Source organism: Artibeus jamaicensis, unplaced genomic scaffold (assembly GCF_021234435.1).
Source record: "Artibeus jamaicensis isolate MK-2021 breed Jamaican fruit bat unplaced genomic scaffold, CSHL_Jam_final scaffold_847, whole genome shotgun sequence".
Lineage (NCBI taxonomy): Eukaryota > Metazoa > Chordata > Mammalia > Chiroptera > Phyllostomidae > Artibeus > Artibeus jamaicensis.
In genome coordinates, this window is record NW_026522057.1 from 15,420,148 (window position 1) to 15,560,175 (window position 140,028).

General features: G+C 48.1%; 5 protein-coding genes, 1 non-coding gene and 1 pseudogene across 15 annotated transcripts; 2 read left to right on the forward strand and 5 right to left on the reverse strand.

Annotated features, from left to right (window-relative positions):
* The first annotated feature begins 16,972 nt into the window (after positions 1-16,972).
* Positions 16,973-53,725, forward strand: LOC119042249 (tissue-resident T-cell transcription regulator protein ZNF683-like). 2 transcript variants are annotated; one of them, XM_037135954.2, is made up of 22 exons: positions 16,973-17,043; positions 17,967-18,094; positions 28,821-29,548; positions 34,571-37,283; positions 37,714-37,761; positions 37,852-37,964; positions 38,129-38,258; positions 40,083-40,222; positions 41,102-41,228; positions 41,473-41,508; positions 41,846-41,982; positions 42,145-42,271; positions 42,562-42,701; positions 42,785-42,911; positions 43,067-43,099; positions 43,223-43,335; positions 47,604-47,733; positions 48,947-49,086; positions 49,461-49,584; positions 51,228-51,386; positions 53,367-53,526; positions 53,630-53,725. In XM_037135954.2, the coding sequence occupies exons 2-22, from the start codon at positions 17,981-17,983 to the stop codon at positions 53,716-53,718; spliced, it is 5,628 nt and encodes a 1,875-aa protein (XP_036991849.2). In that variant the 5' UTR covers positions 16,973-17,043; positions 17,967-17,980; the 3' UTR covers positions 53,719-53,725. The 2 variants fall into 2 exon arrangements, with proteins under 2 accessions (XP_036991849.2, XP_053516349.1); XM_053660374.1 differs by lacking the exons at positions 28,821-29,548; positions 34,571-37,283; positions 37,714-37,761; ... (15 more) ...; positions 53,367-53,526; positions 53,630-53,725 and adding exons at positions 17,270-17,390; positions 18,723-18,927; positions 20,262-20,950; positions 22,033-22,161; positions 23,187-23,575 and having other exon boundaries at positions 16,979-17,043; positions 17,970-18,094.
* A 616-nt stretch (positions 53,726-54,341) lies between these two features.
* On the reverse strand, positions 54,342-56,189 carry LOC119042232 (CAMPATH-1 antigen-like). Its single transcript, XM_037135929.2, has 2 exons — positions 56,060-56,189; positions 54,342-54,854 (listed from the first exon to the last, which is right to left on the reverse strand). Exons 1-2 carry the CDS (start codon positions 56,108-56,110, stop codon positions 54,549-54,551), a joined length of 357 nt encoding a protein of 118 aa, XP_036991824.2. The 5' UTR covers positions 56,111-56,189; the 3' UTR covers positions 54,342-54,548.
* Positions 56,190-64,110: 7,921 nt separating this feature from the next.
* UBXN11 (UBX domain protein 11) lies at positions 64,111-85,324 on the forward strand. Of its 5 annotated transcripts, none has more exons than XM_037135971.2 (15): positions 64,111-64,158; positions 67,968-68,070; positions 69,082-69,110; positions 69,743-69,841; positions 72,250-72,350; positions 72,848-72,902; positions 73,364-73,440; positions 76,026-76,152; positions 81,630-81,844; positions 82,115-82,192; positions 83,124-83,241; positions 83,371-83,474; positions 84,762-84,835; positions 84,908-85,048; positions 85,129-85,324. In XM_037135971.2, exons 2-15 carry the CDS (start codon positions 68,000-68,002, stop codon positions 85,274-85,276), a joined length of 1,437 nt encoding a protein of 478 aa, XP_036991866.2. In that variant the 5' UTR covers positions 64,111-64,158; positions 67,968-67,999; the 3' UTR covers positions 85,277-85,324. The 5 variants fall into 5 exon arrangements, with proteins under 5 accessions (XP_036991866.2, XP_053516353.1, XP_036991868.2 ...); XM_053660378.1 differs by having other exon boundaries at positions 85,179-85,324; XM_037135973.2 differs by having other exon boundaries at positions 84,908-85,022.
* Positions 84,076-84,199, reverse strand: LOC119042285 (uncharacterized; annotated as a pseudogene).
* Positions 85,325-86,047: 723 nt separating the features above from the next.
* Positions 86,048-87,512, reverse strand: SH3BGRL3 (SH3 domain binding glutamate rich protein like 3). The gene is made up of 3 exons (XM_037135770.2): positions 87,363-87,512; positions 86,600-86,767; positions 86,048-86,488 (listed from the first exon to the last, which is right to left on the reverse strand). Exons 1-3 carry the CDS (start codon positions 87,408-87,410, stop codon positions 86,423-86,425), a joined length of 282 nt encoding a protein of 93 aa, XP_036991665.1. The 5' UTR covers positions 87,411-87,512; the 3' UTR covers positions 86,048-86,422.
* Positions 87,513-88,638: 1,126 nt separating this feature from the next.
* CEP85 (centrosomal protein 85) lies at positions 88,639-120,237 on the reverse strand. 5 transcript variants are annotated; one of them, XM_053660376.1, is made up of 15 exons: positions 119,784-119,849; positions 118,285-118,364; positions 114,913-114,986; positions 110,276-110,428; positions 104,161-104,855; positions 103,257-103,390; positions 102,703-102,820; positions 101,241-101,426; positions 96,387-96,539; positions 96,003-96,154; positions 94,788-94,899; positions 93,804-93,854; positions 92,029-92,136; positions 90,691-90,916; positions 88,639-90,324 (listed from the first exon to the last, which is right to left on the reverse strand). In XM_053660376.1, exons 3-15 carry the CDS (start codon positions 114,965-114,967, stop codon positions 90,164-90,166), a joined length of 2,304 nt encoding a protein of 767 aa, XP_053516351.1. In that variant the 5' UTR covers positions 114,968-114,986; positions 118,285-118,364; positions 119,784-119,849; the 3' UTR covers positions 88,639-90,163. The 5 variants fall into 5 exon arrangements, with proteins under 5 accessions (XP_053516351.1, XP_036991839.2, XP_036991840.2 ...); XM_037135944.2 differs by lacking the exons at positions 118,285-118,364; positions 119,784-119,849 and adding an exon at positions 120,141-120,237; XM_037135945.2 differs by lacking the exons at positions 101,241-101,426; positions 118,285-118,364; positions 119,784-119,849 and adding an exon at positions 120,141-120,237.
* On the reverse strand, positions 108,187-108,347 carry LOC119042287 (U1 spliceosomal RNA). Its single transcript, XR_005081200.2, has one exon. It is a non-coding gene; the product is annotated as a U1 spliceosomal RNA (small nuclear RNA).
* Positions 120,238-140,028: the final 19,791 nt, after the last annotated feature.

The window sequence follows — 140,028 nt, forward strand, 5'->3', positions numbered from 1 at the left end:
CCTACAGAATAGCTTTCCTCTGTGTTTATTTATTTATATCAGAATAAACTCATGAAATCCTCATTTTTCTATGGGCTATAACCCATTACTATCAATTATTCTGATGTTTAAACTGTCCCCAGTTATACCAGTGGGAAGCCCTTCAAACTGGTTCCTGGGTCCTTGTGTCCTTTACTTTCTTTGAGCACTTTCTTGCTTTCTGGTACCTTGAATTCTTCCAGACTCACCTATACTCTCACAGCCCAACACTGAGATCGGCATCTCTTCAAGGAGTTAAGGGTTTTGTAAACTGAAAGTGATCTGCAGGAGCCGTGTTCCTTAGTGTTGAGCTTCAATGGCGTAGAGTGCAGTATCTTGTCTCTTAAAGAGCCTTTGGCCTTAGAAAGAGCTGAGCTTGAACCAGCAGTCTGCCCACTGGTTTTGTGACCTTAGGTAATAAAAAATGGGAGCAACAGTGCCTATCCCCACCCCTCCCCCAAGTTGTTGTGTGGATGGAAATGCCAGGAGGGCAAGGACCATTGTCTAATTCTGACTGCAGTATCTTCAGCACCTAGTGAAAGGCCAGTGTATTGTAGAGGCTTCATGACAGCCTTGAAGAAAGAAGTGACCTGGGATGACAGATGTAAAGCATTAGCATTGTGTCTGGCACACCGCCAGCCTGCAGTAAGGGGTGGCCACTCATTTACTGGATATGGTCTGTTTTGTGGACTGTTGGTATATGCTCAGAGTTAGAGGTATATGCTCAGTGTTAGGAGTGTGCTGGTGATAGGTGAGCTAGAGGCCTCTGCCCTTTTTGGAGGAGGGAAGGGTTCCGATCGAACAAACACAAACAACTGGCCTAAGTGTACTGCAAAGGAGGTCAAAGACAGGCAGTAAAGTCCAGAGGAAGTTGCAGCTAGAAATCAGCCAGCGGAAGGAGGGTGGTGGGGCAGGGTGGGGGGCAGATAATAGGCAGGGGGCACTGATAGGGCACACTTCTAGGAGATGGGAAGAAGCTTTGTGCTAGTCTTGGGAAGATAAATGGACGAGGCTGCATCACGAAGACCCTGCATGAAACTCTGAATCTAATGCAAGACACAGAGCCCACCCTGTAGGGCCTCCTCATTCAAGGGGAGACCAGGACACAACCATTGAGGAACCCTTATTCAGATAGGAAAAACACAGTAGCTGCTCTTAGAAATCTCATACCCTGATCTTTTCTCCACTAACCTTGCCCCCTCTTCCTTATTCCACTCCCCAATCCCCCTCCAAATCTGGATGGACCTTCAGACCCTTGGCTTGTCCCCTGTGTGTCCAGGAAGCCTTATGATCTTGCACTGGGCTACATTTCATAAAAGCCACCCTCCTTCACTCAGCCTCTGGGGGTTTCCTGGAAACAGGGTGGTGGTAAAAGTGGTCACCAGGCTCCCCTCAGAGGTTATTTTGGAAGGTGATACCTTCCCCCTGCTTACCACAGCCCCCTCCAAAAGCCTCCCCCCACCTCCTGACACCCACCCCTACTGACAGCCAATAGGGGAAAACCACAAGACTAGAAGTTGAGCCAGTTTGCTCAGGAGAAGCCAGCAGTGGAAAGTGGTGGGGAACAAGGCCCCTGCTTGGCACACTCAACTGGGCACAATGGAGAGGGTTCAGGATCAGCAGGCTTTGATGCCACAAAAGCAGCCACATTGCCCTAGAATCCTCTGCCTAAGGGTTTGTCTCTAGGCAGAGACAGACTAGGGAGGGCACTGAATGCTGAATGGCAGGTTTCCAGAGACACATGAGAGCCCTTCTTTCTTGCACCCATTTTAAGGTATGGAAACCAAGAAAGTGACTTGAAGAAGCTCCCAGAGCAAGTTAGTTGACAGAATTGGGCTAGAATCCCAGTCTCCCAGCTCTATCCTATGTCTTTCCACAGTCCCAATTTTCCCTTGTCTAGTAATCCATGGAATCCATAATTTCCCAAAATGTTTCCTGAGACTTCACGAAATATTCTAGAAACATAATTTCTAATAAAATGTATTGGAAAATACATGTATAATAAAAAAGAAATACATTTCTATGATTGGTCTTATTGTGACATGTTTATTATCTTTAATAAATGATATGCCATGCCCAAGTGTTGTGTGTGCCCCAACTCTAATGGCTAAAATCCATCACCACATTCTCTCTGAGGCCACACTTTCCGTGGGTTACTGCCAGGCAGTGGCTGACCAGGCAAGGACAGGAACACAGGGCCATCCCAGGAGGTGAGGGAGTCCTCTGATGGGCAGTTTTGGAGGGAGGAATTCCCACTGGCTCTGCTGAAGCTTTCTTAGGATTGCAGAGTCTAAGACATTCCCTGCCCAACCTACATTCCTTCCTCTGTCCTCCATGGGGTCTCACGTACACCATGATCTGCCAGCATTCCCTGCTTCTTCTGGGTCCATGCCCATCTTCCCTCACAGGTATTTTCCCCAATAAATCCCTCCAACATCTAAACCCTTTTGGACTTTTGTTTCTCAGAGGACCTGAACTAACATATCAAGAATTCCTACAAGATTCATGAACTCTTCGTCAATGTATAAATGCATTGTTTTATTTCAACAGATATTTTGTCAGTTTCCTGTTACTGCATTTACCAATCATATATGGAGCTGCATTCAAGATATTTGAAAATTTTACTGTGTTTTGCAACTTATAACTTCAGCATGTGATACTCAGTGTTTATTGTCTATTCAAAATAATCAGGTTTTGATTATTTCTTGTAGCAGTTAATCTGTGATACCTGTGTTGTTTTGTGGGAAGCTGGGCTGTCTCCTTTAATCTAGAGGTCATAATCTTCTGATAGCATCCTGCTAATATATTTTTACTTTTTAAGTGTTCCATTGGAGATGAGTTTGAAAAGGGCTGGCTTGAATCCATCTTAAACATGCATACCTTCTTAGCTCCTGATGCTGCTCAAGGCAATAGGCTTTAGGCAGCTCCTTCTGGCTGAGGGCAGAATAGAGTTTGGTATTGCCAGAATCCACAAGGAACAAGTCTTCCAGAATTGGTGTCTGCCCACCCTGACCAGAGAGGAGGACCTTCAGTTTTGCAAGCCACTTCATGTTGCCCCCTTTGGCATCCTTTAATGTAATGATATTGTTGCATGACTTGAGGGTTTTGATCAAGATGAAAATATTTTCATGTTAATGCAAAAGATTTTTACTATGAATGGTGGTTCAAATTTATCTCGTACACTTTTCAAGGTGTTTTCACAAGTTGCTTGTTTAGTTCTTAAAATGACTCAGGGATTCTTAGAGCACAGGCTCTGGCATTAGGCCTAGGCTTAAATTCTACCTTGTTATGTGACCCAGGGCAAATCATTTAAAATCTCTGATCCTTATTTCCTCTTCTGTAAAGTAGAGATGATATCTCCTCTGGAAGGATGCAGTGAAGTCATGTGCATTTAAGTGCTGAGCTGGGCAGAGGCTGCATCAGACAATACCCCAGAGGCTAAACCAGGGGGTCTGAAGTAGTTTGAGGGCTTAGTGACATGGTGAAATCACCTTCCCTGCCATGGTCCAGACAGAAGAAGCCCTCCTGTTCTGTGCTCCCTCAACACTTTGTGCCTTAAAGCTCTTTATTGTATCTTATTGGGTTTTTCTCTACTCAGACTGGGAAATTTTGGGTGGCCAGAGCAGGTGTGGAGTCTACTGATATTCAGACACTGTAGGCTGGCATGGGTCCCAGAAGCCCATATGTGTGAGAATGGAGGAGCCCCCAGGAGGGTGAAATGGCAGTGATGCGGAGCCAGAGCCACTAGGTCTGGTTGGTCAGCGAGCCTACTTATCAGAGTCAAAGGAGTGACTATTATGAAGGGCTCTGATATATGGGAGAGTAAGACATGCCATTTTCTTTTCTTTTTTTTAATCCTCACCTGAGGATGTGTTTATTGATTTTTAGAGAGAGAGAAAAGGAAAAAGAGAGAAACATTGTTGTGAGAGAGAAACATTGATCAGTTGCCTCCCATACCCATACAAATGGGGCTCGAACTCTCAACCTGGGGATCGAACCTGCAACCTTTTGGTATATGGGATGACACCTCGGCCAATTGAGCCACCTTGCCGGAGTGAGATGTGCCATTTCTGCTCCCTCTGCTGACAAAGTGGGACCCAGGGGATGAGTGGATAATCTTCCTGTCATTAAGAGCAGAACATGGTTTTGGTGTGGTGGGTGTGAGTTGCTGGTTCATTGCTTGGGGAGCCCCAGGAGGCACAATGCTTGGCTTCCCGTGAAGGCAGATGGGGGCATTACTCAGGTGGCATGTTTGGGAGCCTGAAATGCCATCACCAGAACCTCCCAGAAATAATCCTCCTAAGAGCACCCATTCATCCAGCCCTTACTTTGGGTGAGGTGCTGAGTTAAGCACTTTGTATGTGCAGTGTGCTACAACCTTCCTAACAACCCAAGACCTGGGTCTATTCCTATTCCTATTTAGTAGTTAAGGAAACTGAAACTAAGGCATGTTACATGACTTGCTCAAGGTGCAAGCGAGTGGCAGAGATGGAAATGGAACTCAATATGGTTGACTTCAGGGCCTTGGGCTATTAACCAAAATAGTCAACTACCATAGGAGAAATAACTAGGAGATTTCAAGGCTGGGTTGGAGTGAAATTTAAATCATTTCTATCAGTATACCCTCATTTATTCCCAAGCCTGGTGAAGTTGGGTGTTTCTGTTATATTTGCACCCTGTCTATGCTGGGCAGCTATGGGGCATCTGGAATTGTCTGTTGTGTGACAGAGTTATGGCAGCAGGAGAAGTTCTGAGTCAGAACTGTGGGTCTTTCTGGTACCTAAGACCCTTGGAAGTGCCTTCTGACCAGGGCTCTGAGATCCTCCTGGCCTTCAACAAGAACACAGCATCTTAGCATCACGGCAACACTGTTGTGTTCCTGTATCCTTTGCTCCTTTGTAGATGAGCAAAGATGGTAATGAGCTCAACAGACTTGGCTTATGATTCAGCTCTGCCACTTATGGCTGTGTGGCCTCCTACAAGTTAATTAGTCTTTCTGCATTCCATTTCTTATCTGTAAAACAGGAGGAAGAATATTCACTTTCTAGGGTTGTGGTGAGGGGTAAATGAGGGAATAGATGTCTAGCACTTAACTCACAGAAATCTTTCATAATGGAAAAGTTCCCATTCTCCTCCTCCTCCTCATTATTATTATTATCACTATTATTTTGCATGCCTTCTCAATCTCGTGGCTTCTACAGGCTGCTGAGGGAGATTCTGGGTCGCTTCCCTGAATATGAGGTTGAGACACCCAGCTTAGTTAAGCACCTGCAGACTGCACTGTCTGTTCTTGAGGGCAGAGCTGTCCTCTGGTTCTGCAGCAGGGAGGCCAGTTGGGGTTGGGCCTCAAAGCCAGGCACCTGAGTTCTCTTCTCAGCAAGGCCATCAATTTGCCAGGGGACCATGGGTGAATCACTTTCACTCTCTAAAGATCACTTTCCCCATTGGTTAGCAGGGAGAGTTGTATCTGCCTTGCTCATCTCACTGGGCTGTTGGGAGATAAACAGGCCACAGGGATATGAAATTCTTTGTAAGGGGTCAAGCTCTATAAGGAATTACTGTGTCTCTTGAAAGAAGAGCAAGAAATGTAGGAACCCAGAGGAGCCAAGCTGTCTCCTGCCTCCACACCTCTGACTAGAACTCTTCCTCTTCTTTGCCTGCTTCACTTATTCATTCATTCATTCATTCACTCAGCACCTACTATGTACCAGGTAGACTTTTAGGTGCTGAGAATACAGCAGTGAACAAAACAAAAATTTCTGCCTCCATGGTATTTCCATCCTAATAGTGTATGTGACAAAGACACTAAAAGTAGTATGTGTCAATGAATCATACCAGTCACCCCCCACCCCCAGAAAACTTTCCATGATGCCTTTGCCCCCACTCACTCTCCCCAAGTTAGACACCCCCCTCTGGCTCCTGCAGCCCAGTGATCACACTGGTCTGTAATATCGAACTTGTCTCTTTCATCACAGCCTGTGGGCCCCTCAGGGGCAAGGACATTGTCTCCACCTTTGTATCATTGGCACTAAGCACAGGGCCTGAAACCCGTTTGAGACTCAAGATGCATTTGTCTGACAAGTGAATGAATGAAATGAAATTAAATGAGTGATTTAGACCATAGGCTTCCAGTTGTTGACTCATTTGTTCCAACAGGTTTTGACAGGCAGCATCTGTGTGTGTGAGAGTGTGTGGGGGTGTGGATGGGTGTGGATGTTGACAAAAATAAAGTTCTGTCTCTGCCCTGAAGGATGCTATAACCTGAAAGGAAATGGCAGGAGAGGGGCCCGGAGGAGGGAACAACTATCTGTTGAACAGGAATTGGGCTCTGAGTAAATCCCTTATAAGGGTTCCCTCTCTCTCTCTCTCCAGCAAGGTAAGTATTAGTAACCCTGTTTAACAGGTGAAGAAAGAGGTCCAGAGAGGCTGCATCACACGCCAAAATCATACAGGCTCTGATTGATGTAGCTTTGAGATTAATTCGGGTCTCCTACTTTTCCCACTATAATCATGACACAAGGCAGGACATGCTGTGCACCTGAGGAGCTGTTGGTCTGAACTGAGGGCTGCTGACCCTCAGAGGTGGGAGAGTTTGCTGAATTGGGGTCTGGTCTTAGAGGTTTTTAGGAGGAGGAAGTTGCCCATTGAACTTAAAGGTGGGGTGGTTGGTAGGATGGGCATTAGGGGCCTCTGTGAGGATGTGAAAGTCCAGAAGCCCTGGGCAGGGTGTCTTTGGAAAGCTCTGAGGCTGGCTGGTGGGCAGGAAAGGGTGGAATAACGACTGTACCTGGGCTCCCTGCTAGAGCACACACTCCTTCAAGAAGGCTCTGGGCCCATCTCCCTTCTACAAGGCACCAAGCCCACTATTTGTTCTTGGTCAATGTCAGCTAAATGAATAGGTCTTTCCTGATTCCTTGGATGAGCAATCAGGGTCGTACTCTGATCCAGATCCTAGCAAAGGGCCTGTTGTTTACCAAATTCTCTTTGTGATATCCAGTGTGCCCCAGTTTTCTGAGGTGGTGTCCCTGCCCACTGAGAATTCCAACAGGCTGCTTATTGAGATAATTTCTCATTGAAATTATGCCAACTCCTTTCTCCAAGGTGAATGGGATCTGGATCATGTGCTAAAAGTAACAGATCTGTGCCCAGAATGCTGATAAAAAGGTTCACACTCTGAACTCAGACACAAATAACTTCACATCCGTTCTCTGCCTTTGTGACTTGCTGATCTTAAAAGCCAAGTCCTTATCTTCTCTAAGCCTCAGTCTTCACATCTGCAAAAGAGACCTACTGGTACCTAGACTGTCCAGGTCTGGTGCTCTTTCCCTTGTCCCCCTCTCTCACAGCTGACATAATGAATTCTATACTACTTGGCTCTGAGTTTTAAGGAATCAGAGATAGGGAAGATCAGGGCAGACTTCTGGGAGAAGGCAGATGCTAACTGAGTTTGTTTGGTGCCCTACAGGCATGCAAGCTATAATGACTCCTGATAAAATAAGCAAAAATAGCTTCAGTTCATGCAACTATTGTCAAGTAGTGTACTAGGTACTTAAAATACTTCATATTTAATCCTCAGTAAGGTATTCTTGTTTCCATTGTAGAGATGAGGAAACAAAGGGTCAGAGTGATTACATCTTCATGCAATATCATTTGGGTGAAGCAGGTATATTCATCAGGATGCAGCTGCAGATAACAAAAACTGCTATTGCAGAGTGGAAAGAGATATAATATCGGGCTTTAAGCGCTTCCAGAATAAGTGGAAGGGACAGGGAACTGGTTCTAGACTATGTCTCCAGGAATAAATCTAGAACGACTCCATGGAACTGACCAGCCAGTGAAGCTGCTCCCTTTGCTACACTCAGAGAATCTGTAATGTTGGCTCCAGACCTATGCTAGAGTAACATCAGGAAAGAAAAAAAAAAATGCCCCAAGCCCTGGGCCCTCTGCTGACACTGTTGCAAAAATGGCTAACCTAGAGGCATTGACCTTTTCATTTTACCTTCCAAATCTCACCCAAATGTATATAGATTAGCAGAATTATATTCACCTGCAGAGTTCTAGCTGCAAAGGGAGTCTGTAATTTTCCTACTTTCTACCTGTGCAGGACAGGAAAGCATGCTGGGAGGGAACAAAAGATGTTGAATGCCAAGCCACCGTTTCTGCCTGTACATTGAATTTCTCTACTTGGAGCTGCTCTTGCTCCCATACCCTTAGGTTTGTATGTGCAGAGTTGCTGACATACAGGTTTTAATGGAGAATTCCCTTGAACCTCCTTGCCTGGAGTTTCCTTTCTAGTGGAGGCATTAATGAGAAACTCTAAGAATGCATCCCAGTGTGAGGAAATCAAGAATATCCTCATATCTCTCTTTCTTTTTAACAGCTTTAAAATATAATATGTATACTATACAATTCAACTATTTAAAGTGTACAATTCAGCAGTTTGAAATATATTCACAAAATTGTGCAACCACCATGGTCTTAGAACATCTTCATCACACTAGAGCAGATACACCCCATTTCCCCCTAGAACCCCAAGCCCTAGGCAAGCACTAATCTACTTTCTGTCTCCATAGATATACCTATGCTGACCATTTTATATAAAATTGTACAATATGTCACTTTTGTGACTAGCTTCTTATTTAACATGTCTTCTTTTTAAAAAAATATTTATTTTTAGACAGAGGGGAAAGGAGGGAGAAAGAGAGGGAAAGAAACATCAGTGTGTGGTTGCCTTTCATGCACCCCCACTGGGGATCTGGCCCACAATCCAGGCATGTGCCCCAACTGGGAATTGAACTGGTGACCCCTTGGTTTGCAGGTTGGCACTCAATCCATTGAGCCACACCAGCCAGGGTGGATTTTACTTATTTTTAGATAGAGGGGAAGGGAAGGAGAGAGACAGGGAGAGAAACACCCATTGGCTGCTTCTCACATGCACCTCAACCAAGGGCCACACCAGCGACCCAAGCACGTACCCTGACTGAGAATTGAACCAGCAACCTTTTAGTTCATAGGCCAGCGCTCAAACCACTGAGCCACACCAGCCAGTGCTACTTTGCTTGTTTTTCAATTGGGTTATTTGTCCTTTATTACTGAGTTGTAAGAGTTGTTTATATATTCTAGATACAAGTCCTTTGTGAGATACATGATTTAAAAATATTTTCTTCCATTTTGTGTGTTGTCTTTTCACTTTTCTTGGAAAAGAAATTTATTGACGTGAAATTCACACAACATAAAACCAACCATTTACAGTGAACAATTCACTGGCATTTAGGATATTCATAACATTGTGAAACTATCACCTGTACCTAGTTCCAAAATATTTTCATACCTTCTCTAATCTGCATGCATTTCATTTATGTTTCTTGTCTAATTGCCCTGGATAGAAAATCCAGGCAATGTGAAACAGAAGTGGGTGGGGTCTTCCAGTCAAGATGATGGCGTAGGCAGACATGGCTCACTTCTTCACACAACCACATCAAAATTATAACTAAAATTCTACCAAAATTACAATCATCACTCAGAATCATCAGAAATAAAGTTGAATGGAAGTCTACAACTATAGAATTAAAGAAACCACATCCATTCAGACTGGTAGGAGGGGTGTGTAGGTGGAACGAGCTGGTCCCTCACCCATGTGTGGTGGATAAAAATTCGGGAGGGATATCTCAGGAGCAATGAGTCCCAGCCCTACACCAGGCCCCCCGCAAATCTATGGTTCCAGTGTCAGAAAGATACATCCCCACACCCTCTGGCTGCAAAAACCCAGCAGGGATTGAGTCAGTGGGAGAAATTTCTGGAACCCCAAGCAGTTTCTCTTAAAGAACCCACACATGGACTCACCTACTCAGACTCACTCCCTCTGAGCTCCAGCACAGGGGTAGCAGCTTGAATGGCACCAGTAACATAAAGGGAGGAACTGAAGTATCTGGAATCAAGGTGAGCAGAGGCCATTGTCCCTTTTCTAAACCCTCCCTCCACAGAGCCAGTAAGCTGTAGCCATATTTGATCCTCCTTGAAAATTCCTAGAGACTACTCCCTACCTGATTTATGGCCCCACTCAAGCTTCTTTTCCATATGAATGGCTGGTCTTGGCTCAAGCTTCACAACTTCCTAAATCCTCCCAAACAAGCAACAGCTGACCTAGGTGAGTTCCAGCCCCAGCAGTAGTAGAAGCCAGCCTAGATATATAGCTTGGCTTCACCTGGGAATCTCCAGGCCTAGCATGAGCAGCAGCCATCTTAGATTACTTTATAGCTCAGGCAGCACCACGCAAAACACTGTTGGGGCTGACCTTGACTTGCACCACCTGGAAGACCCTAGGGCCAGTGCACCCAGTGAAAGCTACAGACAATGTTGGAACACCACCACCCTGCCCCTGCACAGCTGATACTACACAGAGAGTGCAGGTTTGTGGTCAGTGGTCACAGCCAGTCTTTACAGCTGACTCTCCTGGGTAAATCCCTCCTATTGATCTGTCAACAGCAACCAAGGCTCAACTACAAGAGGAGGGTGTACTCAGCCCACAAAAAGGGTGTACCTTGAGTACTCAATTGGGCAATAGGGGAGGCCGTGCCTGGACCCTACAGGACACCTACTACATTAGGCCATACTACAAAGACATGGAGACAGAGCAGCTTTACCTAAACATTTCTATTCCTAAACAAACACAGGGAGGCTGCCAAAAGGAGGAGGCAAAGAAACATGGCCCAAATGAAAGAACAGATCAAAACTCCAGAACTAGAGCTAAATGAAATGGAGATAAGCAATCTATCAGATGCAGAGTTCAAAACACTGGTTATTAGGATGCTCAAGGAACTTAGTGAGCACCTCAACAGCATAACAAAGATCCAGTCAGCAGTGAAGGATGCACTAAATGAAATAAAGAACAATTTACAGGGAAACAACAGTAGATGTATGAAGCTGAGAATCAAATCAATGATTTGGAATATAAGGAAGCAAAAACAAAAACAAAAACAAAACAAAAACCAACCAGTCAGAACAACAAGAAGAAAAAAATTTTTTAAAATGAGATTAGCATAAGCAGCCTGTGGGACAACTTCAAGAGGTCTAACATTCGCATCACAGGGGTGCCAGAAGGAGAAGAGAAAGAGCAAGAAATTGAAAATCTATTTGAAAAAGTAATGAAAGAAAGCTTCCTAATTTGGTGAAGGAAATAGACATGCAAGTCCAGAAAGCACCGAGAGTTCCAAACAAGATGGATGCAAAGAGGCCCACTCCATGACACATCATAATTAAAATGCCAAAGTTTAAAGATAGAGAATCTTAAAAGCAGCAAGAGAAAAGAAGTTATTTACCTACAGGGGCATCCCCATAAGACTGTGAGCTGATTTCTCAAAATAAACTTTTAAGGCTAGAAGGGTTTGGCAAGAAATATTCAAACTCATGAAAAGAAGAGACCTATAGCCAAGATTGCTCTACCCAGCAAAGCTATCATTTTGAATTGAGGGGCAGATGAAGAGCTTCCCAGACAAGAAAAAATCCAAAGGAGTACATCATCACCAAACCATTATTATATAAAATGGTTAAGGGACTTATTTAAGAAAGAGAAGATCAAAATTATGAACAGTAAAATGGCAAGAAATGGCTATCAATAGTTGAATCTAAAAAACATACTAAGCAAACAAGAAAAACAAAAACTGAACTCTACCCTGGCTGGTATAGCTCAGTGGATTGAGTGAGGGCCTGTAAACCAAAGGGTTGCTGGTTTAATTCCCTCCCAGTCAGGGCACATGCCTAGGTTGTGGGCCAGGTCCCTAATAGGGGGCATGCATGAGGCAACCATGCATTGATGTTTCTCTCCCTCTCCTTCCCTTCCCCTCTCTTTAAAAATAAATAAATAAAATCTTAAAAAAAGAAAAACAGGATCATGGATACAGAGAGCATTTTGATGGTTGCCTGGTAGAAGGGGGGTGTGAGGGAATAGGTGAAGTGGTGAGGGGATTAAGAAGTACAAATAGGAAGTTACAGAATAGCCACGGGGATGTAAAGTACAGCATAAGAAATGGAGTAGCCAAAGAACTTATACGTATGACCCAAGGACATGAACAATGGTGTGGGGATTGTCTGAAGGAATGGGGTTGTTGGGTGGGGGAGGGGCAAAAGGGGAAAGAAAAATCAAGACAACTGTAATAGCACAATCAATGAAATATAATTAAAGAAAAAAAAGTGGTGGGTGTGTATATCCTAGACTTGTGTCTGATCTGAGATGGTTTCACCATTAAGTACAATGTTGGTGGTGTATTTTTTTAGCAGATGCCCTTATCACAATGACGAACTTTTCTATCCCCAGCTGGGTAAGTGTTCTTTGTTATGAAATGGTGTTAAATTTTGTCAAGCACATTTTCTGCATCTATTGAGATGATCATGTGGTTTGGGTCCTTTATTCTATTCACATAGTACATTACATTAATTGATTTTTGGATGTTAAACCACTTCTGGTATAAATCCCATTTGGTCATGGGGTTTTCCTTCTTTTGTGGTCTTGGATCCTCTTTGCTCACATTTTGTTGTGGATTTTCATCTATTCAGTATATTCTTTTTTTTTTTAAATATTTTATTATTTATTTATCTTTAGAGGGGAAGGGGGGGAAGGAGAGAGGGAGAGAAACATCGATGTATGGTTGCCTTTTGTGCGTCCCCTGCTGGGAACTGGCCTGCAGGGAACCGGCCTGCAACCCAGGCATGTGCCCTGACTGGGAATCGAACCGCGATCGTGTGGTTTGCAGGCCCGCGCTCAATCCACTGAGCTACACCAGCCAGGGCTATTCAATATATTCTTAAGGGATATTAGTTTTGTTTTCTTGTAATGTCTTTGGTTTTGATATCAGGGTAATACTGGCCTTGTAGAATGAGTTGGGAATTGTTCCCTCCTCTTCTATTTTTTTGAAAAATCTGTAAATAATTGACATTAATTCTTTGACTGTGTGGTAGACTCCATTTGGATTGTATCTTTTGGAGACAACTGGAAGCACAGAAAGTCCTGGGCTTCTGGGACCTTGGGCAGAGGCAGCTGAATCTGGCATGCAGATCCCTCCTGAATGACCGGCACATTACTTTAAAATATTTGAACCAACTTTGAAAAAAAATCTAGAGATTTTACATTAAAATCCTGATTTTAAAATCTCTAGAAAAGTCTGAATCTGGCAACACTGGTACCTAACTACGATGAGTCATGGTGAATGGCTCCTGGTTCTCTGGTTTGCCTCAGCCCCCATCCTTGCCTGTTAATCCTGACACCAAGGCTAAGTGTCAGGTACTGTCTGTATCATATTCATTCCTGGACAATACTATGTTAACTGTATGGCTACTGTAAGTATATGAGTTGATACTACCTGGTACCTTTACTGAGTGTTTGTTTTCTCATTTATAAAATGGGGACGTTAATAATTCTTACCTTGGAAGATTTCAAGGAAGATTAAATGAGATACAATTGTGAAGAGATTTGGCATATAGAACGCACTCAATAAATTTACTCTTTGCTTTTTCCTGGCCGCATAGTATTCTGTTGCATGGCCATACATAATATGTAGCATTCTTTTAATGGTGGACATATAGGTGGACTTGAATTTTTCCATTTCACACAAGGCTGGAAAGGGCATCCATGTGCATGGTATGCAGCACTGCATGGTAGTTGAGAGTATATAAGCTCCAGTGGATTTGAAACCCAGAGATGTGACTGCCTTTTTATCTCCTATCCTCTAGGATGGTAGAGATGAAAGGATTGGTGAGATGACCTCAGAATTAATCTGAAGGCATATCTGTAAATTTTCCCACAGAGGAACTGGAAAGTCACGGGTGGGTGTAGGGGAAGATGCAAGAGTCTCGAGGCTCCTTCTGCAAATGTGAAAGCAGGCATGCCCTATCTCAAGATCTTGCCACCCCAGGGTGTGAAGCCAAAGTCCAACTCATTGCATCTGACAGACTGACAACTGGGGTGTCCGGTGAGATGAGATAAGTGGGTGTCAGGCAGAGGGAGGCAGGTGTCAACCACAGAGCAAAGTGAAACAAGAGCACTGTGCACTGGGCTGAGCTCCCCACCCTCCACCCTGCCCTCAGAGTCACATTCCACACACAGCTGCTTAACCCTCTGGACCAATGATGGACCCAGACCCCCTCCTGGACTCCTTCCTTGATATCCTTCAAAAGTATCCATGCAGCAGAGCTTCAGGTCCCATGCACTGAGCTATCTGGGAGCTCAGCTGGCTGGCATTAAGGTTGTAGGTGGCAGTGATTATGGATTGGAGGGTCTCGGGTTTTCAAAGAGGAAGTAGGCCTTCTGCCTGAAGTCCCATTTCTTCTCTTTGTTACTGCACAAACCAACCAGACACCCTTGGCTCTACTTTGCTTCCTGAGCCCCCACCCTAAAATAAGAAGCCCTGATGGTCGCACACTGTTTTCTATTTCAGCAACATCCCACAAGCCTTCTGATAAGTGGGTTGTAAATTCCAAGGTCTGAGTTATGTTCCTATGGGCTATATTCCAAGCAACTAGCCCAATGCCTGATACATAGCTGGTAATCAAGAAATATGTGAATGAATAAGTGAATGAATGAATGAATGAATGAAAGGTTCTTGTAGGGTGCCAGGTGCTAATACCACAGCTCATTTCCCCAGTCCTTAACTCTGGGCCTCTGTCGGTTTTCATTTTTCTGGGGGTCCTTTGGCTCTTGAAGGGAATCCAGATTCTACTATACCACATCTGTGGTCCCTTTTACTTCTTCATAGGTGCCCTGCACCAACTCTTCTGTGAGCTGTCCTTCCCCTGTGGAGATGTCATAGCCCCAACTTGGGTGATGTGACCTTGAATCGGTTGCTTGCCTTCTCTGAGTGTCAGTTTTCTTGTCTGAAAGCAGGAATAATTGCACCCATCTTGCAGGGCCATTGTGCTGATTGAGTTAAACAAAGCATGTTGAAGTGCTCTGCAGGGTTCCTGGCACATGGGAGGGTTTAATGCCTAGAACAATTACTGTTGTGGTGTGTAGACTGGGGAAGACTTCATTGGATGAGATCAATGGTCTCCAACCAGGGGTTCATAAACAAGGCAATAAAGCTGAATATAGTTCATCTTTCCAAGCATGCTGCCCACATTCTGGTCTTCCAAAGAGAGCCAGAAACATCTATCACACTTTTAACACTTTTAGGAAGCTGACTGGCAGATACTTGCCCACCTAGGCAAAGATTAATGTACAATATTAACTGTAACCCATTAACATTTGTCAACTGCTTGCTTAGGGCCAGAGCGTTATGTGAATTATCTTGAGGAATCTTCAAGGAAAAATCCTGTGAGGTGAAAACTATTATTATCTCCATTTGACAGATGAGAAAAAAAGTTAAATGACTTGCCATAAGGTCACAGAACTAAGATTCAATCCAGCAGAGCTAATATTCTTAACCTCTGAATGGAGGTTCTTTTCAGTATTGTATGGGACAGGGAAAAACTAGAGTCTGCCAATAGAGGAATGCTAAGTATTATGTCCACCCCTGCAATAGAATACTGTATAGTCAGGAAAAAGCAGGGGCAGATGTACATGTTCTGACATGAAATCATAGTCATGGGAGGTTGTTGAACAGAAAAAGCTGAAGAACAGTATGCATCACATAATCGACTTGAATGTAAAACAAATTAAAAATTCCATCTACCTGTTTGGGGTTCATGGATAAAGGTCTGGAAGGATAGCCCTGACCATGTGGCTCAGTTGGTTGGGCATCGTCCTCCCACAAACAGAAGCATCACCAGTTCAACTCCCAGTCAAGGCACATGCCGGGGTTGTGGGTTTGGTCCCTGGGGAAGAAACCAATCAGTGTTTCTCTCCCTTTCTTTCTCCGTCCCTTACCCTCCCTCTAAAAAGAAATACGTAAAATTTAAAAAATACATACGTACATACATACATACATACATACATATCTAGAACGATAAACATCAAACAATTCACAACGACTCCTGGAAAACTGTGAAGGAGGTGAGCTTCCACTTTTTTTGTCTCTATATTCTATTGTTTGAAATGTTTGCCACTATTACGTGTTCTTTTGTAACTATTAATCACATTAATTATTTAATAATAATTAATTAAATATGCTGTGGCCCAGGAGCCTGAGGACCCCTGTCTATACCTCCAGCTCTTGTCCCCACTCCAGATGCAGCTTTTCTTCAAAGGCCTCCCGAGCGACTCCCACTCACCCCTACAGGCCCCTCAACCCTGGTTCCCATCCGTGAGCACTTCCCAAGGACCAGAGACAGCAACCCCTCTCTCCTTCTCACCCCCACATACTACAACTCCAGCGGCCTGCCAGTTCACAGCGGTTCAAAAACCAGCACGCTCAATTAATGACAAACACATACATTTAGACAGAGCACATCTCTGTGTCAGTCATTTTATTGTTCAGCCCACAGAAAGTGTCTGATGAGTGTAAAGCATCTTTGACCCCTTGCAGGCACTTGGTGTCCCTGAGCGGGTATTCAGCCACCAATTGCGAAGCACTGGATTAGAGCTGAAACCCTATGTGAAAAGGGGAAGGGATGCTCAACAATCTTTGTTTAAAATATTTTATTCATTTATCTTTAGAGGGGAAGGAGAGAGGGAGAGAAACATTAATGTATGGTTTCCTCTTGTGTGTCCCCCACTGGGAACTGACCTGCGACCCAAGTATGTGCCCTGACTGGGAATTGAACCACAATCCCTTAGTTCGTGGGCCTGCACTCAATCCACTGAGCTATACAGCCAGGGCTCAACAATCTTTAAAGTGCTTCCAGAAACTGCCCCGGCACCATACCAGCATGTTGTCCTGTAGAGTTGCCACAGGCAGGTGAAGGCTGGAGGGCGGCTCCCTTTGTCAGGTCTCACGGGGCCTCCAGCCTGCCCTCTTCTTCCTTTTTGGGCAACATCAAACATAGCACCTTCCTGTCATCTCTCTACACCCACTGCGGCCTCAGCCACAGGCAGCAGCTACCAGCCTGCCTGCCTGCTTCCTCCTTCTCCAGCCAGGAGGACTTCTGCAGAGCCAGGTGAAGAGTCTCAGGCAGGAGGCCTCTGCTTTGGGGGTATTTGTTTTGAGACCTGAGACAGGATTGGGAGGAGTTGGGAAAGGAAAGGAGTCTGGGTTTTGGAGGGTGCTAGGATTCCCCAGGGGCACTTGGGATAAAGAGGGAATACAGTTACTGAGGGGAAGGGGAAGGGGAAGGGCCTTGGGGTATTTGCTGAGCTGAGGTGATTGGTGTGCTTTGCCTTCAGTGAAAGATGGCAGGGAAGCGAGGTGCTAACTGAACAGACAGCTGAGCACTCAGGGCCTCTTGCCAGTAGGCCAGTCAGCGGACCTGAAGGACTCTTGGCCCGTTCTTGTAGGCTGACCTCGGTGAGAGAGCTGAGCTGGGAAAGTCTGGGCGGCGGGACACTGGGGCTTCCTCAGCTGCCCAGAAAAGCTATGTGGGTGAGCTAGAATGCAGTTCTCCTTGGTGGAGAGCTCCCTTTGGTGGGGCGCCTGTGGTTGGTAGAGTCATAGAGTCATGGGTCCCTCCCATCATGGAGGAGAGTGGCTTCTTAAATTACCTGTGGCCCTGAGGAGTCTGGAATATTCCCTCAGATCTCTGAGTGCACTTGGGAATAACCTTCATGAAGACCTTTGTCTCTCCTCTCTTCCCCAGGGAAGGGAATCAGGCCAACTCTGCTCCTCACCTCTGAATGGCTGGTCTCCATTTGATCCTCTTTTTGTACCTATCAGGAACAGATCACTGGCTTCTAAATGTCAGCACTGAGAGAGTCCTCACACATCAGCCGATCCAACTCTCCCATTTCACAGATAGGGAAACTAAGGCCAGGACGCCAGTGAATGGCTTGAGGTCACATAGTAGTTTGACAGGAGAGTCTGCCCTTGGAGCCATGCTATTTGAAGGGCCTTTACTGCTCGCCTGTGACTGATTTGTCTTCCCAGCAGGTAGTAGGGGCATGAAGGGGGAACCTGCTCCAGAATTGGGTTGTTGCCACAAGACCAAACCCCCGAGCAGCACAGGGAGCACCCTGTCCCCCAGCCTGGACTTCCAGGTGTGCCAAGGCAACCAGGTAACGTGGAATCCCAGCCCTAACTTTGAGGTCAGTCTGCTGTGGAGGGAGGGGATGTTAGAAGGAAGTGGGGGAAAATCTGAAAGGACCTGGATTCCTACCATCCACTGGTCCTGGGCACCCCTAGCCCAGCACATCATGGAGATGGGCCCTTGAGGTGCTGGAGACCCTTTCCTGTGCCTTAGGAGCCAGACTGTCCTGTGGACCATAAGAAAGGGACAGGGCCATGCAGGAGGCTTGGTTGTTTGATCCTGGCCTTGGCCTTAGGACTTATCTTATAAAGTTTACATTCTTGATGAGGGTTTTCTCCAAGCTCACCTTGACTCCATTCAAAACACAGTAGATGGTCTGAGACACAGTAGGATCAGGGTGGTCAGGAAGAGAAGTGGGAGGGGGAATGCTAGGCAAGGGGTTCTAGAAACAGAGGAAAGGTAATTCTGGGGTGGAAACGAAAACCTCTGGAGAAAGAAATCTTTGGATGAGGGAAAGGGAAGCCATTTGAGTGACATATATGGTGAGGGTGAGTGGTTCTTAGCTTCTCCTCCCCCTTTGGCAACCAAGGTAGAGATGGGCTCCTCCCAGGGACCCAAGAGTCACAGCTCCCAGCCCCTTGCCCCTTACCCTCCAGGTCTTCCCAGCCTGTAGGCCGATTCCAGACACAGTGGACATCCATGGCCCACTCTGTGCCAGCTGGCTGTGCCCCTTTCCACTGGCACCAGCCAGGTCTGCCCTACTGGCCTGCTCCGACGGCACAGACCTCTGCCTATGCACCCCACAGCCAGCACCCCCAGGCACAGCCCCGCAGGGTCTCAGAGAGGACTCTTTGAGCACAAGTAAGCCCAGGCCGTGCAGCTGCACTTCGGTGGAGGCTGGGAGTGGGGGGGCACGGTTAGGTTTTGGGATGGGAAGGGGAGGGGATGGAGTATCACTGGTAAGGACGGAGCCTCAGGCACACTGAGCTAGAAATCTTGGCCTGGAGCTCTGACCTAGGGGTGCAGGGGTCTTTCAAGGTGGTGACACCTGAGCCAGAGGAGGTAGGTGATGACTTTCTCAGGCATGGGGATGGGATCTGGTGTAGGTGGGTTGAGGATGGTGCTTGCCTACCTGTTTAGCTGGAAGTCTTTATTATGAGAAAAGAGCCCTGACTGGGACTCAAGGAGTTGGGGTGGAGTCCTGGTGCTGCCCCTTTAGCTCAAAGACCTCAAACGCATCACAGAGGCCAATTTCTCCTTCCATAAAATAAGCTCTCACTGTCCCTGTGTTCTAGGCTGTTGCATTATAATATGCTATCTCCTTATGCCACTGTGACCTCCTGGAGGGCAGGGACTGTGCTGCGGTGTCCTTTATCACCCCTATCCCCACTGTTGGTTGAGTAAATAAATGACAACCCAAGCAGATAATCTATTTTTTACTATTTTTTCTTCTCAGTATTTTACTTTATATCACTTCTGGTCAGCTCCTACCTCACTGGCTGTTGCATCTCAGTCTTCCTTGCTAAGCTCTTTTCTACCCACTTCCTAAATATTCACCTGTTCTTCTCCCTCTCTCCCTCCCCCACCCCTGCTTGTCTCCCCCCCCCTCCTCTTCTTTCCCTCCTCTGTTCTCCTGGTCTCTTTATTTACAGTAGCAACTGTGTGGCAGAACTTCCTGCAATCATGAAAATGTTCTGTACCTGGCTGTTCAATACCATACCTGTTGAGATTTTTAAATGTGGCTGGTGTCATCAAGGCGCTGAATTTCTGTTGGATTTGTTTTAATTTCAACATAGACATGTGTCGGTGTCCATTTTGGACACAGCGGATCTAGTGTCGTCCTCATGTGATATCATCTGGGCCCCTGGCGCTCAAATTCATACTCCAGCTCAGACCTCTCTTTGAAACTCCAAACCAGTTCATCCAGCTGTGTAGATTGCTCCATGTAGATTTCTAACAGGCTTCTTGAATTGTTTTCTCTCCCTAAAATTGTTCAGCACTGCACAGATACTAGCTGCTTTTCTTGGTGAGTGCAACTGCAGACCAGGAAAGTCCAGGGAGAGGAAACGCCTGGTCCCAGTCAACCAACAGGCTTGCAGGCTAGAGCTCTCTCCAACCCGGAGTGAGGCAGCTTAGATGGGGTAGAACTTCACCCCAGCCTGTGGGGCCCTGACCGGCTTCCCTTTCCTTCTCAGAGCACCAGCCACCAGGGCCACATGGCGGCTCCCCCGATGATGAGAAACTAACAGCCAAGTACCCTCTGAGCAGGGACGAGATGGGAAGCCAGCAAGAAAGAGCTGACAAGGGAGCCCCCTGCTCATCCTTCTCTCCTTATAACAACAGCTCCTCCTCAAGCCCCTGGCAGAATAGAAAGAGCCCCAACCCCTTGGCTTTCTGCCCCTGCCCCTTGCCTACCTTCATCTCCAAAGAACTCCCATTTCACCTTCACCCCCTCTGTCCTGAGTATCCATTTCTCCTGCCTCCACCTTACCTGTTCGCCTATGGGGCCCCACCTTCTGTCCAATGTCACCCCCTCTTCATGTTGCCACAAGACACCTCCTACCCAGTCAGGGCTGTGCCCAGTGTGCTGATGAGTGTCAGTGGGCCTGGGCACCACAGCTCCTGGGGTGAGATCCTGCATCCTTATCCAGGGGCCTTCCAAGCCTCTGGCCAAACCCAGCTCCCCCAGGCATGGATTCCAGGCCCTGGAGCTGCCAGAACCTACTCCCAAGGGCCAGAGCATGCTGACAGGGTGGTTCCAGCAAAGCGGACTCCACTGGGCTCCCGGGCAGCCCTGCCTTACCCACTGAAGAAAGAGAATGGCAAAATCCTGTATGAATGCAATGTGTGCAGCAAGAGCTTCGGGCAGCTCTCCAACCTCAAGGTATTGTCCTCCTGGGCTCTGCTGCCCCTCCTCACCACCCTTTAATGACCCCCCCCCCCCGCTCCCATTCTGCTTCTAGCATCAAGGACCTTAAAGCCAGAAGGAACTCCTGGGCAGCATCTAGGCTGTGACCTTGGATGGTTCATTTGGCCCCTCAGTTTCACATCTGTAGAAAGAAGGTGTAAGATAAGATGGCTACCAAAGTCCTCTCCACCCTAAAAGACTGTCTATGAGATCATCTAATTTAATTAAAAATGGGGAAACTGAGGCTCCTAATGGGAAGAGTTTGCCCAAGGTCACTTTGATTTAATGGTGCAATTAGGCGTTGATCTCAGTCTCTCAGCATCTACTGCAAAGCCCTTTCCTGAACAACCATCCTTTCTGGATTCACAGTTAAGCCTTCTCAGGTTTATTTGTCTGATGTTGAGTGGGGAACATGCAGCTTTTAGTGAGTCTAGACAGCAGAACTGATGATGATCAGCCTTTCTCAAGTGGGATGCCACAAATCAGCACCGGTACCCCTGACGTCCAGCAGGGGGCGACCATGGGCACAGGTCTGTCAGGAAAGAAGGGCAGCTATGCACAACTTGTCAGGCACTGCTGAAGTTGAGGAAAGGTTAAGATTTGGGGGTAAGATCCTTTCTTGATCCTCTAGGGCGTGAGTTGTTAAACTTCACTGAGCCTCAAACTATAGAGAGAGCTAGTAAATATGCAGATTCCTAGGCCCCAGCCCTAGCGATTCTAATTCAGCTGGTCATGGTAGAGCCTAAGAATCTGACGTTTTAACATAGATGTTGCTGGTCTGTGGACCACACTCCAAGAAGCGTTGCTCAGGGCATATGTTACCCCTCACCTGGCCTTCTGACCACTGCCATCCCCCCTCCCTCAGAGCGACAGAAAGAGAGGGTATCTTGAGGAATGGGAGAGGGACCCTAAGGAGGGTGGCAGAGAGGCAAGGGGGTTGAGAGGCCTTGATGTCAAAACAGGGTCCTGTGGAGGTGTGGGTAGAGATTCAGAGAGGGTCCCAGGCCCTGCTGGGGGACTCCGGGCAGTTGGCAGCCTTTCTCCCACACCTGGCTCAGGTCCATCTGCGTGTGCACAGTGGGGAGCGCCCGTTTCAGTGTGCCCTGTGCCAGAAGAGCTTCACACAGTTCGCCCACCTGCAGAAGCACCACCTGGTGCATACTGGGGAGCGGCCCCACAAGTGCCCGGTGAGACCCTGCTCCCCCTCCCCTGTACTTCTGCAGGAAGGAGTTCCAGGTCTGTTGGTGGCAGGGGGGGTGGGGGTGGCACCTGAGGCTCTGTTCCCAATCCTCCTGAGCAAGTAGAGAGGACAGCAGGTGAGGGTGGGGGGGGGAGAGTGATGTGGAAGATGGTGAGAATGACCCCTCTTAGCCTGGAAGGGCCAGGATGTGATATTGGCGGTCATTCCTGGGATTTGGGCGGGGGGGAATAGAGTTGCAAGTATGTAGGATAATAGAGTTGGTGGGGGGTGGTTCTGGGAAGTGGGTACCAATGACCTTCTTCCCAGCATTGCTGGAGGACACTGCCTGTAACACCAGCTCAATGTTAGCTCCCTTCCTCTATGAGCCTCACCACATCCCTTGGGAGCTTGGAAGGGCAGGAACTCTTGCCCCATTTTACAGAGGCAGAAATGAAAGCAGCCTTGTTGTTTTGAGTCTGGGCTATGTGGGTTCAAATCCTTGCTCTGCCTCCAACTTGCTGTGTGATCTTTGGCTAGTGGCTTCACTCCTCTGAGCCTCTGCTTTCTCACTGTCATATAGGAGTTGTGCTAGCACTTAGTCATGCTTCTCCAGGGTCCTGGGGATGACTACATGAGGCCAATTCCTGGCATGTGGCTGTTCCCAGTAACTGATAATTATGCCCACTGAAGCTGCAGCTCCACTCATAAAGTTTCCATGTGATTATCTCATTCAACCCATCATACTGATGAGGTTAACTATTAGTAGCCACATGTAACCAATAAGGAGAGCAAGGCTCAGAGAGCGGAAGTCACCTATACAAGGTCATGCAGGGTGTAAAAGAACGAGGATACTAACTCAGGTCTGCCTGGGTCCAATTCGCCAGACACTGTAGGTCCAGGGCAGAATCCTGGGTGGGTCGGGGGGGGGCGGCTAATCCAAGCCTGAATTACAGGGAGGGGGTGGGGAAGGGGGAGCAGAGATCCTGAGCCAGCTGTGTGGGCAGAACTGATGCCAATGCCCATTCCCATCAGATATGCCACAAGTGCTTCAGCAGCTCCAGCAACCTCAAGACCCACCTGCGCCTGCACTCGGGCGCCCGGCCATTCCAGTGCAGTGTCTGCCCCAGTCGCTTCACCCAGCGCATTCACCTGAAGCTGCACCATCGGCTGCATGATCCACTGCCCTGTAGCCTAGCTCATACCCACCTGCCTCTGGCATCTCCCACCTGCCTCGCCCAGTGGCACCAGGGGGCACTAGATCTTGTGACGGTGCCATCAGAGAGGCAGAGGGGCTGGGATTCAGACAAGATCAAGGTGCCCTCAACATCTCAGGGAAAGGAAGGGCAGTCAGCCTAAATCGTGGTGTCTGGACTGCCTTGGGGAGGGGTCAGGGCAGAGCAATTAAAGGATTTTCTCTACAACCTGTTGAGGCCTCTTGAGCTTCAACAGTGGAGGGGGAAGCCAACAGGTATTTGCCAGACTTCACAGCTCACCTTGGAGCAAGTCAAGAGACAGGCAGGAAGAGCCTGTGCTGCCCACACCTGGGATAGATGCCTGCAGCCATCTGCCTCTGGCTTGGGTTTGGGTTCTGCTCCCTCTGGGACCAGACCCTTCATCTCAGCTCACAGATGGATGGTCCTGCCTCCCAGGACTCTGCAAGGTGCAGGCTGTGCTGCCAAACAGAAGACACATTGCCACCTGATCTGTCCAGATGTCAGTCTGCTGCTTCCTGCCACCTTCTTGTCTTGGTTCTTAGGAGGCCACAGTGCCCCTTTAACTGGTTACTCTGTGCCATGCATGGCATGTACATGCCAGGGTTGAGCCCCCTGTGTAAGCAGAGGGACAGGAACACAGGATGTCAGTGTCCATCATGATCCTGAAGCATGATGTCCTGTGTGCCAGGACCAGTCACCACAGAGGGCAAAGGGCTAAGGAGGTGCTGGGGTCAGGGAAGGGGTAGAGGCCCTGCAAGGACTTACAGGCAGGGAAGCACTCACTGGCAAAGAGAGCCTGCGGAACTAGGGCCTCCTGATGGCCTTTCTTCTTGCGTCTAGAAGATCCCCTCAAATGTACAAGGTGTTCCCTACCCCCACCGGAGAGTCACAGAGGCAGCATCAGGGGGGAGAGAGCACTGCCTGGGAGGCAGAAGGCCCAGGTTTTATTACAATAAACAGTAGCTATTATTAAATAATAATAGCTGGACAGGTAGTATGGGGCGCCATTCTCACCCACCCATGTGGGTTTCACAGCCATTTCCGGTGCAGCCATCCTGCTGCAGGTTTCCAGGACAGAGAACTCTGCAAGGAGCGCTGGGCAATGGCAGGGTAGGCTTCAGCCCCAACGGTAATCAAAGTCCGGGATCCAAGCCCACCCAGTCACCCCTTTGGCCACAAGGCAGATGCCAACCGCGGTGCTAGGCCCTCCCAGTCGACCAGACCTCTCTCATTCCCGCACATGGCCCCGCCCTTGTGTTATAGCCCCTCCTTCATGGTGGTGGTGGGGAGACCCTTCGCTCAGCCCCGCCTCCTGGCTTCAGCTCCTTCCAGTCCATTTTTTCCGGTCCACCTAGTTCAGACCAGGCTTAGGAGATACCTATATAAGTTGGCCCGACACGGAGGAGACCTCAAGTAGCGAGGGCAAGGCCTCTGGGAGAGGGGGCTCAGGCGCGGCCACCTAGGGGCTGCAGTGGTCCCTGCAGAGCGCACCCGCTGCCCCAGTGTATGGGCCATATCTGGAACCGTTCCCCGCCCGCATACGGGCGGGGCCGCTGTTTGTTTAGAGGGATGGGCTATACGGTAGGCGGTTCTCCGCAAATGAGCGGATCCGGGTGGGCCCGGCAGGCCTGAGTGGTCAGGTGCCCTGATGCCCCAAGCTCCGGGCTTTGCTCTCGCCATGGCCAAGCGGCGCAAGAGCTGGGGGGTCCATCTGGCCCGCCACCTGGCTGGGTTAGGGATCCGCAGGGAGCGCAGGGGGAAGCGGACCCCAGAGGAAGCCAGAGCCCGGGATAGGTGAGGGGATTGAGGGAGGGCCTCGTGGGGTGCCACTGGGCCCCAGGGTGAGAGTGTGTGTGTGTGTGTGTGTGTGTGTGTGTGTGTGTGTTAGAGTATAGGGGATATTCAAATAAACGTCTGTGAGTGTCTCGGAGCATACAAATGTGTCGATTTTGAATATGTGAATGTGAAAATGGTCTTTATAAAGTCCCTGTGCTTTTTTAAAACTTTAAAACAACTTTTGCGATTTCCTAAGCCAGGCTAGCTGCCTGTAGACCATGATTTCTTCTCTGGAGGAGACAGTTTTGAAGGCAAATGCAGTAGCTCCTTGCACCTCTGTGGACTTTGATTCTTACATCACAGGACAGCTTCCCTCTGGTCTTTCTGTCCTTTTGTCAGGAGTGTGACAAGTTCCTGAATTGTCTTAGGTTGCACTGCATTTGCCCTTAGATGCCACAGAGGTTTGCCCTGTCATCCCAGATTGTAATAACAATCAACCTTTATTTGGCACTTGCTTACTGCCTTACTTGAATGATCTCATTTAATCCTTAAAGCGGCTCTGTGAGACAGGTATTCCGTGTGATTCAGACGTGGAAATGGAGGTTCAGAGACGTCAAGTTGCCTGTCCAACATCACCACTGGGGAGTGGTGGAGCTGGAATACAAGCTTGAGCAGTCTGACTCCAGAGCTCACATCCTGAAGCCCTGGGCTGCTCTGTTGCCTTATAGAGACCATAGGACTGCAAGCCAGAGCTCTGTCCTAACCCTAGGTGTCCCTGGCTGTGTGGCCTTGAACAAATTACTTTAGCTCTCTGAGCCCATTCACTGGCCGCTGATGTTTGAGTGGAAGAAAAAAGACTTTGTGGGTGGCTGGGTCAAATGGCTGGGAGGGGGAATCGTGAAGAGGACCCCAATAGCTCCTGGGCCCTATATTCGAAAATAGCGTGAGGTGTTTGCGTGTCTGTGCAGTTATTCAGCCATTTGTTCTGATCTTATCATGACACAAAAGTCTTCAGCTCCCCCTGGGAGCAATGGGGGTTTGGTGGGGGCGGAGCAAGGGGAAGGGTTTGTACTGCCTTCTCACCCCAAAGAGAGGGGAGGGGAGGGCCTAGCCACCCTATGCTGGGAAGCCTGTGTGACCTGGGGGGGTGCCCACACCCTGCCAGTGCCTTGCCCTCCCCTGCTGGAAGACACGCCCTCTCCCTTTACCCTGTCTGGCAGGAACCTGCCCTATAGGCCCAGGTGGCACTGCCTCTCCCTTTCCCCACTTGAGAGGAGGTGGGGTTGGGGTGCAGGTGATTCAGAGGTGTGGAGGGAAGGGGAGGGACTGCGTAGGCTTCTGCACTAGCATGATGACACATCCCATGTCTGCACTTGGACTCAGTTCTCACCAGCCTGAGCACAGAGGCACAGGCCTCTGACTCCTCCTGATTTCCTGGGGTGAAGGTCAGCAGCACAGACAAGGCCACAGACGAGGCAGCCAAGGCACATCCTCATCTTGCCCCCCATTAGTGTGGTAACATCCAGCCAGCCTTTGAAGTGGGATGGTCCTAGTGCCTTAATTCCAAGGCTCATTAGCTATGTGACTCTAGGCAAACCACTTCACCTCTCTGGGCTTCAATTTCCTTAACTAAAAAATGGGGCACCAATATCCACCTCTTAGGATTATTGTGAGGCTTAAAGAAGATCGTGCAGGTGCAATACTTAGTGCTAAGCCTGGCACAGCAAATGGTGAGCTTTTGAATTATCGGGGCTCTGTACTTTTTCGGTGTCCTGGCCCTGATACAGGCCTAGTCCCACTTTTCTCCCAAGCCCATCCTGTCTCTTTCTCTGTCCTTGAGAGTGGAGTGGACAGTTAGGGGAGGGAGGAGAAAGAAGGCTGCTGCAGATTCCCCACCTTCCCCAAGTTTCAGGAACTCATCTGGCCTGTGGGCTCTGAGGGAGTTTGGGGGAGGACCACTGGGTCCAGTCTTTGGGTGGGAGAGGAAGAGACTACCTCACTCCCTTCCCCTTGTGCTTCCTTTCCAGGCCCTGGGGTGGCCAGAGCTGCCCCGACCTGGCCCAAGGCCAGAGCAGCACCAACAATGTCAGTCTCAAGGTAGGAGAGAATGCAAAGGAGAGGCAAGGAATGGGCAGAAGCTCTGGGAGGGGCAGACCCTGAGAACCCTGACTCATGATTCAGACAACTGGAGTTCTCTGGTCCTCCCTCTGCCACTGAGTCACAGGGGGACCCTGGGCAGATCACTCCTCATCTCTGAACCTCAGTTTCTCCTTCTGCAAAATGGAGACGATAATGCCTCTCAGAGCAGTTGTGAGAAATGAGGTAATGGATGTAGAACATCCAATGTGGGTTTAGATGCTCAGGAAACATGAGCTTCCTAACACCTGGTCCCTGGGGAGGCATGTAGGGTCTGCACCTGTTCCCAGAACCCCCTTTCCCACACTTCCTGCTTTACCTTGGCCTCCTCCCATCTTTGGTTCCTTTTCCCCACTTTTTGGCATGGACCCCTTGGGATGATGCTGGGCCAGAGGTCCATATCTCCTAGACACTTAATCTTCTGGCCACGGTCTTCCCATCTGAGCCATGGGTTGGGCAGTACTGAGTGTCCTCCCCTAGAGATGGTTCGGGCAGCTGTGTGTCTCTCTGCGGTCCTGAGTACCATTCTTAATTACTAGTGCTTAATTGAGTACTTATTATTTTCTGGTGCTCTGCATGGATTATCTCATGAAATCTTTACAGCACTCTCAGAAAGCAGATACTGTTATTATCATGCCAGTTTTATACATAGAGAATCTAAGATACGAGAGGTATTGCAGCTAGGAAGTAGCAAAGCTAGGGTTCAAGCCCAGTTGCCACCTCCAGGCCCCACACCAATCACTCTGCCCTCCTGGCTCTTGAGGTGTTCAGCCCCTGGTGAAGGAGAGGCTGCATCTATTCATAGATGAGTAAATTGAGGTATTTGGGATCAACGGTTCCTGCTAAAAGGGATTTTTGACCTCAGACTTGGCTGCTCTGTTGCCAAGAGCATAAACCCATCCTCAAAAACTGGTGGTTTTGGGAGAGAGAGGGCAGCGTCCATATGGGTCTGGTATCCTGGGCCCTGTCCCCTGACCCCCACAGCCAAACTTGGCTCCAATGGAAGACAACAGACACAGGTCAGGTTTGTCCCAATTTCAGGGAAACCCTCTTCCCCGACTCCCTCACGTCCCAGGAACATCGTATGCCCAGGTGTGCCTGGGAATCTCAAGTGGGAGGGTACTGGGGAAGTGGCTGCAGGCTCTCTGGAACCCTGGAGTGAACAGAGGCCATGGGCACTTGTGGAAGACATGCCCACGAAGCCCCTAATCCCCGGGGAAGCTGATTCCAAAGGAGCAGAGACCTGGGGGTCTTGGGAAAGCAGCAGTTGTCCTGAGAGTTGGGCCCTCACTTGTGACATTATTCATGTCTGTGTCCTCTCTGGGTCTCCCTTTTCTCATATGTAAAATGGGAGGGGGTGAGTTAAATGCTGAGGGGCTTTCCCAGAGCTCTGCCCCTTCATCCAGCTCATGGTCCTGGCAGCATCTCCTTAGGGAAGCTGTGCTTCTCCTGTGCCAAGGAGGGCAGTCAAGGGTGATTAGGGTGCCTGGAGGGCAGGGGGAAGATGCTGTCACCAGGCCCTGCCTCTGTTTTCCCTCAGACCCAAGCCAAGAGCCGCTCAGAGTGGGACCTTCAGGATGGGAGCCAGGGTTCCTGGCTTTGGAAGCGAAGACACAGCTCAGGGGGGCCTGCTCAGCCCCTGGGGCGCCTACAGAGGCCAGCTGTGGGCAGCGCTTCTGACATGGCCAACTATGCCTCCATGGACCTGGAGAGCCCAGCACTGGCAGCAGACCCTGATGGTCCCAGGTGCCCCTCATGCCCAGTGCAAGCTCCTGGACATTTGGAACAGGGAACCCCAGACTGCCTTTGTTTGCAACCCCCATACATGGCCCCAGATATCCCTCTGAATCCTGAGCCACCTGGCAACGTGAAAAACATGATGCCCCGCCCAGCATCCTTCCTCAAGGCAGAGGGGACAAAGGGCAAGCCTGCTACCCCAGAGCCAGCACTGCCAGAAGCAGCCCAGATCCTGCCTGAGCGTCCTTCTGCCAGGAGGACCCGCTACCACATCACTGTCATCCTGCAGGGGCGTGGGCAGACTCCTGGGGAAGAGGGTGAGGAGCCCAAACCGGCCCAACAAGCTCTCCACCCCTTCTGCCCTGAGGAATTCAGGGGCTGGCAAAATCCTCTCCAGGGGCCCCGCCCCATCACGGGGTGCCCAACTGACCCACCCCAGGAGTCCGGGCTAAAAGCCTCACGGCATCAGAAAAGCTCAGCCCAGCAGCAGGAACTCCAGGCCCCCTGGACACCTGGGTCCCCACACAGACGGTGAGTACAGGTTGGTCCCCATGTGGGGTGGTGGTGGGAGGAGAAACTGGCCTGGCTGCCCTTTCTGGGGTCTCTGCCTCATCTCCAGACTTTCTCAACTTCAGGCCCATTCATTCAGCTCCCTGGGCATGAACTGACTCTGCCATCTCCCCCACAACTTGCCTTCCTTTCACTCTCCTCATCCACACTCACATTCCTGGTCCTGGAACCCACTGCTGCTCCTGTCCCCTGTCCACCTGAGGAGAGAAAGAGGATGGGGGAGGGGTCACCTCCTCAGCAACACCCACCACTCTCTGGTTCTGTTCAGGAGACCACAGAACCCACCTGGGAATAGTCAAGCTGCTGGGTGTCCTGGGGCAAGTTGCTTAACCAATCTGGTCTTAGAGTTGTTGAGTAGATTTGGTAACAGGAGATGAGGTGGTTACAGGATTATGCTTTGAACTCCAGAGAGTTGTGCTGCCCAAATAGCAGAGATGCTTATTAATAACACCTCAGGTGCAGCAATAATTACCCACCTGGCTCTGTGTCAGTGACCAGAGCAATAGACACTGAGATTCCCAATCTTTTTTGATTCTTATTTGTATTGAAATAACTCTCCCATCCCTGCTTAGTGGGCTCAGAGATGAAAGGGTGGGTTCCCTAAAACTCATCTGGAAAGGGGTGAACATGGCATCTCTCTAGGACCACCAGGAAGGGGCACTGGGCCTCAGACAGGGCTCTGAAAAGTTCCTAATGATGATGGTTGTGGCTGGGTCATTTACGGTTTTCTAAACATAATCCTACTTTACCCTCACAACAGCCCCATGGAATAGTGCTCTGTACCCCAGGCCCCAATTACAGTAGAGAAACTAAGGCTCAGAGAGGTTACATCACTTGCCCAAAGTCAACCAGAAAGTGAAGGGGCCAGAATTTGGACATGAGTGCCTGTGCTCTAACCACTTCTCTATCCTGCCTCTCATAGAGACTCTAGGCACACAGTGGAGGGTGGAGTGTGGTTGTGCAAACTGCAGGGTTTTCCCTGACCCTGTGGAGGTGGGTTTGGTGGCACTGTGCTAGCAGAAGCAGCATCAGGGTACCCATGCCTCTGGGCAGGAGTCACGGTGCCTGGTCCTGTGGCAGGGAAGAGGGAGATGTGGGACCTCGGCCGGCTTGGAGGTCTGCTCGGGTGTTGCAGCTGGAAGAGAAGGGCTGCAGACAGGGAAGGAGGTGGAGGAAGCAGGCCTGGAGAGAGGGCGGAAGCAGCAGTAGGGTTATTTGGGGGGACTGGGTCTGTGTCCGCCACTCCCTGGCTATTTTGGGCCCAGGTAAATAATGACAGACTCTGGCGGGAGGCTAGGGCTCACTCAGAGAGGAGGAGGTGGACCTCCAGGGACAGCATCCTTCTATGTCCCCAGGGTTCCCGGGCTGGCATTGGCAAATAATAGGGGTGGAGATGTGTGACCCAGTTGGGTCCGCAAGTGGGAATGTGTATGCATTCAAGGGGGGGTGTCCATGTTCAAGTATGGGTGAATTTCAAGAAGAGGAACTTGGGGCTATGAATTGACTATGTGCATGTATCATGAATGTGTGCTTGTGTCATTGTGTCTGTGTGTTTCTGTGTGTCTGTGACTTGTGTGTTGCTGTGTCTCTGTAGCTCTGACTCTGTGTGTTGGTGGGTCTGACTGTGTAAGTCAGCATAATGGTCTGGGTGTGTTTTGGTGCGTGTGCTACTCTGTGGGCCTGTGCTGGTGTCTGTGTGTGTGTCAGTGCATGCCGGTGTGACACGGTGTGTGTTTGTGGGCATGTGGACCTGTAGACTGGTGTGGCTCAGTCTGTGGGTGACTCACAGTAAGCGAGGAGAATCCAGGACTTGTTGGGTTAGAAAGGCTCTTTCCCACACTTCCCCCGCCCCTTCCTCAGCCTCTCCCTTCCACACACCTTGTTTGGAGGTCACAGGTTACCCTGCCAACAAATCCACTTCTGATATGGGGCCCTGGGAGGGCTCTAAGAATGGGCACTTTTCCTGGCCTATGAAAAGGCATCCTGTGTCATCAGGGAATATCTTCAGAGCAAGGACAAAAACAGGGAGCTATCGATAGCCAGGTTCCAGGATAGTCGGAAGAACATTCTAGCAGTCATGACTGTCCAGGGATCAGTCAGGTCAACTGTCAAATGATGACCTCCCTGTCCCTAAAGGTATGCAAGCAGAAGCAAATGACCGCATGCTTGAGGAATGAATGACTGTCAGGGGTGTTGTCCAGGGGTGTTGGGTTGGGTTGAGAGAGGCATTGCATTCTGACAATGGCTAATTTGATTATCAATGGCTTCCTCTGAAGCTGCTTTCCTGTCACTTTGCCAAAGCCTATGGGGCCTTCTAAATGCTGTTTCTGTTTTTATGTCTAATTCTCTGACCCCTGGACTCCTAGGATACCACCTTCATGGGAAAGTTGGCTTTGAGTGAACCTAACCAGAAACTAGAGCATCACCTAACACAATTAACATTGAATGAATGATTTAGAACCCAGGCTTTGTCCCTTAATATTAATGCCATTAGGGATGGAATCTGAACAAATGGTAGTTGTTATTATGGTTATTCAGAAATGAAGAGGAGACTGGGGAGTGGGGCTCAGCAAGGGGGTGCAGCTCATGTAGGTGAAATCCCAACAAGGAGGACAGGGGTTCTGTTGGAAGAAAGGGGGCTCCTTAGGGAGAACAGCGGGAGGGTCAGATGCTTATGCATCCAGGGCTTCAAGTGTCTGATGGTGTCCTGTTCTCAGGAGTTCTGGCTTTGGAAAAGGATTGGGGCTCCTTCTTAGCCTGCCACCTTCTGGATACATGAGGCTTTTCTGGGGGCACTCAAACCCCAGGTCATAGGATAGGCCATATGATATTTTGTTTTGTTTTTCCATATGTTGTTATAGTCACCAGTGGTCTCCGAGTTGGGTCAGGCTTCCCTAGGCTTCAGTCCCTTTCATCTCTGCCCCTAATAAAACCTGAGTCACTGCTGGGGCCACCAACAGGGTCAAAGTTCTGGGTTTCACCAGCCTAGGAGAGAGGAAAACAGAGATGGGGGAGGGAAGTTGGGGGACTGGGTCCATTTCTGGTCTTAACGTCCTTCAGAGTGGTCTAGGGTCTGCCTCATGGGTTAGGCCTGAGGCTGGGGATGAACAGGTTGACTTCATGGGTCCTTGGGGTCAAAGAATAGGATTGCCCTAGTCAGTGTGACTTGGAAGTCAGAAGGGGGCCTGCGTGGCCTCTCCATGACTGCTGTGATCCCCTTTAAAAGCAAACCTCCAAGACTTGACTGGTTTTTTTCAGTTGGTTGGGCATTGTCCAGCAAAGCAAAGGGTCGCTGGTTTGATTCCTGGTCAGGGCACATGCCCGGGTCATGGGCACGTCTCTGGTTGAGGTGTGTGCAAGAGGCAACCAACTGATTGATGTTTCTCTCCCACATCAATGTTTCTCTCCATCATCAATGTTCCTCTCCCTCTCTTCCTCCCTCCTTTCCCCTCTCTCTAAAAATGCAATAAAATAAAATATAAAATAATATAAGCAAACCTCCAAACTATCAAGCCTCAGTTACCAGGTAATTGAGGAGTTTGCTGTGGTGGTTAAGCACTTAGGGTTGGTGTTCAAGTCTTGCCTCTGTTACTATGTGACTCTGGGCAAATTTCTTAACCTCTCTGAGCCCTTTTCCCCTCATCTGCAAAATGGGAATGTTTGCTCATAATTTACTAATAATCTATTCTTTATGAGGTATCAAATGTATGGGATTCTTTTGAGGATTCTATAGGACCATGAACATAAAGCACAATGTAAAGCAAGGTGTTTGGCACAGAGTAAGCCTTCAACAAATGGCTGTTGTTACTATTAAACCAGATCCACCAGAGTTTCTAGGGAGCTTAGAGATCTCCTCAGACAATTGTTATTATTATCCCCCTATTAATAAAGGAGGTCATGGAGACCCAGAGAGATCAAAGAGGGTCAGAAAAGCAATGAGATCCTGGCCCCGCCCCTTAAAAGAGCGAAGGTAAGATGTGCTCTGCTGGAGAGGACCAGTGGAATATCTGCATGTGATCAGAGCCCTTATCTCAGGAGCAGGAGGGAAGATGCCTGGGCATAGATTCAGATATGACTTCAATCCCCATCTTCAAATCTGGCAGGTGCAACACCCTGAGCCAGCCACTCCTCTTCTCTGACCCTGGGCTTCTTCATGTGTACAATAGAGGAAATGATCATAGAGGAGAAAATTGAGGGAAAGTGCATGTAAGTCCAAAGTGCTGGGTCCTGAGAAGTTTTATGAAGACCGGTGGATGCAGCCAGATGTGCGCCCACAGTCATACCGCACGCTGAAGCTAGCACACAGGCGTCCCCACCTGCTAGTATTCAGTCACAATTCAAGGTGACAAAGCAGAGTTTATGAGTCTGTGTTTTAGTTTATAAGGCGAGTTTTTGTTCTTTTTCTCTTATTGCATCCTGACAATAACCCTATGAAGCACTCACTCTTATCATTACAGTTCTGTGGCTTGAAACCCTGGAACATGAGGGGGAAAGTCTCCTGCTCAAGGTTATCTAGCTAGTGAGTGGTAGGGCCAGGGGTAACCCAGCTCTGCTTGAAGCCAAAGCCAGTCTTTTCCTCCCTTCTTTTATAATGGCACAAACAGGGTTCGAACAATTGCCTAGTTTTCAGCTCTCTGATTTTTCCAGTTTTGGGCTCCTTGGAGGACTCCTCGGGCAGAGTCCCAGCCCCACTCATAGACCAGTGGGTCAGATCCTATGTCATTTTTGCTCTATCCCTCCCCTCTCCTTCTAGGCTTAGGCCACAGCTTTACCCTTTGAAGGTCCCTGGCATAGGGGAGCACCTGAAAATGGCAAGAAGGCTGGGAGTATCATGCCCATTTTACAGATAACGAAACAAAGGCCCCAAAGATCGAAGGACTTGCCTAAGGTTACCCATCTGACTTTGGCAGAAGTATTCTGCACTATAGAGAGCCATCATTACCACTCCTGACCCTGTCTCTCTTTTTTCTGGCACCTCTGCAGGGAGTTGGGCCAGAGTGAGCCAAGTACTCTTCAGGACGGGCTGCTGGAGCCCAACATGGAGGAGGCAGGCAGGTCCCCAGCTCGGACAGAGGCCCGAGTGGTGAGTGCCAGACTGACATGGCAGCAGCGGCCCCCTGCCCAGCAAGAGAGTAAACATCGTTTTCACAAGGTGTCCTTGGTATCGGAGGCCCACAAGGAAGCCCCTCAGGAGGGGATGTTTGAGTACAGTCACCGTGGAAAGGAAGTCAATGGTTTTACTGTAGGGGGAGAAGAGACCGTGAATCACCAAGGCCCCCGAATTGGGGCTGACTCCAAGAGCTTCCAGAGCCACGGGCCCATCTTTTCCAAAAAGTACACACCACCTCCCAGGGAGAAAAGGCTGGTGAGAAGGCTGAAAGAGGTGGTGGACCAGGGTGATGGCAACTCCCAAGACCCTAGGACTGAGCCACCAAGGCTGGGAGCCATAGCAAGGACTGAGCTCTTGGTGCCCCTGCCTGGGCCCCGTGAGCCAAGCCCCCACCCAGGTATAAGCCTTGAGAAACGGCAGGTGACACGCACTGTGCGGACCACTGTGGTGGTAGGAGGGCATGTGGACCAACGGGTGAGAAGCTCTGTGACCTTGGAGCCAGTGCTGCCCAGGGGCCGCAGTGCTGTCCGGGCAGTGGTGGTGAGCCACAGGGCTGAGGGCTTGCCCAGCCACAGTCAGGCCCTGGAGCTGCTAAGTAGTATTGTGCCTGCTGAGCAAAACCCACCTGCCAGCAGGCTTCCCAGGCCCATGGCTCCAGTGCCAAGGAGTCCAGGTCTGAGCAGCACAGTAGACACAGCCCTGGGACAGCTCCCTGAGATGGAGAAAACAGAGCCAAAAGACAGATCTGCCCCAGACCCTGTAGGTATCCCAGAGGGTGCTCACCCACCTCAGAACCAAGAGGTCCCTGCAGCCCACCCAGACCAAGATCAGGTCCGAGCTTGGGATACTAGGGCCCATGAGGTCCCAAGGGTGCAGGAAGCCTCTAACCCCCCCACCCAGCTCTCCCTCCACACCTCTCAGGAGCCAAAAGACAGATCTGCCCCAGACCCTGTAGGTATCCCAGAGGGTACTCACCCACCTCAGAACCAAGAGGTCCCTGCAGCCCACCCAGACCAAGATCAGGTCCGAGCTTGGGATACTAGGGCCCATGAGGTCCCAAGGGTGCAGGAAGCCTCTAACCCCCCCACCCAGCTCTCCCTCCACACCTCTCAGGGCCATGCACCAGTACCCTCTTCTCCCAGACTCCAGACCCACACCCCTTCCCTAGTCCTAGACCACGCTCTTGAGCAGCCTGTGGTGCCCTCTCACCCCAGAGTCCAGCTCATTCTTGACCCCAAGGAACCCCAGGCCCTGCCCTCTGTAAAAAAGGAGGGGGTCACAGGTCCCCCTGCTGCTACCATCATGCCCATGGTAAGGAGTGAGGCTGCTACTGTTCCTGGACAACCTCTGTCCTCTGCAAGAAGGAAGTGTATCCCCAGCCCAGGAAATCTGTCTGTTCCATCTTCCCCGACGAACAAGGTTGTTCAGGACTCTGAAAATGCCTCTATCTTTCCCATTACCCAGAAAGAAACAGTGCAGGTTCCTGATACTCCTGCCGACACAGTCTCCACCCACAAAGGGGTTGTGCAGGGTCCTGGTGCTCCTGCCACTTCGTCCCCCAAACCAACTGAGGTTGTCCAGGACCCAGAAGGCAGGCCTAGCACCCCCCAAAACGTCATCCAGGGTATTGAGAGCAGCCTTGGCCCTTCCCTCACCAAGGAAGAGTCTGTTCAGGACCTGATTGCCCCTGTGATCCCATCCTCCCATGAGGTTGAGGTTGTCCAGGGCTCTGACAGGAGCCCCATCTCATCTCCCACCCAAACGGGGGCTGTCCAGGGCCCTGCTGTTCCCCCTGCTCCCTCCTCCTCAGTGGGAAAGGTGCCCCCCAGCCCAGCAGGGCCACCGGCCCCAGAGCCAATGGGAACAGGGGCCAGCCCAGAGTCCCAGCTTGTCCCTGACTCCACTGAAGACAAGGTGTTCCTGGAATCCCTGAGGGAGGAGGAGGAGGTGGCCCTGGATGCTGACCTGGAGATTTTCCTGGACACCCTTCGGAGCATGGAATCCCCTGAGATCCTCCGCACTCACCGGCTGCCACGAGCCCCCCGTTCCTCTTACCTGGCCATGTTTGCCACGCTACCCGCTATCGAGGAGGACCAGCCCAGGCCAGGGATGCTGGGACTCAGCCCCCAGGAGGTGCCTGCACTGGAAGAAAAGGAAGAAAAGGAGGAAGAGGAGGAGGAACCAGAGAACCCCTACCTGAGTGATGATGAGAAGCTCCAGCGCAGGCGGGAGAAAGCCTGGGACTTCTGGGACTCTGGCCCTAGCAGGCCCCACCAGACCTCTTATTCTCCTCTGGAGATGATGAAGAAGCACGTCACAGATGCCAAGCGCTCCCACTCAGAGCCAGGGTCAGAGCGGCAGACAGGCACGAGGCCTACTTCCCGTCTTGGAGGCAGTCTTTTCTTTGGTGGTCTGGTGCCTGCCAGCAAGGAGGTTCTCACCTTGGGATCGCTGGGCACAAAACTATCTGCTCTGCCCCCCCATGGGGCACCAGGGCTCAAAAAGGTGCCAGGACAGTTGCCCCTGCTCTGCAGTGAAAGGTTGCCGACAGAGAAGCCTGAAGGTGCTGGGCCCCCTGAGGGCTGGGTGAGTGAGGCCTTGGTTGGGCAAGGGAGGGCGCTTGGCCTCACCAGGGTTTGGATGGTATGAGGACCACGGTACTAGGAGGCAGAATCTTCAGGGGTAGAGGTTTAGGCCTTGTGTTTGGGCCTGAGGTTTGGCTCAGTGTGACCCTGTGCAACCTACGTCTCTTTGGGCCTCAGTCTTCCTGTCCAAACAGGAAAAGGTTTGCACTGTGGATTCCCAAGGGCTTAGTGTCTCCAATCTCTTGGAAGCTGGGGAAGGGGAGTAATAGGGACACAGCTCCTGGGACAGGGTGGTTTGGGGGCAAGGGTGGTGTGCTCTGTGGGGGTAGAGACTAGTACAGAGGATGTGGGATGCTTGGAATAGCAGGCTGTGGGAGGCAGTAAGAAGACAACCCCATAAGACTTCTTACCACTCACTGCCTCCACTCCAGAGCTCAGCATCGAAGACCCAGGGCAAACTGAACACCAGGCCAGGAAAGGTAGGTGGGTGGGGGGCAAGTGTGTGGGAGGAGGAGCAGGAGGTGGAATCTTCAGCAGTCTGAGGACCCCTTCTTCTGTGTCTCCTCCAGGTGATCCTCTTCTCAGAGCCCGGCTGCCAAGGCAGCAGCAGGCAGGTTTGGGAAGACATTGCTGATACCTCCGGCTGGGCCCAGGTGGCCTCCATAAGGGTGCTTCGAGGCTGGTGAGTGCAGAGTGCCTGAGGAATGAGGGCCTGCCTGTGAACCTGGGGCAGTGGGGGCAGCGAGTGCAGCGAGAAGTGCTCAGAAACCCCCTCAACTATCCAGAAACCCTGCCTTGTGGGTATGTCCTCTCCCACCCAGTGACCCTGGTTCTCTCTGCCCACAGCTGGGTGCTGTATGAAGAGCCAGAGTTCCAGGGCCAGAAGCTGGTCCTGCCTGAAGGAGATGTGGAACTCAGGGCCTGGGGGACAACATGGAGTCTCAAAAGCATCGGGTCCCTGAGGAGGGTTGTCCGGGTGAGTGGCCTGGATGTTGCCCTGTCTACCCTGGGCCCCAGGCCCTGAGGAGGAAGAAAGCCTCAGGCGCCTAGAGTTGGAATCTCTGGGATAGATCATATTGAGTAGGGGACAGAGGGTTAGGGTTATTATGGACTCACCTATAGATTCCTGACTTGGAGCCAACTAGAGAGTGCTCAGCTTGGTTTGAGGAGGCGGGGCCTGGCAGAGGCCAATCCACAGCTTGGGAAAGCAGCCTGGGGAAGTCTGAGCTGGCTCTGGAGAAAGATTCCATTGGAATCACACAAACAGGTGGGGGTGGATATGGGTGCTTCCCCATCGCCAGGGCCCAGGCTCTTAGGCCCACACTGAGACCCCCAGTGCCTTGGACATTTGTTCTTCCATTGGCTCAAGGATGCTTGATAATGTTTCTATGTGCCAGCTCCCACGCCAGGCAATGGGGCTGAGGGAGACCTGCTCTCTGCCCTGCTGAACTCAGGGTCAAGCTAGGGTCTCAGGATGGAGTTTGAAGCAGAAATGCCATACAATAAGATTGGGGATTTATAAACACTTCTCTGGCTGCCAGGAGGAGAAGAGATTGGATGGGAACCCCAGAGGCAGGAAGCCCAGGAAGGACTGTGATGTCCAGCTCAGGAGCACCCCTGAATTTTGAGGGTGGGATGTGTGGTTGGAAAAGGTATAGTCAGTATTATAGTTTCATATCTGTAAAGTGGGGGAAAAACAACATTGTTTTTATAACACCGATTTACAAACTACCAAAATTAAACTTGGCAAAACCATCTTGGTCACTAGGGAGAACCAGAAGAGAAAGCAGGGCCGGTCGGGTGTTTTGTTTTTTGTTTTTGTTTTTAATGAGTGGAGGAATAACTCTGAGTCCAGAGCTGTTGAAATCTCCCTAGTAGGAGAGGACGAGAGCTGATGACTCTTAACTAGGGCAGTGGCCCAACCATGCAAAGGGGGAATAGTTTCAAAGCCTCTCCAGAAACACACAAACGTTTGTAGACTATTGCAATCTTCTCATCGTGGTGTGGAAGCTAATGAGGTACAAGAGAAAAACAAGGGCTTTGAGGTCAGGTGGACCTGGATTCATTTGATTAATTCAGTACCGATTGGACACTTAGTGTGTTCCAGGCACATGGGTGGTGCCGGGTGAACAAAAACTAAACAGCTCTATACTTGGCCCTGCTACTTACAGGCTGTGTGTCCTTGGGCAGGCTGCTTTCCTAGTCTGAGAATGGAGTGATAACTCCCATTGACAGGACCAAGTGAGATGGGGTAAGATGCCCTTAGCAAAGTGCCTTGCCATCTGTGGATGATTCTTAATCATGGGGTGAAGGAGGGAGTCAATGAAAATGGTTCTGATGAGGAAGAAATGCCCAGGATGCAGAGAGGATCTGCTGCTTCCTGGGATGAGGTGCAAGTGGAACCAGTCTGGACAGAGGCAGGAATTATATTTAAAGGAATAGTTGAAGTTAGATCTCAGGAAGCAGCTGTCCATCCCACCTGTCCCTCCAGCAGGCTGGAAGCCCGGCGACCCAGAGGCAAGGCAAACAGCATGGCACTTGGCACACTTCTGCTGAGAACTTTGGTCTCAGGTCCTGAGGGAACAGGGTGGGACCAGCAAGGACTTTGGTGTTGGGATCGTCTAGCTGACCTTAAGAGTACACCCCAGTCATCCCTCCTTGCTTCCGGGGAGACAGTCACAAAGATTTCCCTGAAGCCCCCTGGAGGCCCAGCTGGGCAGACTTGGGGAAGCAGGTGCAGATATTGGTAGTGTCTGAGGGGTGCTGTTTTACACTTCATTTTTCCACCCTTCTCCTTCAGGACTACATCACCCCAGAGATCAGCCTGTACTCTGAGAAGGGCCTCAAGGGGGAGCAAGTGAAGCTAACCAAGTCCTTGGAGGACCCCCAGAGCCTGAAGAGGCCCATGCAGGTGGCATCTGCCGCTGTCCCTGCAGGACTGTGAGTCTGGGCTGTTCTGGAATCCCTTCATTTAACATTCATTGTGCTGGGACACATAGGTGACAGGATACAGTCTTGTTCTCAAGAAGTGCTCAGTCTACTGGTGGGGACAGGGAAGTAAGCAGACAGCGGCTATCCAGGGTTCCGGGATGGGGGAGCACAGAGCTGTGGGAGTACAGAAAAGCACCAAACCAGCCAGAGGTGATGGAGGCCTGCCAGGAGGAGGAGATGCCTCAGCTGGGAGCAGTTGGCCCCAGAAGAATCTAAGCTCCCTGAGGACAGGGATTATTTACACTTAGTTCACTACTGTATCCCTGATGCCTAAAGCAGGGCCTGGCACAGGGTAGATGTCCTTGGATGTTTGTTAATTGAGTGAATGGGGGAAAGAGTATATCCAGCAAAGGGAACAGCACCTGCAAAGGTCCAGAGGTGAGAGGTCTAAGCTTTGAAAATCCAGTCTGTTCAGAGAAAGCAGCAAATGGGGAAATGTGGGGCCCAGGAGGAATGCAGGGGGACAGACTGCAGGGCCTCTTTGTGCAGCTGGACTGTATTGTCAGGCTAACAGGAAATTACGGGGGATTTTTAAGCAGGTCTATGAACTAGAAAGAACTCTCCAGCTGCTGTGTGAAACGAGAGAGGGACAGGCCAGAGGAAGGGGCACGGATGGAATGGTTACTGCCTGAGATTATGGGGGTCTGAGTTCCCCCATAATCCCCTTGACAGAGGCCCCTTGACAGAGGCCTCTCCCCCCATAATCTGCAAGAGTCCCCTTGACAGAGGCCTTTCCCCCAAGACCTTCTCCTCTCTAAGCCTTCCCTCCCATCCACCAATCTGTGTCCCCAGGTGTTTGGGGTGAAGCTGCCTCTCTGCCTCCCCTAGGTGGCTGCTGTACCCCAAACCCTTCTTTGAAGGCACTCCCTGCATCCTGGAACCTGGAGAGTACCTCACCTCTGATGCCTGGAGCACATCAGACCCCAGCGTGGGCTCCCTGAAGCCCATTAAATTGGTAGGTGGTTCCAAGTAGCCTTGTCCTGGGGGAAGGACAAGTAGTCTGGGGGAAGAGGCAGGGCCTGGGAGCTCCTACAGGGAATGGGACTGGAGGAGAGGTGGAATTACCCAGGAGGTGGGGGATAGGGAAAACAGGGGGTTGGCCATTTTAGGGGTCTCAGGATCAAGTAAATCCAAGGTCACCAGTCCCATCTGCCTTCCCCCACCTCTGGGCTGGTGTCTCAGCTCTGTATCCTCTGCAGGGCTGCCCAAGAGTGGAGAAGCCAGGGGAGCCCAAGGTAAGAGTCTGGGCTTTCCGGTCAAAAAGGACCTTTGGGTGGGTTTTGTGTATGTGTGTGGCTATCGTGGCCTGGGCTGGAAGACAGGAGAGGAAGGTCCTGGGAGCCAGCAGCTGGGTCTTGGAAGGTGGAACCTGATGGGCTCACTGGGAACTGGCTGTTATGTGTAAGGACTAGACCAGAGGTCAGAGAAGAGACTGGAGTTGGGGCCTGGGGCTGAGTGAGGGAGTGGGAGGGCTTAGCTGTGTGGGCTGATGCTGCGCAGAGCCATCCTGGACTGGCTGGGTATGTTTGGGTCCAGATCACTCCCCACCACCCAGACCACCTTTTCCCCCAGGCTGTGGTGTATGAGGCCCCAGGCTTTCAGGGCCAAAGCTGGGAAGTGAGCCGAGACATCTACAACCTTCAGCAGCCAGAGGACAGCCACAGCCCCCACCTGGCCTCTGTGGGGTCCCTGAGAGTTCTTGGAGGCTGGTAAGGACTCAGGACCCTTCCTTCTACCTTATCCACCCCACTGGTCCCTACTTGGGGAATGGGAAGTGATCATCCTGGTTGTCTGCAGGTGGGGGCAACTGTCTTACACACCCAGGGGTCTTCTCTGACTGAGTCTGTTTGTCTGCCTCCACCCTCCCCCAGCTGGGTGGGCTATGAGAAGGAAGGCTTCCGGGGCCACCAGTATCTGCTGGAGGAGGGGGAATACCCTGACTGGTCACACTGGGGAGGCTATGACAAGGCGCTAACCTCCCTACGGGTCATCCGAACGGTAAGCAACATCAGTTGGGCCACCCCTCTGCCTCTGGTCACAGCCATACTCCCCGTCCCCAACCCCCCAGTACAATTAGTTGAGAGAAGAATTTATGTTCCATCTCCCTCTTCTCCAGAGCATCTGAAGTGTTCTCTGAGGTCTAGCCTCTCGCCCTCCTGCTCCTTTTCTCCAAGCCACACTGATCACCTCACCCCAAAGTCCCCTGCTGGTCTTCCTCTCTGGGGTCTGGTTACTCCCAGGGGTTTCGGTGGGTGGGTGGGAGAGACCTGACTGTCCCTGGGGCCCAGGACTTCTCGGATCCGGCCGTGGTGCTGTTTGAGGCCATGGACTTCGAGGGGCCCCACGTAGAGGTGAGCGAGGCATTGTCGGACGTGGAGCTGGCGGGACACCGCACCCACACGCAGGCTATCCACGTGCTCAGCGGCGTGTGAGTGACAGTGGGGCGGGCCGGGCGGTTCTGGCGGAGGTGCCGGCTCCGCCCCGCTGATCCGAGCCTCTCCCTTTTTGTAGGTGGGTGGCCTATCAGGAGGTGGGCTTCTCTGGGGAGCAGTATGTGCTGGAGAAAGGAGTGTACCGTAACTGTGACGACTGGGGCGCAGGCAACAGCGCCCTCGCCTCGCTTCAGCCGGTCTTGCAGGTGCGGCCTGAAGGCGGGGCCTCTGGGAGGTGGGACTTGGAGTGAGGCGGGGCTAATGACAGGAGACTGGAGAGCCGAAGCTAGGGGAAACCCGAGGAGCTAAGGCAGGGGCTAGTTCCCTCTTTATGTTTTGAAACTTTGATCTCTCCTTTCAGGTGGAGGAGCATAATCTGCACTTTGTCTCAAAGGTAGGGAGCTGGCGGAGGCCTATGTCTCTTCGCTCATTTGAGATCGCTCCCCCTCTTCCCCATTTTCTCTGGCTCATTCCATTGCCCTTCTTCACTCTTATCTATTCCCGTCTCCGCCCCCAGATTCAGCTTTTCTCGGGTCCCGACTTCCTAGGAGACCATATCTCCTTCGAGGATGACCAGGCATCTCTGCCCCCTTCTTTCCAGCCCCAGTCCTGCCTCGTCCAGGGCGGCAGGTGAGGATGTCGGGGAGGGAAGCTCGGGGCAGGCGGACCGTCCCTGAAACATTTAACTAGGTTTGGAAATTGGAGCTGCAGTAAGAGGGTCTTTATTTCAGATGATTTCCTTATTCTGGTTTCATTGAAATGAGTGAACTATTCAGTCCCGAAGCATCAAATCTTTAAATAATCAAAGCAAAGTTTCAATGGAAATGTAAAACTTGTAGATAATATAGTATAAAGAACCCCAATCTTGTTTCATCTGCCCTTCTGCCATTTTTTAGTGGATTATTTAAAATTCTCGGCCCAACATAAAATTTCACAGGTAAATACTTAAGCATGTATATCTAATAAGACCTGCCCCCCATACAGCCACAAGTTATAACATCTAATAAAATTAAGAATAATTAATAATTAATAATACCTAATACCCAGGCCATGCCCAATTTCTCCTATTGCTTCAAAAAAAAATGCCTTTTAGAAGAAGAGAAAAACCAAAAAAAAAAAAAAAGAGCCTTTTAATTTTAATTTTATTTTTTTATTTATTGATTTTTTTTTTTTTTTGAGAGAGAGAGAGAGAGAGACCTTGATTGGGTGATTGTTGTATGTGTCTGACCGGGAATCCAACAACAACAACCTTGGCATGTCTGTAAAATGCTTTTAACCAACTGAGATGCCCTGGCTAGGGCGAAAAATACCTTTTTAAATTGGTTTGTTTTTCTCAGGATCCAAACAAAGGTCCGCACATTGCCATTTGGTCGATTTGGTCTCTAGTGTATAACAAGCCCCCCCCCCTTTTCATTTTGTTTTACACCATTTATTTGTTTGAGGAAACCAATAACTTGCCCTGTGAGTTTCCCTTCTTTTGTATTTGGCTGATTGCTTCCTAGTCTTGTCTTTTAACTTGTTCTTCTGTGCCTCATATTTTGTGTAAACTGGTAGTTAGAACTAGAGGACTGATGAAATTAAAGGTGTTGTTTTGTTTTGTTGCCAATGCTATCTACATGATACTGTGGACTTCCACTGCCTAACACCAGGAGGCCTGTGTCTGCTTGTCCCACTTTCAATGACATTAAGATGCCTGCATCATAAGATTTCCCATCTACCTTTCACCTAATGGTTTTAGTATCTATTGATACTTGCCTAGATCCATGACTTCTTTAGAAGTTACAAAATAATGATTTTCTAGTTTTTGTTATGCTTTCTACATGTATTAGCTGGAATACTGAGAATATTCCTTTTCAACTATTTGTTTACCTATACAAAAAAAGGGCAGTTCGATTTTTCCCAGGGATCAATGTTGCATCTACCCCTTTTTCTTGACCAATTCTCAGAATAATTTATGAATTGGTTCTCTAGTGACTTCCAAAGCTGACCATTGAAAATGTTTTTAAAAGTATTGTTATGAACTCATAGAATTTTATGTATTTGAAATGCTTCAGTCCATTGGCGTCACTATTCTTTTGTGTGCTCAGATTGTTCCATCTCTGGCCAGTGGGAGCCTCTTCAAATTGCCTCCTGGGTCCTGTTGATATGACCCCAGTAGTTCTTTAAAAAAAAAAAAAGAACTTCCTTGTTTTTCCTGGCACAATAAGATGCTCCAGGATAATTTTGCAACCTCCCTTCCCTGCCACAAACCCACAAAAACATTTGGAATCAGCCATTCCCCAAGGACCTCTGGCTCCTTTCAGTGGGACATTACTATTCAGAGACCAAAATCTGCATGCTAGGTGTTTTAAAATTATAATAGTAATATTACTACTAATGGTAAAAACCAGTGACTACTATTTGAGGGTTCTCTGTGTTCTTTATGTCTTCGAGACATTCACCTACATCCCATTTGGCATGTTTATATCATTCAAAATATTGTGTTTTTAAGACATTTGAAATAATGTGTGGTTTTTCTTTGTGGTTATGCTACCAGCCCAATGTAAAGTTAGACTTATTAATTTAATTTAATTTAATTTAATTTAATTTAATTTAATTTTTAGGAGTATTTTTATTTTTATTTAATTCTGGGTCTTTAAAATAGATTTTATTTATTTATTTATTTATTTATTTATTTATTTATTTATAGAGAGAGGGGAAGAGAGAGAGAAAGAGAGGAAGAGAAACATCAATGTATGTTTGCCTCTCATGTGCCCCAAATTGGGGACCCGGCTTGCAAACCTAGGCATGTGCCCTGACTGAGAATCAAACCTGCGACCCTTTGGTTCACAGGCCAGCACTCAATCCACAAGCCCCACCAGCCAGGTCTTAATTCTGTTTTTTACTTACATAAAATATTTACAGTGTTCCTGTCCTAGTCAGCTTGGGCTACTACAACAAAACAGCATACCCTGGGTGGCTTAGACAATAAGAATTTATTTTCTCTCAGTTCTGGAGGCTGGGAAGTGCTGGTGGATTCAGCGTCCTAGTGAGGGCCCTCTTCTGCCTCCCAGCTGTGACACACGCCCCCTGCTGTGGAAACAGAGCTCCTGCCTCTTCCTCTTACAGGGACACTAATCCCATCTTGGGGGCTCTACCCTCAGGATCTCATCTAAACCTGTTTACCTCCCACAGGCCATTATTGGAGGTTGGGGTCTTCGACATAGGAATTCTCGGGGAGTCACAAACATTCAGTGCGTGCAGCTCCAAAGTCAAGACTTACAAACATTAGCCCTGGCTGGTGTAGTTCAGTGGATTGAGCTCGGGCCTGCGAACCAAACGACTGGGGTTCAATTCCCAGTCAGGACACATGCCTGGGTTGCAGGCCATTTCCCAGCAGGGGCCAGTTCCCAGCAGGGGATGCACCAGAAGCAACCATACATTGATATTTCTCTCCTTCTCTCCCCCTCTAAAGATAAATAAATAAAATCTTAAAGAAAAAGGCTTAAAAAGATTAGCTTCTGTCTCTGTCCCTGCTACCTTGTCCCCTCCCTCCCCTACAGGTGATTTTTTTTTTAGTGTTTAGTTTATTCACTCATTGTGGTTTTTTATTTTTATTTATTTTTTAAAAGATTTTTTATTTATTTATCTCTAGAGGGGAAGGGAAGGAGAGAGGGAGAGAAATATCAATGTATGGTTGCCCCCCGTGAGTCCCCCAGTGGGAACTGGCCTGCAACCCAGGCATGTGCCCTGACTGGGAATTGAACCGTGGTTGCTTTGTTCCCAGGCCCGCACTCAATCCACTGAGCTACACCAGCCAGGGCTTCATTGTGGTTTTTTAAAAATATAACTAAATATATATCCAGGTAAGTTTACATATAACTATAGAAATCAAATCAAATATTTTGCTTCCCTCCTTCCTCATTTTCTTACACAAAAAGGTGTATACTACAACTTGATGAATCTACTACAAACTGTGTACTTGAAAAGAGTGAATTTTATGGTATGCAAATTACATTTTGGCTTTTTAAAAAGAAGCATACTATAAATTACAGCAATATACTTTTTTTTACTTAACAGTTTGGAGATAATGTTATATCTCTTTAAAAGGTCATTTTTATTCCTTTCTCCAGCTATATTATATTACACATCCTTAGTGTATTCACCAGTCCCTCACTGACAGACACTTGGGCCACCTCCACTCTTTGCCATTGCACACAGTGCTGTAATGAATGGGCATGTGCGCTAGTGTTATTTTATGTTTTTGGAGGGGTCCTTGGGATAGATTCCAAGCCATAGGATTGTTGAATAATTGCTTGATATGGCCAAATTTCCCTCCTTAGAGGCTTAAAAAAAAAAGATTTTATTTATTTATTTATTTCCAGAGAGAGGGGAAGGGAGGGAGAAATGGAGGGAGAGAAACATCAATGTGCGTGAGAAATACATCAATCGGCTGCTTCCCGCACACCCCAAGTGAGGACCTGGCCCTCAACCCAGGCATGTGCCCTGACTGGGAATCCAACTGATGACCTTTTGGTTTGCCGGCTAGCACTTGATCCACTAAGTCACACCAGCCAGGGCCTTTTTTAAAAAATTGATTTTAGAGAGAGAGAGAAACATTGATTTGCCATTCCACTTAATTTATGCATTCATTGGTTGCTTCTTCCACACACCTGCAGTCTTAACATATCAGGACAATGCTCTAACCCACTGAGCTACCTGGTCAGGGCTCAATCAGTCCTTTCCTATGTCTGACCTCTTAAGGCTGCTGCAGTGCAGTTCATCCTTGACCTCTCCTTGATGAAGGGGGGGTCATGATCAAGTCTGCATCTACTCTGCTGTGTCTCAGGGGCCTGGGCAGGCTGAAGACAGGGCAGGCTGTCTTCCACTCATGTCCCGCCACCCTTCCCCTTTCCCAGCTGGATCCTGTTTGATGAGAAGAACTTTGAGGGTGACCAGCACATTCTCTCCGAGGGCGAGTTCCCCACTCTCACGGCCATGGGCTGTCTAGCCTCCACAGTCCTGGGCTCCCTCCAGAAAGTACCCCTGGTGAGTGCCCCTGTCCAGTTCCAGGCAATCAGTGAGGCAGGGAGTGCTGCTGGGATGTCCCGAGCCTCTTCCCACTGCTGAGTGGGCTGGCGGAGCTTGAATCCAGTCTTCCTCGAACCAGCACGGGTCCCCTTGGCCCCAGGACTTCAAAGCCAGTTCAACTTACCAGAGATGTATCGAGCATCTGCCAAGATAAGTCCTGGAGACAATAAAGTAAATCGGACACAGCCCTGCCTTCGAGGAACCCACAGTCACATTGACGTAGAGATTGCTATGTGCAGTGGTGTGTCCAGATACAGAAGTGGTACAGGGACGGGAGGGATTGGCACTTGGGTGGGCTGGGGGGCAGGGCCAGACTGCTGAGGCCGTGGTCTGTGAGGAGAGGAGTGACACAGAAAGATGGTTTTGCTGTCGCGTGGAGAATGAATGGGAGGGGGCCAGGCAGTGGGGTTGCTCCCACAGTGAGCCAGAGTGAATCAGCGTGGCCTGGACCAGGGAAGAGGTGGAGAGGAGAGACGTGGGCTGCATTAAAGAGCTAACATCTGTGGGACATGGTGACCGGCACCGGGTGGGCCAGCAGGGGCAGCACAAGCAGAACAGCCAACATTTACTGAACACACAGCATGCTCTCGGCTTTTTAAACAAGGCTTTCAGTCCTTACCACAACCCTGGGCGGCTGCTACAGGCAGAGCCAGGTTCTCCCTGAGGCATCCCAGCTCCTGAGGCCAAGCTCTTTACAACTACACCCTGGGCTCTGAAGGCAGATAGACCTGGTTCTGGAGCCCATCTTTAGGGGTTTAATCTTCTCCAGCCTCAGTTTCCCCTCTAGTCAGCAAAGATAATAATAGCACCTACCCTATAGGGTTGTTGAGAGGTTATAATGAGATCAGGTAAAGTTCTTTGCACAGAATCTGGCATGTAGGAAGCCCAAAATATGTGAGAACTGCTATGATTAACAGTATTGTTAATGTACTGTTCTTAGAAGTGCCATTTACTGTACAGAAGGTTTGAGGGGCTAGGGGGCCAAGTCTGGCACTTGCTGTATCTGAGACTCTGGCGGACATCCAGCTGCCAGTGCCCAGGAGTCAGGAGTCCTGTGGGGTGGATCTCAGGAGGGAAGACAGCCTGAAATACCCATCTGGGAGTTGGGGGGCTGAGTGTGGGGCCAGGGCTTTCTTGGGTTCACCCCTTCTCCATGCCCCTGGGCCCTCAGCACTTTTCAGAGCCCTCCATTTTCCTGTATGGACTGGAGTGCTTCGAGGGGAAGGAGATTGAGCTCAGTGGAGAGGTACGGAGCCTGCAAGCCGAGGGCTTCAGCAACCACGTGCTGTCCGTGCGGATCCAGGGGGGCACGTGAGTGGGTTATGGGGAGGCACAGGGTACTGGGGGCTGCTCATAAGTGTGGGCTGGGCCCCTGGCTTCTTCCCTTCCCCTCTTCTATTCCTGTCTCCTCCCATCCAGGAGGGGGGTAGAGGTGGACTGAGGAGGGGCATTGATTCCCAGGGCTTGGACCCCAGCCCAGGGAGGAAGGGGCTCTTCAGGACCCTCCTCTGCCCTGCAAACCCCAAATCCACTTCCCAGCCTCTCTCTCCCCTCTTGAGACCCCAATTCCAAGCAGAAGAGTCCCAGCAGGAGAAAAGAGGAGGTGGGGAATGTTCTGACATTCTTGCCTTCTCCACCTCTCTGTCTGTCTTCCCCTCTGTGTCTCTGGCACTTGTTGGGCACAGCTGGGTGCTGTGTGAACACAGTGACTTCCGGGGCCGCCAGTGGCTGGTGGGCAGCTGCGAGATCACCAACTGGCTGACCTACAGTGGGACCCAGAGGGTGGGTTCTCTCTACCCCATCAAGCAGGTGGGTAGCATGTCAGGCTGAGTGTGTCCATGATGTCTTGTCTGGGTGTGTGTGTCTGTGTATTTCCCATGTTTCCCAAACTCAGCATTTGTGTGCTTTTGTCACAATTTTACTATGTCATCGTTCTTATTCTTTTCTCTTTAAAGATTTTATTTATTTATTTTTAGAAAAGGAAAAGGAGGGAGAGAGGGAGAGAGACATCAGTGTGTGGTTGCCTGTCACGTGGCCCCCACTGGGGACCTGGCCCGCAACCCAGGCATGTACCCTGACTGGGAATGGAACCAGCGACCCTTTGGTTCGCAGGTCTGTGCTCAATCCACTGAGCCACACCACCCAGTGCTTGCCATTCTTCTTGAACCATTACCTACCTAATATTTTTCTATAAATCAACTAACCTTTTTACTACTCTATTCTTATTTTAAGGAATAATATTCCTAAAATCATGGGTTTTATGTGGATGTGTGATTTTTCCTCAATAGACAATATAATAAATGCATTACCATTACATTTTTAACAATAAGTTTATCCATGGAGGACTGAAAACCATCTCACGTACTACTCAGCAGTAGTAAGTGCACGCCACTTTGAGAAACCTTGTGTCCGCCCGTCTGGACGTGTGTCTTATTTCTTGCATGTGCGTTAATGTGGAGGCCTGGCCCTGGAGTCTGTGTGGGTTTGTGTTCGCCTGTCTGAGGGTCTTTTCTGTGTCTGCGAAGTCATTCATGACCCCTGGTCTGTGTACATGACTTGTGGTTTGTGTGCGTACCCGTCTGTGAGAGCACGTTCAGGAGGACGTGTGCCTGTGACACCACTGTGGTCCGTAAAGCCACAGACTCTTAGAACATCAGTGCTAGAAGAAACCTCGGAGGTTATCTCCAACTCCCACACTTTACAGATGGGGGATAAAGGCCCTGAGAAGTGGACAAGGACTTGCTCTGCAATCTTGGGCAAGTACTGCACCTCCATGGACCTCAGCTTCCTCACCTTTAAAATGGGGGTAACGCATATGATGGAATTGGTTTGAGGACTGACGAAAATGTATATAAAGTCCTTAGAACAGTGCTTGAGTGGATAAGCACTTAACAAACGTCAGCTGTGGTGCTTATTACTGTGACTGCCATCACCGGTACCGAGGTCCCCAGCTGATTGGAGGCAGAGGCTGATCTGAGGTCTGACAGGGCCGCGTCTGCCCTGCTGGGGCAGCTCTTTAGCATGGACATGTGCACGCGCACCCATATTCCTGCACATACCCGTAGCAAACATAAGCACCTGGTGTGGAGTAGGCTGGAGGGACCTGTGCATTGGTTAGGATGTGTGAGTTTGCATGGCTATGAGTATCCGTGTGTTGCAAACTTCTGTGCAACTGTGTGGACCTTGGTTTATCTGCTAGCATGTCCCTCTGCACACAGCCATGGGTATGTATGGACATGGCACTGTGTGGGTGTGGACGTATGCTTTAGATGTGCCCTTGGTATTTGTGTGACTTATAGGTGACTTAAAGGAGGGCCAGGGAAGGTTTAGGTGCAGGAAGGAGGGCTTGGGAGCTTGGGATACTGGAGGGTCCAGAGGTATGGGTGTTTGGGACCCAGGTGGGAGCATCTCTGGCCAGGGATCCCTGACTCTCAGCTCCCTCCACTCAACAGCGCCGGGCTTATTTCCGCCTCTGGAATGCAGCACTGGGGGGATTCCTGGCCATGCCAGACCACGTGGAAGACATGAAGGCAGGCCGTGTGGTGGTCTCTGAGCCTGCGGCTGGAGGTAGTTGCATCTGGTACTATGAAGATGGGCTGCTGAAGAACCAGGTACCTACTGGTTTAGTGGCTGGGACAGGGACCCCAGGACTCCAGGCATACACAGGCTCACCTTAGGAGGCCCAGCGCAGTTAGTAACAGGGCCCACCCTTGGGCCAGAGACACATTCATACCGATACTAAGACCCTGGGGAGGTGGAGGATGCAGGCTGTGCACCCCCCAGGCATTCATGCTCAGTCCCCCATGTGCAGAACAAGAGCTTTGAACCAGATGCTTCTAAGGGGCTTCCTAGTTCTGATATCCTGTGACAGAACTTGGGTCCTGGTAATACTGAGAGACTCACTGCACAGACATTTCCTGGGCACCGACTCTGTGCCAGACCCTGTTCTGAGTGCTGGGAATACGGCAGTGAGAAGGCAGAAATGACTCTTGCCCTCCTGAAGCTTACATCCCAGTGGCAAGTGGCAGAAGCAACTTAAATGAGTAAAATATCTTAGCACCTTAGATGATGGACAGTGTAATGGAGCAGCAAGTTTCAACCTTTGTCATCTCATGGCACATGGAAATTAATTACTAAAATTCTGTGGCACACCAAAAAATATATTTTTTGCTGATCTGACCAAAAATAGTTATAATTTTCATTGATTTATAAATAATAATGATGATGGTGATGATAGTAATGATAATGATAAGAAGAAGTAATTACCTACCCTTTTTACTCCAGAGTAACTTTTTAAAAAAACAGGTGCCTATACTTGTGTATAAGACTTCCTGGTACCACAAGAATTAACCAATCAGATGCAGCCTTAGCGATGTGACTAATAAGGTGCAACTCTATTGTATGACCTTTATATTTATGGTTCAAAACAGCATCCACACTGGATGACTATTGTTGTATTGGCTTTTGTAATTTAAGAAAATATATATTTATTTATTTTTAGAGAGAGGGGAAAGGTGGGAGAGAGGGAGAGAAACATAAATGTGAGAGAGAAACAAATATGATTGATCTCTTGGTTACCTGTAGCATGTGCCACTGGGGACTGAACCTCAAAGCCAGGCATGTGCCCTAATCGGGAATCAAACCGGAGACCTTTCATTTTGTGGGATGATGTCCAACCAACAGAGCTGCACTGGTCATGGCCTGTTGTCATTTTTTATTTGACAGTCTAAGGAAAAAGATGTCAATGCCCCTGCCTAAATAATCAAGTATTGCATGTTTTAAAAATTCTTGTGGCACACTGGTTGAAAATCACAGCAATAGAGAAAAAATAAATGAATAGAAGAAATAGGAAGTTTCTTCTAACTAAATCAGTAGCTCCAACAAGGGGACCCCTTTCAGAGAAGATAACGTTTGAAAGAGACAGCCAAGCAGATGTCTGATTAAAGTGTTCCAGATAGAGGGAACAGCAAGTGCAAAGGCCCTGAGGCAGGAACATACCTGGCATTTTCCAGGACTAGCAAGACCACCTGAATGTCTGGATTGACGCAAGTAAAAGAAGAAGTAGCAGGAGATGATATCAGAAAAATTATGGGGGTGTAGGTCTTTGTAGGCTATTAAAACGGGGTTGTCTTTCAGTTAGAATGAAAGGAAACACTGGCTATGTACTCAGGGTGCCGTGTTAAGCCCTTCACATGAATACCTCATATAATCCATAGAGAACACGAGGGCAGATTCTATTTTACAGGTTAGGAGAGCAGAGCACACAGAAGTTAAGTACATGGCTAAAAGTCACACAGCCAATAAGTGTGTCATGGCTTGTCTGATGCGGAGACCTGTGTGTTTTGGGAGTCAGTCATAGAAAGTTTCCTGGAGGAACTAATATTTTTCCAGCCCTCATATGACTTCTCACATCGAACCCACAACAGAGAGCACTCAGGGATCCCCATCTCCAAGGAAACCAAAGCTCAGGCGGATCAAGAGATTTGCCCAGGGTCACAGTCCGTAATGATTCAAAGCCAGGTGTGTCAGGGGTGTCTTTGGTGGAATCCCTGTGAAGAGGAACAGTGCCTGACAACTTCCTGGGGGCGCAGGTGGCCCCCACCATGAGCCTGCAGGTGATTGGGCCCCCCAGCACAGGCTCGAAGGTGGTGCTGTGGGCTGAGAGCCGCCTGCCCCGTCAGACGTGGAGCATCAACAAGTCGGGCCACATCTGCAGCCAGATGTTTGAAGGTCGGATTCTAGATGTGAAGGGTAAGGTGGGGGATATGTGTGGGAGAAAGCACCTGAGGGGGCAGGGGGCAATGGTGTTCCCAGCTTGCTCTGACTATCTCCCCGTCTCTTTCTCCTCCCCCAGGTGGCCGCGGCTATGACCGGGACCACGTGGTACTGTGGGAGCTGGCCAAGGACAGGGCTTCCCAGATCTGGACCATACACGTGCTTTGACACCCTACCCTCCCAGTCCCCGTGGTTTTCTCTGGGATGAAATGTTTTTATAGTATTTTTTGTTGTTATAACATAAGTTGTTTTCTAATATCCTCCTGGGTATCCTCCTTTCTGCACACTTGATATTTGGGTGTGAGATTGAGGATTAGTTCACCTACCTTACGCCTGCTTCAGTCTTGATTCTTCCCTTCTGGCTTGTCCTGAGACTCAGATGCAAGGCCACCCTTTGCCACCAGAGGGAGCCCTGGGACCAGACAAACTGTTGAGTGTGGTCCTTTATGGAGAGTCACCCCAAATGATGTGTTTTGAGAGCCTGCCCTGAGCTAGTTCTGGCACTGGGCTGTGGGAGTACACACAGGAACCAATTCCCCTGGTCCCTACCCTCAGGGAACTCACAGGTTCCAGTGCAGGATTCTGATAGTGAAGACAGCTGGTGTCTGCCAGGGATCCTAAGGGGAAGGGCCTCACCATTTGGATTCTGGAGCAGGCAACCTGGGGTGGGAGCTCCCTGGCACACAATCCTGCTGATGGGGGTGTGAGGGGGCATGGGAGGCTCCTTGGTGCTGCTGCAAACCTGGCTTTTGGGGCCCGATGAAGTCCAGTGACCACACATAGGACCCTACTCCAAGTACAGGACAACTTTATTGAACCTGGGCTGGGTGATGCTAACCCCTTTCACATCAGCACCTCCCAGTGTTGGCCTTTGCCCCCAAGGCACTTCCTGTCATCACTACTGGTGATATCTGGTATGAACCCCTCCCAAGGATTGGGGTGAGGAGCTTCTCTTGGTAGTGCTGGTGGCAGCTAACACAGAGGGCCCAGGCATGACCTCAGCTGAGGTGGAAGAGCTGGATAAAGGTGTTGGTCAAGATGATGAGGATGCTGACACCGCCCAGGCTGCTGAGTGCTGGGGCCGCTCCTGTTTGTTTCTTGGTGGCGGCAAGGGAGGGAGAGGGGTTCACGGTGGGGGTGGTGGGGGCAGTGTTGCCGGCAGCGGTGGTGCCGGCAGCGTTGGTTCGGGCTGGGGTGCGGGCTGGGGTGCGGGGGGCAGCGGGGTTGCGGGTGGCAGTGGTGGCCGGAGCAGAGGTAGTAGTGACCATGCCAGGCGCGGTGGTTTCCAACATTCCTCTTTGTATCTACAAGAAAAGTGGGGCAAGCTTTTGAATCTCAAGTTTGTGTAGAGACAGAGATCCTCTCCCCAACACAATAGTCCTCGCTTCTCTGTCCTGTGACCATGACTTCTGCCACCAGTTCCTGTGGAGACAATTGGCTGCGTCCTGCCTTGACACAGGCAGGGTCACAGGCAGTGCCTGGCCCACCTCCCACAGAACCTTCCTATCACCTCCAGGCCACGAGCTTCTCCAGCATGTGGAAGGTAGGGGAACGTGTGGCCCCAGCCTCTGACCTTACCAGCTGGGCCAGGGGCTTAGCCTGTCTGAGCCCCAGGTTCTTCATATTGTGAATAGGGAGAAGAGCACAACACTCTTGGCGGTGGTGCGGGGCAGGGAGGGGGGGCACATGAGGCAAGGCTGGTGAGAAGGCAGCTAGCAATGTGTGGGTGAGTAGATAGATAGATGGGGAGGGTACGATTTTCTCCCCGAGGATATGGCCAGATGGTGATCAAACTGTCCTCAGTCGCATGATCAAGCTGCAACTAAAGCTGCCCCTGATGGAGATTAAGCCGCTTCTGGTGGTGCTCAAGCTGTTCTTGATGGTTGATTGAACTGTTCTTCATCAAGAACTTAATGGCTCCCTCTCTTATGCTGACTAGAGCCCTCCAGGCACATAGGATGCTGCTGAAGCTGCCTCCTGGAATAGTAGTTGGTTTTGAGAATTCAGCTATTTCTGGAGTGGGCGATTTCTACCTTCTCTACGTTCCCAAACACCTAGGCTTGTCTTGCTGGGGATTCCCTGCCACCTCCAGAACAGGATCAGGTTCCACTTGAACATTTCCTGGCCCCTCCTAATAAGACCATTTCCCCAGGCTCCTTGTGGGTTGACGCCATCCTCCTCAGGGTTGTCTTTCCAGGCCTTTAAATTCACTATTATTCCACAATACCCCTTGGGTGCCTCCGTGTTCCTGGCACTCTGAAAATGCTCCCCAGCCTCAGGTACAGGCTTCTGTTCAGGGGAACCCTCAAGCAGTCTGAACCCAGTCAGAAGGGCAAGACTGCTAGGGGCCAGACCCTTCTTGGTTCTTGGTTTGCTTGCTGGAGCCTTTCTTCCTCTGTATCCCCGGGAGAAGACTGGTGCCTAGGAGCCTGTATTCCCTTCCTTACATACTAGGCAGGTCTGGGGAACCTGAGCTGCGGTGCCAGGGGCTCTGAGGGGTTGGTCTTACCTGAAGCATAACCAGGAGGCTGATGGTGAATAGGAGGAAGAAACCCTTCATCTCAAAAGGATCTTGGTAGCAGCTTTTGGAGATAAGCTCGGGGCTGTCTGCTGGCTCCTTAAGGCTTGGCTGTTTTTGAACAAGGGAGGCGGGGTGAATGGGAGAGGAAGGAGGGCCTATGGGGTAGGGTGGGGTGTTGCTTCCTTTTTACAGATCTCAGGGTTGAGGATACGAGGCCCCTACATTCTAGGGCCCAGACTGATGGTGCATTCTGGTTGGGGGCCAACAAAATCCCTACCCCAAGGGACAGTAGGTGGGCAAGACAAGGGGGCAGCTGGGGGGCAGTAAATAGGGACCTGGGCTTGGAGTCATGCCTGCTGGGGACTGGCTTTTGGTTTAATTATCTATCAGTTCTGCAACCCTGGGCCAGACACTATACCTCTCTGAGCCTTTAACAAAAGAGCAGCCAGAGAACTGAGTACAATATAACCCACTTAAGTGTGCCAACACAGTAAATTTTATGTGTGTGCGTGTGCGTGTGTATATATATAACTTTTTTTTTTAAAAAAAAAAAAGAAGATTAGGGTGGGGTTTTTGAAGCTGAAAGAGAAAAGGTTGGGATAGATTTAGGTTTCAAGGTAAGGTTGTATATGGCTGCGCAGGTCCAGAACATTAATATTTGGGTTTAGTGGGGGGGCAGTAGACTTCTGTGGAAACTAAGGGGCACTGCCTTAGTACACAGGGAACCTGGCTTCTAGGTAGGCCCACTTCCTCTGAGCCTCATATTTCTCACTCTAACTGAGAAGAGTAAAGTGAATTATTGCTGAAGTTTCTTAAGTAAGCCCTAGCATTTTGTGATTGGGGTAAAGAAAATAGCAGCTGGGTTGTTTGTGTCAATCTAGGATGGATGGGTTGCAGGGCTGGTGGAGGGACAAGCAGGTGACTAAACTGCTGTGGGAGGTTATTTAGGGTGAGGGATAGCTGTCCCAGGAAGGGATAGGGACAAGGTGAATCATAAAGCTACTCGGGCCATGCTCCATTCTTTATTCTTTGTGTATTTTCTCACTTTATTGTTTCAGTGGGGCTCTGCAGTAGGTCTTTTAACTATTCCCACTTTCCTGCTGAAGAAACTGAGGCTTAGATATTAACTGACTTGTCCAAGATAATACATGGTGGAGGTAGTCTCATTTGAACTTGAACCTGGGTCTGTCTGAAACCACAGTCATGCATGTAGCCTCTGGGGATGCCCTAGAAGTCTTGATTTCCTGTCCCTGTTCTTCCTGGAGGATCCAGGTGTTGACTCCTTGCCCAGCTCCAGCCTCACCCACTCTCCCTTTTCCTAGTCTGCTTTGTGTCTCATTTGCATACCAGAGAGTAAAAGAAAAGTCCCTCTCACTTCCCTTTTATTGTTTTGGGCCTCCTGTTGCAAGCCTCAGAAGAACCTGAGTGGGCCCTAGGGACCTACAGCCCTGGCTAAAAAGAACTGAGAGTCCACTGGTGAGAGGAAGTGAAGAAGTGCAGAGGGAAGGGCCAGGAGCCTTGAGGACCCTGGGAGGGCAATGGAAAGAGCTCTCAATTACCAACCACTGCCCACCCCTGTCAGCTTCTTCCCCAGAAGTCTCTTTCTGACCCAGTGTACTTTTTTTAGCACACTGATGGGGGTGGGTAATTGTGGGGGCTCATAAAAGTTGGGGAGGCAACATGTACTGGAAGGGCACTGGCCCAGGAGACAGGACATGTTGACGTCCAAGATTGCTCTGCTGAAAGCTGGCCCTATCTCACTTAGCAATCTTCTTTCCTCTTAGGAGGAGTCAGCTGGACAGACTAAGCCCTGCCATGTTCGTACCTGTTTCATGTTGCGGATGCATATGAGGATACTTTGTAAAACTTTTTCCACCCCAGAAATTTCATTTTCACATTCTGAGCTTCTGTGGCGTGAGCCTGAGCTGTTAGTGGTGGTGTGGCCTTGTATGTGATGGAAGGGTTTTTAAGGGTCATCAGGACGTGAGGCCTGGAAGTCTGGAGTCCATCAGTATCTGAGAGAAGTGGCGCTTCACACCATTACCTCTCCTGCCCTCTCCTCTGAGCAGTTTTATTCTGTCTTGACAACAACTGGATAGACAGAAACGTGGTCACACAACTCCCATTTTGTAGATTGGAAAACTGAGGGCCAAAGAAGGGCAGATTAATGGCAGACCTGGAGATAGAACCTAGTTATCTCTCGACTTCAGTGTCTTACCGTACACTTTCTCCAAACCTGAATTCTGAACCTTAAGTAGCACGGTGGGAAATCTCAGTCCACAACCCCTGCAACTCTGCTCAGAGATCAAGACCAACCCCTTGAGTGTGATATTCAAAGACCCTTTCTTCCCAAGTTTGGTGTCATGGGTTACATAACATCCCTCCCATACACCCTAGCCTTCAGACACATCCAGCTAGCATCTCCTTAGTTCAGCTTCTCTGGGCTATTTTTTTAAATTTAATTTTTAGACAGAGGGGCAGGGAGGGAGAAAGAGAGGGAGAGAAATGTCAATGTGTGGTTGCCTCTCACAAGCCTCCTACTGGGCACCTGGCCCACAACCCAGGCATGTGCCTTGACTGGGAAGGGGACCAGCAACCCTTTGGTTCACAGGTCAGCACTCAATCTGCTGAGCCACATCAGCCAGGGTTCCTGGTGCTTTTATACTCCATGTATTTTTTCTGCAAGCAAGGCCCTTCTCTAGTTTTTTCTTTAAATCTAGCAAACTCTTATTTGTCCTTTAAGACTTAGCTCAGAAGCCCCTTCCCTGGGAAACTTTCCACTCCCCCCCTAGGAAATTCCTTCAAAGAGAGAGAGTTCCTCAGTATTACAAGAGCCCCTTCTGTTGGTCTGTGCTGTAAAGATTGTGTCAACCTAGAATATGGTCGTGTCCTTTGAGGAGGTACTTGGTCTTCCCATTTCTTTAACCCAGCATAGCACAGAACATCGTCAGAGTATGTGTTAGGGAGAGTTGAACGTGTGCATATAGGGTGACCACTCCCACCTCCAAGCCTTGCATGCCTGTATTCAGTCAGTTAGACATAGTATGGACATTATGAGGCAACATAATGGACTGAGGCAACTTAGTGGACTAAGTATTGGGAGAGTTACTAATGCAGCATTAAATTAAGGGAAGAGATGGGTGAGCCTTTCATTTGGAACTGTTTTACCCCTAAAACTATTTGCCACTTCCAGAAAGGACAGCTGAGAAACTGAGCAGCGCTTTCTACAAATTTATGAGGATAGGAGGAGAAAAACTATATAGTTCAAGATCCCCTAAGAAAGGGAGACTCTGGTAAACTCCCACACTCCCCCACTGGGCTTTGGGTTGGGACCATGAAAGATTGATTACACCTGGGAGTAGCCAAAAAGAAAACAGCCCAGCCCTCACAGAAATGAAAATAGAAACAATAACATAAAAGATCCGGATAATGCAATTACCAAGTAAACTTTCAAGTAACAGTGCTTAGTTTATTCAAAGACATATAAGACAATTTTGAGAACTATAAATTATAGAAAAGAATCAAGTGAAATTTCTAGAACTTAAAAATACATTAATAGAAATTAAGAACTCAGTGGTATGTTTAACACCGGATTGGACACAAATGAAGAGATAGTTAGTGAAGTGGAAGATAGATCCTAAGAAAATATTATAGTGTAATATATGTCTTGAGTGCCTACCATGTGTCAGATACTTCTCTAGGCAGTACGTGACTAGACAGAACAAAAAAGGCAGAGTCCCTGTGCTTACAGAGCTGACATTCAAATGGGGGAAGGTGAATAAAAAAATGGTAATTTCAGATTTCAATAAATGCTATGAAGAAGTCAAGAGGGTAATGTGAGAAAAGAGAAGTGTGAAGAGGACATATTCTAGGTAAATATTAGAGGAAGACCACTCAGTGGAAATGTTTGTGTTGAGACCTGCAGAACAAGAGGGACCTAAGCATGCAAAACACCTCAGCCCACTCCCTGTCCCAGTTTCACAGTGGTTTTTGGTGACTGTCCCCAAGGCCCATCACAGTCTCACATAGGGCAGGTGCTTAATATGTACTTGAACTCAGTGATGGAATGGACTACTGCAAGGATGAAGAGAGAGGAAAGGGGTTGCAGCATATATTACGGGATGATCTGCCCTTCATTTTTCATCCCTACCACTCGAAGGCTGTGATCTGAATGCAATGTAGAGCTCTCCAAGGTAAATTTTCATCCAGCTGTCTGTTCATCCATCCATTTCAGACAATTTATTGTTACCTACTGGCAAGATGAATGAGTGACGGTCCTTTCCCTGAGGAGTTCATAGTCCAGGAGGGAGACACATACTGAAATTATCACAAAACTAAATAAGATGCCCTGGCTGGTGTAGCTCAGTGGATTGAGTGCGGGCCTGCGAACCAGAGGATTGCAGTTTGATTCCCAGTTGGGACATATGCCTGGGTTGTGGGCCAGTCCCCAGAGGGGGACCCATGAGAGGCAACCATGCACTGATGTTCTCTCCCTCTCTCCTTCCCTTCCCCTCTAAAGATAAATACATAAAATCTTTATTAAAAAAAACTAAATAAGAAATACTATAATGGCAGCAGCACTATTAGAATGTAGAATGTAATTCTGCTTGGGGGGAGTGGGAGTATTCATGGGGGACATTTCAAGTAATTCTCAAAGGACTGAGGGGGATTTTCCCAAGGGGAAAAGGCAAAGAAGGATGTCCCCGCTGGAAGGAGAAGCCGGAAACAGGAAGGAGCATAACAGTTTCTGGAACATTGAGAAAGGTGGAGGGCAGAACTCATAATATCAAGGCTTAAAATGTCATGCTAAGTGAGGGGTGGATGCAAGGGGGCAGTGATGTGAGTGGAGAAGAGGAGGAAGGTTGGAGAGCTAGGTGTCGATTCTGAAGAAATGCATGGACTTAGAGGACTTCTCTGTCCTTTATTATTCACTTTTCCCTCCTAAGCTGCTGGGTTCCAATCAATTCTTTAGTCCCAAAGGGTTATAACTGATAAGGATCTTTCAGAAAATGACCTAAAAGCAAAGTAGACTACATCTATTCTCAAGAATAGGGACTTCCAGAGCCGTTTTACTCCAGGGCTGGGGTGTCCTTTGTCATCCTACAGGTGAGAAACAGGCCTGGTAAGATCCTTGTTCAGAACCTCCCTCCTACCAGTCCAGGAACTTTCCACCATTGTCAGGGAGCGGACATCCACCATGGGACAGAAACAAGAAGAGATTATTCCCTGGTTCGTGTGGCTCAGTTGGTTGGGCATCATCCTGCAGACGCAAAGGTTGTGGGTTTGATTCCTGGTCAGGGCATATGCCTGGGTTGTGGGTTTGGTTCCCAGCTGGGACACGTGCAGGAAGCAACCGATGAATGTTTCTCTCCCTCTCCTTCTCCCTCACTTCTCCTCTTTCTGGAATCAATTAAAAAACAAGCAAAAAAAAAAAAAAAAAAAAAAGAGGGCAGAGGTAGATGGAATCCTGGGTGAACTTGGAAGCTGGATAGATTGACCTCCAATGTCCTCCCAAAACTCAAATTTTATGTGAGCCCAGAGACCTAGGAAAATGAGACCCTTTAAAATGGGGGTTAGAGCAATATAGATCAGAAGAATAAATAATAGATGAGCTTAGACTCTTGTTTTTATAACTTTGTTTTCAGAAAACACCTTTAAAAATAATGTAGCAAGGTTATGAGAAATTTAACTTACCCAATAATCCTGTGAGGTAGGTTTTTATTAGAATCTCTATTTACAGATACAGAAAGTGAGGCTCAGATAAGTGAAGTAGCTTCAGCAGACACAGCCAGCAAGTGATAGCACCCAGACTCATAGACTTGTTAAATGATGCTGATCTATAATATAGTCTCCATAAATGATAGCTATTATTATTTTCCAAGCTTCTACAATGGCAACATGTACATTTATAATAAGGCTCTGACTTCTCCCAGTACATGTTATTTAAAAAATAATGAACTGGCCCACCAGGTGAGAGGGCTCCCATCTACCTCACACGAATTAGATGTTTGTTGAGTGCCTGCTGCAGAGTATTAGCAGGGCCCTGGGTAAGAGGAAGGTATGTGGCAAGTCCTAATGCCTAGGTACATCCAATTCATTCTTCCTAGCCTTGCTGAGACAGGAAGCAGTGGACAGAACATGGCAGGTCTCGTGAGACCAGAGCCCACTGCCTCCCCTACTGTTGGTCCTTGCTGAAGGAACACGGGCAAGGTGACAGTATAACGTTGCTAGTGCCCTGACTATAGCTCCAACCCCCCAAAATCACTTGGCCCCCAGCATGACCTCAAACTTTCTCATCTCATACATTAAGCCTCAGAGAACTTCTGGGAGCAGCTCAGCAGCAAGAGAACTCTCCCACCTCCAACTTCCAGTCACACTCTCACCTGAACCCCTTCCTTGGCGGTGGGCATGTACCACCTGCACCTTGGTGTATCTTTGCCTGCCAGTTTTACTAAAGTGGGAGCTTCTAGAAAGAGCCCAGGCTCTAGAGACAGACAGTTCTGGGTTTTAATCTACTTCTACTGCCTTCTACCTGCATAGTCTTAAGCAAGTAAGCAAGTCACTTCACTTCTCTGAGCTTCGTTTTCTCATCTATAAACTTCCTAATGTTGGCAGCAGGCACTTGGAAGACACTCTTTAGTTGGTAGCTCCCTTCAGCCTCCAACTGGTGTGTAAAGAATGCTCAGTTAGTCTTCCTGATACACCAAGGTTGTGGTTCACCCGGTTAGGGCACATACAAGAAGCAACCAGTAAATGCATAAATGGCAAATCTGCCCTCCCCTGAATGCAGTAAAATAGAGAGTCAAATGGAAAAATGTTAAAAAGTGTAGTCTGAGACATGCAGAGAAAGGTTTTTGGTGGTTAAGTTTAGGCATAAAGAAGTGGGTTCCTCAGAATCACAGAAACGGAGATCACATGAAGGGTTATAATGGGAGAGTGGGAGGAGGCGAGGGGGCAAGGTACAGAGAATAAGTAGCATAGATGGTAGGTAGAAAATAGACGGGGGGAGGTTAAGAATAGTATAGGAAATGTAGAAACCAAATAATTTATATGTATGACCTATGGACATGAGCTAAAGTGGGGGAATGCAGGTGAGAGGGTGTGTGCAGGGTGCAGGGGAATAAAGTGGGGGGAATGGGGCAACTGTAATAGCATAATCAATAAGATACATTAAAAAAAAAAAAGAAGTGGGTTCCTGAAATCAGAAGTCATAGAACCCCAGACCATCACAGCTGAAGACTGAGGGATAAGGATAACGGCAGTTAAAAGCAAGAAATGTTTCTTAAAACTTACTCTGCACAAATGTTGAGACAAGTACTTTGCATTATCTCATTTAATCCTCACAGAAACTGTAGGATGGGTATTATCCCCACTTTATAGATGAAGAAACTAAGGTGAATAACTTGCCCAAGAACACACAAGTCAGGGGCTGGGATTCCTGAAGCCAAAGTTCATGCTGCATGCTCTTAACTGAACTGCTTGGTTGCTCTAATCTAATCTCACACCTTAATTTTACAGATGAGGCTCAGGGGTTGGAAGTGTCTCACCTAAACTTTCACACCTATAATTTGAACTATAATTTGAGCGTCCCTGCGGAGCGCCATCCAGTCAAAACGTTTGCAGAGACATTCAGACTTAATAAATATTTATTAAATATTTGCAACGTTTCAATTCATGTTCAAAATAGCCCCCCCAAAATACTGATTAGATGGGGAACAGGCTCAGAGGGATTATTTCTCCAAATATTAATTTAGCAAAACTATGGCATTCTCAGCATTACACATTCAAGTCCAGAGGCTTCCAGCAGCTTCATGATGCCAATTCTAGTTTGTCTACTTTCTGGACCTCCAGGTGTTATTAAGTACCTGCCATTTCCGTAGACCTTGAGTACGCTCAAAGCGGTGGATTCTGGGATTTACAGTACCCGCCCCCCCACGAAGATTAAACTCTATGGGCCAATAGAATTTGAGCTGCCCAGACACCCCCCCCCCCTTGAATTAGCCAATGAAAGGCGGACGGGTTCTGGTCGCCTGGGAAACCGCGTGACAACAAGATGGCGCCGCGGGACAGCTCAGTGGGCCTGCGTGGTGAGTCCCGACCCAAGGCCTTTCTGCTCGCGGAGTACCCCACGCATGCTGGGGACTCGCCTTAAAAGTCCCGAAGGCCCGACTCCTCCAGCGGTCCGGCTCCCGCAGAAGGACCCCAGCGTCCTGGGATCGGATTCGGGCCCTTGCCTACCATGGCTACTCGTCGAGGCAGGAGGCAGCGACGGGCTCCCAGGGCGTGGTTAGGTGGTGAAATAAGTCTCGCCCAGAGCGCTTCCAGCTGGGGATCTAGGGAGTGCTGGTTTGCAGTTTGCCGGGCCCTTGTAGGCGCTGGAAAGCACCGGGGCATGGGGGAAGCCAACAGGTCGAATAGGTGTGACGAAAGATGTCAGTAAAGCACAGTTCTGGACTTGGGTCCCAGAAGCGTAGAGGCATAGTACATATCTTTCGCCTCAAAGCCCAAGCCTTAAACAAGAGACACTGCAACCTTAAAGCGTCCCAGGTCCAAGAGAGGAGACACATTTTGCCCCTGGAAGCCCCCCAAGTGACATGGCTCTATCCTTAGGGACCCCAGGTCTGAGGAGTAGGAGAGACACATCCCTGTGCTCAGGAGTCCCCAGACTGATGGAAAAACACAGTCGTCGTACTCAGGGGTCTCCTATAATCCTTGGGAACGTTGATCTGGAAACATTGTGTTGGATTAGCCTGGAGTGAAATTGGAAGAAGGGAAGTCAATTGTGGGCAATTGTGACAGGCCCAAAGAAGGACACTGAGAGCCCCACTATGATGGCCAACATTGGGCATACAAAGGAAGACCTAGGTGTGAGAGGGGTTGCAGAGTTTAACCTGCAGGGTGTGGTACCTGATGGGATGGGATTATTAGGGAAGGAAGAAGAGAACATTTTGGTGGTTGGATGATTGGGTCCCATTAAGATGGGGGAAGTGGGAAGTACTTTGTTTTGAGGAAAAGATGTTGGGTTGGGTTTGGGAATCAGCTCCTTTTCTTCTATGGTTGCTTTATTGAAATATAATCCACCCCTTTAACATGTAAAGTTCAATAGTTTTTAATCATCCCCTTTCCTCACCACGATTTTAGAACTTTCCATTAGGCAAAAAGGACGCCCTGCTTTAGCAGGTACCACCCACTTACTCCACATCTGCCCCCAGCCCTAAGCAACCACTAGTCTACTTCATTACTGTACTAAATGCACATTTTGTACATTTCATATAAATGGAATGGTAACAGTACACAACCTTTTGTTACATATTGTTACTGACTTCTTTTCCCTCAGCATAATGTTTTCAGGGTCCGTTCACACTGTAGCATGTACGGTGGTACTTTGGTACTTGTCATTAGTTCTGGACCTCATGGCTAGTGCTGGAACCAGTGACCACCCAACAATAAAGCATTTTCTTTTGTGGGACAGCATTTTGACTCACACAAGTTCTAGCAAGTGCAATGAGTCCGTAGCAAGCACCAGGTGCTGAAAAAAAATTTTTCTTGTCAAAATGTGACAAGTACAGGGTTTGACAGGTTTTGAAGCCAACAAGTACCAATGAAGTATGACTGTACTTCATTCCTTTTTTTAAAAAAATATTTTATTTATTTATCTAGAGGGGAAGGGAAGGAGAGAGGGAGAGAAATGTCAATGTGTGGTTGCCTCTCCTGTGTCCCCTGCTGGGAACTGGCCTGCAACCCAGGCATGTGCCCTGACTGGGAATCGAACTGCGATACTCTGGTTCGCAGGCCCGCGCTCAATCCACTGAGCTGCACCAGCCAGGGCTCTACCTCATTCCTTTTTTTACTGCCAAATAATATTCCATTATAAGAATATACCACATTTGTTTATTTGTTCATTGGTCGATTGACATTTGGGTTGTTTATACTTTTTTAGCTGCTATGACTAATGCTGCTGTGAACATGTATACAAGTTATTGTGTGGAGATAACTTTTCATTTCCCTTGGGTATATGCCTAGGTGTGAAATTGCGAGGCCATGAAGGGTGTTTAATCTTTTATTGAATTGCTAGACTGTTTTCCACAGCAGCTGCACCATTTTACAGTTCAACAAATTACGGTCCAACATCCTCACCAAGCCTTAATTTCTGTCTTTTTCTAGTTTCTTTTTTAAAAAAGATTTTATTTATATTTAGGCAGAGGTGAAGGGAGGAAAAAAGAGAGGGAGGGAAACATCATTGTGTGGTTGCCTCTCATGTACCCCTCCAACCAGAAACCTGGCCCGAAACTCAGGCATGTGCCCTCACTGGGAATGGAACCAGTGACCCTTTGGTTTGCAGGCTGGCTCTCAGTCCATGAGCTGCACCAGCCAGGGCTGTCTAATTTCTTTTGAGGGGTCATTGTGGTGACAATAGTTTGGAGGAGGAAGGGGTGATCAGGTGGGGGGGGGGGAGTTTATGCCCAGCAGTTTCAGTCACTAATTGCACAGTGCCTGGGACTTTTTAGAGTAATAAAAAAGTTCTAAAATTGATTGTGGTGATGATTTCACTCTGTGATATTGATTAAGAACCATTGAACAGTGCCCTTTAAAAGGGTTATGTATGTAAATTATATCTCACTAAAGTTGCTTTGTTTTGTTTTTAGCTCACATATTGTATGATTCCATTTATACAACCTTCTTGAAGTAAGAAAATTGTAGAGGTAGAAAACCGAGCAGCGATTGCCAGGAGTTAGGGGTGGTGGAGAGAGGAGGCATGTGTGACTGTAAACGAGTAGCGTGAGGGAAGTCTTCATGTGACAGAACAGTTCTGTGTCTTGATTATGGTGGCGGTTCCATGAATCTGCACATGGATGACATGGCATGGAAGGATGCACACATATAGTGATGTAAAATGGGGGGGATCTGGATGAAGGAAACACAAGACCTTTCTGTACTATATTTCTAATTTCCTGTGAATCTATAGTAATTTTAAAGTAAAAAGTGAAAATATGTGTATGACTAAAGAACAAACAGAAACAGACTGAGAAAATAAGGAACTGGCCCAGTCAAGGGAAAGGTGTGGCTGGGAGCAGGCAGACCATTCCAGGAGCCGAGCTCCGGGCCGGCGGCCATGTGCACGAAGGCCTGGTGCATTTGAGGCCAGGCCAGCAGTTCAGAGTGAAGTGTGCAGGCAGCTGGAAGGAGGAGAGGAGCAGCGAGGCCAGGAGACACAGGTGGGGACCAGATCATCCAAGTTAAGGAAATCTGAATTTTTTTCTGTGGTGAGAAGGAGCCATTGGGAGCTTTTAGCAGGGAAATGACATATTGGCTCTAGGTTTAAGATTCTTCTAACACCATTTGTCAATTGGTAAAGGAGCCACAAGGGATTGTCACACTTGGCCACAAAACCATGACAGTGCCCAGACAAGACAGCAGGGGGCTGGGGCAGGATAGGGACAGATTTGGGGGGCTGGATAGTGGGTATGAGGAAACTCTGGACCTGGTCTTTAGAGGGGTCCTCTGAGTCCCAAACTCCTGAGTGAAGGCAGAGGGGCTGCCTCCAGGTGGCACAGGTGCCCTGCTCGGCAGCCGCAGGGGCAGGGGACAGGTGCCCCACCTTTCCACAGTGGAACAAAAGACTCAGTTCAGGCCCTGGCGGGGGTCCTTCGGTTCTAGAGTTTATAGATATTAGTCACATAATACACTATTTAATTCACTGAATATAGTAGTGGCCTTTGATTACTTCCCTGATGTGCATTCATCTTTCCAGAAGGAAGAGAGAGGGAAGGGAAACCAACAAAAGTCAAAGCCATATTTCACATTTTTAAGTGCTTCCTTTGCGCAAGAAAGTTTCAGACTACTTCCTGGTCCTGAGGAAATGACCCCAAGGACTGACTTCCTTCTTTCTACTCAGGGAGTTCCTGACAGCTAGAGTCTAGAAGAACTATGAGCTCACCTTTGGCCTCCCTTGGCAAGACCCGGAGAGTGCCCCTGCAGTCGGAGTCCGTGAATTCAGGGTAGGAGGCCCGCCTCCGGGGCCTTTGTGTCCGTGCCCCTGCCTCCTCCTAGCCCCTCCTGTGGGCTGAGAGAATGAGTGTCTTGGGGGGAACACTAAGGAGTCATGTAGCTTCTCCGGACCACCTCATCTCTCTGTACCGCCTGGGAGGCTCTACGTTGTGGTGCCAAGCACACACTGGGTGGTGCCCGCCAGTGAGGTCTGGGCTCCGTGGGCGTGGCTTAGCGTGCATATACTTATTCATTCTCATTAATTCTGCAAACACGGTGCACCTGGTCTGGGCCCCGCCACGTGCCGGATTCCCTCAGGTGTAAAGGCAGTCCTTTACATCTGTCTAGCACTTTCATCTTTTCAAGTACTTTTTTTTTTTTTTTTTACCTCTGCACATCACTTGAGTCATTCGAAGGGGATCCAGAGTCGCTGAGTCACAGGCCTGGGATCTCACCGCTATTTCAAAGCAGAGCTGGGGCTGGACTTCTTGACCTGGGGACCCTTGTCTTCCACCCAAGACTCTATGCTCCAGATCTTCCCCATCCTGTGTTGGGAAGAGTTGAATTCCTTCCTTCCTTCCTTCCTTCCTTCCTTCCTTCCTTCCTTCCTTCCTTCCTTCCTTCCTTCTTTCTTTTTTTGAAGATTTTTATTTATTTATTTTTAGAGAGAGAGGAAGGGAGAAAGAGAGGGAGAGAAACATCAATGTGTGGTTACCTTTCGTGCACCCCAACCAGGGACCTGGCCCACAACCCAGGCATGTGCCCTGACTGGGAATCAAACCGGCAACCCTTTCGTTCCCAGGCCAGCGGCACTCAAGGAGTTGAATACCTTGAAGCCTGCCCCTTGTCTGGTCCCAGTGCCAGGATGGGCTTTGGGGGTGGATATCCTCAGGAGGCAGAGGCCCAACCTCCATCTCCTTAAGGCTTGGCTAGGGGGTTGGAGCTTAGGGCCTCTCCCCTGGTGACATTTCAGGGGGTCCTAACTTGTCTGCCTTTCTTCTCCTTCCTGCCCGGTTTCCCAGGAGGCGAGGGATAAAACTCTACGGAGACGGTAAGTGAGGGGCCCGGCCCTCATCTCTTCCTCACCTTCCATTGGCCGCGTCTCCTTGTGGTTGGACAGGTGGAGAGAAAGAGCACGGTGAACACTTCTGTCAGCCAGAGCTGCTGGCCCAACCCGTTTTACCTGCAGCTGCCATCCCCTCTTGAGGACAGGGCTTCCTCCTGGCAGCTCTCAGTAGGAGGCCCCTCACCCTTAGCAGAGATGTCCTCACTAACGTTTGAATTCCCCCGCCCCTGGGCGGTTGGCTGGTGAGTGCTGAGAATCCATGAGGGGCCAGATCCCAGCCCTCCTTCCCCTGACAATCTCCTCCAACCCATCATAGGTTTTCCTCCCTGAGGCCCTGTCCTCACATCGCTACTCTGATTCCTGTAGACTCAGATCTTTGCATCCCAACCCCACTTTTGTTCCCACTGTGGGGCTGCTATTAGTCATTCAAGGGCCAGGCAGGCAGAACGCTGAGAAGAGGCCTGTTCTGTTTGGATCCTTGCCCACCAGCATCCCCGGTATTCTATCCTCATATCTTTGGGGGACATATGAGGTTGTTCCATCCTGGCCAGGGCCCAGAGCCCCAGTTTATTCTGGGCCTTAGTGCCAGTGCAGTGACCTGGGCATCTTGTCTGCAGAAAATGAGGTGGACTTGCTGAATGACGAACAGGGCTCGGAAGAAAGGATCTCTGTCCCTTCCTGCTATGGCGGCGTAGGTGCCCCTGTGAGTAGGCAAGGTGAGAGCAGAGGTCTAAAGGGGGTTGTGTTCCCAGCAGCAGGAGAGGGCCCCAGGGAAGGAGAGAGGTTCACTAGGGTGTGGCACCTACTCTCGGGCCTGCTGGGCCTGAGGCAGCTGCTCCCACTTCTGACTGCTGATGGTCATGTGCCTGTACCCCAAAACCTGTCCAAGGCCTAGTTTGGCATAAAGCTGTGTGGGCCTCACCCTTAGCTCAAGAGGGCTCCAGGCCAGGCTTTGTCTAGTGGAGTCACCATCAAGTGTGATGTCAGTGGGTCCAGAATCCAGGGTCAGAGGAATGAAGGTCCTGAGAGTGAAGCTCTGCCTTCAGCCATCAGCTTCCAGCTTTGCAGGGCTCTGGGCATGTCCCCAGGTCTGCTAGATAGCCCTCCTCGCCTGGCCTACAACGTCCCCAAAGGGCTGCGGTGACACTCTGGTCCTGTACACATCTAAAGTGGGATGGGGCTCATCAGGGTGACTTCCCAGAGGAGGTAGGGTTAATCAGGCCTGGGCAAAGAGAAGACTTGGGCAGACGGGGTGAGCTGTGCAGAGCGCTGAGCAGGGTCAGAGTCCGAGTCGGGAATCTGGAAGAGAGAGCTGGGGATGAGGTTAGAAGTGTGGGCTAGCTGTGTATTGTGGATAGGCCCCTCCCTGTCTCCCTTTCCCTTTCCTCCTCTACAGCATGTTGAGGTGAGGATTCAGTGAGGGGCTCCTCCACCGAACACTCACCCACTAGGGATGGGGGGGGGGAGCTGAGGGAGACAGACAGAGCCTGGCCCCACAACCATGCAGCCACGAAGCCAGAATCTCCTTCAAACCAGCTGGAAACACTTCTAGCAGTAATGAGCAGCTCCTCCCCTTAAAGAGCTGTGGGCGTGCTCTCTGCACCCCTCACCTGCCGTTCATTCCTCACCGCCTCTCAGCCAGTGTCTATACCCCTCAAGGTCTTGCTGGTCCCACCTCACTTCTCTGCACAGCAGCGTTCCACACGGCAGGTTTCCCGTTCCCTCCTTCTCAGAACACCCAGGCCCTTGGCCACCACGACCGCTCTCCTGATGTCTTCCTGCCTCCCAGGTTTTTTTGAGCATTCTGCTAGCTCCGTATCCTCTGGCTTTTCAGTGTGACCTCTGGCTGGTTCTCCTTTCTCTTTCCTTTCTGCCTCAGTTAGTGAGTTACCTGCTGACATCTCCGTGCTGGCACTCCCCAAGTGTCCGTGTGTCAGTTAAGAACCTTTTAGCTACAAGTCAGAGAACGCCCTTCCTTAGCTGGCACGGACAATAAAGGAGGGCTTATTGGCCCACATCCCTAAGGAAGCAGCCCGAGGGTTGCTAATGCAGCAGCTCAAAGACACCCTCACGACTTCAGGTTTCTCCATCGTGCCCAAGCTTCCCTTGGCATGCCAGCCCCACATGGCTGCAGGGGGGCAGCTGCAGCTCCTGCCTTACACGTAGAAAGACAGCATCCGGGGGAAAAGAGCGCCTGCCTCTTCCCATGTCTCTCTCTTATTTGTTTGTTTTTTTCCCCCTCAAGCTTCTTAACTTGACATTTTTCCAGCATATAGGAAAGTTGAAATAATAGCACAGCGAACACCCATAGGCCCCTCATCCAGAAGCACTTAGTGTCATTTGGCCACGTTTGCTTTCTCTCCATGTACACCTGTGTGGATGTAGATGTATTTCTGGATGAACCGTTTAGAAGTCAGTCAGAGGCAGCACGGCATTCCACCTCCAAATTCTTTGGTGCGCACCTCCCAGGAACAAGGCGACACACAGCCCAGTGCCCTGGTCACACTCGAGAGCGTGCAACGCTCAGTCACACTCTCCAGCATTTCTTCTGTACTCACATTTTCCCAGTTCCAAAATACGTCTCATAGTTATTTTTTCTCCCGATTCAGGTCAAGAGTCATGTGCTGCTTTTGGTTGTAATTTCTTGATAAAACATACCTTGCCTTTTTGAAAAGTGGCACTGACATTTTGAGGAGCCCAGGCCCCCTGTCTTGGGGCATGTCCCACGCTGGGTTGGTCTCCTGTTTAGCTTGCTCCTCTGCCCACTCTCTCTCCTGTAAACTGGTCATGAGGTTAGAGGTTTGATTTGACTGAGACAGAACTTTATGAAAGCGCTTTGGGCAATGTGACCCACGTGTCACGCCACTTACTCCACACACCTTGGACAAATTACTGGATGTCTCTGTGCCTCAGTTTCTTATATCTGTTCACTTCCTCACAGGTATGTTGTGAGGACTGCATAAATTGATACACAAAAAGTGTTTGGCATGGTCCCTATCATGGAGAGGACAGCTGTTGTTATTACTCTTATTTCCACTCCTGGGGACCCCTCTCCCTCTCCTCTGGACCCCATACCTCAGCCTCAGCTCTAGACATGAGCTCCCAAACTTTGTCTGGTTGGCAGGCCCTGCGGCAGACCACAACTTGGAGATGGCCACCGTGACAATGAAGATGCGGGACCTGGAGCGGCAGGTGAAGGCCCAGACCGACGAGATGCTGTCCAAGGTGGGACCCCAGTGGGGAGAGGGCCAGGGCTTGGTCTGAAGGGTGGAGGGGTCCAGGCAGGTGTGGCCAGTGAGGCCACTGTAGTAGGCCAGGGTGAATGGGTGCTAGAACCATCTCCCATAGCAAACTGCTTGGTCTGAGGGCCAGGAGCGGCCTGGGACTGATTAGGTCACAGGGTGACCTGAGCAGAGAGGCTGGGGGCATTCTCCCCAGCTGAGCAAGGAAGGCCCTTGGACCTCAAGAGTGGATGTCAGCAGTGGCTGCTGGGCTCTAGGGCACTTGGGGGGCCACCCCACCCCCCACCTCTGTGGAACCACAAGGATCAGCAGAGATACTAGAGCAGTGGCTGTGCCAAAGTGGGACAGGGGCGGGGGCTTTAGGCTCCTTAGTGCCCCCGCAGAGGCAAAAATGCTGGACCTTCCCTTCCGGAAGGTGTTCCCCTGGGCTCTGGGACCACCAGGCCTGCCTGTACCCCCTCGCATGTCTTGTTGCTGCAGGATCGGAAGATCCGGGCCCTGGAGAAGTTGGTGGAGACCCTGCAGGAGAGTGAGGGTAAGAGCGGTCGTCTCAGTGGGCCGCTTGGCCCTCCTGTTCTACCCTCCCCTGGGCCACTGGCCCTTCAGCATCTGGGCTCTGAAACATCAAGCTGAGTTGCTGTGGGGTCTGGAAAGCTGAGCACAGAGGGGCAGAGACACTGAGCATGGTGCCCTCCTGTGTGGGACTGAGTCCCTCGAGCGCAGGTGCAGCCCAGCCCTAAGCACACAGCGCTCCATCGAAAATGTAAAGGAAACGCAGCCTCCTCAGGAAGCTTGCTCCAGGAGGATGGTGACCTCCTCAGTCAGGAGGGCCACTCCTGTCAGGGTCAGGAAGAGAGGCGAGAGGCGATTCTCAGGGGATCCCTCAAGTTCTCAAGGGACAGCTGCTTCAGATGACCCTGAAGGCAGACCTCTGGTCAAGGTAGCCTGGCAGCCGCCAGGCTGGGGCAGCGGAACCCCTTCCCATCTCTCCCGAAGGCCAGATGTCCCAGCAGCGGCAGGAGGAGCTGGAGACGATGTGCATGAAGCTGCAGCGGCAGGTCGGGGAGATGGAGGTGAGAGAGGCGGTGGCCAGGGCTGCCTGTTGCTCGGGAACTGGGTCAGAGCCCCGCTCGTGGGGTCCCCTGGTCCCACTGCCCACCCCTGGGCCCGGCTCTGGTCTCCCTGCTCAGGGCTAACCTGGAGGTGAAAGAGCCAGGAAGGTGTCCAGGGCGGGGCACACTCCTTCCTGCCTGGGCCTCCTCTTCAGTTTCCTCTGAGTTTCGCCTTGAGCAACTCTCCCCTCCAGCCCCGGGCCCTGCCTCTGGTTCTTTGACCACACTGAGCGCTTTCTCACCGCAGAACTTTGGCCCATGCTGATCCTTCTGCCTGAAATGGTTTTTTTTGCCCCCACCTTCCCCTGGTGAGTTTTCACTCATCCTCAGTCTCAGATCAGGTGGGGGCCCTTCCCCAGGAGCCGCTGCCAGACTCTGACCAGGGCAGGCTCTCTGTCCTGTGCTTCCTTAGTGCCCTGTCTCTTCCCGAGGGGACAGGAACTCCATGGGGGGAGGGGCGCTTTCCTCTGGTTCGTTTGTTGCAGGTCCAGGACCTGGCATGGCACCCGTCCATACGTGTTCACTGATTGGTCACAGCCATACCCTGCCTCTGATTTTGGCATCTCAGTACCCCTGTGTCACTTTCCTTGTCCCCATTCATACAGCAAGCCCCAAACAGGAAGGGTCCTACGTTTAAGGGAGGGTCCTGGGGGACATGCTTTGTCAGTGCCCCTCCTTTCCTCGCTGGCCCCACCAGAAGCTCTTCCTGGGGTCTAACCTCTCTCTCTATGCAGGGTGTGTTCCAAAGCCCCAACCAAATTTAAGACCACAACAGCAACCCCCAAGCTGTGGCTGCAGCTGAGGGCCCTCCCCACGACACCCGACCCCACCCTCTGCCGCCTGTGCATACCTGGGGCTGTGGGGAAACAAAGCGCTGCCCCCCCCCCCGCCCCCGCAGCCTGCGGGGAATGCCGGCGGCCTCAGGGCGGGCTGAGGGGGTCAGAGGCAGTCCCTGGGTTCACAGTGTTCACACACTTACTGCTCCATTAGTGTAACAAACTCCTAAGAAGTATCTCCTGTGTCCCAGGTATTGGGATGTAGATGTGGGCCCCTGCCCTTGTGAGACAAAAAGTCTGGAAGGGACAGAGACATGAACAAGTGCACAGAAAAATAACACAAGTACTGAGATAAGATGAAATATTCAGTGGGCGACCCAATAGAGACAAGCTGGGGTTTGTTCCACTTTGTGGGGTGATACTGAACAAGAAGTCTAGCCCGGGGTGCCAAACTCGTTTTCACCGGGGGCCATATCAGCCTCCTGGTAGTCTTCAAAGGGCCAAATGTCATTTTAGGACTGTATAAATGTAACTACTCCTTAACAGTTAAGCGAGAGCTCAGTGCTGCTGCCGGGTAGAAACAAGGTGCCGGGCTGGATAAAACAAGGTGGAGAGTGGGATTCGGCCCACAGACCTTGTGTTTGCCACCTGTGTTGTAGAGGATGCGGGGGGACCAGAGAAAGATAAAATCTAGGCTGAAGAGATGAGAAGCTCCACCCGCTGCCACAGAAACTTGGCTTATGGTGGGGTGTTTGTGGGAGCAAGAGGGAGAGGCAGAAGAGGCTGCAGAAAGCACGTGACAGGGACAGCAGGGGGGGTGCCACCCACTATGTGAGATTGGATTCAGTTCTGCAGGAATTGGGAACCACAGGAAGGTTTCAGTTAGAGCAGTGGATGGGGGAAGGCTGGTAGAACCTCTGGATTGTCCAGGAGGGAGATGACCAAGGCTTGAAAGGGTGGCAGGCAGCAGAGGAGACAGTCAAGTGGGTGGATTTGAACCTGCTTTGGAGGTGGCACCCACAGGTGTTGAAGATCTGGGGCAGGCAGAGAGGGGAGTGGGTCACGGATGAGGCCCAGGTGGAGGGGGTGCTGTGGTCGACTGGGGGGAGACTGGAGTGGAGGAGGTTTGGGAGGTAGGGGCAGGGAGTGGCGACCGTTTGGGTCAAGTTCATTTTGAGTTCCCTGTTAGACATCTAATGGCTGGAAATGTGAAACTGAAAACAATGTGTTACGGGGGAAGAAGACAAACCTGCTGGGCCGCACATAAGCAGTGGATCGAGGGGAGAGAGGGGGAGGAGGGCCCAGCAGAAGAAGTATAGACAGATCAGAACTTTTCCTGTGGCAGAGACGTGAGACCCAGCCCCAGGGAGGCGCTGAGGGGGTGGCTACATCCTCTCGGTCCCATGGAGCAGGGTGTCCCTGCCCCTCCTCGAACCCAGGCCAGGTCCGTGGGGTTTCCCACCACTGCAGTGGCTGCCTTCAGTGAGTTCTGGTGCAGGCTCTGTGTTAGGTGCTCGACATGAATTGTCTTCCTGAGTCCTGCTCACAAGCCTGTGGGAAGGCACTGTCATTTCCATTGTATAAGGAGGAGCCTGAGGCTCTAGGAAGTGAAGTGGCTTCCCAAGTTCACAGCCAGAAAGTGGCCAAGATCCCTGGGCCCGTCCCCTCTGCCTGGTCAGCTCTGGGACCTGAGGCTGGGGCCTGGGCAGATGCCACCTGTTTCCTGGGGACGGACTGAGCTGACAGTGCCCTTGGCATCTCCCTCTCCAGCGGTTCCTCGGTGACTATGGCCTGCGTTGGGTGGGTGAACCCACGGACCAGGAGGACTCAGAAGACAGTACAGGCTCAGAGGATGACAAGAGGGACTGGATGAAGGCCAACAAGTTCTGGAAGCCAGGTAGAACAGGGGGCTTACCCCAGACCCTCCTGCAAAAGGAATTCTGCAACAGCTTCCTTTGGGCCAGAAGCTGTCCAGAGGCCATGTGTCATTCACGCCCCTGTCTCCAGGCACGAGGAGCTTTGAGACATCCCACACCTTGCCACTGACACAGGGCAGGCAGGAAAGGCCTTGGCCTTCATCACTGACCCCCTAACCTGCCACCACTTTCTTCCTCTGGTCTTGCTTCAGACTCTCTCTGCTTGCTCATCTTTCAAAGACCCAGAGATATAAGATGTAACAAGACCTTGTTTTTCTCAGCCACCATAGTTTATAAAATTCTATCCATCTAAAAGCTATTGCCTTCAAAAGCAGTCCCTCTGCTTTGGAAGCTGGATCCCTCTTTGAGTCCCTTTTCATGTTCATTTATAGCTAGACTATTGAAATCTACCTGCTTCTGTGGGACTTACCAATTAAAAAAAAAGAGAGGAACACTGATTGTCATCCCACTTACTCATGCACTCACTGGTTGCTTCTTGTTTGTGCCCTGACCCAGGATCAAACCTGCAACCTTGGCATGTCAGGACCAAGCTACCCAGCCAGCACCATTTTTTATTTTTACTTCGACTGCTAGTATCTCGATGTCTGCAGCCCATAGAGAGTAGTTCGTAGGTCTGAACAACTGGCTGTTTCTGAAAGCTATAGGTCCGTTCTTTTCAAAGAATGGAGGTGGTTGCCTCCATTTAGCTCTTAGCTCTTCTGCCAAAAGAACGACATGTTTTTCATTTATAGCGGCTTTTCATTTATAGCAGACTCCCCTCTCTCCTTGCTTCTTTGTGTCCTCCCCACACTACCTTGTCCCCAGATACCAGACTGCTTCTGCCCCAAGGGCCCCTTGGATCCACAAAGCTGGCCTCTTGCCTCTTCTGCTGCTACAGTTCTTCCTCTGTGGGGTGGTTACCAGGCCCCATGGGCCCTGGGGCACCTGGCCAGTAAATGGTGAGCCAGGGCATCTGTCCTGGGGCTGATTAAATGTTCCAGAGCTTGGAGTCCTGCCTTAGGGAAGAGGACCCAGAAGGGGGATTGGGGGAGCCTTTCAAGGGCTTGGCCTCAGGCTGGATGATTCGCCCCTTCCCACCAGTATATTGAGCCTCAGGTGGGATGTGTGCCAGGTGCTTCAGGGTATTCGGAGACACAAAGGGGACAGTCCTGGTCACAACAGGTATTGAGCCTCAGGGCTCAGTTCCTCACTACTTCCCTGTCCCCTTCTCAACTCCTCACTACGCCACACCCCTACCCCCACTGAACTCCTCACTGTCCCTGCCTTTCCTCAAGGTCCTGCCCTTCTACATCTCCCACTTACCCTGCCAGTCCCCACCTCCTGGTACCACCCTTCTCCCCAAGCCCTGGGCTGCTGCGATCGGGTGAGAACCTCCTCCCTTCCCTGCACAGTAAGCCATGCTCACTCCATGGGCTGCAGCAGCTCCACTTGTCCTTAGGCTGCCCTCGAGTCCCTGGAAATGGCCTGACCTAGACCCCAAGCAGGCTAGCTTCCCTCACTCGCCCCCGCTCAGGCCAGTGCTATGTCCCCTGAATTGCCTTCCCCCCCTTTTCTCCCCTCTTTTGAAGCTCAGCTAGAACCCGACTGGCTTCAGTAAATGCTCATGGAGCACCCGCTCTGGGCCAGGCGTGTGCTGCCTACACCACCACCACCGCCCGTGGGAAGGGGCTGTGCATTAGAATCCTCATCTGTGAAATGATTGACCCTTCAGGCTGCCAAGAGCAGCAACCATAGTGCATGCGGCGTGTTCTTGCAGGTCAATGCTTCAATGGCCATGAGCCATTGTTGCATAGCCCTGTGATGTCCTGGAGTGCTCAGCACAGTGCTTTGCCCCTAGGCCAGGGCCTGTGCACATATACGTGATTGGTGGGTGGCACCCAGGCGCCCAGGCCTGGGGGATCAGAGTACACTGGGGCAAGCAGGCAGTAATGATCGACAGTAGGGGCCGCAGGTTTGCTTGTGGCCCTGGCAGAGCAGAGTGAATGTAGGTAAAGTCCCCAGAGTGGGCTGTGACTTGCAGGTTTGTGGAAATAATGGGTCCATTTCCTGTTCAATAGCCTTTGCTTGAGGTGGTGGGGACAGGCCATGCTGGGGTGTCTTGGGCACTACCTTGACATTTCACAGCAAAGGTGGTGCTCCCAGCGAAGGTGCGAGGAACTGTCCTAGTGCAGGCCTGCCACTCTCCTGCTGATAGTGATGGTGGGGTGGGGGGCGTCGCAGCCCCCACAGAGGTGCCTACTCTATGCCACTGTCACTGACTGTCACCCTGTCTCCTTCACTCAAGTATGAGCCCAAAGAGGACAGGACTCTGGGTATGGGCATGGCCATGATCCTCTGGGCCTAGCAGAGCATGGATGCTCCAGACGTATTTGCTGGATGGCAAGATAGAGGGACGTATCCAGTTCAGCCTTCTTGAGTAGCCACTCCTGGCCAAGCCTGGGGTTGGATGCTCTAGCCTGGGTTCAAGAAGTGTTTGGTGTGGTTGGAAAGTCAAACAAACAAAGTGACAACAGCCTGTTGACAGGGACCAAGGAAGTGGCTCAAGGGCTCCAGAAACCCAGGAAGAACAGGGGCCCAGCCTCAGGGGGTGAGGTTTTTAGCAAGGCCCCTTTGGGTAGGTGGTGAAGACACCCTGAGCCCAGCAATGAGCAAGAGGATGGGGGTTAGTGACAGCATGTTAGTGGCCAGGCACTTCCTCATAGCAGCCCTGTGAAGGGGAGACTGTTATTGTTCTGATTTTATAGAAGAGGAAGCTGAAGCCCAGAGAGGTAGCCCACTTGCCCAGGATCACGCAGTTTGGAAGCAGTAGCCTTGGCACTGCGTCTCCAGAGTGTGAAGGGGAACCATACTGAGGGGAGGCTGGGGAGCCCAGGCTCTGAGGTTCTCCAGAGTTGGGCCGAGGAGTCGAGGCTTGATCTCCATGTCTGCCTACTACTATTTTTAATAAGGCCATGGGCTCCCAAAATTAAAAGAGGCCTCAGAGAAGACCTTGCTGTGCTGCACCTTTCCTTGGAAAGGAGTGCCAGTGAGCAGTGTCTGAAGCACTAACACTGAGATGCAGCCTGTGCGCGCACTGGGAACAGAAGCTTAGCCCTGGCTGGTGTGGCTCAGGGGACTGAGTGCTGGCCTGTGAACCAGAGGGTCACTGGTTGATTCCCAGCCTGGAAACATGCCTGGGTTGTGGGCCAGGTCCCCAGTGAGGGGCATGTGAGAGGCAACCACATATTGATGTTTCTCTCCCTCTCTCTTCCTCCCTTCCCCCCTGTCAATAAATAAATAAATAAATAAATAAATAAATAAATAAATAAATAAATAAAATCTTTAAAAGAAACAAAAGCTTAGAGTCACCAGGATGCAGCCAGCTCCAGGCCCGGGGCATGTTGCCTTCCAAGGCCCGATCTCCCATCTGTAAAATGGGAGTGGCAGCGCCGCCCTGGAGCTGCAGATGAAGTCAACACTGACTCATCCACAGTGGGCGGGATGCTGGTTCCTGTTAGCTGCCCATTCCATGGAAAGGAAAGCTGCGGCTCAGACGGCAGGCCTTGCCTGAGCTCTGCCCTGCTTTACTCCATGGGGCCCAGCCGCACTGTTCTGTTGAGCACTCCCTGCAGGCTGGTAGTCATGCCAAGCTCTTCCTGCCTTATTTTTTTTCCAGCCCTGCTTTGCCCAGAGCTACGGGTTCTTCTCAGGAGCTCCCTGCCTCACCCTCGCTGGGCTGCAGGCTGCCTGCCCACCCTGACTTCACTTCGCCATTCACTAGCTCACTTGCCAGGGGCTTTTGGGCTGATTTTCTCAGCAAACTTCTTTTCCCTCTCATTTCTTCTTGGCATCCTTCCCTGGGCTTCTGCCTGCCCCTTCCTCTGGCGACCACCCCATGACCTGTCAGCTCCCACAAAAAGCCCTGGCCTGGGGAAGCAGCTGCGTTAGCAGTCAGCCTGTGGGGTGGTTTTCCTGGCTCTGCCTGGTGGGGTCTGCTTGGGCCAAGTCGTCTTGGTCTCACCTTTCTGGGCCTCACTTTCCCCATCTGTAGGAATATAGGGACCAGGGCAGATATTGAAGATGAGCTTTTCTGTTGTTATTTTTAGGTTAACCCACGTGTTCTGAACGTAGTTGTTAAAGGAAAATAGTGTCTTGACATTGTTCTGACTCATACCGGGCATGCTGTGTTCTGTGAGTTTTTCTTGGGAATCTCAGGGACTCCAAGAACAGATGGGGGCAGGTGCAGCCCCTAAAGCAGTGGAAATTGTAGGGGAAAGGGAAGGACCGCTGGAGTCAACTGTTTCAAGAGTACAAAGGCAACAGGAAATGGCCACCCACATCTGTACTTCCCCTGGGTACAGCCACTGTAACCATTGTGGGGAAAGGAATTAGGTCCCCGGAGCCCTGACCCACATCCTGGTGCAAACTGTCTGTCCTGGTGACAAACATCTTCCAGGAAGGCCCAGAAAGCCTCTGGTGTTTGGGGGGGATTACACCCTAGCAAATGACTTACTTGGGAGCCAGGTCCCTTCAAGGACTGAGAACAGCTCCCTGGCCTGTCCCCCACCAGCCTCCCACCAGCCTTTTGCACTGGCATCTGCCGTTGCTGTCCCGCCACCCCATCTGCACCGCCTGAGGCTGACGCACAGCTGTATGTGCAGCGCATTTTTTAGGACTTGGAGGCCAGAGCTTCTGTCAGCTTCTCAGAGGGGTCTGTGACCCAGAAATAGTTGCACAACCGAAGATCTGCCCCACATCTGTTCTGTTCAGCAGCTGTCCCGACATCCTCCTTAATAGCCCCGTGTCCTTACTCCAACCTCTTTCTCCTGATAATGCAGATGCGTGGGAGAAACAGACTCTAGAGTCAGCCCCTCCTCTGACTTGCCAGGGGGCCTGGGGCAAGTCATTTTTCATCTCTGTAGGCCTGTTCCCTCGCGTGTAAAATGGAGGTCAGTAACCCCCTCTTCATAGCCTCTGGGTCGGCCTGAGGCCTGTCTTTTGCAAGGTAGAGTTGGGAACAATAAGTAACATAGACAGAGTGCTTGTTCCTAGCTGGCCCTTACATGGTCATCTTCTTGGAATCCAGCTGCTAACCCAGCACCGGACACAGACCAATCAGATCCTGCTCTTGCCACTTATTCTGTGAATCCCTGGGCATACCATTAATCTTCCCTAATAAGTTTCCTGATCTGAAAAATGGGGCTGATTATAGCCCTACGGCATAGGGTTGGAATGAAGGGAGACTAGGTTAATAGATATTTACCCCTTAGCACACAGTTACCCTCAATAAAAGATAGCTATTATTATCATCTAGTGTTAGCTGTCCTTCCTCCTCAGGTGGCCACTTGAAGAGATGCTAAAGCCACTGCCCATTAAGGGGGGTTGCATGGAAGCCAGGGCTGCGAGGACACACTGCAGTCAAGAAGAGAGGCTCATGGGTGTCTGTCCTCTTTACCAGGGGATTCACTGGTGCCCCCTGAGGTGGACTTTGATAGGCTGCTGGCTAGCCTGAAGGATCTCAGTGAGCTGGTGGTAGACGATGACACCCAAGGGACGCCAATGCCCAGAGGAGCACAGCTCTGTGTCCTTGAGCCCATCCCACTGAAGCTGTACCGGAATGGCATCATGATGTTTGATGGGCCCTTCCGGCCGTTCCATGATCCCGCCACACAGGTAGGAGTGGAGGAGAGGGAAGACAGGCCTGAGTTGCTCTCCACTCTGTTCATCATTAATTGGAGGTGTTGGGAACCAGTCTACCTGCTATGGGCACTCAGACCCATGCAGGACTTGCAGAGCCCCCCACTTCCACCCCTGTCAAGTCCTGGGCCAGAGACTGATGCCCTGGGTAAGCCAGAGGCCCAGGGCCTGCCATCCAGAGAGGAAGTAGGGTGGGGGTCACCACCCAGGCCTGGCCAGTCGTTACCCTTCTTCTCCCTCCTGCAGCGCTGCCTCCGAGACATACTGGATGGCTTCTTCCCCTCAGAGCTCCAGCGCCTGTACCCTGATGGGGGCCCTTTTAAGGTGATGAGCTGCTCCTCAAACCAGTCAGGACTCCCTGTGTGGGGATTTTGCAGGGTGGTGGGGACAGCTTCCTCAGGCATCACTCAATCTGGGGCTTGAAGCAAGTGCCCCACCCCAGGGGATCCCAGTCTGATGACCTTCAGGAGGGTGAGCCTGAAGTCTGGCTGGGAAGGGAGGGGGTGACTAAGCAGCAGGCAGCGCCCCCTGCTGGCATCCTGAAGGCACAGCCCTCAGCTGTGGGACCACTGCCCCTCCCCTCCAGCATTTGAAACAACTTGACTGCCTGGGGTCCCTGAGGAGTCTACAAAGGTGACCTGGCTTCCCTTAAAGGCTCCTGGAGCCATCTGGTTGGGCTGGAAGGTAGTGCCATAGTGGGGGGGGGGGGCAGGAAGTGTTGGGACTAGAGGACAGAGATGGGGCTGGTCCCCTGTGGGTGTGTAGGATGAAGGGTGCTGTGATGGGAGCACAGGAGGCAGTGTCTCCCAGGGTGTTAGTTCCACAACGAAGGCGTGTGCCACCACGGCTTGAAAAATAGTGAGTGGTGACTGGGGGCCCATGCCAAGACGGGTCCAGGTGTGTCTTGATGGGGACAAGTGAGGTGGTGATGTGTAGAACAGTGGGGTCCGCACTGCAGCCCACACTAGGGCCTTGTCCTCTCTGAGTACCCTCATCCCTGTCTTCCCTGTGGGATCTTGAAAAGAGCTGTCTGAGGAGGACATCAGAACTGTGGCTTCAGTGCGGGCTGCTTGCAGGATGAGCAGGGCCCAGGTGTGCTCTCTTCTTGCTCTGTCCCAGGGCCCCAGTTTCATCACCTGTAAAGGGGATTTCATCAGACCATCCCGTGGGTCCATTCCTGGGGCTTGGGCAAGTAGGGGTGGGGGTGGAGCCAGGGCTGAAGAGCTGGGCCCACCGCTGTCTCCCTTCTTGCCAGGTGAGTGACCTGCGCAACCAGGTCTACCCAGAGAATAGGCTGGACCCATTTCCAGGCGAGGGCCGAGTGGTGGGCTGGCAGAGGATTCGAAAGCCCTCAGTGACAATGGAGCACCCAGGTGAGCTCGGCCATGAGGCTGAGCCAGGTGGCGGGGATGCTGTACAGGACAAGCTCCAGGTGGCCTCCTCCACCATCACTCACGGATACCCACCCTCCCCACCCAAGACTCTCGATGCCCTCCCCGCAGGCTCCAAGATGACTGCAGAGAAGTTTCTGAACAGGCTCCCCAAGTTTGTGATCCGTCAAGGCGAGGTGATTGACATCCGGGGCCCTATTCGAGACACCCTGCAGGTGAGGCCAGTCCTGGCTCCCCCAGTTTTCTTGGGGGCTTTACTATCAACCCTGGGCCAGCCTACCAGAGCAGTGGTTTGTGTGGAGGCCGACTCGGGGGTGCCCGAGGAGGGCCTGCATGGACAGTGGGTGTCATGGAGCTGTCCCACTGTCTCCTGGAAACTGGAGCTGTTGAGAGCTCTGGGCTGGGACCCAGAGAGCGGCTGGGTTGGCCAGGGTGTGGCTGTAAGGGGGGAAGTCAGAATCTTTTTAGGCCAGAAGTGGGCCCAAGGCCCAAGCCGCCCCCTCAAAGTCCAGACCAAAAATCCAGTTTGGCTCTGGAGATCGCTTCCTGGCCCTCACGGAGCTCGTCGTCCTTTCCTCACTCCTCCCACGTCTCCACTTGTGAAAGGTACCCAGCCTCCCTTTCCCAGCACTCTGCCCCCTTCGCCCCACATTGCCAAGTCTGTCTGACCTGTCCATGTCCAGAGCATCTGAATCCACCCCTTCTCTACATTCCCACCATCCTAGTCTAGGCTCCAGAATGTCTCTCCCCGGAAACTGCAGCACCCTACCAACAACCCTCCCCTAAGAAGCCTCTGCTCTTATTTTTATTTTTTTTCCATACCCCCCCATTCACAGTACAGACCAGGGCCTGAGCTGAGCTGTTCACTGGGTGCCTTTACTCTGCCTCTTCTTTCCGTAGTCAGTGTAGGAACATGGCCTGTGGTGAGCACTAGGAGGCCGACCTCCACTCTTAAAAATGTAAATTGGATCTTAGAGCTTTGTGGTTGAAACCTTCTAATAGAGGTTCTTGGTAAAGCTAAGCTCTTGACCCCAGCCACCACCCCCGACCTTTTCTTTCTTCCAGTCCAACTTGATTCCCAACTTGTCCCACAAACTGCTGACACTTTCCCAAATGTATCACCTCCTCTCTAACCTGGGGACCTTCGCCTGTACTGCCTCGAGTATCCCTGCCCCCATTCCATTTTTAAGGACTCTTCCTCTTCCTTCACTCACCGCTCAGGTGTCATTTCCCTAGGACGGTCTTCCCTGACCCTGGGCCAGGCATCCCACCTGGTCATCGTCAGTGTGGGGTTCTCTCTCCCCCACTAGACTTTGGAACCTCAAAGCTTCCCTTCCATTTCCTCTCCTTGAAACTCCTTTGCACAGAACACTCCCACCTCCCCTTAGACTCATTGGTTTCAGCAATCCCTGGTCAAGAACAAGCCCCCACTAAGGGTTGGGGTTGGGACATGACTCTGGCAGAATTCAGGGCTCTGTCCATGGTCTATTGATGCCTTTCAGAGCTGCTGCCCGTGGCCTGTCCCGGTCCAGGAGATTGTGGTGGAGACACCTGCCCTGGTTGCGGAGCATAAGAGGTGAGGGCAGAGCGGAGAGGTGAGGACCTGGGGGCTGGACCTTGGGGGCACCGACCACCTCTGGGCCCACAGGATCCAGGAGTCACCAGAGTTGCCTGCTCCCCGGCTCTCCATGCTGCGCATCAAGTCTGAGGATGGTGAGCAGGCCTTTCTGCTGCTGATGCGGCCCGAGGACACTGTCGGTGATGTACGTGATCTGCTTGCACAGGCCAGGTGGGTGTGAGGCCAGGCTGGCAGCTGCAGCGGGGCTCTGGTCCCAGGACCCAGACTGATCCATTCTGCCGGGTCCTCAGGGCCGTGGACGCAAACACCTTTGAGATCTTCTGTACGTTCCCGCCCACAGTCTACGACGATGACTCGCTCACGCTGCAGGCCGCAGGACTGGTGCCCAATGCAGTTCTGCTACTGCGTGCGCGCCGGGCTCTGCCACCTGCCCCCTGACTTCGACCCGGCCACCAATCCCAATAAAGCACCCGCCCCTAACCAGCTGCTGCTCAGAGAGGCTCCTCTGTGGGGCAGCCCAGCTGAGCTCCAGGGAAGGCTGGGGCCCAGCTGGGCCGGGGAGGGGGCGGTGCTGACCCGCCCTCTCTGTAACTTGAGCCCCAGCTGGCAGGCCTAGGCGCGGGGCTTTGTCTCCCAGGTTCCTCTTTCTCCACAGAAGGGTTAAGCCACTCCAGCAAAGGGAAGGCTGGCTCCAGCACTGGCTTAGCTGGGGCAGCAGAGCCTCATGGGCAAATGTGTAGCCAGCAGATCCCTGTGCACAGATATGCACAGAACCACAAACATGTGGAAAGCCTTCCTCGACACTGTGCACAAAGCCACTGTCCCCAAACTGGCAGAACTGCTGCTGTGTAGCAATTCCCATGACATGCCCACACTTAGCCAATCTGCTGGAACACAGGCAGGCAGCCACATGGCCCAGCCACATTACTGACAGACATGCAAATGTGCAGTACACACCAAGGCACAGATGTATCATCACATGCACGGGAACTGGAAGGGGACCCACCCACACTGTTTGCAGAAACCACTGGTCCACACAGATGTGTGCTGGACATATATCCAAACACATGCACTATCTCACACAAGTGCCACACAGGGGACGGCTCAACCGACCTGCCCACAGGAGCACAGCCTCAGCAGACTTACATCTACCAGCCTTGCTCACAGCAGGAACTCAGGATGTCTAGGCAACACCAAACAGACAAGGCGCCAATGGAATGGGACATTTAATCATCTGTAGGGTGCTCCCAGGTGGGGGACTGCGGGGCCTTTGGCAGGGCCCTGGCTAATGGAACCAACAAAGGTGCCCATCAGCCAGTGCCAGGCAGGGTGGCAGCCCCAGGGCCAGGCTGAGACAAGCCGGCACTTGGGCTGTTGTTTAAGACAATTTCTGAGACTACTGGGTAAGGAATGTTGCCTCTGAATCGAGGAGAGGGAAGAGGAGGATAGGCTTCAGTTGGAGAGCAGGGCTCCAAGGTCAGAAGGTTAGGAATAAAGGAGTTGGTCACAAGGTCCTTCATGGCCCACAATGGCTGGGGGCTGGGGGAATGTGGTGACGGAGTAGTTGGCCAGCTGGGGCTTGGCTCAGGCCAGTTTCAGGAACTCCTGCAGCGTGTTTTGTTCCACAGCCTCCACAAAGAGCTCATAGTCCTGGGGGAGGGGATGAGAGAGGGGCTCACCTGAGTGCTGGTGCTGTCTCAGGTCTGACTTCGGCCCGAATCCTTCTACCACACTCCCCCACCCCAACTCCCAGGCTCATACCCCACAGTATTGATCTCCGTTGACAATCTGGGGTGGGGTGGCCTTGGGATTGCCCGCCAAGGCTCGCATCTCATCCCGCAGGGCGTTGTCCTGGGAGATGTCCACTAGCTGGTACTGGATGCGCTTTCCATCTAGGATGCGGGTCACCTCGCTCTGCTGGGATTTGATCTGGGGGCAGGAGGAAGGCAGGGTTCGGTGAGCAGGCTGGAGGGCTTAGAGGGGAAACCCTGGGCAGACAGGGGCTGTGGCCAGGAGCTTTTGTTCCCCCACTGCTCCCTCTACACTGTGGGGGAGGGTTCTTGCTACTAGGACTTTTGAGGGTGAGTCAGGCTTGCAGGGGTGTGGGATGAGAGAGGGACCACCGACCAAGGGGAGGTAAGTCAGAGTAAAGGGAAGTGGGGTGAAGTTCAGGGTGGGTAGAGCCATAAGCTCATCCATGGCAAGGCAGAGCAGGCCTGAGTACGGGCCGGTAAGGGGCCATCCCGTTCCAGGTACACGCAGCGGAGAAGAGGAAGGGCAAGATAAGGAAGCAGTGTGGGGCATCCTGGTAGTGGGGGTGCAGAGAATGAGTGTCTGAGTGACACTGGATGGAGGTGGGCAGTTCCTGCTGGGGCTGCTGAAGCCCCAGGATGCCCAATGAAGGCGTTCAGGATGGGACCCAAACCCGGAGGCCGAGCCTCCCAGCCCCCGCCCCGCCCTCACCCTGGGGGCGGATCCGGGTGCCCACGCTTTCCCCCAGCGTGGGCCCCAGGCATGCACTCACTTCACGGGACCCGGTGACCGACGTGCTGTAGACGCGAAGTCCACTCATGCTGCGGGTGTAAGGACTGGCGGATGAGCGGAGGTAGCTGTAGCTGCACGGCCTGGAGACGACGCTGCCGCTCGCTCGGGGAGCGGTTTCCTTCCTGCTCAGCCCGCGAGTCACCGCTCTCGGGACCAATGGGCAGCGCGGGCAGGGGCGGGGCCGGGGCGAGGCTTGTGCTACCCGCCTCTCGCACCGCAGGTCCCCTCCATCCCCGCCAGGGCCCGGCTTTCTCCCTTCTCTCATCTGGGTTCAGTGTGAGACTGGAGAGGGACCCAAGGGCTGGAAAAGCCAGGAGGGCAGAGTTTGGCAACGTCCACCGCCACAGCTTCGCCCGGATTTGTTGTGCCCAACCACCCACCCTTGGTGCTGTAGAGCTCAGCTCCCGTCTTTGAATTTTGAAGGCTTTTTCCAGATCATCTAGCTCCAGCAGTCCCCCAGGGGACACCCACAAACGGCTGACCCTCTGGGATAGCACACCAAGGCAGGGACAACCCCTGCTTGAGAAATTCCCAATGTCCCTCTCCACTCTTGCAAACTTAGATCTTGCAAGCAAGGGTGGTGACAGGAGACAGGGCCACACCCTCAAAGAGCCAGATGGAGGCCAAGGTAAGAGGAGGCTGCTGGCTCTGGAAAGGGCGGAGGCAGAGGCTGGTGTCAGACTCCTTGTTAAAGATCCACAGCTGGTCTTGGGTTGGGTGTCCCCAGCCCAGCCCCAACTCCAGTTCACAGATGGCACTCTGAAATCACTCCTATTCCCAGCACAGATTCAGGGGTTTCAAGGGGAGTGTAGCAACCAGCCCAGTTTTGGAGACTGCTGTCTGTCTGGGGTTGGACATGACACCCCTCCAGAAGCCCCCCAGGGCCAGGGCTTGAAGAGTGCCCCAGGAACACAGCCCTGGCTCTTCGAGGCAATAGCGCCCTGCCTTGCTCCAGGGGAAGCCACTTCCTCGCAGCAACTCAGAGGCAGCTGACTTCCTCTTCACCCGTTACTGAAAACTCCAGAGGCGGCTTTTCTGTGACTCAGGGCAGCTCTGCCCCAACAGAAGGTTGTATGGGAAGAGACCTGATTTTCCTCACAGAACAACAGAGAAGTACAGACACAGACATGAGGCTGGTCCTGCCAAAGGTCCTCCTTGCTGTCTGGGGAACTTGGCTCAACTCCCAGGCTTTGGCTTCAACAAGCCAAAATAAGGGGTGGAGTAGGGGACAGTGGTGATGGAAGGCAACAGAAAACTGAGGAGTCTGTTAAATTTTTATTTTGTAATCAAAATAGGCAATACAAACCAGTTGACATAACAAGAGTTCATATAAATAACTGCTTATAAACTTTATGAGGAAAAATACCCGTGAGCATGGTGGCTGAGCTCCCAATACAGAGTGGAGAGACCAACCAGGCAGTTCTACTTTCAGGAGGCAGGAGCCCAGAGGCTGAGGGGATGGCTGGGTGGGACAGCTCTGAATGGAAGGGACAAGTCACTGCATAAATAAAACACAATTTGTAAAAACACTTAACGGGTCTCATTCAGGCCCAGCAGTAAGGTCTAGGATGTTTCCCGGACAGCCCAAAGCTCAGCAAGAGTTTCACGGTGGCTCCTGAACTGCCCAGTGCTCCCCATCCCTACACATGGCCTCCACCTGGCCTGGCTCCAGCTCTAGAGGAGGCCTGGGGCCAGCCCAGCAACCAGATACAAACATCTGTGGGATGCTCCCTCAACAGGAAGCAACAGAAAACAGAAAGCGGAGGGTCCAAAGGCCCTGGAGAAACACCCCCACCCCCACCCCAGAAAAACTGAAGTGCACCTTAAAACCTGTACTAGGCGCTCTGAACTCTTAAGGAGCCCAGATCCAGAAAGGGAACCCCGCCCACCCGACACAAAAGGCACGAATCAGGTTTGGGCATGGGCCCCCGCCCCAGGGTGAGCAGCTTGACAGTTGACCTGGGGCATCCTGGGGGGAAATCCTGCCTAAACCCAGAACCACAGAGGAGTTTGCACCCAAAGTCCAAGAAGGGGGCTACCTGGACGGACTGAGAACAAAGGAGAAGGGGGCTGCACTAAACATATGGCCAGGGCCCCAAGGCCTCAGGCAGCTGGAGTGGGGTCTCCCGTAAAATGGCATAGATGAAGGAGCCTATAATCCCTAGGACCCCAATTCTAGTAGGTACTTTGCTAATCAACAGATCACCCTGAGGTGTCTGTGAGGACAAGAGCCCTGAGGAAGAAGCAGTGGGACTGGGCCTAAGCAAACCGAGAAGCTAGCCCAGCTTCCAGGAAGGCTGACACATGAGGCTTGAGAATTCCCAAATGACCACTGTTACTGGTACTCAACCTTTCAAGGCCCTCTAATAAAATCTGCACATCAGCAGGACCAAGGTATGGAGTGGGAATGAATGTGGATCCACCCCAAAGGATGGAGAAGGGAGGTGAGAAGCCTGTTTGTCTTTGAGGTCAGTCTGAGGTTTGAAATAGTTTGTGAGGATTTACCAGGTGACCTGCAAAAGTTAAGCAGTAACTTACCCTCAAAGGGTGAATCAGGATGATAGGAAAAATGCAATTCAACAAGGCAAAGCAACAGAGCAGGCACAGTTCCCTAGGCAGCCCTTGGCCCCAGATGGAGGCTCTTACCTTCCTTCCACACTTTCTCTGGGAATAGCAGCACACAGGAGGCAAGAGACTGTCAGGGCAGGGCCTGCTAGACTGTGCTCTCAGCAGACCAGATCCTCCCTCGGGGAATACAACCTGTCCCACGCCCAGCATTCCTCACTGCGTGACACAGTTTTCTCCCATGTCCTGAGCATATCTATCTGACATGGTGGTCCTTAAATCCTCGATGTCATGGCGCAGCTGTTGAACCTCTTCTAGTTTCCTCCTGATTACATCCGGCTTCTGTAAATCTAGTGGAGTCCCTGGGTGCTGTGCAGCTGGGGAGAAGAGCATTTTGAGAGAATGTTAGTGAAAGGCCACTTTCAGGTGGAGGGGCGGTATGCACAGGCTGTACCTGGAGGCCCATGGTCTTGAGACATAGCATTTTAAAAATAGCAGCTGGAGACAGTGGGCTGAAAACTAGTTGCCCACTTTTTGCTTGTCCTGCACCCAGGTACCCCCAAAACATGCCTTTCTCAAAATAGACTTACAGAACATCTACTCTGCAAAACACACAAACTCTCAGAGGATAGTAATCAGGCCACCCGAAACTTGTTCACACACTGCCATAAGGATGGGGAGGTCGGATGAGGGTGAGAGGAGAAAGGTAGTCTCCTGGGTCCCAGCCTGGCCTGAGGACTCACAGTGAATGCCCAGGAGCAGGGAGAGATTGGGGTCATGGCCCTGGGCCCTCTGGGTCACAATGCTACAGACAGCCTGCAGATCTTGAAGACAACTGGCCAACTCCTGGTGCAGCTCAAATGCCAGCTGGGCTGTGTCTGGTGAAGATGGGGACCCTGGCTGAGCTTGGTGCAGGTATTCCTGAAGCGTCAGATTCTTTTCAATCAGGTCCTGGTTCTGTGCTGAAAGCTGAGAGGATAAATGGGCAAGAACATTAACCCAGGCCCAGGGAAAGACAGCGTATCTGTACCTGTGTGAATATATATGTATATTTGTGTATGAAGGAGAGGCTATGAGTCAGGTGATGTCACCCCTTACACCCCACTTCCAGTATCGGGCCTAGTTCCTCCTGTAGGAAGGCTGAGTCCACAGGGCTCCCGCACTGGAGAGGAAACCACTCGCCAGCAGACTCTGAGTCATCAGCCTCCAGGTTTCTGTTCAGGAACCAGAGAAGATACTCCCACCCCTCGGAACTCTATCTGAAGCCAGTCCCTCAGCCAACTCTGTTAGCCAGGCTATTAGAGAAGGCTTAACGTGAACTGTGAAATCTGAGGAGACACTGGTTTCAATCTCTCCCTGCCACCCTGACAAAAGTGGCCACCAGCCAGTCTGATCAGTGTGTCAGAGGAATAAAGGGAGCAGTAATGACAACATGACAGCTAGTGGCCACTGGGTGGGTGATGGGAGAAGCTGGGGACCCAGAGCAGATAGTGCTGGAATGTAGCCTTCCTGTCTGAACCTTGGCTCAGTGGAGATGGGCTTCGCTACATAGACCAGTTATTCACATACACCTGTGCCTCTTCCCCCTCACCCTGCACAGCTTAACCCACTCTCCTTCCCTCCCTACCTCTATCCTATTTTAAAGACACTGAAAAGACTTCCTCCTCTGGTCCCAGCCCTTTACCCACACTGGGACATGTGACGATCCTTGCTCTGGGGGACTCCCCAGAGGCGCTTGGCCAGTGCATTTGGTTGACCCTGATGACAGCTGTTTACTCCAGGAAGACCACCAAGCCCTCAGTATTCTTGAACCTTCCCAACCCCACAAATTTGTGGCTGCAGGAAGACAAAGGGAGAGAGAATGACTTCCCACATACAAAAAGCATTCATGGGTAATCATGGCCACTCTAAGCCAGGCATAGGACCTTTAATGCAAAGGATGATGCAATGTCCCTTCCTATTCCTCTGCCAAAAAAACCTCAGCAGGTACCTTTCAAACATGGCGGCTCATGTGGGAGTAGGGATGGGGAGTGAGCGCACACAGAGAAAGAGTACCAAGAGGCCCAGCTGGTGCTGCTCACCTCTTTCACAGCTGTGCGGAGCTGCTGCAGAGCTGTCTCCCTCCGCTGGGCCTCCTCTTTCAGGCCTTGGCTTGTTCCTTCTTCTTGAGCCACTTGCTGCTGTAGGCTCTAAATTCCATGGCAAGGAGTGGTGGGAGAACACACCAGGGTAACTAGTCTGGTTCAGAGCCTATCACCATGGCCCGGACTATATAGTAAAACCCTACCCTGCCCAAACACTGCTGCTATGAGTTTATTTTAGAATAGCTCTGACTGAAACCCTTTTATAGCCAGTGACCTTGTACAAAATAAGAAGCCAGGTCCTCAGGAAAGCATTCCAGGTCAGTCAGGCCCTTACCTACTTTTCAGCCATCTTTCTTTTTACCCTCCACACAATTTACACTCCAGCCACACGGAATGTCTAGTTGGCCTTCATCGTCAAAGGTTCTAGCTCCAAGATTGTTGCTCACTTCTCTTCCCCTTTCCCTAGACTCCTCCTCTGCTCTGCCTGTCACCTAGGAAACCTCCAAGGCCCACCTGAACATTCCTCAATCTGCAATTCAGAGGCAATTAATCCTAACCTCACCCTGCTACTCATACCCCCATCAGAGCTCACGAGTGCACCTGTTGGCTGGGCACACAATGCCTCCCCCTCCACTACACCATAACTTTCTTGCGGGCAAGGAACAGAATCCATTCAGTTGAGTTCAGTATTTACTGAGCACTTACTATGATGAGCTACAGAGGCTACTGAAAACAATACCAGTCTTTAGGGTGCTCACAGCCCAAGTCCTTGACAATACTGTTTTAAATGCTTCTGACAGAGATGAGGAGTAGAACATTCCCCCAGGCACCAAATCTAGTTAATGTGTGTGTGGGGTAGTTTGGGGAAGGATGTATTTATATCTATCATCTTCGACCTCTCATTCTATTCATCCCAATATCCCCCTGATTTTACAGCTAATTTAAATAAAGTACAAAGGACACTCCCACTCTGGCTCAAAAAAGAAACCCGGGAGTCCTCTTTGATTTTTTCCATATTCTTCAACCCCCTAATTCTGTCAGTCACTGATTCCTCTCAATCTTTCACCTCCTCAAACTCACTTAAACCCATCCCCTCACATCTCCTTGCTGTGCTGCCTGATGTCAGGCTCCTTCATGTCCCACAAGGGTTTTCGAAACAGTCCACTGGCCTCCAGCCTTGCCCCACTCCGAGAGCCAATCTTCTTCCATACTGATGCCTGAGTTGCAAACCTGACCACACCACACCCCAATTAAATGCTGTAGTCGATTCCCAACACCTACCCAAAGAATAAAAGGTAACTTAAGGGGAGACAAAGCTCTCCCATAGCCTACTTCTCCATTTATCATCTTAATTCAACAATATCAAAGTGCTTGCAGCTCCATTTGCAAAACTGCAGTTTTGTGCCTTCATGTTCCTGCCCATGCTGTTCCTTCTATCTGGAGTTCCAATACCACCCTTTCCAGTTCCACTTCTTTGCCTGCCTAATTCCTCCTCTTCCCTCAAGGGTCATGACTTCCAGCAACTCTTGACCTCCACCTCTCCCACTAACTCTTCCACACTCCCCTAGTGTAACATAGACATTGCTTTCACAGCACTGTGCTAAAACCCTTCCCAACAAGACTGTAGGCTAAAAGCACTGACTGGGTCTCATTCTTGTTGTATGCCTAACACTGAGCAAACTGCATAGCAGAGAACAGTACAGACTGCTGGCTAAATTCTAGAGATTCCATCATTAAGTCCTGCCTACAATGTCCCAAGGACTCCACTTCACCTGTACTTTTGAACGCAAGTGATCCATCTTCTGCTGTTGGTTCTCCACAATCTGAAAGGCAGAGTTATCAAGAAAGGCTGTAAGCACCAGCTGATGTTGCAGTGGAAGACAAGAGGGTGAGAGGCTACACTAGGACCTGTGGTTTGTCTATTAGTCCTACCAGTGAGACCAGGGTGAAGGCAAGTTAGCTCTATCTACAGAAATATATGTAACTCAAATTCCCTGTCCTGGATAACCAGTTTCACACTCCTGTGCTTCATTTACTGGAACCCCCCCCCCCCAAAAAAAAAAGTAGTGTGGACTCACAACTACTACTGGGGGTCGGAATGGGTGGGGGAGACACCCTCACCTGATGACTGTAGGCCAGTGCAATTAATTTTATATATAGTCAGTGTAATTGATTCTTCGGTAAAGGGCATGCATGACTACAAGTACACTTTAATGGAGTCTGCCTATCCACAGATGTGATAGTTGTTACTTACAGCTTTGGTTACACTGCTGTTCAAGGAGAGAAACCGAACAGGCCCAGTTTCCTGTCCTTTAAGACCTCAGGTATTCTCTGAATTATTTCTGGGTTTTCTTTTTTGCTGATCTGTGATCAGTCTCACCAGCAGGCCCCAGTCTCCTTCCTCCTTGCTAAATTAGGGCCACCTCAATGGCTGGGTCTCTGCCCAGCATGAGAGGTTCTGTATGGGGCCTGAGCCATGAATGAAGCGCAGGCACCAAGCTTCAGTGCCCCATTTTGAAGCATCGAGTCTGAATGTTTAGAGGCAGGTCCCTCCATTACTTTGCTTGCCTGTCATAAGAATAAATATCTAAAATGCAAACTTATTATGTAGGAATGACTTTTCAGAAAAGAGGAAAAGCTCTGGGTAACAGACCCTAGGTGGCCTGAGGCCCAAAATTCAGGTTCCTTCCCAATACACAACTTTTCTCTTTCCTCTCAGCCTTTCCCCTCGTGACAGCCCCGATACCCTCAGTCACCTTCCGAAGGGAAGCGCATTCCTTTTGGCAGGACTCCATTTCCACTTTGAGACATTCTTCCTGTTGGGCTGGACTTTCTCCACCTGCCTCAACACACTGCTTGTCTTGCAGGCTGAAAAACAGTGGCCTCTTTAAGAAGTTTGAAGTCAGAGAGAAGTAGCTCTGACTCCTGATCTATTTACTGTATGTTTTGGGGCAAAGCACTTAGGCCTTTCAGAACCACAGCTGAGGACAATGTTAAGTCTGTTGTGATGCAGGGTCTGCCACACAAGAGCTGCTCAGTCTGCATTAGTTCCCTTCCCTAGAAGCCAGCATCTATATGATGGCCAACTGCCCAAGGCTTTTTTATTCTTTGCTTTGATATACAAAAACAAACATTCATGACATGTATCTGGATTATAAAAGTCATAGAGGTATACTTTAGAATTTTGGGAAATACAAAAAAATCTCTTTTTCTTGGCAAACATGGTTTGGGGCAGAGGCAACTTTGTCCCCTAACCTCACTTTCAACTCCAACCAGTGGTCTCCTCCAATGGACCCCTATACTCACTTTCATCACAGCTAAGATAAACAACAGGGTCACTGGGGTAGAATATGGGATGAGAAATCCAATCCATCCATTAGAAACTGGATTTGGTCCAAGAGGCTGTTGAACACAGCCATCGCATTTTCGGAAAACTGCTATTAATATGGAGGAGGCTCCCAAGACACCCTGAGAGCACGTTATGGGATCTTGTTTTGCTCTCAGAACCTGCTGTAGCAATTGAGAGCAATTCCGAGGGCTGAGGAGAAACAGATGCTGCTGGTAGCCTTTATCTTACAAGATTCAAAATGTGGACAGCCCCCAGTTCTTAGCACTAGGACCTCCTTTTGCAAATACTCAGATAACTCATCTCCCAGTTTATAAAGTACTTCCATTCATTCAACACAAATATGCAAGGATTATTATCCAGTGTTGTTATTATGGCAGGCACTGAGTTGGATCCTTTCACGGGATACAATGACAAGCTCCCACTGCACCATTACATCCCGCACACTCCACATAAAAGATATATTATCCCTTACCCACAGGCAGCTTTTCTGTAAATCACAATTCAAAGAAAAGGAAGCTTGGAGAAGACAAGTGATTTGAGCAGTCACACAGGTGGTAAGTGGGATAGCCTGGACCAGACCCCAGTTCTTCACTTCTTTCTGCAACCCCACAGGAATATTTACCTATGTCTAGTGGAGAAGTCTGCTCCTCTCTGTCTCAGGCTTTCCAGTTGAACCTCCTTCTCTCTGCATGCTGCCTGGGTCTCCTCCAGCAAGCTCTCCAGCTCAGTCACTCTCTCTTGCAGCTCTGTGCTCTTTAACTCAGAATCCTTAAGCTGAGAGACAAGACCTCAGGCTTAGGTCAACAAACCAAAAAGACTGTCTGGGTATCTAAAAATTTTAGAGTCTAGTTGTAAATCTGACAGATGTTAAGTCTCAACATCTAGGGCTTTGAGGGGTTTTCCTTTCAGGAAACCACAGGGTAACTGCATAGAGCAGAGGCTGAGAAAGTCCCCCTGGCTTGGCCACTCCCTGCTGGCCCCAGATATGCCCAGACATTGCCACTACCTGCTGACTCTGCTTCTGATGGTCTTCCAAGGTGGGCAGGTCAGCCAGGTAGCGCTCCAAAGTCTCAATACGCTGCTGCTTCTCCCGATTCTGCTCTGATTCCTTCTGACATTTCTTTTTCAAATTATTGATGTGCTTATCACGACCTTTGACCTAGGAAAAGAAATGTCAAGAATCTATCTCCGTTGAATCCTCTAGGACCATCAACTTTTTCCAAACTGACCATTGTCTCTGTCCTCACGGCTCTAAATGTTATTTTACCGCAATAAAGACAGGAAGCTGATCAAATTTTCCCATTTGAGATTAGAACATAAACTACAGAGTTAACACACCTGAATTTTTCAACCAAAAGCAAAGAAGGGCTCCCTAGGCATTTTTCTAAAATTGCCTAAGCACTTCTACACAATAAAAAATTGTCTGGTCTTTGTCCCAGATTCCTGGGAGGTAATTTCTAAACGACCGGAATTGGCCAAATAATAGGAGTGTCTTTGTTATTCACAGTGGGCCAAAGCCCACTGTGAATGCATTTATGCTAATGAGATAACTCAGCATGAGGCTAATCATTAGAAAGACCAAAGGAACTAAGCTCATACTGCCTACCCAACAAAACTCCAATAAAAACTCTGGACACTGAAGCGCAGTGAGCTTCCTGTTTGGTGAAGAAAAGGATGTGCCAGTAAGGTGACATACACTGACTCCACAGGGAGAAAGCACAGAAGCCCTCCTGTCAAGACCTTCCCAGACCTTGCCTGTGTGTGTCTTCATTTAGCTGGCCCTGATTTGTATCCTTTATAATAAAACTGTAATCCTGGGAAAGAGGACTCATGGACATGGATAACAGTGTGGTGATTGTGTGGGTACGGGGGGGGGGCGGCGGCGGAAGGTGGCTATAAGGGGACTAAATAGTAATGGGAAAAAATACAATTTTTTAAAAAAGCATTAAAAAAGCCCCCAAACACTATAATCCTAAGTATAGCATCTTCCTAAATTCTGAGTTGTTTTGGGGAATCCAGAACTTGCAGCTGGCACCTGAAATAAGTTCAGTTTTGTTGGGGACTATGCCCTAAAACCTGTGGAAGCTGATGCTAACTCTGGGTGTTCTGCATCAGAAATGAATCACAGAAGTATTTACAACTTCCTTGTAGACATTCAACTAGTCTGGTGTGTCCTGGTTAATGGGCAATGCATTCTTTTCTAAATACCACACATGACACAAAGCTAAGCAATCACTGGAAAGGGTTAATGAGACTGTAAACTTCTTGACAGGAAGGACTGGGCCCATTTTTCTCATTATCATATCCCTGACACATAGCACAGTCAGTGGTCAATGTAAAGCAGGCATTCAATCAAGATTTGTTAAATGGAGACTTTTTCCCCCACTATTACGGCTTTTTCTTTGTTTTATGAAAAGGAAGCTCGAGGAAGTAAGAGAAAGCAGAGAAAAGATAGATATACTGATGGCAAAGAGGAGGAAAAGGCCTAATGTAATTCTATACTAAGAGAGATACCTGAAAATCAATGTAAAGCTTTACCTGAGATACAATCTATATTCTTCAAGTTCAGAACCAGTGATTCTCACATTCTAATATGTATCCGAATCACCTGGGAAGCTTGTTAAAAATGCTGATGACCAACTTTGAATTTTAAAAAATGATGGGCAGACCACAATTGTTTATCTTTTTTCCCTCCCAAAACATCTCTAAAATAACAGGAAGAAAATAAATTACTAACTTGCCCTGACTACTGTGGCTCGTGGGTTGAACGTCATCCCACAAACTGAAAGGCTGCTGGTTCCATTCCCAGTCGGGGCACAAGCCTGGGTTTCGGGCCAGGTCCCCAGTGAGGGGTGTGTAGGAGGCAACCACACACTGATGTCTCTCTCCCTCTCTTCCACTCTCTAAAAATAAATAAATATTTAAAAAAAAGAAATATAGAAGTATATATCAGGAGGACGAGAAGAATTGACAATGAATAATACCTTTATGGAATGATCTGGGAACAGAACTACTAACTTTTATTATAAACATATTGATATTTGGTTATTTAACTTAGATACATGTATTATTTTTCATTAAAAGTTTTTTAAAAGATTTTATTTATTTATCTTTAGAGGGGAAGGGAAGGAGAGAGGGAGAGAAATATCAATGTATGGTTGCCTATTTATGCAATGGTGGGAACTGGCCTGCAACCCAGGAATGTGCCCTGACTAGGAACTGAACCACAGTTGTTTGGTTCACAGGCCCACGATCAATCCACTGAGCTATACCAGCTAGGTAAAAGTTTCTTTTTAAAAAAGTCCTTGCTATACTGATGGTGCCACCATCACTTGGGAGCTTGTTAGAAATGCAGGCTCTTAGGTCCCGTCTCCTCCCAAAACTACTGAAGCTGGATCTGCATTTTAAACAAGATCTCCAAATAAATTTTTAAAAGATTTTATTTATTTTATTTTTAGACAGAGGGGAAGGGAGGGAGAAAGAAATACATCAGTCCTGGCTGACGTAGCTCAGTGGATTGAGCGTGGGCCTGTGAACCAGAGTACTGTGGTTCGATTCCCAGTCAGGGCACGTGCCTGGGTTGCAGGCCAGTTCCCAGCAGGGGATGCATGAGAGGCAACCATACATTGATATTTCTCTTCCACTCTTTCTCCTTCCCTTCCCCTCTCTAGAAAAATAAATAAATAAAATATTAAAAAAAATACATCAATGTATAGTTGCCTTTCAAGCGCCCCCTACTGGGGACCTGGCCTGCAACCCAGGCTTGTGCCCTGACTGGGAGTTCAACTGGCAACCCTCTGATTGGCAGGCAGCACTCAACCATTGAGCCACACCAGCCAGGGCCAAGTAATTCTTTTTTTATTTTTCCTAACCTTAACCTAAAATCTAAATTTAACCTTAATCTTAATGCTAACCCTAACCATATACCAGTGTTCAACCTAAACCTAACCCTAACTCTAACATTAAACTATACCTACTCATCTTGATAACCCTAATACTAACCCTAACCCAAACACTAACCTAACTTCTACCACTCAGTGAAACCCTAACCTCATCTCTAACCCTAAAACTAACCTTATACCAAAACTCAACCCTATCCCCAACTCTAACCCCAATTCTAACACTATCCCTCACCCAAACCCTAACCCTAAAACACAAAACGTAACCCAATGCCTAACCTCAGCACTAACCCTAACTCTATGTTAACCTAATGCTAACACTGACCTAATACTTAAGCTCAACAGTAGCCCTAACCCTAAACCAAACCCTAACAGTAATGCCATACCTTTTGCTCTAATCCTAACAATATGCCTAATCTTAAACCTAACCTTAATTCTAATCCCTATATGAAACCCTCTCTATAACCCTAACCAAAATCGTAATCCAAACCTATACCTATCCTCAACACTAACCCTAACCCTAACTGTAGACCTAACTCAATTCTCTATCACTAACTCTAACCAGAAACATAACCCTATACTATCCTCAACCCTGTATTACATCTAACCCTTCTTCGACCCTAACCGTATACCAAAATTTACCCTAATTCTAACTCAAAATGTAACTCTATACCTAATCTTTCACCCTAACAATAACATTATACTTAATCCCCTCTCTAACCCTAACCCAAATCCTAACCCTAAAAATTTACACATATCCTTAACCTAACTCAAACACTAACCCTACCAAGATATACTTAACCTCAATCTTAAATCTAATCCTAACACTAGCCTTACACCTAAACTGAAACCAAAACCCAACCTTAACCCTAATCTACCCATTACTAACCTTAACCCTACACCTAACCTTCACCGTAAATCTTACTCTAACCCTAACTATAACTTCAACCTATACTTAACCTCAGCCATAACCCAAAACCTAGCCCAAGGTAACCCTAGCTCTATCTATACCTATTCTCAACCCCAAACCTAAGGTGAAACCTAAACCTATACTTAACCTTAACCTAAACTTAACCCTAAAACTAACCCTATACCTGATGCAACTCTACACCTATTCTAAATCCAAGTGATTCTTCTTTTTTAAAAAAAGATTTCAGAGGGGAAGGAGAGGGAGAGAAACATCAATATATGAGAAATATGTTGTCTCTTGCTCACCTCCAACTTGGGGACCTGGCCCACAACCCAGATCTGTGCTCTGACTGGGAATCGAACCGGTGACCTCTTGGTACGCAGGCCAGCAATCCAATGAACCACACCAACCAGGTTCCAAATGATTCTTACGCACATCCAAGTTTAACATTTAAGAAGCTGATTTTAGAGCAAAATCTGCTCTAGTTGATTTTGATGCAAGTGGTCCAGAGCTAAAATTACTAAACTCATCCCCAAAGAACATCTGCATTAGAGCCAGCTGTGAACACAACCAAAAGATTTTAAATCAACTCCCATGATGACCAAGCTCATCCAAAGGCAAATCTAAGTGCAATGGCAAAAATGTCAAAACTCCCAAACTGACTGCACATGTGGGATTCTTCCCTTCATTTTAAGTAGAGTGAGGAAAAACCAGGCTGAATGGTGTGAATTTACCACAGGATTTACATGTCTTGCAACAATACCATCTGGTATGACTGCTCAGGTTGGTTTTCCATCCAAGCCAGCTGGTTGGTGGCCCATCACATCCTGGGGCAGTGAGGGCTTTTTTCTGTGATACAATATTTTTGTGAAGATGAAACAGAAAGGAGGAGTTCCATTTCTGGAAGACCAGTCCTGCATGAGAAGTCAATGCAGGGTGTGACTCAATCGGCTCCTCCTGGTTCCAGGAATGGGAGCCAGAAACAGCTTAGAGCTTGGCGGAGAGGGCTATCAACTCTTGTGAAAAGAGAGCTATCAGCTCCTCAGCTCACCCTTTCTTCCTGTTTCTTCCCCTCCTCTGAATGCTTCTGCAAGGCCACTTTGAGCGACTCTCTGATGAGCTGCACTTCAACCTCTGAGGCAGAGAGTTTCCTTTCAAGCTCGATCTTTTCTTTGTTCAAGGCTTCTGTCTTCTGTGCAAATTGTGCACGTAAGAAAGTGTTCTCTCGCTGCAATTCCTGCAGAAAGATCCTCAATATATCTATTCCTTAATTTTACAATCCCATGTACTTTACTTATCCTAGCAGACTTTGAGGTCAAATATCATCTTTCTCTAAAAATTTGTCAAGTAGTGCTTCTCAAAAGATGGTCTTAAGACTAACAGCATTAGTAGCACCTGGGAATTTGTTAGAATTGCAAATTCTTGAACCCAATTCCCAGGCCCACTGAATCCAAAATTCTGAGGTTTGGTCTCAACAATATATATTTTTAAATTTTATGTATTGATTTTAAAGAGAGTGGAAGGAAGAGAGAGAAAAACATGAATTTGTTGTTCCACCTATTTATGCATTCATTAGTTGACCCTTGTACAGGTCCTGCCAGGGATCAAACCTTCGACTTTGGCCTAGACTTCGGCCTATTAGGACAATGCTCCAACCAACTAAGCTACTGGGCCAGAGTTCAACAATCTGCGTTTTAAAAAGCCCTCTGGGGGATTCTGATGCATATTCACATTTCAGAACCACTGCCTTAAAGCAATACCTGAGGAGTTGTAGTATAAAGGGAGGCACACAGGGTAAGACATCTGAAGGCCTGGTTCTCCTCCACTCTTTCTCTATATGATCTTAGGGAAGTTCTTTCTTCTTCCTTGGCCTAAGTTTTATTTTTAAGGAACTGAACTACAGTTTATCCTAGGGCCCTTCTCATTGTAACAATCTGATTCTATCAGATGGAACAGTCTTAACAGGCCCACTGGGTGGTAAAGCCAGTACTACAATCTGTCTATATCCATCACTCAAAAGCCCAAATTGCAGAGCTTGGTCAACAAAGCAGGCTTCTTCTATAGCCACTGACCTTAGTGAGAAAATGATTTCCTTCAGCTGCTCCTAGACATGGAAGATAAAAATTAAAATGGCTCTAAATATCCCATTACACCTGCCTCTCCTTCCATTTGGCCAGGGCTAGTAGATTAAGACTCCTCAGAACATCACTCAACTCTAGGACCTTACCGTGTACTTCCTCTGCCTTCCTTTTCTCCCAAGTAATGTCCTGGCACCAAAGCATCTGGATGGCCAACTGATTCTACCCTCACCTACCAAGTGATATAAGCTTTTTCTGCCCCCACAAAGGCAGGAGAGGGATGCTTTTTAACAATTAGGATGCTTACTCTTTGAGGGCAGAAACACCTTATATCACTTGGTTTCTTTTCTATATCCTGGATACCTAGCAGTGCCAAACACAGCAAAGACACTGAATTATGACAAGCACAATGCTAACACAGCTGCCAATGCTTACCTGTAGCCTCAGCAAGCAGAAATCCCCAAAGGGGGCAGGGCGGCCCAAAAGGGCATTGTGGACTTGCAGTTCACTCTCTCGCACTTTCTGCTCCAGCTGAGAGATGTGTTTCCTCTGCCTGCAAAAATCAGTAGAATGAGGTCCGGGGTCTGACACTAACCCACTTGCAATTATGAGCCTCCACTTTCCTTAGATTGGTACAGTCCAAACTATATGAGCAAGAACCTTGGATTCTGGGCGGTACTTTTTTGCTAGAGGAACAAGTGAGATAGCTGACTGAGGGGAAATGAGGTAAGATCAGCTGCAAAGGACCAGCTGCCCCCTTTAACTGCCACCCCCCCCACACACACACACAGGGCCCATGCAGGTATACAACTGATCTAACATATTAGTCAGATACGGGACTAGGCTGCTCATCAACCTAGCTCTCCCATGAAACAAGGAGTGCACCTAAACAGAGGAGGATGTACTACTCTTGAGGAGACTTCGTTAGGTCTCCTAAGTAGGGGCTGGGAGAACAGAAGCTGGCCCTATGGTACCCTTTGCTCTCTTACTTGTCAATGAGGAGCTCCTTTTCCTTCAGAAGGTGTTCATTACTGTTCAAGATGCTGACCCATTGTGCTGGTTCTAATGTGGGCAGTGAAGGAGCAAAAGCAGGGGGATGGTGGCAAGTGGTTCCATTCTGAAGCTGAAAGACAAGCAGGTCCGAAGGGGCTTGATCTTAAATCATAGGCACCTGAAAACACCTGAGCAGTACCTGGCTGGCTCTGTAGTCAAGGCTAACTCTGGGTCGGCCTAAGAAGGCCCAGTGTTTATGAATAATTTTAGCTCTGATGCATGACTGGAAAGAACCTGCCAGGGAGACTTCTGCCAACTGGACACTGCTCAGAAAGGCTCTAGTTTCTAAGAAAAGGTCAGTTATCTTTCATTATCTGGCAACAGAGGCAAACCAAGAGCTAAGATGTCCTCGACAACCAGGAAAAGAGAGTATGTCTAGCTTCTTTCCTTCCCACTCTTAAGCAGCAGCAGGACTTTTTTTAAACACAAAAGTGGTATAGTGGGAAAAGTATAGCAGTTCAAAGGCAGTTTTCAAACCCTGGCTCTCTGCCACTTAACCAGCTTTGTGACCCTGGACAATTATTTACTCTAAGAACCTGATAAATTTCTACATACACCACATCAGAGTGCTAAAAGGATCCAATAAGATTTTGAATGTAAAAGTACCTAGCCTGGTGACTTTTTTGGGTCTTTCCTTACAACCCTCTATTTTGGAAAACCCATCTGGTGTTTAATTAGACCACCAACAGATCCAATGGGATTTATAAGCCTTAACTTCCTATCTACAAACATCTTCCCCCTTTCTTACAAATGTTTTCTTTAGAGTCAAAACAGGACAAAACTTATACAGTTCAAAGATCTGCACAGGACCTGCGAAATCCAAGGAAGAAGGGCCTTTACCTGCATTTGCTCCATTTGTAAACGAATCAACTCCAGATGCTGCCGACAAGTGCTGAGCTCACAAGATTGCTCACAGGGATGCCAAGGGTCAGAGTTTGGCTGCCACACCTGAGAGGGTAGAGGCTTGGAGAGCCCAGGAGCAGGCTGAAGACCCAAAGGGAGCAACCCGCTGCTGCTAGGGTGTAGTCCATTCCGCTCACAGACCACCCCACTGCCTGGTGCCTTCTTGGTCTCAGGCAACACTTTGTATAACTCCTTGTTTGGGTCGGTTCTTAGGTTGTGGAAGTGGGCTTTGTAGCGAGGATCTGAATAAAGTGTCTCCATCACTGCCGATTGATTGAAGGTAGATTCCATATTGGGAATATCAAACTTCCTCATTTCTTCTTCTCTTTCATGGCCCACTGCTGGAAACCAAGACTGCTCAATTCCATTTTCTCCAGCAGCACCACAAAGATACATGAAGTCTCTAGATAGACCTGGAGAACGTTTCATTGCACCGAGGTCTCCATTTCTTGTCATCCCCACACTTTCAGCCAATCCCGACAAAGGGATTTTAGAGGAAGAGGGTCTGTCAGGTATAGAATTTGGCTTAGCAGGAGAAGCCCCCAAAGTAGAAGGCATCACATGGGCTGTTGGAATGGTTACGTGGCTTTTGATGGGCTGGAAAGAAGGGCTGCTACTCGAGCTGCAAAAATCTGTAGAGAAAATAAGTCTTCCATAAGTCAAAATTAAAGCAGCAAGCTTTCTTCAGTTTAGCTGCTATGTCAGATGTCCTCTGCCTGCCCTGAGACCAGGGAGAGAGGGCACTATCATCACAAATATCAGGAAGAAAGACACAACAGCCTACCTGGGGAATGTGTGTTCTAAGGTCTCAAATGCCATTCACAAGTAAACCAAGAAAAGGCAACACTGGCTTCGTTTTTAACTTACACCCTGTTCCTTGCATTTGAATAAAAAAATCTTGCCAGTCAACAAACAAAGTTGAAAACTGAACTTAAAAAAAAATCACTTACTTAAGGAAAATGGATTAGATCCTACTCTTCTGGGAGCTGGGTACCTCTAAATTACAATCCAATCTAATAAAAATATCCTTTCCAAGAGCTGCAAGAATCTTCTGTGATCTCCAAAAGCTTCCCAGTGAAGGTGAGCAACGCATCAAAACTATCTGAAGAATAAGGTGAACTGGACAGTGCTCCTCTGTATCCAGGGCAGGGAGTACGGCATCTGAATCAGGATTCTGTTCTCTCTCCCACACTCCAGAAGTAACTGCCTGAATATGTGAAGTTATTCTTAGTAACTCTCAGGTTTCACTCTAGCACAGAGAGCACTCTCAAGTGGGTACGCACTGAAATCCTCTATTTTATATTTTGCCTCTCACTTACCCCTTTGTCTGTCTCCAACTGTGATTTTTCCCCTATTCTTTCATAGTGGACTTACATTTCCTTTAGTTCCTTTCTAGTCTTGGAAGACAACTCTCATTAGCCCTGCCACAGAAGTCTCACATTTCTACACATTTTCAACTTTAAAGTGCTACGCTGAAGAAGCCCTAGCCATTGTGGATCAGTGGATTGAATGCCGGCCTGTGAACAGCAAGGTTGCTGGTTTGATTGCTGGTCAGGGCACATGACTGGGTTGTGGGCCAGGTCCCCAGTTAGGGGCATGCGAGAAGCAGCCAATCGATGTTTCTTTCCCTTCCTTCTCCTCTCTCTAAAAATAAATAAATAAAAAATAAAGTGCAACTCTGAAGAAGACTACAAGGTCATAGAACTAATATGTCAGGGCAGTGGACTACAAGCAAACCAGAAAATGTACCTATTATCTTCAACATGCAGAAACCTGAGTAAGGGAACAAGGAATATAAATGTCTTCCCTTTTCAAGTATGCCCAGTACTCTTTTCCAAACCAAGCACATCTACCATGAAAAGAGTGAACTATCAACCGGTTTCACATTTTTTAAATGTTTTTTAAAAGATTTTATATATTTACTTTTAGAGAGAGGGGAAGGGAGGAAGAGAGGGACAGAAACATCAATGTGTGCTTGCCTCTCGCATGACCCCTACCAGGGACCTGGCCCGCAACCCAGGCATGTGCTCTGACTGGGTATAGAACTGGTGACCCTTTGCTTCGCAGTCTGGCACTCAATCCACTGAGACACAACAGCCAGGGCTCACTTTTTTCTTTCCATTAACCAACATAGAACACACAGCTGATGAGGACAGACGCTATTACCTTTCCTAGAATTAAGTCAATATAGATGAGCTACCATCTTTTCATATAGATTTGTAAGCAGCTCTTTAAAAAAAAGGTGAGCCAAATTATCCCTTGTATTGTATGCAGTGTCTAATTTCCTACATTCAAGATATCCTGGGGCTAAAAGGCCATACTAAAAACAAGCAAAGAAAACAAAACAAAAAAACCCCCAGTAATTTCTGATAGCTTGTATCAGCCTCTCAGGACCAAGAAAGGACATTTCAGAGTCAAAGAATGTTTTTGATGTCCCACAATTTGAATACAGGACTAGTCAACAGGTAGACTGGTGATGATGAAGACTTCTAATACTAGTAAACTCTCGATTGAAAATCCTCCATAATGGCACCATAGTAACCACTCTCACCAGTGGTCTCTGCTCCCAAAATATAATTTTGGAACAGAAGACAGTGAGATTGGGCATACAAGGGGTTGCTACTATGTTGATGTTAGTAACACTTTCCATTCTCCCTCCACAGTACCACTGTTTCTCAAGACTCAAATTCAATTTTGATCCCATAACACCCAAAGTGGTAATGCCAAAACCAAAGCCAAAATGTAACAACTGACCCCAGAGAATGTTGCTTTTCTAATTTCCTAATGAGTGAGGTCTCCCTATGGATGACAGAGGAAAGTGAAATCTTTGTCAGCATTTGTCACTTGTCTATTTGGTTTAATTATATTAAGGAAACTGCCTGATTCTGACAAACTGCTATAAAAGTAAAGTTACACCTTAAGTCTGGTTTGTGGTTCAGAACATTCTAAAACAAAATAACAATACTTATTTTCCAAGGAGTCACTATCTTGCACAATTTTCAAAGGCTTTCGAAACTTAGTGTATGGGATATGTCATTTTTATTTAGACAAGTCTGCAGTCCCCCAAATCATTGGGTTTTTACCACTTTGAAGATATATTTCTAAATCTCTCTTCTTCTCAACCACATCCACCCCACACCCCTCCAAAAAACCCACAATGCATTCTTTTTAGCAACCCTCCTTTCCTGGCAAGGGGTAGTAGATTCAGCTACTGTTAAACCTTGATCACTCTGCCTACATCACTTACTGGTTTATAAAGTGTGAACTAAGCCAGTGATTATGTCAGTCTTTAGCAAAGAGCTGAAAGTTTTCTGAGCTCTCCAGTATCCACCTCTGCCCTGTCCCTTGCAAATCTTCAAGGTAAAACACCTTATTGGAATGGAATCAAAAGCAAGCTTGTTCAACTTATAGATGCAACAATGAACTAACTATATTTTATACCAGTCATAAGGGTTCTTGTCAGCTGTGCTCCAAATAAACCAAGCTAGATTCATGAATGAAATGAGCAAAGATTAAAATTAAGGATCACAGCATAAAACAAACCTGGTAGAGAAAACATCTTGCGTTCTTTAAAAAACTTCTAGACCAATGGCTTTGACCATTACATCAAGGCTACTACAATTTAAAAAGAAGGCATTACAGCTCAGTGCATTGCGTGCCACCCCATGAATCAAAAGGCAACCTATCAATCTATCTTTCACACAATGATGTTTCTCTCCTTCTCCTTCCCCTCTCCCCAAAAATAAATAAATAAAATCTTTAAATGAAAAGAATGCATTACAGCCCTGACTGGTGTGGCTCATTGCAAGTCATCCCACAAACCAAGAGGCTGCCAGTTCAATTCCCGAATAGGGCACAGGCTTGGATTTCAGGCCAGGTTCCTGGTTGGGGCGTGCAAGAAGCAATAGAATTGATGTTTCTCTTGTACTTCAGTGCTCCCATCTCTCCTTCCCTACATCTCTCTCTAAAAATAAATAAATAAAGTCTTTAAAAAATTTGGTGCAGTTGAGTTTCCCACATTTGGGGAAATCACAAGGGTCAGCACATCTGGAATGTAACAAATAAGCCTCACCCAGAAAAAAACACCTTACTGATCATAGTATCTCCCCTGTCAGGTTAAGTATGTGAATTTGGCATTTTTTTACTTAGCATAAATGTTCTCAAAGTTCATTCATTTTGTAGCATGTATCAATACTTCATTTCTTTTTACTGCTGAATAACAGGCTATTCTATGAATACACTATTTACATTTTACTACCATTTATCATTATTTTTTAAATTTTAAATTTATTTTTAGAGGGGAAGGGAGGGAGAAAGAGAGGGAAAGAAACATCACTGTGTGGTTGCCTCTCCCAGGCCCCCTACTGGGGACCTGGCCCACAACCCAGGTATGTGCCCTGACTGGGAATCAAAGGGTTCCCTCTGGTTCACAGGCCGGTGCTCAATCCACTGAGTCACACCAACCAGGGCCCACTATCATTTGATAGAGATTTAGGTTGTTTCCATTTTTTGGCGACTATAAATAATGCTACTATGAGCATCTGTGTGTATATAAGTAAGAGTAGAACTGTTGAGCCACAGGTAACTAACTCCACGTTTAACCTTTTCAGAAACTACCAAATTACTTTCCAAAGGTTCTGTAATATTATACATTCCCACCAGCAACATAAAAAGGTCCAAATTTCTCTACATTTTCACCAGCACTTATTATTATCTTTTTGATCACAGCCATATATCTAGTGGGTGTCACATTCGTCAAAGCACCAAAGTAACTAGTTTTGTGATTTTAATCAATTAATTTAAAACACTTTTGAGCTCTAACTAATGTGGCTCAGTTGGTTGGGTGTCATTCCACAAAGTGAAAGCTTGCCAGTTCGGTTCCTGGTCAGGGCATATGCCTGGGTTGTGGGTTCAGTCCCCAGTTGGGGTGTATATGAGAGGCAACCTTCAATGCTTCTCTCCCTCCTCCTTCTCTGTAAAAATAAATAAATTAAAAGTAAATAAATAATTTTTAAAAACCATTTTGAGTCCTGGTTGGTGTGACTCAGTGGACTGAGTACTAGCCTCTGAACCAAAAGGTCACCAGTCCAATTCCCAGTTGAGGGCACATGCCTGGGTTGCAGGCCAGGTACCCAGCTGTGGGCAGGTGAGAGGCAACCTATTGATGTTTCTCTCTCACATCTATGTTTCTCTCCCTCTCTTCTGTCTCTGAAAATAAATGAATAAAATATTTTTTAAAGAAACCTTTAAAATTCAGTGATCTTATCTGTAAAATGAAAATAAAAATACTTCATAAGGTTCTTAAAGGCATTAAAGAAAAATATTTTTAAAATTTAGTACAGTATCTACCACAAAATATTGAATAAGTTGTCATTAATAATTATCATTAGGTCCTCTGCCTTCTAGGAATTCACCATCTAAATGAAAAACAAAATATCATCTAAACAAAAAGTATTGCTGACAGTTATTGATTTAAGTGCCAAAATAAGTGACAGAAACAATAAAGACATAAGGTTGTAAAAAGGAAGATTAGCAATGGGTGGAAAGGATGGGAAAAGTCTGGTCAGGCACTTCACTAACCTTGAAAAATAAGGCCAGCATAGCTGGGACGGACAAGAGGAGGTGGGAATACCATAAATGGGACCAGATTAAAGAAGCCCAGATATTTAAAAAAAAAAAAGTTCTTCACTTTCATACCACACTAAGACAAGAGACCTGGTGGCAGTAAGAAATACATTGAAACAGGTGGGAGAAGAACTGAGGCTTCTGAATTTTATCCTGCAAATAATGGAAACAATTGACAACTACAAAAAAGGAAAACTATGGAATCAAGCTTTCAGAAGGATTAATGTGGCAGTAGAGGGAAGGTTAAAAAGTTGTTTGAGACAGGACAAACAGCAGAAATTGAGAAGAGGGGATGAGCTTTGAGAAGCAATGGGGTAAGAAGAATCGAGCAGACTCCTTATGAATATTTTGGAAATGACAATATATCTGAAACACAATCTGAAAATAACAACATATACTGGTAATCAAATCATTAACACAAACTTACCCTCCGCCATGTCTGAGCACGATGTGCCAATGGCTGTGTCTCCACTGTCAGTAACACTCGAACAGCGAGTGAAGCGGCTCCGAAAGGCCTCTGAGATAACTGGGGTCTGCCATTCACAACTCAGAGAACTGCCCTTCTGAATCACATTGGAAGCTGAAACAAGTGGGATTTCCACCTTTAGTGTTAACCAGCTGATAATTACCCCACAAGGCTGTTTTTAAAAAAATCACTTAAGCCTATGAAGGAAGAGCAGCACCTTACCCCTTTTCTCTCTCCTGTGCCTATTTTAGCAACTCTCATTTTGCTAATTTTATTATTTTTTAATTTTTTTATTGTTGTTCAATTCCAGTTGTCTCCCCTTCCCCTGCATTACTCTCTCCTGCCCTGCCCACCCTTTTAAAAAAAGATTTATTTATTTTTAGAGAAAGAGGAAAGAAGGGAGAGAGTGACAGAGACATCAATGTGTAAGAGAAATACCAATCAGTTGCCTCTTGCACACCCCCAACCAGGAACCTGGCCCACAACCCACAGATGTGCCCTGACCAGGAACTGAACCAGCAACTCTTTGGTCTGCAGACTAGTGCTCAATCCACTGAGCCACACCAGCCATGGATGATTTTGTTAATTTTGAATGGAAATAGCATGAGAGAAATAGCATTTAAAGACAGAACTAAAACCTACCAAGAATCCAGGTGTACTGAGACAGAAAACAAAATAACATTTAATATAGCTACCATTTCCTGAAACCCAGAGCCATAGCACTTTATAAACATGATCTCATCTACCTACTTGCAGAAAAGTATTATCTCATTGACACCCCTATTTTACTGAGGATAGAACTGAAGTTTGGATCCAGGCTATTCTAATCCCAATACCCACTGTTTCCTCTTACAAGGTTTCCCAACAGGTGCTTTTCATGTTCTTGGGAAGACAATTCTTCCATGTATAGTCTATACATCGCAGGATGATTTAGCACTCCTGGTCCCCATCCACTAAATGCCAGGAGCAGCCCTCACCCCTTCCTGCTATCACTATGAAACCTGAAAATACCCCCAAATGCTCCTTAGGCTAATAGGCAGTACAGCCCCCATTGAAAACCACTGTTTGACTGAACCACGGTACCCTCATGGACAGGGCTGAATCAAGATCAAAATCAATCTGAAGAGCTTTTAAAGGTAATGAGGAAGGAAGGAAGGAAGGAAGGAAGGAAGGAAGGAAGGAAGGAAGGAAGGAAGGAAGGAAGGAAGGAAGGAAGGAAGGAAGGAAGGAAGGAAGGAAGGAAGGAAGGAAGGAAGGAAGGAAGGAAGGAAGGAAGGAAGGAAGGAAGGAAGGAAGGAAGGAAGGAAGGAAGGAAGGAAGGAAGGAAGGAAGGAAGGAAGGAAGGAAGGAAGGAAGGAAGGAAGGAAGGAAGGAAGGAAGGAAGGAAGGAAGGAAGGAAGGAAGGAAGGAAGGAAGGAAGGAAGGAAGGAAGGAAGGAAGGAAGGAAGGAAGGAAGGAAGGAAGGAAGGAAGGAAGGAAGGAAGGAAGGAAGGAAGGAAGGAAGGAAGGAAGGAAGGAAGGAAGGAAGGAAGGAAGGAAGGAAGGAAGGAAGGAAGGAAGGAAGGAAGGAAGGAAGGAAGGAAGGAAGGAAGGAAGGAAGGAAGGAAGGAAGGAAGGAAGGAAGGAAGGAAGGAAGGAAGGAAGGAAGGAAGGAAGGAAGGAAGGAAGGAAGGAAGGAAGGAAGGAAGGAAGGAAGGAAGGAAGGAAGGAAGGAAGGAAGGAAGGAAGGAAGGAAGGAAGGAAGGAAGGAAGGAAGGAAGGAAGGAAGGAAGGAAGGAAGGAAGGAAGGAAGGAAGGAAGGAAGGAAGGAAGGAAGGAAGGAAGGAAGGAAGGAAGGAAGGAAGGAAGGAAGGAAGGAAGGAAGGAAGGAAGGAAGGAAGGAAGGAAGGAAGGAAGGAAGGAAGGAAGGAAGGAAGGAAGGAAGGAAGGAAGGAAGGAAGGAAGGAAGGAAGGAAGGAAGGAAGGAAGGAAGGAAGGAAGGAAGGAAGGAAGGAAGGAAGGAAGGAAGGAAGGAAGGAAGGAAGGAAGGAAGGAAGGAAGGAAGGAAGGAAGGAAGGAAGGAAGGAAGGAAGGAAGGAAGGAAGGAAGGAAGGAAGGAAGGAAGGAAGGAAGGAAGGAAGGAAGGAAGGAAGGAAGGAAGGAAGGAAGGAAGGAAGGAAGGAAGGAAGGAAGGAAGGAAGGAAGGAAGGAAGGAAGGAAGGAAGGAAGGAAGGAAGGAAGGAAGGAAGGAAGGAAGGAAGGAAGGAAGGAAGGAAGGAAGGAAGGAAGGAAGGAAGGAAGGAAGGAAGGAAGGAAGGAAGGAAGGAAGGAAGGAAGGAAGGAAGGAAGGAAGGAAGGAAGGAAGGAAGGAAGGAAGGAAGGAAGGAAGGAAGGAAGGAAGGAAGGAAGGAAGGAAGGAAGGAAGGAAGGAAGGAAGGAAGGAAGGAAGGAAGGAAGGAAGGAAGGAAGGAAGGAAGGAAGGAAGGAAGGAAGGCCAACCACTAAAATTTCTGAGTGGTTAAGATATAAAACTGATGAAATTTATTTGACTTTATTATCTTGCTGTTTAAGCGCCGGTAGGTAGGAAGTGTTCAATAAATACTTGATTTACTAATGTACTAGCAAAGCCTTAAATTCAAATTATTTTTTTAAAACTACTATACTTTTCCTAAATTATACCTCATTATCCATGTAAACAAACAAGCAAAAAGGTAATGGCAGCTACTTATTCATTTAAAGTGTCAGAGTTTAAGGTGAAATCAGAAAATATGGTCCTACAGACTCTCTGATCCAGTGGAAAGCCAATGATATTTGAACAGAAATCATCTTATTCCCTTCTTCCAAGCTACCTAATTCTTTCTACTTATGCTACCTTTTTGCTACCCTTAATTCTACCTTCTATGGAAGGAAATCTAATTTTACCCAAAGACTCCTTTTATCCTTTCAGTCACAGTGGACTACCTGATTTGAAAGAATCTATTTACCTGCAGTAATCTGTAATAATCTTTAATAGAAGACATAGCCAACAATCAGAGTTGCTGATCAGCATAAGATTAACCAGTGTTAACTATGCTAAATTAGTGTAATTTTAGCCAGAAGCAAAGAATTTGACTTCTTGGTGTGTCTATATGGTGTTATCTGTCTAGTCATTGTACCATTTGCCGAGCCTTTTGAAATACTGAAAATTGATGCTTGAGGACCTGTACTACTATGTTGCTGGCCTCATACTGAGTGAGAACCAGTCCCTGCTACTACTTCTAATTTTCCATTCTTCACTGCTACTACTTTTCCATACACCCATTCCATACATCAATTCTAAAGATAAATTTGTTAAAATAAAAGCACGTTTTGATGTATACAGTTATAGAGGCCTATGTTTACTTAAAAATTCAAGTTTAAAAGCTGAAATTTTCTTGTGTTATGCCACATGGCCTAGCAGCAGCATACTTATCAAACATTAAATCATTATTAATCAAATGAGAGACTACTGAACACAAAACTACGAGAAAAGCAGTTAAGCTTTGTTGGGAATTGCCACATTCCAAAAACTTGCATTATACACAAAATTGTCATAAGAAATTCTACAACCCAGCCCTAAGATAGTGCATGGCACATAACAGATGTTCAATGAATACTTGTTGAGTGAATCTTGAATTGATTCAGCAAACACTTTTCAAAGTGCCTACTATATGCAAGATAGCAAGTCTAGAACAAATAGCTACTAAATGTTTAAGGCACTGTGGGATATTTTTTCTTTAAGATTTTATTTGTTTTTGGGAAGAGGGCAAGGGAGGACAAAGAGAGGGAGAGAAACATCAATGTGTGGTTGCCTCCCACGTGGCCCCCACTGGGGACCTGGCCCACAACCCAGGCATGTGCCCTGACTGGGAATCAAACCAGGGACTCTTTGGTTCTCAGGCCAGTGCTCAATCCACTGAGCTACACCAGCCAGAGTGGCACTGTGGGATTTTAAAGTTAAATTAAAAATACCCTCCTTAGTTGTATAAAATGTATCCTTTTCTTCATAAATACCACAGAGCTCAAGATGCTACTTCCTATTTAAATGTACAATACCTATTTAATGTGTATTGAATATGTGTATACATTTATATGTTTTATATACTTAATATATCTTTTTAATATATCTACTGAGCTTTCAAAATCTTGTCAATACAGTCTAGAGATAAATTCCTGAATCTCCAATGATAATACAACTGAGACTGTTGGCATTCAAGAAGAATTCCAATCTTTGTGGGCCACCAGATGTCTGACCCACCCACAGGACTACAAAGACAACACAGAACACAGTAATTTATGCTGTGTTTTTCTAATTTCAAATGGAACTATGTTCCAAAATCATTCTGTTCCAATCCTTTATGTGTCCTCCCCTCCCAATCAATCACATGGTCTTGTTTCGAGCCATGTAGGACCAGAGATAAATAGTTGTTCTCTTGAAGAGACCTCTTTTTCTATTCAATATGGCCCCATTTTATTTTTATTCCTTTAATACCAACAGTTCAGGGAATGCTTGCTTGCTCAGTATGTTCTTTAAAAGAAATTTCTATTACGAAATACCAGAGCAAAGGTCAGAATTTACCCAGAAAACTTTGACTACTCACCTGGTGAGGTAGCATGAGAGTTCCTCTCACTTGGATATTTTTCCTGCATGGCCATCAACAGTTACTTGAGCCAACTGTAGAAGGAAGGAGTAACCAGTCAGATCTCTCCACCATCTTTCAATTACCCGTAATTCATTTCCATTCAACTGAAACTATCAAAATCACATAGAGCATTCAAGTTGTCTTCCACATGTTTTACTCCTATGGATTACCTTTTATGGCAAAGCTATTCCCAATACTCCAACATACTTTTCTTCCTAAGGAAAGGAGAGAAAACCTAGAACCAAACAGAGATTCTCAACATTGATCCTATATGGTCCTAGAACCCCCTCCAATTGTTGAAAAAATTAAAAATAATATTACTTTTTAAATTTTTTCATCTGTTGATTTGAGAGAGAGAAAAGGCAGGGGAGAAACAACTATTTGTTGTTCCACTAATTTATGTGTTCATTGGTTGCTTCTTATATGGGCCCTGACTGTGAAGCTTTTTTCTCATTTCTCCATTCTTTAAAATCTTTGTATTTACTCTAACGTAGATTCTGGGAATTCAGCAGAAGCTGATTACTATCTGTGTAAGTAAAAGTATTTTTTAAAAAAGATTTCATTTGCCCTGGCTGGTGTGGCTCAATGGACTGAGCACCGCCTGTAAACCAAAGGGCTGCTGGTTCGATTCCCAGTCAGGGCACATGCCTGGGTTGTAGGCCAGGTCCCCAGTGTGGGGGCACACAAGAGGCAACCACACATTGATGTTTCTCTCTCTCTTCTCCCTCCTTTCCCCTCTGTCTAAAAACAAATAGAACAAATCCTTTTGTTTTTAGACAGAGGGGAAAGGAGGGAGAGAACCATCACTGTGCAAGTGACACATCAATCTGCTGCCTCTCCCACACCCTCAACTGGGAACCAGGCAGCAACTCAGGCATGTGCTTTGACTGGGATTTGAATTGGCAACCTTTTGATTCACAGGCAGGCAATAAATCCACTGAACCACACCAGTCAGGGCTGTGTAAGCAAAAGGTTTAATTAACTGTAACCAATAACAAACAGCAAATAGCCCTGGTCAAGTGGCTAAATTGGTTGAAGGATCATCCCACCAAAAGGTTGCAGGTTCAATCCCTGGTTGGGGCTCATATGGGAGGCAACTGATTGATGTTTCTCTCCTTTCCTTTCTCTCTAAAATCAATAAACATATCCTCAGGTGAGAATTAAAAATAATAATAACAATAATAGCAAATAATATCTCACATTTTGCACGCAATATCTTTGCGTAGTACTTGACAGGCAGTACAGAGAAGTTGATCAGATAGCTTGGGTCTGAAACCTGACTTAGCAGTTTATTTGCTGTATAACAGGGGAAAATTTCTTAATATCTCTGTGCTGGCTCTGGCCAGGTAGCTCCATTGGTTAGAGTGCCATCCCTATATGCCAACAAAGTGGGTTTGATACTGGGTCAAGGCACATACAACAGTCAACCAATGAGTGCATAAATAAGTGGAACAACAAAGTGATGTTTCTCACTCTCCCTTCCTCTCTCTAAAATCAATAAATTAAGCCCTGGCTGGTGTGGCTCAGTGGATTCAGTGCCTGCCTTTGAACCGAAAGGTCGCGGCACATGCCTGGGTTGTGGGCCAGGTCCCCAGTTAGAAGCATGTGAGAGGCAACGGACTGAGGTATCTCTTGCATATTGCTGTTTCTCTCCTCCTCTTTCTCCTCTCCTCCCTTCTCTCTAGAAGTAAAATAAATAAAATCTCTAAAATATATATTTCTGTGCTCAGTTCCTTATAAAAAGAGAATGAAAACAGGACCTAATTCATGCTAATTCATTTAGAATTAAATTACAACAGTGCCTGACAAATATTAAGTGCTTTATTAATTTTTTAAAAAATTATACTTGCAGCTTATATTAATAAAAAGTGACATAGTATAGTTCCTGGAAGATAAAACATAAATTTAGAAACCTTTAACTAGTAAGAGCCCCCATAGAGTTTAGGACAAACTCTGCTGACAGAAGAACTCTAAAAGGTTAAATTACAACATTGGAGGGGAAAAAAATTATATGGTACTATTTCTCTAATGTACTTTACTGACCTCTATAGTTTTCTCTTAGTAACAACAACCCAAATCCTCGCTAATTCACTGTATTTACAACAGAAATCCCAAGTCTTCACATACTGGGTAACAGGAGTTTTGTTCAGTAATAAAAGCTTCAATTTGTGGCTAGTATCATTCAGTGTGTTAATGGTGAAATAGAAGGATTAGATTACCTACCTACTAGTGATATCAAACAATATCAAAATCCCTTTTTCACCCCTTTCTTTAAAGTAGAACAAAATGATAGGCCCACTGGATTCTAACACCTTTCCAAATTTAGATAAATTGAAAACAGGATGACAAAAGAACTTTCAATGAAACCTTATGACTCAGCAGTTCCATACCTAGGTATATAATACCTATATTCTATATCTATATTCAAGAGAAATAAAAATATAGGCCCACACAAAATCTTGGATTGAGTACATGAATACTCATAGGAGCATTATTTATAATAGCCAAAAAGTAGAACAAACTCAAATGTTCATCAACTGTTAATGGATAAGTAAGTGTAGCAATAAAAAAAGCAATGAAGTACCAATACATGCTAAACATGGATGGACATTGAAAACATGATAGTAAATGAAAGAAGCCAAGCACCAGAGGACAAATTTTATGTGATTTCATTTATATGGAATGTCCAGAATTGGCAAATCCACAGAGACAGCAGATTATAGGTTGCCAGGGACTAACAGGAGGGCCAGAGGGGAATGGGGAGTAAATGCTAATGGATATGGAGTTTCTTTCCAGGGTGATCAAAATGTTCTGAGATTAGATAGTGGTGATAGCTGCACAACCTTGTGAATATACTAAAACCACTGAACTGTACACACATAAAATTAAATTTTAATGCTATGAGTTGCATATAATTAAGAACTCCCACAAGGGTCTACGGCCATACCACCCTGAACGCGCCCGATCTCGTCTGATCTCGGAAGCTAAGCAGGGCTGGGCCTGCTTAGTACTTGGATGGGAAGCACTCTCACAAGGAGTAAAACAGTAAAATAACTATTGATTTTCTCCTACTAAGTTCAGAACTAGATGGGCTACCGGTGAAAAAAATTTAGGACTATTTGAAGATAAGAGATTTCCTGAAATAAAAGTGGGAGATATGAAGGTATGAGAACCAATACAGCCAAGAAAGGTAGGAGTGAATGGAGGCAGAAAGAAAAAAGCACACAATAATTGATGGCTTTTATCTTCAAAGCCTTTTAAACTACAGTAATAGTCATTCATTCAATAAATTTAACATGTAAAAAAAATTTATATATATTCAGTACTTACCCATCAAGCACTGAGCTAATGTCTTATGTTTAATGCTCACATCAAACCTATGAGGCAGTTACTATCATAATCCTCATTTTCTGGATGAAGAAATAAAATTTAGAGAGGTAAAGGTCATATAGCTAGGAAGAAACTTCATAGCCAGGACTGCTCTAATGCTGTGGAAGTCTAATCAGCTTTCTTTCTGTGTTTAACAAAGAGAGAAATACAAGAAGTCCTAAGGCACCACAAATTGGAAGTTTCTGTCTCAGACACAGCCAGACCTGCAAGCCCCAGAGCAGCCAGGAGCAGAGACAGCTCATATGATTTCTTCACTTTGTTCTTGGTCACCACCCAGGGTCTATTTCCCAAGCTGCTACCCAGAAATTAAATTTTGACTGTTACAAGAATTTCTCCCCTTTAAGAATTATAATCTTAGTGTGGAAAGTCACACTAAGCAGCTTTTGAGAGAATCACATCAAGACAGGAGAGGATCTGTAGGCATGGATACAGACACATTAAGAATCCTACAAGTGCCCTGGCTGGTGTAGCTCAGTGGATTGAGCACAGGCCTGTGAAGCAAAGGGTTGCTGGTTCGATTCCCAGTCAGGTCCCCAGTACAGGACACATCTCTCAGCCACACATTGATGTTTCTCTCCCACTCTTTCTCCTTCCCTTCCCCTCTCTCTAAAAAAAAAACCAAAACCCACAAGCATCAGACTACCTTCATGGTCTTGCTTATTCATTAAACCAGATCTAAAAAGCCAAATCATTGCCAAGAAGTTTCCTTGACAAAGAACAAGTCCTGAAACACCAGACGATTATAAAACAGACAAGGCCTAAGGGCAAGTAATGAGGCACGGCTATCTTTCTCACCCTAGTGGTCCCCCTCCTTCCTACCTAGCACACAGCATTCATCAACCAAAGTTTCCTGAGTGCCTACTACTGCACAGTGCTTGCTCTATGTCATGTGGTGGAAATACACTGGTGTCAAAGACAAACAGGGCTCTGATCCTTCCAGTTTACTGTGACGAAGCGAGCACTAAATATCCTCTATTCAACAACTCCTAAAACAACATTTAGTTTTAACACTAAATGCACCAGCTCCTCTTTGCCTACAGCAGGGTTCCTTAATCTCCATACTAAGATACTGGCATTTTAGGTCGGATAAGTGTTTGTTGTGAGGGCTGTGCTGTAAGATGTTTAGCAGTAGCACCTCTGACTTCTACCCACCAGATGCCAATAAGAATCCCGGAGATGTGATCATCAAAAAATCTCCAGATGATGTCAAGTATCCCGTGGGGAGCAAAATCTCCGTGGCTCAAAAACTCTAGCCTAGGGCCTTCACAAGTGCTCTCGGGTCCCCCTACCTTAATTGTCTATTCATTCTTCAAATCTCAGCTCAAACTTCCTCAGGGAGGGCTCTCTGCCCTCTCAGACTTCAACCGCGCACTCTCGACTCCGTACTCGTCGTACTCCACCCTGCACTGCGTGCTAAACGAGTAAATCACCTCCTTCACCTTTTCCCTCTCCCTGGACTGTGCGCTGCAGGAGAGCAAGGACCCCGCTTCTCGCCATCTAAATGGCAAAGGGCTTGTCCTCTACAATAGTACAGCAACTGCTGTGGCGTGAATGACGACGAAGTAGAAAGCAACGCGATAAACACGAGGGGGAGTGTGTGGGGCATTATTTTAGGAAGCCGTAGCAGCCCGGGGGACGGGTCAGTCCCTCTGCGCATGCGCTTTCGCTCGCCCGCGCCTGCCCCACCTTCCCCTGCCCAGAGGTAGTTTGCGCGTGTCTGAGGCTCCTCCAGAGCTCCCAAGGTACAATACGGTTTGTCAGACCAACGGGGTGCCCCCAAGGGAAGGAGGACTTACGTGGGCCTGAAAACGGGCGGCGAAATGTCTCACTCAGGGATACGAACTGCAGCCACCACGTCGACCACGGGCGGCGACTCCGTCCCTCACCTCTCCCAACGGCCGTTACACGCCCGCGGGGCAGCGCGCCTCCCAACGCGCTCCGCCCCAGCCCCACCCCTTTCTGCCGGCCTGCAACCAATCAGGAGTGGCACCGCGCTGGCGGAACGCCCAGGCACGTTGCCCCGAGCTCAGAGAGTGGTCGGCTATTTCTCTCAACGCGCTTGATCCCGCCTCCTCCGCGAGCCTTCTAGTCTGTCCCTAGGCGGAGTCGCGCCTCTTCGAAGAGTGCTGCTTACTCTCGCACGGAGTAGCTTGCTTGACATGTACAAATGGAGAAACTGGAAGCCAGGGCAAATCATTCCAGAATCCCACTCGGAAACCTGTCCCACTCTCCTCCCATTTTCCACCTCTTATCAGTACTCCCACCTGAAAAGCTGGGGGTCAGTCAAGTTGTGACCAGTGGTTGCCGTGTGGGTCACTGCCGCTTCGGGGTTAGGGCTTGGGCTGGGTTAGCGATCATTTTATGACCAGCATTCGGGTGAAAGGATTAGTCTTGCCTTTCTACCCAAATTCAGTCCCCAGGAGAAGGAACTAACTTTATTTGCATAAATATATATTTAAGAATCATACTTGGAAATTGTTTAAAGGAGGAACAAAGCTATCAGCCAAAGGATAGAGAAATTCCAGTGCTTCTGAAAACCTGACTTGGGAAGAAAGACATTCAAAAGTTGTGTGATTTTTTTTTTTTTAACTTTGAAGAACCAGACTAAAGAGCTTTAATTACTGGATCAAATTCACTAGAGGAAGGACTCTGGGGATGTGCTCCAGGGTTCTATCTCTGCCCTCATATTTTAAGAATATAGAAGGCATAAAATAGATTTCATGGATAATGAATCTGGGTATGATGATAGATGAATATAGGGAGTATTCTTTGAGGTTAGAAATTGTTAAAATACTAATAATAAGGATAGGCGTCTATATGAATGAATCTGTAGGCTGGTGGATAGGAAATAGACCGGTACGTGGTGGAAACGTCCACTCCATGGCTTCTATTTCTTTTGGGAAAAGCATCTATGAGGAGGGAGGGAAAGGGAACATGTAGAGGAGTGCGAAAAATCGGGAGGATTTGAAGAGCTGATGCAGAGATTGGAAGAGAAACCTGACTGGAAACAGTGAGAGGCTGAGATTTAAATTTACAAATGGCAATAAAATACTGAATGTTTTCCTGGCTGGTGTAACTCAGTGGATTGAGCCCCAGCCTGTGAACCAAACAACTACGGTTCAGTTGTCAGTCAGGGCACATGCCTGGGTTGCAGGCCAGTTCCCAGTAGGGGAGGCACAAGAAACAACCATACTCTCCCCCTCTCCTTCCCTTCCCCTCTAAAGATAAATAAATAAAATCTTTTAAAAATAATAATACTGAATGTTAACTGTAATTGAAAAATAAAATTTAAAAAAGAAAAAAGAAATGTACAAATGGCAAACTGCATTTGTACAGTTTTTCTCCAATATATATCTTTATTTTAAAAGAACCTTTCACTACCAGTTTTAAAATGTGAATGACTCCTCATATTTTAACAAAGACTTTTGGTGTTAATTTCAGAGAATATCACAATCAGTGTTTAGGTATGATATATTCTCTTTTAAGATTTTATTTATTTTTAGAGAAAGGAGAAGGGAGGGAGAAAGAGAGGTAGAGAAACATTGATCAGTTGTTTCTCATATGCACTGCAGCTAGGGATCAAATCCACAACCCAGGCATATGCCTTGACTGGGGATCGCACTGGTGACCTTTTGCTGTGCGGGATGACACCCAACAAACTGAGCCATACCAATTCAGGGCGGTATGAGCTATTCTTAAATTTTCAGGTATCTTATTATTTTTAAAAGACTTGCTATTTATTTTAATAAAATATATCAATGGAATTATTACCTGCAATGACTAAAAAAGGACTCACATTGGCCATATATGCCCCACCCCAACTTAACCAAAGAAAATGAGAAAATGAACAGCATCTTAGTTGTAATAAGAGCTACTGCTTTCACAAGCATTAAGTGTTGTCTGGCAGTTTATAAGTACAGTCATACCTCATTACTCATTGGCTTCCAGAACTCATCAAATCCTGTACTCATCACATTTTGACGAGAAAAAAATGTTTCAGCACTCAGTGCTTGCTCGGATGTTATCGCGCTTGCTAGAGCCTGTATGAATCATGTTGATGCCCCACGAGAGAAAATGCTTCCTTGTTCGGTACTCTTCAGTTTCAGCACTAATCACCAGATGCAGAACAAATTGACAATGAGTACCAAGGTATCACTGTCTCTATTGTTACACAGAACAGAGGTTTGTTTTTATTGTTTGTTTGTTTTTAATATGGCCAACTAAGTACAGCTGAAGTTCGGTAGCTTCCTTGTTCACTTAATTTTGTTTCATTCTATTTTCTTTTTTTAAATATTTTATTTATTTATCTTTAGAGGGGAAGGGAAGGACAGAGGGAGAGAAACATCAATGTATGGTTGCCTTTCGTGCATCCCCTGCTGGGAACTGGCCTGCAGGGAACTGGTCTGCAACCCAGGCATGTGCCCTGACTGGGAATCGAACTGCAATTGTCGGATTCGCAGGCCCGAGCTCAATCCATTGAGCTACACCAGCCAGGGCTCATTCTATTTTCTCCTTGAGATATTTAAGCATGGCACAGTCAATAATATTTTGCCCTTATCTTCCAGGATTTATTTTAAATAAGAGCAGGGGTTAATGCCTTTGTCAACAGGGGTTTTTTTTTTAGAAGTTTAATTTTTCAAAATGGATTTTTAGAGAGAAAAACATCAATTTGTAGTTCCTCTTATTTATGCATTCATCGGTTGACTGTTGTATGTGCCCTGACTGATCTGCAGTCTTGGCATACTGGGACAATGCTCTAACCAACTGAGCTACCTTGCCAGGGCCACAGTAGGGCTATTTAAATAGTCTACTCCAAACCTGTAAAGTCAGTATGAATTTCCAATGAAACATAATTAATTGAACTGATTTAATAAATGTGTGACTTTGATAAATAGGGAAAAATAATATGAATTGATCATTTGACTTAATTTTTTAGGCGCTGTTAAAGCATTAAATGACAAAAGATTTTTCAACTAAAACATTAAGACTGTTAGTTAAATTTAACTTTTATTTTATTGCTTGTACCAACATTTTCCCAAGAAATTTCAAAGTGATTATAGATATAAATAAAAAGTAGTATTTCAAAAGTAAAACAAACAACGCCCTGCGTGGCTCTGTTAGTTGGGCATTATACTGCAAAGCAAAAGGTCACTGGTTCAATTCCCATCAGGGCACATGCCTGGGTTGTAGGTTTGGTCCCTGGTTGGGTTAAATACAAGAGACAACCAATCAATGTTTCTCACATTGATGTTTTTTTCCCTTCCTTCCTCCCTCTCTAAAAATAAAATCATTTTTTTTAAAAAGTAAAACAAGCAAAAAGAGGTACAGGGTCTTCTTAGGGTTTTGTGACAGTGTCACCTCTACCAACTTATAAAGCCTGCTTCCTGGTCCACACCACCTACTTCCTGCACTTGGCTGTCTTTCTGTAAGGTCAAAGACTATCTTGTGTACTGTTGAATCCTCAGGGCCTAACACAGGAACTGGTACTTAGTATATATTCCAACCTGTTTTTGAATGAATAAATGCTAGCAATAATAGTGCTGCATGTGTCCACCCTCTCCTACAAAGAGGAAGTGTATGAGATTATAAATAATTAATGGTCAGGATACTATATTATATGGATACACTTAATCGTAATTATGGAATTGAATAGTTCTTGCCTATTCTGCAGAAAAAAGATATAGGACCAGGTGGCCAAGGCCTAGGAACTTACCCTGGAACAAGAGTCAGAGTCCCCATGTTGAAGCAAAGAGTATCTGGTCAAACTCTTTCATTTTATATGTAGGGGAAGAGAGACCCATAGAGGAATAAGTGACTACACACACATACACACACACACCCCATTCCTTATATAAACTTTGTGGTTGGATTAGATGGAAAAGAGTCAGACAGCCCTGGCTGCTGTAGCTCAGTGGATTGAGTACCAGCCTGCAGACCAAAAGGTTGCTGGTTTGATTCCCAGTCAGGGCACATGCCTGCGTTGTAGGCCCCTGCCTGGTTGGGGGCCTGTGAGAAGCTACTGACTGATGTTTCTCTCCTACATTGATGTTTCTTTCTCTCTTCCTCCTTTCCCCTCTCTCTAAAAATAAATAAAATCTTTTTTTTTTAGATTTTATTTATTTATCTTTAGAGGGAAAGGGAAGGAGAGAGGGAGAGAAACATCAATATATGGGTTGCCTTTTGTGTGTCCCCTGCTGGGAATTGGCCTGCAGGGAACTGGCCTGCAACCCAGGAACGTGCCCTGACTGGGAATCGAACCGAGATTGTCTGGTTCGCAGGCCCGTGCTCAATCCACTGAGCTACACCAGCCAGGAGCCTAAAAATAAATAAAATCTTAAAAAAAAGAGTCAGACAAAGTATAACTCCCTGTTGTTTATTGGCCATACCTTCTGCTCTGTCCCCTACCATGTGGAGAGGCTTAATCTTGCCCTTGAAAGTATCAGAGATGGGAAGGGAAAATTGGGTGAGGAAACATGGCTTGAGGCTCAGCAGACACATTCCTTACCAAACAGTAGTTTTCTCTCCCTAAATCTTCCTCCCCCTTCCCCTTGCCTCAGGTAGCTAAGCTAAAGGCCAAGGGCTAGAGTTGGAACATGTATCTCGAGTATCCTGAGCAGGATTTTATCCCTGTATCCAGCCCATCACCATCAGAAGAAAGATAGCCATCCAGGTTCCTGTAGGAAAGAAAGAAATAATTATTTGAGAGCCTAGAAAACTTTTTAGGCTTAGATATTCCACTTTGGGGATTACTTAGTAACCCATGCATTCACTCTCTTTATTTTTTTAATCCTCCCCAAGGACATATTTGTTGATTTTATAGAGGAGGGGGCAGAGAGATAGAGAAACATTGATGTGAGAAATATTGATCAGTTGTCTGCTGGGGGTAGAATCCACAGTCTGCCCTGGCCAGATATCAAGCCCACAACCTTTTTGGTATATGGGACAATACTCCAATCAAGCCGCCAGCCAGGGCCACTCATTCATTCTTTAAGCAAAACTTTCCTGGGATTGACTTCATGCCAATCCCTCCATTAGATTGGGGGTGAGGCAAATGGAGATAAGAGATGAAATTCGATAATTCAATGAGGACCTCACTCAGCCCCCACCCCACTGTTGTCACATTCCTGGCCCAGTATCTTAAATTTTCAACACCTATTTTAAATCATTTCTGGAGAATCTCAGGTTCTAATGAGATATAAAACTCTACCATGGACGAAAAAGGAGTTCTAAGTTAACCTAACAGGGTGATCTGATCATAAATTCCTAACTGGGGAGGTCTTGCTAGGTAGGCAGCCCCAGGCATAAGACTTCTCAGTAAAAGCTTTATCTTTGCCTTAAGTAAGCCCCATCCATTGTTTTTTTGTGCATTTAGGTTACTGCACCTTTGAAACAAGCATAACCACCTCAAGAGAGCACACTATCTGGTTAACTACACTATAGTCAAGTCACTACCTGTCCCTTCTCAGTCTTAAATGCATAAAAGAAACTGCAAAACTGTATTCTCTGGAGCATTTGAGATCTTGCTTCTCAGCAATTGCCATTAGTTGTGGCAAAAAAAAGTCATCAACAACAACAACAATCCAAACCCTATAAAAAGAAAAAAATAGACTTTCAGGAAGTCCAGGAAGCTCAGAGAGTCCTAAAGAAATTGGACCCAAGGAGGCACATACTGAGACACATCACAATTAAATTACCCAAGATTAAAGATAAGGAGAGAATCTTAAAAGCAGCAAGAGAAAAGAAGAGAGTTACCTACAGAGGAGTGCCCATAAGACTATCAGCTGATTTCTCAAAAGAAACCTTATAGACCAGAAGGGCCAGAAAGAAGTATTCCAAGTCCCGAAAGGCAAGGACCTACCTCCAAGATTGCTCTGTCTAGCAAAGCTTTCATTTAGAATGAAAGGGCAGAGAAAGTGTTTTCCAGATAAGGTCAAGTTAAAGGAATTCACCATCACCGAGCCTTTATTACATGAAATGTTAAGGGGACTTATCTAAGAAAAAGAAGATCGAAACTATGAACAGTAAAATGACAACAGACTCACAACTATCAACAAGTGAAACCTAAAAAACCAAAAGCAAACTAAGCAAACACTTGGAACAGGAACAGAATCACAAAAATGGAGATCACATGGAGGGTTATCAGTGGAGAGGGGGAGGAGAGAGATTAGGGGGAAAGGTACAGGGAATAAGAAGCATAATGGTAGGTACAAAGTAGGGGGAGGTTAAGAATAGTGTGGGAAATGGAGAAACCAAAGAACTTATATGTATGACACATGGACATGAACTAAGGGGAGGCAATGCTGGTGGGAGGGGGACTGCAGGGTGGAGGGGGATAAAGAGGAGAAAAACAATGGGACAACTATAATAGCATAATCAATAAAATATACTTTTTTAAAAACCATAAAACTTCTCTACAAGTTTGGACGATCTTATGTGGACACTACAACTACCTCACAATAGCTCATGTACTGCTAAGGAGGCTGAGGCCCCAAGAGGGTAACTGACTTCTCCCCACCCACGGAGTTGAGCAGAAACAGGACCCAAGAACAGCACCTGGCAGGACCCAGTGCGCACCCCCGGGCCCTGGTGCCATCCTTGTGTACCAACCTGCCGAACTCCTGCTGCTGGAAGCACTGGATGCTAAAACCACATAGAAAGAAAGATTAAGCTCGAGGAGCCATCCAGACAGGACATGGGCAACAAGCTCCCATCAACACTGGGCAAAAAGCTGACCCCTTTTTGAAGCTGGGACTCACAAGAGTGAACCTTCTGTCTGATAAGAATAGATTTACTAAGGAGACAGGCTTTCCCTTGAGGGTGGGATCTTGAGAGGGCTCGAGACCAGCGAGGGGGATTTACAAAATCACGCCGGTGCACGGGACTAACAGATTGGGAGAGAAGTGCTCCGCTGTGGCAGGAAAGGCGAGAATGGAGGACAGAAGGGGAAGCGGAGACCACCGAGACTAGGAGTTGAATGAGTAACAGAAGGACCGGGTAAGGGGAGGAACCTTGAGCACCGGGGCAGGCAGGAGGATTTGGGCTTGGGGAGGAGACTTGGCTTTGGGAAGGAGTAAGAGGGCAGGAAGGTAGGAGGGGCCCTAGTGAAGGGTCGGGATCTCAGAGCAAGTCAGTGAGAGGCTCCGGAATGGGAGTTAGAAAGGCTCCCAGAAGGTCCAGTTACCGCTCATTCGGATGGACCCGAACACCACCCGGCCCTCGCCACCCTCCGAGTGCGTGCGTGCCCAGGCTCCATTCTCCGCAGGCGGGTTCCTCCGACTACGGCTCCATCGGGACACCAGCGTCAGGGTAGCGAGGCCCCGTCCCATCCCAACGAGATCCGGCCTTTGCGGGAGGCTCCAGGCCGCCCCAGTGAGTTCACCAATCCACTAGACCCTGGGCTCCAGGCGCCGTGCAAGTCAATCACCGCCACACCCCCAGCCCTCGGCCAGGCCCTTGGCAAGTTGGGCCGCTGTCCCGGGCCTCCGGCTCCCGAGTCCCTCCTGAGTCCTCCCCGCAGGATGACCGCATAGCTAGGCGTCCGGCTCCCGGCCGCCGGCCGGAGAGTTGAGACCCACCGAGGCTGCAGGGACGGCCAGGAGCCCCCACCCACTACCGCCACCCAAGCTGTCCGCTCACCGGCTGGCACGGGCGTCCCGCCTATTTGTCACACAGGGTCACTGGGCCGTGCAGGTAGAGCGTATCGCTGTCCAAGCGGAACAGTTTGAAGGCCAGTGTCACCTCCAGAGAGGCCCCGTTGTCCCGCGGGCCCCAGAGCAACTGGTGGCCGACTGGACAGCTGTGGGGAGAGGCAGCATCACTTATTTACAGGAGCCCCGGCTTGGGGCCCCCTGTGTGGACAAACACTGATGTCACCCTTCTGTGCTTGTCCTGTGTGTTTGTAGGTGCGGGGTCTCTGCTAAGAACTTTACATGTGTTATTTCATTTCATCTTCACATCAATCCTAGGAGGAAGACAATAGTTTTCCCCCATTCCCCTTTCTTTTCTTTTTCTTCCTTAAAACAAAAACAAACTTCTCTCCCCCCTCTGTCTTTTCCTTTCTTCTTCTTCTCTTCTTCCTCCTTACTGTTATTATTTTGATAGTGTGGTGGTGGTAATTCATGGTAAGGTGACCTTTTATTTTTCCTCATTATCATCCCCCCCCCCCAAGGCTCAGTCCTTTCAATAAAGTTTGTTTCTTGAATGAGCATATTTTATCAGTTCCAAATTGAAAAAGGAAACCTCAGTTACTGGTGGCAGTTGTAGGGATTGGTGGCAAACTCTTGACAGACATTAATTCTGAACTAAGGAATTCGGAGATCGTGATCTGAACTGTCCACAATATCGTCATAGTGACTTTTTCTGAGGTGACAGTAACCTAAATGTAATCGCTTCACCATAACTGGTAATATTTGGATAGGCCTGTGCTGTAGAGGCCATGGATAGAAATGCATTCTTACATGGCCCTGTTGTGGATGCTTGGAAGAATTAGGGAACGTGAGTGAACAAAACAGACCAACACCTCCTATTCTCTTGTGGGTAAGAGGAGACAAACAATAAATAATTTAATAAAAAGTGTACACGATCTCATGTAATACAGTGTGTAATTTGGAGGTGATAAGTAGGTAGAAGAAACAAGTAGGGATCTAGAGTGGGTGGGTGCAGGGTAGTTTGCAGTTTTAAAAAGCATGGGCAGAGTAGCAATGGTGACATTTTAGCAGACTTAAAGGAGATGAGAGTTTTCCATCTGGGTACCCTGAGCTGAGTGTTCTAGGAAGAGAAACCAGTCTATGCAGAAAACCTAAGAAAAGAAAAGGCAAGAAAAAAAGAAAGAAAAAGCCTAAAGGACAGCAAACTACTTTCCCATTACCTGTCCATTCAGATGCTACCTCCTGTGGGCACTGGGGAGTCACCCCTCTGATCTCTATCCAAAGCTTAGTTAGTCTGTGTCAGCCAGGACCTTTATTCTAGGGCTCAAGCTCACCATCAATAAATCCACTCTAGTTTCCCCCTAGATGAACCCTTTCTTTTTTGAAGATGAGGAAACTGAGGCTCAGAGAGGTTGAGTAGGTTCCCCAAATTTCTTCAGGTGGCAGCCTGGCTCTAGTGCCTACCCATACCCTAATGACTAAATTCTATTTCCTCCTGGAAAAGGAGGAATTACATGCCAGGACAGACTTAATGTTTCAGAACCTGACAATGGAGCATGAATAGAACAAAAGTATGTCCTTGGTCAAGTCGTTTAAACTCTCTGAAACTTCTCTAATTCCTTCATCTCTAAAGTGGGGGAAATAATATTTCACAGGGCTGTTTTCAGGAATAAATGAGGTCATGAATGCCTCACTGTACTCTGTAAAGACTTGTTAATATTAATTAAATACAATCTAGAAGTCAGGAGACCCAGCTTCTGTTCTCGACCATCGGCTGTTAAGGGTAAGGACTTCATCTAACCTATCTTTGTGTCCCCAGCACTTAGTAAGATTGGCCACTTGCCAATTGTGTAAACTGAACCCATTTCACCATCTATAACATAACAAAAATACTACTTCATACAGTGTGTTGTAGGCCTTAAATGAGTTAATATATGTGCAGTGGCTTGAACAGTGACTTGCGAGGGAGTAAATACTATGTCAGTATTAGCTCTTATTAGCTATTAAATGTAATGTAATGTCAAATGTCTAACAGTGTGCAGCACTCTGAATGTTAGGGTTTTTTTGTTGTTTTTTACTTTTATCATCGTAGGCCCTCAATAATTGTTTGAGCAAAGGATAAAAAACATGAATGTCATTTATTGACTATAATCTTGGACAGACCTGAGTTCCCCTATGCCTTAATTTAATCATCTACAAAGTGGGAATAATAATAATACTTGCGTTCATTCAACAAACATTCACTCAACAGTTACTTTCTCCCAGTGTTTATGTACCAGAGGTACAGAGGAGAGTGACAGGATCTGTGCTCATGGGTACAGAAGAACCCAGCACAAACCATAGTCCAAGGGCTAGTCTGGAACTGGCAGGAGGTTACTAGGGTCTGACAGACACTTACCTCACCTTCACAAAGTGATAGGTGGCCTTAGCAGCACCTGTCATGAAGATGCTGGTGCTGGCAAAGACCTCATTGGCCACCAGGGCAAATCTGTCTGGATCACTGCCTGTGGTCTGAGGACCATGTAGAGAGGCTCACCAAGGGGAAATGGTCTGTTCTCAAGTGGAGATGAGAGCTCAGGGTCTGTGAAGATGCCCAGGATGACGATGGTGTCCCCAATCCCTGGAACATGGGCGGTGCTGTATCTGGAGAGGGACTGGAATAAGACCCCAGAGGGGGACCCCAGAGGGAGAGATACCCACTCAACTTCTGTTTTGCACCCAAGGTCACTGAGCACTTGGAGCTGGAGAGAATAAGTCGGGGCGGGGGGGGAGGAGCGAATCTGCTAAGCTTCCTCCTGGACCTCCTAAAAAGTGAGGACCCTCCTCATAGATCCCCAGACCTAGGACCCTTGAAGCCATCCAAGCCATCCTATTACATTGTAACTTACATAAACAACCCATAATGCATTACTTCATAAATGCATTTTTTTTTCTTCCACTAATGCTTTGTGTCTTGATCTAACAGATTTCCATGGTTGGTGGGTGGTCATGGAAAACCATCATCCTGAGGGTGCTGGCTCATTTTGTCTGGATTAGATATAGCAGTGGGAGCTCAGGAACCTCCACAGGGCCCAGCCTGAGAGGCAGCTGACAGAGCAGAACTCACGGGAAGGAGGTCACTGGGTAGGGGTGGGTTTGGCTGATGTTCACCAACACAGGGTACACACAACTGAGGCTAAGCATTGCAGAGCTGGAAGTGGTAAAACCAGGGAGATCCTGCAGAAGATGCTTCTCTAGGGGATAGAGGGCATGGCTGCTATTGGTCTAGAAAAGACAGGGAGGCAGCTATTGCTTTCAGATCTCCTAAGGAAACTTCCCATTTTGATTGGCTGCAAGTTGTTTATTTAAACACAAGTACTGGCCCAACTTTACTGAGCATGTGGCTGTATGCCAGGCACTATGGCTCGACCATGATTCTCTGAGGAGGTCTCTGTTATTAGTCCCATTTTACAGAAGAGCAAACTGAGGCTTAGAGAGTTAAAAGGCTTGCTGAAAGCAAGTAACAGAGCCAGAATTTAATATCTCCCTGATTCCAAAGCTCATGTTCTTAACCTAGGTGCCAGTGGTTCTCAAATATCAGTGTATATTTTAGAGTCCCTCAGAAAAAATAAATAAAAGAATTGCTAGGGTGTTTGTGAAAAGTGCCATGTCCTGGTCTCTATTCCCAGATTCATATATCTTTTTGATATTGAAATCAGAAAAGGCGGTGTTTGTTCTGCCTGTCTCTACCGGAACCAATAAGTAGAGACAAGGATTGAATATTTATGGGCGCTTTATTCAGATGCTGGTGATCTGAGAAGATGATGGGTTATGTACCCTAAAAACTACCTTAACATCTCATTTCAAGCCAACATTTTTACAAGGAGAAGAAAAAGATAGGTAAAGGGCTTGGGGAAAAGTTTAATCAGAGAACAGTTGCAGCCCATGGAGATTTTCCAAGTATCTCTTTACCTGATGATCAACAATATTTTATCTGCATCATGGATGTTCCTTCCCTGGAACACAGTGGCTCAGATACCATCTCCACCCCTGGGCTGCAACCCAGGTGTGGACCTGCTCGTGGACCTCCTGGAGTCAGGCATTCCAGTTCCTGGAATAACAGCTTTTCACATGTATGAGTCACTTAAACTATCAACTGTCACTAAGGCTAGAATATTTAATTCTTGAGTTCCCCTAGCAATATTTTATTGTTTCTATAAGGTTTTTAAAAAAGAATCAGAATGACTTGTTTTGTCGCTATAAAATAAAGCAGTTATTATAAAGAACACTGGGAGTTTTAGAGGCATAACCGTGGACTTAGCTATTCCGTGTTGAAACTGCCAATTTTGTTCCACGACCTAAGCAAGGAGTCACATGCATCTCTGAGAGGTGGTAGAACTGGGGACACTGGTAGACACTGGCGGAACTAAATCACCCCTGTATGACGATCGGATTTCAAACTGAACCCAAGGAGCCCCAGGGGCTCCTTGAAGAAGCATGGAAGTCCCGTGTATGTGGTTGTGGATGGGGAAGCTGACCCAGCAGAATACTCTCCCTCCTCCCTCATTCAATGAGAGCCAAACTGTTTCTACCTATTTATTTTTATATTCAGCATTTATGTAAGATTTCTGCCGAAGAAAGGAGGCAGCAGCACTGGTGAAGAGCACAAACAAGCTCTGTTAGTAACTAACTATGAGAGTCAGGAACATCCCTCAGCTAAGAGTGCCGATCATAGATTGTGCATCTGTAAAATGGAACTCACAGGATTACTGTGGAGATTTAATGAGGTAATGCAGGTAACAAAGGACTTTGACCCGCAGCACATAGCACGCATATGATGACATTAATAAATATTGATTGTGGTTGTTGTTTTAACGGGTTCTGTAAAAATAAACAAATATAAAAGGTTTCATGACCAAGAAGTTTAGAAACCAACATCCCTATTCATCAAACACAGTACCCAAGTAAAAGGACATTCCCAATATGATTGGTCTTTCCCCCAAAAAAGACTGGCCTCATGGCTAAGACTTGACTCAGTTCTGGGGAATTATTCCTCAGCCAGATGAAAATAGTCACTGCTTTCCCAGCCCCTCCCCACCATGCACACGTGCCCCATCTTCCTATCAGGTGGCCCCTCCCAGCTTGCCTAAAGAGTCCACCAGTACCCTCCTTTTTCTCCATCCTGAAGACTTGGGTGCGGCGACCTTCCTCTATCTCGCTGACATTGGAGCATCCTGCAAAGGCACCTTCCCTCAGGATCCAATGGTGAGTGTTCAGGAAGCAGCCGCTCAGGACCACCTCAATTTTCTGTGGCTTGCAGTGCAGGGCCACCAATACTCTGGACGGTTCTGGGGGAAGACAAGAACCAGGGTAAGGACCCTCTGAAGCTGCTGGGATGATGCCGTGGGAAGGAATACTGGTTCTAATCTGGATGGAAGAGGCACTGTGGGGCTATTTGCCCAACCCACAGTGACTCCCTTAAACAAAGACTCCTTCACAGGAGGTGAGATCCCTGTACCATGATTGCACTGGGGGACGCAGCCTTAGATGATCCATTTGCAGTTTCTTTTCCAGGAACTGGGCCTAAAAGCCTATCAAGCCTGGGAGCCAGGAGGCTGCCATGTTGGCTGAGACAGGAAAAGCCAGTGTGTGGAGAGAGGAACTAAACAGGTGCAGGTGCCCAATGGGAGAAGCAAGATTGAGAAAGGTAAGAGGCAACCTCCTGGTTCCTGCCACTTTCACAAGTCCAAGTCCTAGTCCCTGGAGAACTTGGTTGGGGCCTTGGCCTCCACCAGACATCCTTATAATAAATTCTCCTGTTTTCCCTTAGCCAGCCAAGTTGGTTTCTGTTACTTATCTGGCAAGATTATTTTTGAAGATATTGATTTGGTTTGTCTTTGATTTTCCTCCCATTCCAAAAGGTAGCCTAGGCCATGGGGTTTTTTTAAGAGGCCTAAACTGCTTGAAGTTAACAGCTCTTTCTGTCTTATAAAAGCCTAAACCCTGAAGAGACAGAGCTGAGGGAGGTGGTGGAGGGAGCTCCTTTGAGAGCCACGGGGGGGAGGGGTCAGAGTCTTCAAGTCTTCTAGAGGACTTTTTAGTTTCGTGAGCCAATGAATTTGTTTTATTTTGCTTCATGTTTTCCAGTTTTTGAAATGTATTTATTTACTTTGCTCAAGCCAGTCTGAGTTGCTCTTCTGCCATTGGCACCACACGGTGTCCTGACAGATTTCAAACACCAGTGCTTTTGGGTGAGGAATGAGAAATGAATCCTTAACCCCGCCCTTCTTTCTGCGCCTGCTCTTTTCACACTTTCTGTTGTATTTGGGATGAACTGCTTAATGGTCAGTCACTGAAAAATAATGGAAATCCTATTGTAAAACATGTCTAGACTTGCTTCATCATTTTGAATTTAAGTATTTTTTTTACTTTTTTTTTTTTAAAACAGCTCACTGTCTATCTTGGTAGCAGGTTTGGTCAGAGAGATGGGCAGCAATTTAAGAGCAGGTATTTTGTACCCGTGTGTGTTGGAGGGTGTGTCAGAGTTTAAGCCAATCACATACATTCCTGCTGTTGCAATTAACACAATGTGATAAGAAGTGCCAAGTAATAATATTAATAAGGGCTAACACTCAAGCTCTAACACTATGGAATAAATGTGCTCTTATTGTTCCCAGAAGAGGGAAGTGAGGGAAAATTCAAACCCAGGTAATCTATTTTGTAGAGTCCATGTTCTTACTCACAGGGAAAGATTAACATAAAGAAGCTGTCTTGGTCCTTGGCTGCTGTGGCTCAGTGGGTTGACCATTGGCCTGTGAACCAAAGGGTTGCTGGTTTGATTCCCAGTCAGGGCACATGCCTGGGTTGTGGCCAGGTCCCCAGTAGGGGATGCTTGAGAGGCAATCACACATCCATTTCTCTCTTCCTTTCTTTCTCTCCCCTTCCCCTCTCTAAAAATAAGGAAAGAAAATATTAAAAGAAGAAGCAGCAGCAGCAGCAGCAGCTGTCTTGGGCCCTGGCCATGTAGCTCAGTTGGTTGGAGCATCATTCCAATATACTAAGGTTTCGGGTTCAATCCCCAGTCAGGGCACATACAAGAAGCAACCAATGAATGCATGCCTAAGTGGAACAACAAATCAATGTTTCTCTCTCTCTCTCTCTCCCCAGTTCCTCTATCTAAAAACCAATAAATAAAAAAAATTAAGAGCTGTGTCATTCTCAATGCATGAAAACAATGATATACTTTATACTTTCTGTGGATGGATGTGTGCAGTGTTGTGAGAGTGAGCCCAGAAACCCTGGTCTTACCAAGAGACTGTGATGACATTTGAAAACCCTCTACTGCCCTGGCTGGTGCAGCTCAGTGGATTGAGCACTGCCCTGCGAACTGGAGAGTTGCTGGTTTGATTACTGGTCAGGGCACATGCCTGAGTTTTGGGCCAGGCTGAGTTTTGGGCCAGGCCCCCAGCTGGGGGTGTGTGAGAGGAAACCAATCAATGTATCTCTAGCACATCGATGTTTCCTTCCCTCTGTCTCTCCCTCTCTTTCCATCTCTCTAAAAAATAAATTTAAAAAATCTAAAATAAAAAGAAAACCCTCCACTGAGCCACCTCATACTCAGAATTTGACTAAATCCCCTAAATCCCCTTCGGGTTGGACTTGTCATCCTGGTCACTTCCACCTGCCCAGCACTATTCAGCTCTTGTCTGAATTCCCGGTCCTCTGCGACAGAAGATACTCTCAAGCACTGTGTAAGTGTTCCTCAGCATGAGGAACAGGGGACAGACATGATTCTGGGGACAGACACGCTTGGAAAATGCATGCTAAAAATCTGCTTTAAAAATCTGACTTTTTAGGGAGTCACAGTGAACAGTGGAATATTAAAATTTCAAGGCTCTGAAAAGTCTTGCAGTCAAGAAACAGTTTTGTATAATCCAGTGTTTCCCAAGTATATTTGACAATAGCACCCTTTTTGTTAGTCTAATGTGTACTGAAATCCCATAGTGCTGGTGTCCCACAAAATATATTTTGAAAAATACTGGCCTATAAATTAAGCACTGCCCAGTTTTGAAGGTAACAGAAACTTCATCCCAAGGCTGGTAGATCCAGTAGACCAGAGCAGGAGTGCAAAGACATTTTTTGAAGGAATTTGATATTTAGAAAAGCAGAGTACTTACTTTAGGAAAATCAGAATTATGTTAAATTTGGATGTTTGGGGGGTTAGAATTATTTCACCTGTGGCAGACACATGTTTGGGGGACACCGTCATCTCTTTGGTTCCAATGGCCGGGTTTCCACCCTCCCAGAGGGCCGGCCTGGGTGTTTGTTCCACCACCTGGGGGAGGCCCTGTGAAGCTGGCCTTTCTATATTATCTGCCCCACTGCTCTTGCTGTAACAAGATTTGGGCCTCCTTTTCCTGGCTCAGCCCTCCAGGCCTGTGCTGCAGCTACAGCCTTTGTCTTTGGTAGATCATCAGCTCCTTCCCCCAGCCCAGGACGGTTTCCTCTCGGGCCAGTACTGAGAGTCTCAGGGGAAAGGGTGGACAAACTGTTGCCACCTCTGCTGCAGACCGAAACTTTGTGTCCCCAAACCCATAGGTGAAACCCCTGTATCCAAAACAATGGTATTAAGAGGTGAGGCCTTTAGGAGGTGATTAGGTCATGAGGGTGGAGCCTTCATAAATGGGATTAGTGTCCTTATAAAAGGGATGCCCCCTTCCTGCCCTGCAGCATTTGTTTGCCCCTCCCACACTGAAGAAGGCAGCTGTCTATGAACCAGGACACAGGCTCTCACCAGACACCAGATCTGCTGGTGCCTTGATCTTAGACTACCAGCCTCCGGAACTGTTAGGACTAAATTTCCTTTGTTTATAAGCCAACCAGTGTATGCACTGTGTTGTAGCAACCCTTACTTAGTAAGCACTGAGGCCCAGCTCTCTGTCCTCTGACTAGAGATGACCTGTACTTGGATGGACTCTTTAGATGCCGATATCTGATGGAACTTCACCTGCCCGCCCCTTCCCTCTGGGCCTTCGCAGTGCATGGTGTCCACTCTGGCCCCCACCTCTTCTTTGTTTTCCTGATGTGAGTTTCTCAGACTTACCCAAGTGAGTGTAGTAGCTGTCATTGCACACGCACAGATGTCTGGGTACCCATCTGAAGCACAGGCTCCTGCTCCAGAACTACTGGTCTGGGTGCGTTTAGGGGAAGCTTGACTGGCCCCAGTCATGGCAGAGAATTTTGTTGTCCCTGAGGAGCTGGGGATAGGGGCTGTCTAATGAACAGCTGTTATCTCAGATGACTGGGCTGTTGTAGGGCCAGCAGTGGGGGCTGATTCCACTGCACCAGAGGGTGTCTATGTGGTGATGCTGTGACATGTTTCGGACAGCATGCCCATTGTGGGGGCTATTGTTGGGGTTGGGGGTTGTGCTGCTGTAGTTTCCCCTTCCTGAGTCCCAGACGTGGTTGTCCTGAGAACAGTGGCTCCCAGGCTGGTCCGTGTTTGTGAAGTGGTGTGGATCACTGCACTGGTTGCCATGGGTGGAGATCCTTTCATGTCAGTGATTTTGTTCAGTGTTGTTAGGGATGTTGACTTCTTAGAGATAGCGGTTGCCATGGACACTGGTGATGTAATGTCATTGCCTGGTGTGTTTAAAGCTGTTGGAGCTCTGAGGGCGGATGAGTTCTGAGAGTCAGTGGACACTGATGTTGCCAATATATTGACTGTGGGACTTGGTGCTAATGGGGCTGCAGCTGAAGCCCCCTGATTCTGTTTCTGAGGTCTCATCTGAAGTGGCCATAGTGGATAAGGCTGCCCTTCCTTGTTCCTTCAATGTAGGAGTCACCATGAAAGTTGACAGTGTTGTGCCCTTGGAGGTTGTGAGGTTAGTTGTATGTAATATCTCCTTCTGAGGGTCATGCATTGCGGTTGTCTGCTCAGTGGACCCAGCAGAGTTGTAGGCTGGTGGTGAAGTTGAAACTGTAGCTGGTGTTGTATGCATCTGAGCTTCAGCCATTGCTGCCCTCCTCATTGTGACTGAGGTGTTAAGTGGAACTTTAGGGGTGTTGTCTCTCTGACTGTTGGGGAGAGCTAAGGATGCATCCGAACACATTGTGGTTTCCTTAGGTGTGAAAGTTGTTATAGCTAACTCACACCCCCAAGTGGTAATAATGCCTATAAAACAAACCAGAAAAAACTAACACATCTGTTCCCTCCACCAGGTCAGAGTTCTGCTCAGATGTTCTCACTTACCAATTTTCCTTGCTGGAAGATTCAATAAAAATAACATTAACACCAACTACATTTGATGTGTTCATTTATTTATGAGCCAGCTCTGGGAAATAGATCTCAGATGATACATGCCAGGGAGGTCAAATTTAACTAAAGCAGGCAACTATGTCTCCTTCCACTCAATGACTATTCTAGAGACAGAATCAGAAAAGACAGAAATCTGTTATCACATTTGGTCTTTGATTTCTTGATACCTTTTGATGTGTGTCCTGTTGAAAAACTGTATGTCTTTAAATATTAGACTCATATTTAATGTTGTATTTAATGATGTATTAAATGTGAGTCTAATATTTAAAGACATACAGTTTTTTATATGACCTGACCCCTGATTGCAGGCCATCAGCTTTATTTAGTGCAAAAGCAGTCAAGGATAGTATTGGCATTGTTCAGTTTTTACCTTGTTTGAGTAAGATACTGATTGCTCTGATGAGCATTGGTTCATTGAGTCCTCACGACCAACCTGAGGTTAGGACTATTATTTCTACTAATCAGATGGAGAAACTGGGCCCAAACAGGTCCCATGGCCAGGAATGGTGGCGCTGTATCTGAAAAGGGGTTTGTTAGACCCCAGAGCCCCTTGTCTTCCCTACTATGCTTCCTTGCTTCACAAACACAGCTTTATTCACTCTCTCTAGAGAGAAGGGCCCAGATCGGCTGTGCCGAGCTGGATCCCCTGGAAACCTTCCTCTTTTCCCTGGGCAATGGGCAGAAATAGACCCATCGCCTGATGCCTTGTCATTGCATTCTTGGCAGTTGTCTAACGCAGAAAACTAGAGGTGACCCAACCCAGGTGATAGGCTCATTATTCCCACAACCTAGTTCTCAGAAGGCACTGACCTTGTCTCCAACTTTGCCCCTGTCTGGCATCTGCTCCTTCCACACCCAACTTTCTTCCAGCCCTGTGCACACGTAAGAGGTCACAATAGGGCAGGAGAGCTAGTCAGGACACGTGGAAAAACTAGGGGGATCTACGCTTTAGACCTGGTTCTATTACTGACTTGTTCTGTGATCTTGGGGAAGATCACACCCTGCTTAGTGCCTCCATGTCCCCTTCAGTGCAGTGAGCGACTTGGGCTCAATATCAGAGGAGCCTACTAAACTCTGGTGACCCAAGGGTCTATTTGCTACAAAAGTCCAGGCTGAAATGAACAGATGTATTACTACAGGGGTTTTAAGTTTTTATTTGCAGGGAGAGATGCTTCCATTGGATCTAATTTTATGGTTTTTTTTCCCATGTGGTTAACCAGTTGTTCCTGCCTCCCTATGGAAAAGTCCGTCCTTTCTCCACTGACTTGCTGTGCTACCCATTATTATGTATCGAGACCGATTTCCACGCCCTCTTTCGCATTTCACTGGTTCGCTCTTGTCGATGCTGGCACCACCACCACGCTATGTTGCTGTTACTTTAATGTAAATCTCAGGATCTGGTAGAGTGAGTCTCCAGTCTTGTTCTTCAGAATTATCTTGGCAATGTTGGCCTTTCATTTTCCCTTATACATATTATAATCTGCATATTAAGTCATGATGTTGATTGGAAGTTTGCCACAGTTATAGATTTGGTGAGATTGACATTCTTTATGATACCGAGGTTTCCTGCCCACAGCAGCTCCTTTGAGAGGAAGTGGATTGTGGCTTGTGATAGAATCCAAGTTCGGTGATGGGGGATAAATCACTTCATGTCTCTGAGCCTCAGTTTCCTCAACAGCAGAACAGGGATGACAACAGTTTCCACCTCACTGATGGTCATAATGATTAAATAAGGTAATG

Bases quoted from the DNA above. Each gene is read 5' to 3' on its own strand.
- LOC119042249 (XM_037135954.2), top strand. From the start codon at position 17,981: ATGAAGGGGGAACCTGCTCCAGAATTGGGTTGTTGCCACAAGACCAAA. The intron at 42,912-43,066 runs GTGCGGCCTGAA...CTCTCCTTTCAG, and splicing joins CGCTTCAGCCGGTCTTGCAG to GTGGAGGAGCATAATCTGCA. The intron at 43,336-47,603 runs GTGAGGATGTCG...CCCCTTTCCCAG, and splicing joins TGCCTCGTCCAGGGCGGCAG to CTGGATCCTGTTTGATGAGA.
- LOC119042232 (XM_037135929.2), bottom strand. From the start codon at position 56,110: ATGAAGGGTTTCTTCCTCCTATTCACCATCAGCCTCCTGGTTATGCTT. The intron at 54,855-56,059 runs GTAAGACCAACC...CTTTTCTTGTAG, and splicing joins GCCTCCTGGTTATGCTTCAG to ATACAAAGAGGAATGTTGGA.
- UBXN11 (XM_037135971.2), top strand. From the start codon at position 68,000: ATGAGCTCACCTTTGGCCTCCCTTGGCAAGACCCGGAGAGTGCCCCTG. The intron at 72,903-73,363 runs GTAAGAGCGGTC...TCTCTCCCGAAG, and splicing joins GACCCTGCAGGAGAGTGAGG to GCCAGATGTCCCAGCAGCGG. The intron at 83,242-83,370 runs GTGAGCTCGGCC...CCCTCCCCGCAG, and splicing joins AGTGACAATGGAGCACCCAG to GCTCCAAGATGACTGCAGAG.
- SH3BGRL3 (XM_037135770.2), bottom strand. From the start codon at position 87,410: ATGAGTGGACTTCGCGTCTACAGCACGTCGGTCACCGGGTCCCGTGAA. The intron at 86,768-87,362 runs GTGAGTGCATGC...TCCTGCCCCCAG, and splicing joins CGGTCACCGGGTCCCGTGAA to ATCAAATCCCAGCAGAGCGA. The intron at 86,489-86,599 runs GTATGAGCCTGG...CCCCTCCCCCAG, and splicing joins ACGGAGATCAATACTGTGGG to GACTATGAGCTCTTTGTGGA.
- CEP85 (XM_037135944.2), bottom strand. From the start codon at position 114,967: ATGGCCATGCAGGAAAAATATCCAAGTGAGAGGAACTCTCATGCTACC. The intron at 103,391-104,160 runs GTAAAGGCCCTT...CTTGTCTTTCAG, and splicing joins TACAAATGGAGCAAATGCAG to CTTCAGAATGGAACCACTTG. The intron at 92,137-93,803 runs GTGAAGTGGAGT...CATGGAATTTAG, and splicing joins ACTTGCGTTCAAAAGTACAG to AGCCTACAGCAGCAAGTGGC.